Source organism: Gallinula chloropus (genome assembly GCF_964237585.1).
Source record: "Gallinula chloropus genome assembly, chromosome: 9".
Classification (NCBI taxonomy): domain Eukaryota; kingdom Metazoa; phylum Chordata; class Aves; order Gruiformes; family Rallidae; genus Gallinula; species Gallinula chloropus.
In genome coordinates, this window is record NC_140094.1 from 10,560,633 (window position 1) to 10,704,441 (window position 143,809).

A 143,809-nucleotide genomic window follows, 5' to 3' on the forward strand; every position below is an offset into this window, starting at 1 on the left:
GTGCTAGTGTTGTCCAGGTTTGAACAACCAGGGCTGCAGGTGCCTCCTGCTCAGGAAACTCCAGGCTTTTATTATTTGCAGCTTTAGGCTGTACAAACCACACAAATCCCTACCCTATTGAAGCATCAAGTGGAAATCTGATGGCCTGTGACTACCAAAAGGCAAACTTAAACAGGACTCTATGATTATTGCTAATATTCTGGAAAAAAAGGTACTTTGGGATCTTTGACCTTGTGTGATTAAAGGTCTTTCTGCTGTATCGACTTCATCAAGTGACATCCTTCCTTGGTGCTTAACGCGCTGGTGCTTTTGTTCAGTACCAACTCCAAGGGAAGAGTGCCACCTACTGAACTACCAATTCCGTTTCCTGCAACATCTGTATTTGCCAGTTTCTCACCAGAAATAGTGACCTAAATCCTGTCTTGCTTATTGTAAGAAATGTATGAGGATCAAGGACTTCACATGGCATGGCCATATATAGTGTTGCAAATCTGGATGAGATCATTGCAGCCGGGCACTTCCTAACAGATTTATCTATCTTTATTTATTTTTTCAGTGTGGGCATTGGAAATTTTGTTTTACCATGCTTATTATAAGAGACTGCAATAAAAGTGAAGTTAATAATAATAAAAGCCCATGTAGCATTACTATTATCTGACCCTGCTTTGAACTCTTCACGACTATAAGTGCTAAAATATACTGCTAATGACTTCTTTGGAAATACACTAATAATTGATGCAATATTTCAGTCTTAAATCTCATAAAAATTAGAAATGTCTTTTAAAAAGAATTAAACCAATAAAACTCCTCATGCTTCCCACTAGATGCTCAAGTGCATTTCTTCAAAGTCTCTCATGCAAAAAATTTCAATTATCCTTCCATAAATATGGATGAAATAAAGTATATATTTATCCCATAAACTCTTCTGTTTATTCCAGCATAACTGAAATTGCAGATCTCTGTGTTCTTTTCCTTGTAAAAATCTTTCTTTTGGAAAAGAAGGGGGGGGGGGACAAAAAAAATTCAATCTTTTGTCATGTGCATGTTCATTTCCAAAAGTAAACAGGACAACTTCAGTTTTGTACAAAAACTGAATCTCACGGGATGAGTATTTTGGATGCCTTTCAGATGGAATTCCAGTTTTTTCTTCAAAGTTGGTAATTTGGCTTCTCACGGATCATTTGGATTAGAGGGTCACTATAGTAACTTCATGGAACTATCCCAATCATCTTCAGAACATAAGGCTTTATGTTTTACAGTCCTCTGCTGCAAAAGGTAGGTACTGAAATAAAGAGCAATGATGATCTTTCTGATGAGGAAAAATACCTTGCAAATTCTTTAAAAGCATTTGCTTAGATTTGTATCATAGTCTTTTGTGACCTTTTATAAACGAATGTGCATCTGATGACTTAAGAGGTTCCTTGAAGGCAGTTACTGGACCATTTGTCAATTTAGGCTCATTCACAGCTCCTGTCACACTTCAGCAAAATCTTCTGGTGATACTCCCTCAAAATCTGACAGAAGGTATGAAAATGGGCATGAAAGAGGATGGAGAACATGGAGAAAAAACAATTGCAGAAGCAGAAAATCCATATTATGCTTTCTTTATTTTCCATTGACAGGACTTAACTGCCTTTGTGCAAAGTGGACAGTGCCACTCTGTGCAGAAGAGTGGTTTCCAAGCAAATCAGCAAGATCTTGTGTCACAATTTAGTTATCACCGTGTTCTATTGATACTGGGAACTGTTGCCCAGAAAATTCTCACTACTTCCATAGGTATACGTTCCTTTTCATTGTGCAGTGTATTTTTAAGTGCCATCACAGTTTCTAGTTGCTGTACTTGAAGTTATCTAGGTGTTAAGTGGTTCCAGATATTCCACACATTGGACAAAGCAGGTTAGGACTCAACCATAACAGAGTCTACCCATATTTCTTCACCTTATATTTGTGCTCATTTGAAGGAATTCTCATGAATCCACTTCTGCTCTTCCCAGGCAATCATAGCTGCTGCTGTAGCTCTGTATTTTGAGGAGGATGCAGACAACACCATGTTGCAAACTATCCAAAATGCTCAACATGAGCTTGGGCCCTAGAGAAATGGATATCTAGGTTCTAATCTAGACCTGGCTTTAGCTTAACTACATCAGCACTGCTCCAGGCATCCTCAACTGGTTACTTTGCTTTGGGAAAAGAGCAGCTAACGTAGCCCTTTTTATTTCATGATGAAGCAGAAAATTCAGTAGAAACAAGCTGTTCTAACATGATTTATATGCCTTTTTCCTTGCCCTCCTCCATAGTTTTCCACTCCTGGGTTCTCTTCAGGTGAGTTCTCCCACTCATGAAAGCTGACAAGTTTGAAAGAGTGCTTGCATAGCTGGCTCTGATGATACCGTTACCTTTTCTGGCGGGCGTTGGCTTGAAATGTACCATTTCTTAACTACCTTCCATAGGGATCAAGGGCTCGGTTCTAGAAAACATTTAGGCATCCTAACACTTGTGACTGCAGCGAGATGACTCATGGGCTTAATGTGCTTAGTACCTGGCTGATTCACGCTTTAATAGGAGGCTCTTTGTGCTGTACAGGAAATTAATAGGAGACTTGACTCTGTCACTTCTTAGGTGGAGTTCACTAGTACTGCTCTTATCCCCAAACAACCCATAGTTAAGGGATGATTCTATTTGTAGAAGAAATACAGAGATTGAGGTGGTGGGGGTGGTGGTTTATGCACAATTTCTTTGTCTTATTTCCTTGTACAGTTAATTTGAAGATTTATCTTTTCTGATTATCATAAATATGTAGGTTGCTGGAAGTGCTTTCACATGCCATGCTTCTTACTCTATGCAAGAATAAAGCATCAGTTTGTTCTTTCTGCAGCAAATTGTTGCTGAGTGTAGATGGTACAGAGCATAGTGTTTCATGTGTTTTCTTTGTTTCGTTGCAGAAAAATGAAGTGACAGGTGCTTAGCCTCATTTTTCATGCTAGCTTTGCCATGCCATTTTCACCAATAATGAAGGCAGCTGCCAGAGCTTGAGGAAATCGGGCGAAAAATTCAGCTGGCAGGTAGACCCAGTCACTTTAAGAAATGTAATCTTATGTTAGCAGATGGTAATTAAAAGGCAGAAGAAATAAAGTTTTTTTTTCTCGGTTTTCTGCACTGTTACATCAATTAAATCTGCAACAGAAATGCAAGCAGAAAATATAATTTATTTTCACGTGGCTACACAGTCTGATTGTATGCAAATCTCATGATTTGTTTTGCAAAGACAATTGCCATTTTTTAAACCTAAGTAGAAAAACTGATCATTTCCGGAGAGTTATGTGTGTGCAGTAAATCTTCAGTCTTCAATATGCCCAGTGCAATGAAAAGCATCTCTCCTTGTTTTCTATTCATTGTTAAACCTCGAATTGGGTTCTGCTGTCTATGCACTTCCAGCTTTCAGTAACACCAATTTTAATCCTAACAGGTCAGTAAATCTTAGTGTGGAGAATTAATCTGGCAGGGGTGCATCCTGTTAAAAGAGAATATTCAAAAAGTGCAAGATTGAACCTGGTAACAATGGTTATGATCTTGCAGGAAAACATTTCAACCTAGATTTCTAAGGATTTTCTGTTGTTCCTCCTGCTTGCAGAAGTCTAACTTTGAGGAGAGTCTTATCATTCCTGATACGTTGCTTCTTATGACTGCTAGGATCATGAACAGCATGTGCAAATCAGTTGAAGTGTGAAATAATTACATAATTAAAGCTCATCACGGTAGTGGTGAAACTGAAATGCTGATGTAGCTGTGTCACTGTTTCCATAGCTGGCTTTGCTCTGCAGGGGTTTTATGAGTCATGCATAAATATTCACCCAATTTTAGAAAAATTCACCCAATTTTGAATGTTATGGTATAGTCAAACTTGAATGATATTTTACTAAATGCAGTTAGTCATATGTAAGACACGGGGTGATTGTTGTTTAGTTTAAAATTGATTGAATGACTAGATGTTTATTTTGTATTTGTGCAGCACTAAGCCAGGTTTGTTTGTGATGCTGAAACCACATGTTCTTTCTTGCCTCTCCTGCACAAAGTCTGCATTAAAGGCAATGAGAAATAACTAAGATATGTTGCTTTAAAATGCAGTTTCCAGTTGTTCTGTCCTGTTGACTGATTGCTGATGCCTCTGAGCATAATGGAAATTTTATCGCTGTAGTTCCCATTCCAGTGAGACTGGTATAGCAAGCAACATCTTTTTTTTAAATAGGGTTTTTAAGTGTTTAGTTGAGCAGAAATGCAAACACACTCCTTAAAGCTACAGTAATCAAAAATGTCACTTCACCTAGTTAATTCTAGTTGAGTCCGGTGAAATTCCTACTGAAATATATAAAATTAGGTGATTGTTTAACAATGTGGGATTTTTTTAAAGTTCTTATGAGTAAATATGAATACTAGTTTCAAATCCAAGTTTGTATTTTTTTTATTTCCCATGGACTATCTCCAAAACTTTTGCATTTAAAAAAAATACGTGTTATTTCAGTGAGGGATTTCACAAAACTGACTCTACTTGAGAGAGAAGTAGTGCAGGTAATGATGAGTGTATCCAATTTATCGAGAGGCAATGATACCTCTTTCCAGGTGCAGATTTTTGTGAGTGGGATGCCTGTATTGGAGGGTATGAGACTCTTTGTTAATGTAGCATAGCACAGAGAAATCTGCAGGAACAGGGTAGCGTAGGAAGCAAATATGGGGTCGCAGCTCCTGATCTAGATTAGGCTGAACGTGACCAGAAGCACTTTCATCTCTGAGCATGATCTCTGAAGTTGGGTTTTGCTCTTTGCTTCTTTTTGTTTTTGTTATTCCAGGTCACAAAATCCACCTTGTCATCGCTGGTGATGAGCACCGATGGCCAGAGCTGCAGCCGGGCAGCAGTGGCAGAAGGGGAGCAGAGCTATTACCCCTGGGGTAACAGAACAGGCAGGCTGAACAAGGAGTGAGCTTCAACCTCTGTGGGGTGCAGATGTTGGTTTTTATAGCCACAAACAGGTAATGAATCACTTGGTACATCACTGAAGGAGTTGTAGTTATGGGCAAGGAGAAAACAAGAAAACAGAGCAGTAGGGTTAGACTCCACTAGAAAAGCCTCGGTTCGTGGCATCTAGGCAGCAGTGGCTAGCTGAGCCTGTGCCTGGGAACGCCCTCCACAACTCCCAACACATCTTCTTTGCTCTTGTCACCATCCTGAAACATGATGCTCTTGGTAGAGAGCCTAGAGACTAGGCCAGACTGATTGATAGATGTGACTGAAAGGTTGGGCATTTAGCTCATCACCCAGATACCAGCTTTTAACTTCCTACTTTTTGTTACATTTGTCTCACCACGTTACTGACTCTTAAACACTTTTGAGAATTACAAAAAGATGGAGATTACAAAGGAACAAATAAAAAAGAAATGAATAAAAGGAATTAGCAATCTAAAAGTACAGTGTGAGAAACTTTATCTGCTCTTTGTTAAATATGTGTGACTTGATAAAATTGCTTAGTATTTTTGCTTTTATTCAGTAGCCTTAGTTTGTAGTTTAGCAGCAAGTAAGGTCCTACACCACTGTTAAGCCTTTTGCTTTCTCTAGAGACTAACATTTAACCTCTAAGTTGTTCAGCCACAGGTTTTACATCTGGAAGCTGTGTTTGTACTTGACTTTGTCACACAGAGCAAGTCTGTAGCAGACTACAAATTCCTGGGGTAGCTGGGGATGTTCGTTATTGTCTGAGAAGCCAATGCTGCTGCTTTTGAAATTTTATCTGTGTCCTCTGAAAGAGGATCTTTTTATATACCCAAAAGGATAAAAAACCTTTCAGCTAAGACCTTCCAAAAAAACCAAGGCTGCATTCCTCCTGCTGGGACTTTGTGTTGAAGGAGGAAGCAGATGCTTCACTTGGTTTCTCCTCTCACATAGGAATCAATGAAGAAGGAAATCTAAAGTCAAGATTTTGCAAATGTGCAAAGCAAACTCAGTGCACTTACACTGGATGTTGTTTAAGATACTTAAATGCCATTAGGAATTTTGGTGGCCTTGGTTTCATTTGGGACACTTGGAAGGGTGAAACAGTCCTAAAATGCAGAACAGTTTTAGTTCAAAGACTGGTCTTTCTGGGCGTGTCACATCCTTCACAGAAACCACTGGTAATAGTAAATAAATAAATATTGGTTTTAATATTTATGCCCTGACCCTTTTGTTTCTTCTAAGCAATTTCCTTCTCCATTTTTAGAATTAAAAGACAGACATATTGGGAGTGGTTTGGAAAATGGCAGGAGTGTTGGGGCTAGGAAATGTCGTGGTCTGAAAACAAAATCAGAAGGGTTAAGTAAGCTCTTAGAGAGGGACTTGAAGTGGGAGAATAAGGAAATAGTTTGAATTTAGTATGACATTTTCTTTTATACTTGCCCTCAGTCAGCTCATGCAGTGATAGTAATTTCTCAGCACAATGTCAGGTACATAAAGAAATGTGACAGCCTTCCCTGCTAACCCAGGCTGCCTGCTAGAAATTATCATTCATTATTATTATAACTAACCAACTCCAAGTCTGATCCCACTCCAGTGGCACTGAAATGGCAAAAATCCCAGTCGCATCAACAGCATAGGCTCAGGCCTGGAGCTCTGTTATTTAAAGAAATCCAGTAGTGATTAGTGACTGTAGTTCTGTTATTGTACCAGGGATTTATGTTCTGGTTTTTAATGGACTGTGTTAAATGAGGAGCTTTAAAATAGTAGCTACTATGAGAAAAATAGTTTAATGTGATTTTAGAGTTTTGATATAATATGTTACCAGATGTAGCCACTCAATCAGTGAAACAGCTTTTCTTGGACAGCATTCTGCTCCAGTGGATAAACTTCCATAATTACCCTACCACCACAATTAAAAAATATCTAGGCTCCTTCCTTCTAGTTTGTTCAAGCTGATGAGAAACTGATAAGATGGAGTTTCAGTGCCTGTGACATGTTGTTATCACTTGGCAACGTTCAAATGCAGAATATTTCAAAATCAAATCTGTAAGTCTGCACATTACTCTGAGGAAATGTGTCAACAAAATGCTGTCAGCTCCTTGCCTCTTGACAAACCGTACAGATTTCAGAGTACTCTGAACCATAGCTTGTCCATCAAATCGGCAGATGTCCTTTTTGGCACTACTGGTAGTGCAGTTAGGTTGGTTTGTAGCTTCGTTTAAAGGCAGGAAAGAGATTCTAATTGTAACTGAGGCCTAAGATCATGTCTTGATGGAGCAGAGTTGAGCAAGCAAAGCTTCTTTCTGCTGTATCTGGCAATGAGAAGAAGGAAGCCCTGAAGACTTGCACACTTTGCTCCTTTGATTTCTGATACAGATGGGGTGTCCTGAATGACAGAACGGCTAATTGGAAGCTGCTTCCCTCAGCCTTAGAAAAGGAAACAAAGGCTTACAGAACTTGTTCAGACCATGACATGTCACATATCTTGATGATTCTTAGTGCTGTCATTGTAGTATGTAATTTCCTACCAATTCAAGAGGTACAGCACTGTAATAGCACCCATTTTCCAGTCTGAGAAAATCCTCTGTTTGTGAGGTACTTCTGGTTGCTGTATCTCCACTTCTTGTGAATTGGCTTGGCTGGAGAGGTTCAGCCGTTTCAAGTTTTCAATGACAGGGACTACAATACACAGATTGAGCAGGTTTAATGTTTTACATGCCAGCTAAATAGATTCGTTAGACTGAAACATCTTGTCATGAGTTGAGAGGTGGTAGAGTGCCTTTCTCTTAACTCTGCAGATTTATGTGTGCTTTGTGTGCATCCTGGTCTTGTACTTACCCAGTGCCTTTTGGGGCCATAAGCTGCTTTTATTCCCTAAGGCCACTGTGCATATGCTTCTCAAATAGCATTAAAGTAAAGGCTATTTATAGCCTACCAACTCAGGGTTGATCGAAAACAAAGTTGATCATTTCCATCATAGGGATTCTTAAGTTTTGCAAAATTGAAACTGGTTGAAACGCCTTTGAACAGTGACACTTTCAAGTATACTTATTTAAAATGTATGTGCTTTGACTCTATCTTTTGTTTGTAAATTAATTCTGATTTCCTTACGTTCTGTAATAGCTTGTGGTTTTATTTTTCCTGGCATAAAAGCTCTTTCCCTCTGTCATTCGGTTAGTCAAAGGTAGAAGTCTCTCCCTGAGAGAGAGATTAGTTTTTCTCACTGGAATTTCATGCTGCAGGATGACAGTCTTCTCTGGCACACAGCAAGCTCACCGCCATCCACAGTATACATGAAATCATAATCAAAGACAGATGTCTTTGCCTGTTATAAATAATTGGTGCTGCTTGCACAGGCCAGGAAAAATCCTTGTTTAGACTGGTCTTTCTTTCTTTCTTGGACCCCTGTATTTCCCTTGGCCTTCCCTTTTTTCATCTTTTCTCTGTCTCTAATTCTAGATATTTGCCTAAGGAAATAAAAGGAATAGGGAAAGTAGATCTTGGCACTCTCTGGATTCTCAGCGGATTACCCTATGGAGTGAAATTAAATACACATGACATATGAAAGGGAATGGCCTTTTAATTTATAGCAAAAATCCCAGTTCACAATAAATCCATTCTTTCCTGTTTGTTCGTGTGCATGATGAGAACATGTCATATGCTTCTGTGGGGCTGAAGTAACAGCTCTTTGTTCTGTGTAGGATTAATTTTTTTGAATTGGTGAACGTCTCTATGTAAATATCAAATAGCAATTGTGGATATGCTTTTAAGTTGATTATCAAATCTGCTTGCTTTTCAGCAAAACCTTTTACAGTATTTCTAAACAGCTTCTTAAAAAGGCCACGTCCCTTCCAACTACAAATGGTCCCCAAGTAGCAGTGAGATTTCTGAGATATCGGGACTCAAGTCTCTGTGGAAACATTCTGCTCTACAGGTAGATGCCATGATGAATTTCTAGCCCTGGGCACCGCACAAAACACTCACTTGTTGAGTTTTAGATAAGGTTTTCAGCTGTGGTCACCACCCTGCCCTTCTGCCCTGTTCCTGACTGATGTACATTATGTGTTCTAGGCTCCTGAATTCTTGTGTGGTTTTCTTTTTTCAGGAAAGTATTGTGTGACGAGGGCAGGGATTGCAAAAAGAGCATTGCACAAGTAGCCAGCTGCTGCTGCACAACCAACACTGAGCTCTAATCCTGTAAAACTGAAGCACTGCTGGGATCAAATTCTTACCACGTCCTGTGTTCTTTCAGGAGTTTGGCCAAAGCCTGCCATCAAGGAATGTGAGCATCATTTGGCTTTGCAAGGAGAGTTAAACAAGATTCTTGGTGTACCAATTTTGGTTTGTTAGATTGTTTTGCTGCAGAAATGCATTTGCAAACTGCACCGTGCTCTGATCCCAATAAGATGAATTCGGTGGCAGACCAAATCATGATCACTCTTACACCATTCATCAGGAAAGCCTTCTAATGTGGAAAGTAATTTTAAAAATATTTGACTGAGAAGGGACATTGTGATGAGACAGCAGGATTTTGGTTTTAAAACCCCAATGGTTCACCATAAAGAAAAACACTACTGCCAATGGTTTCATAAAGCTCCTTACTGGTCCCTTTCTTAGAAAACTAGTGTTTTCTTCCCAAAGGTCAGTTCTGCTCATGACAAAGTCAGAGTTGAGAAGCTGCTTTCCTTTATTCCCTTCCCTCCACCCCCCCCTTTTTTTTTCTCTTAAAGCATTTGAGCCATTTTCAATATTAACAGGTAAATCTCTTACATTACAGTGGTAAAAAAGAAATTGATCTGGTTGCTTGCCCATTTGTATTTATACTTTTCCCCTTTTCTGAATGCTTTCCTCCTCTGCACAAGACCATAAATATATTATAGGACAAAGGAAGGTATGATCAGTTTGCCTTTGACACACGTATTCTCAAGCTTGTTGACATTAGTCACGCTAATCATTTTATGGACTATAGGTTTTCTTCACAGAAGCATCATCCAGTTCAAGCAATTAATCTAGTCATCTGAAAAAACACCCACTTGTGGCATTAAGGTGACTTATTGATGCCTGTTGCCACAAAAAACATGCCGGGGAGGTCAGGTGCTGATAAAGTGGGTCTTACGTTTCTGTGCATGGTAGTCAGGTCTGTCATAATTTTGCCTGGTTTTCCACGTCTCTGAGAATCATTTATGAATATAATAATACAAATCTAATGAACTGAAATCCCTTAGCTTCAGCTGCTTTACTAATTATTTTTTGTCCTTCTGCAATAAGAAGGATCTGGCTACATACAGTCACTTGTATTTTCCTCTCACTGCATATACAGATGAGTAGCCACGCACAGCACATGCGAGAAAAAGCCAAAATCAGTCTGTGTTTGTACACTGGCTTTATCTTTCATAGCATGTTCAACTTTGACACCATCTTCTGATGATATGGTCCTAGGGAATGAAAACCCTACAGAGCAAACTGCTCACTCAGACGATCTCCGAAATTCCTGTTCTATCTGGAATGTCATAGAGTCCTTTGAAGCCTTTGTGTTAGAAAGAAGTGTGCTTCCTGATAGCTGATACTCTGTGTTTTGGATAAAGCTGTGGCAGAAATGTCACACTGAAAAATTGTCCAATGGATATTTACACCCATTTAATCATCTGTTGGAGAAGTGAGGTCCATATCGCTGGTGATATGAATGCTCTCTGTTGACTTTCCAGCTCTACTGGCTGTAGCTTAATCTCATTTCTAGGTTAATAAAGCCAAAATGCAAACTGCACTCCATCCTCTGGAAGAGGTTTTCTCCTCCCACCCCCTTCCTTTTTGTCTTTCTCTCCACTCTGTTACTTGATTTCTCTGCCTCTGGTAAAATTACTTATTAGTGTGGAAGCAAATTGAATAATTTTTTTAGGGAATGCTGAATCATGCTGCCTTTGGGTCACAGTTGCAAACTGTAACATCTCCTCTGTACGTATGAAGTTCACTACAATTTTGGATGAAATCCATTCAGTTAAACACAACCTGTTTAAATATTTATTCTTGTAGATACAGCAAACCCAGCTGGTAAATATTTTAGGTCAAATCATTCAGTTACTAGGTTAGGGTAAACGGCTAAAGGATGCTACACTTTTGTGATTGACCAGGACAAGCTACTTGTCTGTGAGCTGTCTGTTAAAGCAGCCCCAACCTCCTGTCCAGGCAATATATCAGCACCCTTTGTGGTGCACTCTCTGCGCAAATAAGACTGTTGCCACTGAAGCTATCCAGGAGGCTGACTTTGTGAGTACTTAGTTTCCAGTTATTATTTGTATATTTGACCTAATGTACTACCATTTGCCACCCTTTCAGTTAATCTCACTTGAAACTAAATCTAATTCCTCCTTCCCCTCAGCCAGCGCAGGATAATTCTAAACCAAAACCCATGAGACTGATTTCATCTTAATACGCGTAATGCTGCGGAGGAGCCTGGTTTAATGTTGGTAACTCATAGCCACCTTGTCTATAGAAACAATAAGTGAAGAAAAATATTTGCTGTTTGTGCACAGGAGTGCAACTTAGAGCATTTCCATAGGGCTACTGTAAATAAAAATCTTATTACCAAAATAACGATTTATGAGGTATGTAAGGCTATGCTATTCTCAAGCTTGAAGTTAGCATCTAGTAATTCATCCAAGCTAAGATATGTGAGACTGTGTAAGCCTGGCTTCGTTTCTCGGACCTGCACAAGTCCGAATCACAAATTCGATTTAAAGAAGTGGTTTTGGAGGCAAGCAAGAGTCACTAGATCAGAGTAAGGTGGGTGGCTGGCAGTGCAGAGATGAGATCTTCATCTCTGTTTTCTGAGAGGTGTTTGTGTGCATACAAATGCATGTGTGTGTCTATATGCTTCAGAGGCAGGTGAGGCTACACAGGTATAGCCAGGAGCAGGAACCAGAGGCAATGCTAGATTAGAGAAAAACAAAGAGGGATGGCAACACAGGACTGGTCAGAAGCAAAAAGACTCTCAGAGCTGGATCAGGAATAGCCTTTTGTAGTTTACTGGGAAAATGAACCTTCTCAAGCACGTCTCATAGTATCTCTGTCTTTTCAGAAGTCTGCCTCTTTAGGTAGTCTGCTACTTTAGGTATTAGAACAGCCTTTCTTGGTTGTTCCTCATCTTGGCAGTTTTCACTGGGGCTGCCAAGAAAGTTAAAACCCTATTCCTTAGTCTTCGAAAGCATAATGAGAAGCTAGGAGGCCAGGATTAGTCTTGCTAGTACACGTGTACAAGAGAATGCCTTTGGGACCTTACCTTATTTTAGCTATTTGCTTTAAAGGATTATGAGTTTCTACATTCCTTCAGTGAGACAGTTGGAGTTTTCCTTGTTCCTCAGCCTGCTGTGGAGGGGAAGAAAAATTACCCAATCAGTCTGCTCTTTGGCTCTCTGAAAGATAATTTTTTCATTATTTTGCCTGTTGCAATTTCTTGCTTTCCAAGGGCACTAGAGACATCCACCATCCCCCAAGGAACTGTGGTCAGTATTATCTGTTTCCTCCAGAGAATAACAGCTGGGGTTGTAGCTCTGTCAAATTAATGTGGGTTAAGGTCACCATTCCTTGGGGTAGCTGCCTCGCTTGCCTTGGAGAAAGGGGTGAGGTCCTCTACGTAAACAAAAATCCCTTTGTAATAGCAAGATGACATTCAAAAATATTCAGGATCCTTATTTCAAGTTGCTTTAGGCTGTGTGAGAACATGTTTCAACGTATCTTTGTCCAATCTCAACTAGTACACTTGAGCAGGTCTGGAATTTCCACCCGGGGAGGGAGAAGCTGCACACCAGCCCATCACACAGCACGTTTGCCTCTGTCAAAACCTGGCGAGCGGATTCAGGCTGATCAATGACTTCATGCTGGCTGCAGTCACTGATTATTCTGTGACCATTCATAAATTATGGTCCAAACAGTAACCTTTTTCAGGAGCTTGAAGCAATTAGGTGCATAGATTAAAATAATGCACTGTTATGGTAGCTCTACATTGCATGTCTTGAATGTATGATATTTAGTCTTTGCTGGTGGAAGCCTCCATCTGTGCAAACATTATAACTAATGCCATTCTGAAAGAAACTTGATGAGTGGCAGAAGAGAAATAAGTTAATTAATGAATTGGTTGCACATATGGGCATGTAATCCCTGTACAGATGCATTCAGCAGTTTTTTTTACATAAGCAGCACGGCAGGTCATTAGATATTCTGTTGTAGGCCTCCACAGTAGAGTTAATATTGCCAAGATCCCATTTTGGAGGGTTTTTTCGTGGTGGCAGTGGCATGTGTACAACATCCGTCTCTTCCTCTTGCATCTCTGTTTTTGCCTTTTCGTTCAGTAACAATCACTTCAGCAGAGGCCCTTTGGATTGCTCCGATAAAAGCATTCAAAAACATCAAAGAGAAAGTGAGTCTCAGCTGGTGGCCTTTCCCTTTAAAGTGGTGGCTTTTAGACCATGTCTACACTACAGATGTTTGCTGGCAGGGTTATGTCTAGTCAGGTTTGATAAGGATTTTGATCCCTGTCAGACGGATTTGTGTAAGGAGAAGTCCTCAAAGCAGAGGCAATTCCTCTGGCTATGCTCTATGTACTCGCTTGGCAAGAGCGAGCATACATGGACCTTGCTCAGTGGTGGAAGTGCACTTTTGTCAGTTTAAAAGCCATTTCCACATAGGAGACCTCGACCTGATGGTCTCAGAGGCCTTTCTGGTTTTGGAAATGTAGTGCTTCAGTGTTTGCCAGAACGGATCATAATTTCGCTCTTCTAATGAACGTTTCCCCCTGAAGGTAATACCCGGGCGTGCCAGTAATCTCGGTGCTTAAGAGGAAAGATAGTTCCTTTCATTTTCAGGGTGCTAGGTTTGTAGTGCCAAGGAGATGCATTTTGGGGAGAGAAGCCTTTAGCTTAAACCCTAAAGTACTGACATGGCATTATGGGCTACTGAGACCATATTTGATGGTGGGTACTGGTCAGGATCCGTATCTGTGACTGGAACCGCAATTCAGAACTGCACTTTCTGAAACAGGAAAAAATGTGCTCTAATTTTTGCAATAAGAACCACACTAGTCTTGCTTATTTTAAATTAAATTTAGGGTATGACATTATTCTCTCCTGCCAGTCTAGACTAAATCAGTTTTTCTTTAAATTAATTTCTTACTATGTTTGCTGTTTCTCCTATGGGCACTGGAGATGGTGCTGAATGCCTATTCTATGCTAACTTTAATGTGTATTACTGAACTCCTCTACTGTGAAATCAGGTAAATAAATTCTTTTTAAGCTCAGGGTTTATTTGTTTGGGATTTTTCATAAGAGAATTTACCTTTACTGGAAAATAAGCATTTACAAATGCCAATGCCCGCATCTATTTGAATTAATGTGGAATTTACCTCTTTCCTAATCTATCCTGGATTTTTTTTTTTTGCTTTTATTTTACCAAAAGTTATTAAGTTTTACAACATTGCTAGGTTTACTGGACTTTCAGTACAGGATTTTTTTAAAATTATTTTTTAGATAATGAAGCTTTATTTTTCCCCTCTCATGTTATAGTTTTAGTTATTTTTTATAGTTATGATCTTCAAACCTTCTTTTGCAACCCACTCAGGAGACTGATCCAAAGCTCTCTGAAATCGATGGAAAACCTCCAGCAGGTTTCAAGAGCTTTGGCTAAGACCTTTTTTGAGAACATGAAAATAAAGTCTTTTTTTATTATCACTTTTGCATTCTTAAATCTGAATAAGTAGAAAATTGGATTTATTATTCATAGAAGTGGACCTACAATAACAAAGGACCTGTAGTTCTTTTCAATAAAGGATATAGTTTGGCAAGATGTACAGCAGGTAACTCTTACAATGTGAAAAATGTAGACAACCAGAATTAACTGCAACCAAATGCACCCTGGAACTGAGGCTGTAATTTATAATACAGTCAAAAATGCATTGCAGACTCCTCAATCAATAAGCTAATGAGAAAAACGTCTGCAATTAATTACAAATCAACTGGGTCAATATCCTGTAAATGAAAGATATGAAATTGCTAACACTTGGATGAAACTTCTTTGCCAAGTATATTTATAAACCTCATATAAAATATGATATTTATAAAAAGAATAAAAGCTCCTTTCACTGTTCAAAGGCTGTGAATGCTGATTTCCTTTTGCTCTGAAAGTTCAACTAAACTGACTTGATTTCAACAGGTTTTCTTCTGTGTATAAAGGAACTGAAGACATCTTTTACCTTTGATTTGAAACCTGACAGTGAAGCATAAGAGCTATAAATAGGGCTCCCAGGGTGATGTTACCCATGACTTAATGGCCAAAACATCTGAAACGATGAAAGTTTGTGGCCAAATTATTCTCCTAGTAGATGGCAGGACCTGAAGCGTTCCAGTCTGTGATCTTGACAATCTAACATCCTGTCACATTTATAGAAACAGTCCCCAAAAGGGCAGCCAGGGATTGAGGATATTGGCTAATACTGGCGCTTGAAAGCAGCTCATCGTCTGCATGGGTCTCCAACTTCAAACAACTCTATGCCTTTATAACCTGCAAAATTAGGAGTGCTACTTATCTGGAATCTTTTTCATCTGTTAGAGATGTTTTTATATATTTTATAACACTTCTGCTTTTTATTAAAAAGTAGAGAGAAGTCATTTCCAAGGAGAAAATAATAGTGAATCTTGTGTGTGTGTAAGGTAACCGTGTTTTATTACCTTGCTGCATACTTTTTACTGTCCTTTTTGTGGGAGCAATGGAAATCAAAGGATTGTTTTGCAATTATATGCAATGAGAGTTTAACTGAATGGTTACTGTTCTTAGACTGCAATACATTCATTGATGTTGGTATTGGAGGTGTTTTGTTTTTTTCAAGCAGATGGACAAAATGCCCATGAAGAGGTTGATGATACAGGAAAAGGTTAGGACCCTATTTCTTTGTTTTCCCCTTTGTGTCTTCACTTTGGAGGCTACTGGATTTGATTTTTGTCATCATAAGATTTCATGGAGGTGCTACTCTGCTTCCCAGCTTGACTGGGATTCTAGGGTTCCTAGTTCACATTAAAAATGTACCAAATGTTTGTTGTTGAAGAGAAGAACAATTTTTTCAATATACAAACAAGGAAATCAAACTGCCCACACAATGTTCTTGATTTCACCACGGAAGTCCAAACCACAGTAGCCATGGGAGTTGCTGAGACATGTTGTGTGAACAGCATCCCTTTGTTGCTTTTTTTTTCATCTTTCAGGACAGATTAAGGCTGCACTTCTGAAGTTATTGAAAGAAAACATGAAAATATGGAAAGAAAGAGAAGCTGGAAGAGCATGACAGTGAGCACCGACCTACTGAACGAGGGTCTTTTTTTCTACAGAGGACGAACATCTGGAGCAGCACTTGGCAAAAAGCACAAGAATGAAGGTGTTGGCTACTTTCATTAGACTTTCCTAATTCTGAAGTATGTTGATGCTCAATTTTTCTTTTCCAGGGCTTCATTTTTACTCTTTAGGCAAGCCCCTGGAGCCCCTTTTTATTTCATGGTAAAATGCTAATCAATCAAGACACTTTCATTTATGTTAAAATGTTACAATTCATCATTTTGACTGTTTCAAACACATATTTTGTCTAGTACATCACTTGACTGCAAGTTCAAAACACCAGAATGATACTAAAATATATTAAACCCTGAGCCTTGTATACCAGGAAGGAGCCTTAGTAACACAAACAGTTGAAGGTATGTAATACTGTATGGTTTTAGAGAAAAATGTGTCTGTCTGACAGCTTACATCATAGGAAATGACAGGGGTGATATTTGACTACTGTCATTGTCTTCGGTTGCAGTTCTGGCTTTGTGCTGCTTCTGCCTGACTTCAACGCAACTATTGTCACACCTGAAGCCAAGCATTTTGTGCTCAAGTTCAAGGAATATTGAGTGGTATTACCCATTCACTTTTCCATCTCATGAATCTTGGAATTTAGAATGTGATTATCTTTTGCTCCTCCTTTCCAGGCTGTAACGGTTAAGGCATAGTGTATACTCACACCTCCAAACCCATGTGTGAGTAGTCCCACAAGGACAGGCGTGGAGGAAGTCGTCTTGAAGTCTTGGCTGCTGTGTGGGTTTCATGAGACCTTCATGAAACATCTTCAATGTGGGCTGCGGTTTTCTCTTGAAGTAGCACATTGATGAGGTAGGCAAACTTTGTCAAGGCTAGAACAAGAGGTGGAGCTGCTTCCAGTCTTCTTTGTTCTTTCTTGTACCACATCTTCTCTCAGCGTCTTCCAACACTTATTATACGATATTAAAAAAAAGTTAGTGCTATTGTATTTATGTCCATTATTCTAAAGGTAAAAAGTAAGAAAACCATAATGCCACTCATGATTCCATCAAAGAAAACCCTTTTTGAGTAGAAAACTGGTGACATGATGATTGTGTGTTATCACAGTGACTAGAATGTCCTGTATCATTCAGGAAAGGGATATCATATACCTTTCAGCATATTTTATATACAACCAAGAAACTGTTCTGCCATTTATTTTTCACATTCAGACCTACAGTACTTCTTTCTTGGTGATTTAATCTTTCTAAGACTCAGTTCTGGTTGAGTTGCTGTTTCTGACTTGTAGCGATAGTGCAAAATATTAATTGGCCTCCCCTGACGGAGAGATCTCTGGTATCAGTGTCCAAGTACAGGCTGTTTTTTTAAGAAATGAGAATACAAGATAAAACCCACACACACTAACAGAAAACACAAACGAAGAATGACTAAATCAATACAGTATTCCATTTTAATAGAAGAGAATATATACACAACATTGAGAAATATGTTATTGTTTTAGTCAAAATGTTAGTGATGCCACTGGTGGTGATAGACACACCTGCAAATTACCAGAGAAAACGCCTTCATTTCACTTTTACAGAATTAGCACTGCAAAGCTAAGTCTGCTCCTATTTCAGATGCCTTCCACCTGCTCAGGAAGCTACTGATAGATTAGAAACATTTATGAAATCTGTCCAGCAAGAAATTCTGTTACCCTGACATTAGCTGTTTTCCGTTCAACCTGGAGAAGCATGGGGGTTTTTGTCTGCATTTTTCTTATTAGATATTCAAATGCAATTTAAACATATGAAATCTGCATTATTATTAATATATTTTTTCATTAAGCTACTGAAACTAATTGCCACTGAAATTAGATTTCACATACAATTTGTGAAGTCTTTGGAAAAAATAAAAACATAAATCAAATGCAACAAAAAAACCCAAACAAAACCTGCTAGCAGTTTTGCATAGAGGTATCTTCAGACGATGAACCTTTTATGGTCATTTGCATAAGTCTTTTGGCATTGATTGGTCTCATGTTGTGACTAAGTGGGAGAAGAAAAAGGTCTCTATCATCTTCATAAGGAATTTCTAAGTGATGCAGCAAAGATGAGAGAGCTGGGACAGAGACATTGTGAAATATGAAGCTAGAGGTAATTTCTTGTCTTGCATTATGTGGTGTTATTTCAAAAGTTTGTGATGGTCAGTTATTTAAAAGGGGGAAAAATACTTATTCCAGTATTACAGGTGGCTTATACTTTTTTGCTTCATGACTAAAATTCTGAGAAGTGCTAGAGTATGGCAAATTAGTAGCTGAACAGATGACAAAATAGAAAAATGCTTAAAGTAGCCTCTTTGGAAGAGTTATCTCTCACCACACAGGCATGTTCTTCCATCTACACTTGAAAGGTAATATAGCATTTTCTTCTTAAAAAAAAAAATACATATATATATATGTAGTATATAGCATATATGGCCTTTCTTCTCTTGTGCATTCATCATTTCCAGCAAAGGAGGAGATTTTTGTGTTAGGAGATAATGTTAAGCAACAAGTAACATTCTGGACAGTGATGAGGCTCTTTTCCTAAGAAATATTTGCTGCACAGGGCAGGCATGCAGTGAAGTGTCATGCCTGCAGCTGATATCCGGTGGGCTTAGTTAAAATAAATAGAGAGATAAGATTTCTTGCTTTCATTTCCAAGTCTGCTGTTACTTTGTTCCATCACCTTGGTCAATTCAGTTTGCCTAGTCGTAAAACGTGTTCCATAATATTTACTTAATTTACTGTGATTAAACCTTCTGTTACTAGTTTCGGTCTCCTTTGTTCTAGTTTTTGTATACATTTATAAGAAATGAAAGCCTCCGCTTCAGAGATGGTATTACCTCTATAAATAATGTAGGTAGAGAGGTAGCAAGAAATTCTAGGATGAATTAGTGGAAGTTGAGCAATGGGGAGCGTAGCTAAATAATATGGTCGTTTTTGCAAAGAGTGTTGGGAGGTGTTGGGCATTGAACTAGTGCCTAGCAATTCATGAATATCTGTTCTTTCTTCCAAAGGGGCTAGTTTAAATGTTTTGACAATATGTTAAAGGATTTTTTTTTAAATCCTTGAAAGCTTAAAAAAATAATTATATAAGCTCTATAAGGGTTTCTTTAATGAGAACTGTACAAAGGAGTTGTATAAAAACAATATCTGGTAGGAGTGGGGCTTTTAAATTGACACATGGAGAACTTTGGGTCTTTTAAAACAGTCAGTTTGTCATGAATTTTGGTATCAACTTTTGCACTTTTCTCCTTGTGTGTCCTCATGTAATCTCTGGAATTGGTTTTAGCAGCTAGGTAGAATTATTTAAATACTGTATCTGGAGTCAAATACTTCAGATGCGGCTTTTAACTTAAAAATGCACATGTTCATGACTCATGCTCAAGTCAGCCTATAACAAATCTCAGCTTTGTTGTTCAGCTCTTAGGAGACAGCAGCATAACGACGTTAAACACAGATTGCTTGAAAGTAACTACAGAAAGGTATGCTGTATAGAGCGCTCTCCTGGATTTTTGAAATCTATTTTAGTGTCCTGACACCATGTCTCTTTGGTATAAACTGCTGCCAACGCTAAATACAAATTAAGTGTGTCTCTGTTTTGTGAAATTATGGCACAGCATTTTGAAAGTGTGCCAGTTTAAGATACAAGGAAAAGTGCTGCTGGCTCTGGATTGCTACTGTAAATGTAAAACATTAAAATGATGATTAATGAGAAATGGATGGAATTCAATCCTGCCCAGGAAATTCAAGCATCTAGGAGGGAAAGGCAACAGAAATACGTATTGTGACTCTGGGGCCTGATTTGTTTTCCTGCAATCTGTTAGGGAAGATCAGGGAAGTTAGAGAAGATCAATAGAACTTGATTGTGTCACCTAGGAAGGAAGGGATTTCTCTGGATAGTGTTGAGAGGTAATTTGGTCTTGGCACTGTTTTTCCTTCCCTCTCTTTTTCCTATGTGCCAAATTCACTTTGGCACTTTTTGGTCTGTGGCCTTTTTAATCTAACTTACTTCTGGGGTTTGTTAGTTGTTTTCCTTTGTCACCTTCATCATCTAACCTGAGTGCTTGGCACTGCTTACACATCCTGCTCCAAAAGTAGGGAACATCATCCAAATCCAGGAGAAAATGCCTGGCCAGGATTAAGAGCTGAACAGCTAGCAGGTTAAAAGTAAATAGACTGAAGAGTTGGTCAACACCAGCTTTTTTCCAGTTTCTGAACACGCTTCAGCTTGGAGAGCCCTCGTTTCGCAGGAGGACATGGCAAAAAACAAGGAAGAAAAGCCTGTTGAGAGTTTCACTTTATGGTCTGAAAAACTGTGCTTACTCCTATTCTTTCCTTGTATTGATTTCATCCTTCTTCCAAATGCTTCTGTTGCTGCCTCTCACCTTCGTCGGCTGTAAAACAACAATAGCACGTACCCGTAGCTGCTCCTTGGGTGAGTCAGTTGTATTTTCAAATTCCATTCAACACGTAAAGTATGAGTTATTATTGCTTATCTGTTATTACTTATCTGTTGTTATCCTAGCAAGATTCCACTCTAGGTATTCATTCTAATTGCTCAATATATTTATTCTTAAGAAATCCTCTCTTCCCTATTTGGAAATGCAAATGGGTCTGAATGACATACATGACAAAATCTGATATGGATAGAAGATATCTTGATAATGCTATAGCTTTATTGCTATATTTATGTTACAGATGAAGTCGAGATGAGAAGAGTTATGTCACACAGGCAACACTTCCAAAAAAAAGAAGAAAAGTGTTCATCAATTCTGCTAGAAATACCTACAGCTTCATTTAGGTAACTTAGTACTTCCATAGCTGGTACTCTGTTTTGTGATTGTGTTATAGTTGTGCAACAAAACTGAAAAGAAATAAGTAACACATTTGGTGTGAATTTCACATCATTATGTTGAAGTATATAATTTCCTTTAAAAAGTTAACACGGCAAGAGATTTAAAATGTGTGTTAATTAATAGATACAAATTACTGTAATCACATCGAGATATAAATTACTGTAATCATGTCCGCTTAAATCTTCCAGTGATTATAATGCCATCTTTTCAGTGTCACGTTTCTAACAAGATATTAATTTCTTGTTGCAAGTACTGTTGGAATTGGCATAAGTTGTGTATCTTAAAGCCCATTGCTCTTAGGGGAGACAAATACCACTTTCAGTGGCAAAACAAAAAGATTTGTGAAGGCAAGAGAAGTTTCTGTAGGTGGGTGTACAAGTCTGGTAACTCTTCAGTCCATGCTGATCTACCTCATGGTGTGCCATGCCATCACCACTTTGTGGTGATTGTGCAGGGAAACAAGAATATAAGGAGGCAACCAATGCTAACCTTGACTTCTCCCACCTTAAAAGGGTTGGAGGTAAGTGGAAAATTTTCAGAAGAGGAGATGCCATGTGTATCACACACAGAGAACCCCGAGGAATATGATTGCTACAGGTTTAAATTGTCATTTAATCACTCCTGTGTGAGCATCCTGAGCACTACACACACACACACACACAACACAGAGGGTCTCCTTAGAGAAACATGTCCGTGTTACCAAGGACATTTGAAGTGACTTGAGAATTTCGTTATGCCAGTAAAAAGTGCATAACAGTGGGTTAGGGTTGTAATTTTCCACAAATTGAAGAGCAAACTGCTATTCTGTTTAGCTCCTGCTTTCATCAAATTTAACATGGACTATGGAAGCCAAAGCAAGGGATGCAAGTCTGTTTTGTAACGTTTTTCTGGTGTTTCCTGGTGTGGCTAAGGGAGAAGAAACTGTTTTGCACTGGAAACTTCTGCACTACTGTCAAAGGGGGTTGTTCATAAGTTACAGATGATTACCATGTCAGGAATTTTTTTCTCCTTTTTTTTTTTTTTTTCAAAAGAGTAAATATTTAAAAAAACTCACCCCAAAAGTGCTTCTTAAGTCTAAAGCAATTTTCAGACCCCTGATTTGCTTAGTCAACTCCTTGCTTGATTGCATCTGTGACTATCTATAATTTAAATAATTGTGCTTTTGAGAAATGTATTGTCCAGTTAAATCTTTTTCTTATTTCCTCTTAATTACTGACCCCGTTTGTTGAGAAGATATATGTAAAGAATGCTATTGCCAGGGAGGAGAGTTAATAGCCTTTAATGGCTTAAATTCTGTGAACAATCATGGCTATGGGGAACTCTGTATGCCAACAGCCTTGGTAGACTCAACGGGACTCTTCATGTGGTGAAATTACTCGTACAAATAAGTGTTTGAGAGCAAAATGTCAGTGTTCCTCTCCCACATTCCTCCTGTTCCTCTATGAAAGAAAACCAGAACATGGACATCAGAATGCATTTTTAGCTTAATATGGCCCAAATAAGGGTTGAATCTAGACTAAACAACTGTTTTGAATATTTCCTGTAGCTATTAATTATTGAAAATGTTTTGAATTTTTCTATTCATTTCCTAGCTTTTAGTTCTTGATTTAAAGCATCTGTAGTGTTTCTACTTGGTGTCTTCACTTGATATTTAATGTTTATAATATCAGTTTATTACTGTTCAGCTGCATTTTACTTAAAGTGAATTTATTTCTCTAAAAAGGTTCTAGAATGAGGGATTTACAAAGAAGAAAAAATAACCTTGTGTCCTGCTAACAAGGCACCACATATTTGTTCTGTTTAAATGCATGTTCAAAGCATACACAACAAGCTGTAGCATACTTACTCTGTCTGTAAAAGGCTGTCATTTTTGTCTGACCTGATGTTACTTGAAAAGTTGAGATTTCCCCTGCAGGTACTGCAGTTATCCAATTGCACTTCACATTTATAAATTAGACTATTCTTGGTACAGCTGCTTTGCAGATATGTGTTTTGATTGATAAACCAGCTACTTTTCTCAACCAATAAGTAGCACTAATCACAATAGGCCTGTGAGTATTTGGAAGCAAGTAGGTGATATTTTCTATAGCATTTTTGGGGGATTAGTGGTTTGGTTACTTGGTCTATTGTATTATTTCTTGATCCTAATAGTAGATCAAAAAATACAGCTGCATTTAATTTGGGCTGATTGTGAGTCAATTCTATATCTGATCTAGAGCTTCTGAGGAAGTTAACTGATTCACCCTCTAATTAAAACTCTGCAACACCTTTCTCCTACAGAAATAGGCAGATGGATTCCTGGTTGTTTTCCTGTGGTCACCAATGCCACCGAGGGACCCATCTCAGTGACAGGTACCTACATTCATCTGGAATTTTTAATCACGGCTTAACACTTGTCAGCTTCAAAGTGTACACTGTAGGGAAATTAGTGTCACGTCATGTGGTATACTGGCTGTAAGTCTGCAAAGAAAACAGATTGTTCAGTTTTTCTTTTTTTTGTTTTCTTTCCTTCCATAGCTCAGGTTAGCTGTCTGGACAGCTGTGAGCCAAGCCCTCAAGACATGCTGATTTATCTGATTGGTCTCTGTCTTGATTTGGCACATGAAAGGAAATGTGAGGAAGTTTCAAGCAGAGATCATTTTGCAAGTCTGAAGATGAGGGTAAGGTCAAGTTCACTCATACTTTCACAGTATCTCATTACAAACATGAAACGAAGTGCCATGCAGACAAGGTGAGGTTTAGTGTAGGACCAGTTTCACCTTCAGGAGATTTAAGTTGCTGGAGTATTTTTCATGTTCCGTTTACCAACATCAAAGAAAAATATCACGGTACAGAGCAGTTCTGAGGTTTCTGTAAAGGTGACCCTTCTATGGAACAGGCACGTGGTGACTTTAAGTTTTGATGTTTTACTTGTACAGGTATTGCCAACATCTCAGGGAGCTGCAGGGTCACAGTAGCATTTATTTAAGCGACAAGTCGGCATTATTCATGTTACACTAATTTATCCCACAATGTTATTGTAAATGCTTTTCCTCCTGTAGGAAGCTATCTCTTCTTGCATGCATTGGAGGTTACTGCAGGAATCTATGAGGTGAGAAAACACAGCTTTTAAGTGTCCTTTATAGGAGTTGTGACCTGTGTGTGAAACAAGAATGTTAGCTGGCAGGGTGGAAAGAGCTGTCTCTGCCCCATGAAGCTCACCAAAAACACTTCCTGAGCTACAGATGAGCTTTGTCTTACAAACCCAATCCTACTTACTGCTGTTCCTCTGGAGGAACTCTGTTGCAGTCTCAGGGCTGGATCCTCAGTTTACAGAAATTGTCTTAATTCCATCAAGGTCTTTGTGAGATTTCCTAATGACTCAGTTTCTGACAATGTCTAGGTCTTGAACATGTGCATTTTTATGTCGCAAAGCTGTATTTAATCAAGTTTTCTTATGGGAGAGTTGTTGAATAGTTGTACCTTTCAGTAAAACCACAATTTAAAATTTTGCTAGCTGTTGTGACATGCAGTAAGTTCTGTGGTTAAAGGAAGAAGTGCATTGAGCAAGACTGCGCTCCGGTTCAGTCGTATGAAATGCTGGTTTGTGTCTGCTGTGCATGAGGAACAGGTCTGTACACTTGTGACTTGCAGTGCTCATGTTTTATTTCTCAACATCCACCACGGAGAAGCAGAAGTTGGGTGTGTTTTTCTCTCCAAAAACACAAATGCAGAAGAAATTAGAGCTGATGCTGTCACTGGTTGCATACTTACGAACAACTCCCATGGGGTCACCAAATATCAGCCTTATTCCCCTTTGCACGTTCAGCTATGCATGGAGGCCTTGAGCATGCAGTCATGGCAGATACTTAATGTGACACATGCCCCAGGAAAGCACTTTGTTTCCTTAAGCATTTAAAAATTTAATTAAACTATTTTTTCCGTTTAAATGTTGGAATATAGATGATGCATCTGTATTATGAAGAATTTTCTTCTGAGGTCTTCGGATGTCTTCATCTGAGATTTTAAAAAGTGATGTCATCCTCCAAACTAAAGATCGGTGCAATTAAATGTCAGCCTTCTTTCCTGGAGATGCTAATTATAAATGCCGTGAATATATAAGGTTATAAATTAGCTGTAGAATATCTTAATAGCTGGCATGCAAATTAGTCCACTTTAATCACATAAATAAGCACAGTCAACAGATTATGCTAATGGCCACAATAATGGTCACCTTTCCAAATCCTTTTGGGATCTGTGTTCAGTCAGGTAATTATAATGGTGCAAACTATAAAATAAAAGTGAAATCAAAATTAAGTGAATGATGTGTGTCATTAGAAAAAACTTGAAAAGACAGGGCATGGATCTGTTAGAAATTAGCTATATTTTTTTAATGTAAATTTGTAATCTCTCCAAGGTTTTTAGTCTGTTAGGGATTTGGAGGTGAGTGGTGGTGGTTCTTTTGTCTTTACAAAAGCATGTTTTATAATCAAAAGACCACAGTCCTGGAATGCTCTGATCGCTCGGATGGTTGTTAGGGAGAGCTGCACACAAGCTGGAACTAAACTAAATCCTCAGTGCAAATTCTTACTGTGCTCTGAGAGAATGAGAAGACAAAAAGGAGCATGACATGTCCTCGTGTCTCCCCTGCTTGCTTTAGTTAAAAGCAGGGAGGATTTCATGGGGAAAAATACTACATACATGTTCAGCTGTCCTACAGAAATCAACACAGAAGTGCCCTCAAGTTAGGTGGCAGAGAGTGTTTGAAAGACTCAAGGGCTAAACATGTTAGGACAATTCCTGCATAATTTTTACCACTTCCTTTAGAAGTCCCTTCATTTAAAAACACTGAAGGTCTAAAAGTATTCCTCTGTTTTTCTGTGCAGTTTTCATAATTTTTTTTCATAATACCATGAAACCATGATTAACTTCATGTAGTGCTTTCTTCCAGGGAGAGCTGATCTCCATACAAATTTGTCCTGATCAATCTGTGTCCAATCTGTTACCGGCTTCATCAGACAGGAATGGATGATATCAGTGAAGCTGGCATATTGCTCCTAACCCTTCCTGATGGTGTATTCAATACTTGAAAATACCAAAGGTCTAAATTTAAAGGAAGATCTGTAAAATCGTTGTCCCCCTTCCAAGAGAAAGGGACAATTCCATAAATATATATCTCTTCTCTCTAAAAGCCTTAGTTTGAAATCACTTTTTGCTGCTGTTTAGACTGTTTAGACTTCCAAGGAAGTGTCTTCCATTATTAACTTTCAAAGAGCAAATCAATCCCACCAAGCTGCCACAATTTTTGTCCTAATTATTTTTCCATTTGCTGTGTTTCTTCTCCACATCTGCATTAATATAATTTTGATTTTCTCCCTTTTAAAAATAATATTTATGCCCATTTTCAGCTTTATTAAGGCAGTATTTACTCTCAGCTCTGTGAAAGCTGGAGAGTGACTGTTTACAAGGGCATGTAGTGATAGATAAGGGCCCTTAAGCTGCAGAAGGAGAGATTTGTATCAGATGCTAGGAAGAAATTCTTCCCTGTGAGGGTGGTGAGGCTTGGCACAGGTTTCCTAGAGAAGCTGTGGCTGTCCCTTCCCTGGTAGTGTTCAAGGCCAGGTTGGATGGGGCTTTGGGCAATCTGGGCTAGCGGAGGGTGTCCCTGACTATGGCAAGGCACTGGAGCTAGGTGGTCTTTAAGGTCCCTTTCAGCCCCTGCCATTTAATGAATTGATATAATTATGTGAATGTTTGCCCTCAAATTTTTTTATATTTGTGATAAACATGTATTTCTGCTGCTGGCATTAGCTGTAAATCAATTACTTCACCTCAACTTCAACTCCTAATTGTCCTCAGGTGCCATCAAGAATCCTGCTCCTACCCTGCCTTACACCAGATGAGCTAGGAGACCAGTTTCAAGACTACTGCACCTCAGTCAAATTCATAGTCAAGAATATCTCCTCCTGAGGTATTTTCTTACACTTTTCTGGTTAATGAAAAACCGTTGAGTACTTCTGATAGTGGATGCCCCCTGCACTGTCTGTGCTAAAACACCCAGGCATCTCAAGATTATCACACAGCTGAATCATAACTGTGGTAATTTTTTCAGTTCTGTGTGGCAGATGATATCTTTAATCCATGCAATCAGACTCTGTTGTCACATCTGTGACTCTGCACGAAAACAGCTGCCCAGTAACATCATACATTTTCATGATGAGTACTTATGACTTTGCTACTTTTGAGGTCTGTTTAGTGACTGCAACAAGAATCTGGAGGTTCTTATTTTTTGCTCTTGGATAAAAATATCATGCCTTCCATAACAATGTGATGGACTACATGAAAGACAATATTGTTTATTGTATTTGAATTTTTCACTTATTCAGTCAAAGACAAAACCAAAAGGAGATAGTTTTGGGGACAAGTGGTAGCCAACCTGTGATACTACTGAAGAAAACTTTGGTGGTTACAGAGGTCAATTATAAGGAGTCTAAAAAAAATTCTGGTTAGGTCCCCCCTGTTAAGTTAACAAAGTTTATACTGCAGGAATTCTCTGTATTTTGTTGTTGCCTTGTAATTGATATTACACACAAACACATGTATATATAGTCAGGTGAACAGCATAGGTTGTTTAGGTCTCCTGGCAAGGCTCAATTGTATGGCATGTAGAACAGATTTACCTCACTGCTTTAGCCTTTACATTCCTTTCCTCCCAAGGTCATATGGATTCCTAATGATGTGTTCCTTCATCTAAGGCTTTAGAAGTCTAGTATTAACATCTTCTGAAGGAGAAGAGATATCCTGGTAACAACAGGTTAAGAAGATGATTTAAGAGCTGCAAAACAAGGTTTTAAAATCTTGGGAGAGGCTAATTGGGTATCAAGGGATTGTAGGATAGTTGACTTCTGCTGTAAAAAGACGTGCTAGGCTCCAACACATTGGAAAGCTGTATGTTAATAAGCTTTTATAAGGTCAGTGTGTGGGGAGGGGCTGCACTGAACAGAGGGACTGAGGTGCCTCTGAACAGAGGCTGTCTCAGAAACCCCCATGTTTTGTTCCCTGATTTTTTTTAACTTGTTCTTATGCTACCCAATATTTCAACTCTTTCACTGAAGTTATTCCTTAATTTACCCATAAATGTGCCAGTCCCCTTCTGTTCCTGCCTGTCTTAGAAGCAGCATGAGAAATTCAGCTTACTTTTCAGCAGAACGCAATAATTATTATTTTTAAGCAGAAAATAAACTCATGCTAAGGGATCTTTCATTTTGACAGGCAACATTTAAAACCCAAAGACTGATGGTCTATTGTACTCCAAATTCCTTGTTATTATAATGCAATTTGAATTACTCTCAGTTGGTTTGGAATGATTTTTTTCCTAGGCATAAGCCCAAATTTTTTCTCCTTTAGCTTACTGAGAAATATACACTAGTTAATACAATACTTGATGCATAATGTCTTGCTTACTGTAAGATGTCTCTTAAATATACACTTTATATACATGTACATGTATTGCAAGGTAACAGTATGAAAGCTGAATGTGATCTATGATGGACAGTCATGTAGATTTTTCAGGTACTTTTAGTGATTAGTAATTGTAGCAGAAAAAGTTCCTAGCAAATACATCCTCAAATATTTCAATGTATGCTACAGTTAATGCCATTAGGAAGAGAGTGATGTACTGACACTACACTGATTGTAGGATAACTGATGTCTGGTGTGAAGGCTGCTACACGGAAATATCTATCCTCCTGGGTTTACAAATGGTGTTTTCCAACACTGGTGCACTGTACCTGACTTTTTAATTTTAAGCTCCAAGATGTAAATGTTTTTTTAAGTAGTGATTGCATTTGAGGTGTTTCTTCAAAGGGTTTTCTCTTAAAGGGGTTTCCTCTTAAAGGGGTTTCTCTTAAAGGGGTTTCCTCTTAAAGGGATTTCTGGCCTCTGGTTTCTCCAAGTTCTGGAAATTTAAAACTAAACATTTCTATTTTGCTGGTTATGCATCTTTGGGCTTTCAGGAGAGACCTATGTGTGTTTCATAATGAACAGACAAATGGATCTTATAGACAAAATGTTCAGCTTATCCCTTGAAGCCAGTTGTAGCCAACAGGTCCTTCTTTAGCAGCCTTGTGTAGAACTGACTTCCCTGGGTGGGGTGGGGGGTAAGGAGGTATCTTGGGATTGGTCTTCAGTGACTCACTATATTGTCTTTCAAGGCTTTATTTCATCTCTGCAAGAAGATGGACAAAATCCATCTAGGAAAAATCCAGTAAGGGATATTTAACAAAAAGGCACTATCTGACTTGCAGTCCCTGAGTCAGAAATTGCTGGAAGCTGGGAGACACCTGGGAAAGTATCGCTTACTCTTCTCTTAGTCTTGCACACTGTATCTTCTATTGCACAGGATAATTTGGCTTCAACTAGTACAGCTGTTCTTATGTCTTGCACTGAGATTTATATGGGTTTATTGATATGTTGTGAATATTTGCATGCCCGTTTTTTGTGGTATTGTTCTTCCCAAATTCCCAATGGGGAGCAAAATCTTCCTGCAGAAGGTGTTTCAGAGAAAAAGCCAAGCTTGGGTTCCCTTTCTCCAGATAATCCTCTGTGCACTGTAGCGGAGGGACACAGAGCGGCTGAGCTGGCTGATAAAAGCCACGTGGTGCTGGCTGGTTTGTCCTGACCCCAGCCTGTCCATCACCCCTGAATGTACCCCTGTAACGCAGAACACGAGCAATCTGTGCCAAGTCCTCTGCAACAAAAATTTGTCTTGTGCTGTATCAGAATAGCACATCAGACTTAACTGAGGGTAACAGAATGCAATTGCTCTGTTTTAGGGCTACCAGGAGAACAGGACACACATCGGGGCTTCATATTGGGTGTATTTGGCTATTTTATCACTATTAAGTTGCAGCGTAAAATTCACTGTATCTCTCAAGGCCCCGAGGGACACCTCTTGACCCTTCTGATTGCTGCTCAGCATGGTGGATTGGGCAGCTCAGTGTCTCTGTGCATAGTTGTCATTCTGATGCTGTACCCGTTTGCTGCCAGCACAATCGCGAGGCCAACAGAGAAATAATGTGCAAAGATTTGCCCAGGCAGGGTGGGACAGTGGGAGGGACTGTGGTGGCTGGGCTGAGACTACAGCAGCTTGGAGACATTGGTGTAAGTGGTGGTGTCTGAATGTGATAGACACACTGGCATAGCCATGGCACCAGGTCCTGTGGGCCTCCCGCCCTGCTGTGTGCTCTCTCTCCCTTTGTATCAGAGAACCAGCAGAATAACAAAAGACTATTTCTAACATATTTCACTGTTGTTTTTTTTCCCCCCTGTCTCTTTGTCTGGGATTATTCTGAACATAGTTTAAGCCCTAGTGCCCTCTTCTGATCTTGAAAGAGGTGTCAGCTCTGGCACACCTGTCCCTGCAGCTCCAGCTCCGAAGGCAGCAGCAGCCAATTGTTTGAAGTTAGGCAACCATTTGGGGACACAGATACTTTAATTTGTAATCAGCTTTAAAGCTCTAAAGCCTTCAACATTTACTCTGATCAGAAACAGGAGCTTACACAGAAATCAGTCTTTCCTATTTATAAACCCCACTTTTTTTCTCCCCTGGCAGAAGCTGTAGGCTTGATCTGAAGTTCACAGAAATAAAGGGATAAACTCTATCAGCTCTGGCCCAGCTCTTAACTCATCAAGTTCTTTGGCCAGTAGTCACTTAGGCTGAAAGAGGTGTACCTTTACATGATCTTCCAGGGACAAGCAATAATTACAGATAATATTTCAGAAAATGTTAGGTTTTAGTTGTATTTCACATGAGAAATCCCAGGAATTAAAATTCTCCAATCCTTACTTTCAGGAGGCTTTTCAATGCTACTAACCCAAATTTAGTCTATGTGTATGTACATCTCTAGGGATACCTGTAATGCATTTGAGGTATATGTCTTACACTCAGATAGCTGCAGACTATGAATTAGTTTGTTCATCATTTATCGGCTGCGTCTCTGGGATGGACACACGAGAAGCACATGTAAGTCTCAATGCTTATTAGGGAACTCTGCATCCAGTTTGCATTGTAGGGTGATTCCATGCAAGGGAAAGTAAAACCTATTCTTTATAAAAATGTATATTTGTTTTCTAAAATCATCTTAAAATCCGATTTAAAACAAAACCTAATAAAATGCTTGCCCTTAAGGCACTTCATATGTGCAAAGTGTGGTAAATGTTCTAAATCTTCTAGCTCTAAATTTACAGCAAAATAAGGTTCTGAATTAATTTTCACATTGCTGGCTTTTCTAGACTGAGGCTGTTTGCTTATGTTTTAAGCAGCTAATATCCTGCAAACTGAGAGTTGTGCAACTGCGAATAAACATTCTCTACTGACAAAACTATTTGTTGATAATTTTAGATGGGAGTTGTTGAGAGACTGATGGGCAGATTAACACTAGAGGCCTCTCTAGCAAGAGGTTTATCAACACATTAAGCAACAAAAGGGATATTTATAGTATGCTCCTGGAATATGATTTTTCCAGCTCTCTATTGCCATCTTGAGTCTCTTGTTGCATTCAACAGAAAATCCAAGTTTTGGACACAACATAGAGACAAAGAGAAAATAGATTTCCAGTCCTGCTGAGTTAGAACCCTCTCCAGTGCTCAGGTGTAAGTCATCAAGTATGAGGAACAGCATTAATTAGTTTAATTGAGATTATATGCCTTGTGATAAACTATAGCAAGAAGTGGAATGTTAGGGCAGTGTGATGTTAGTGAAAACTTGTTGTAAGGAGTGGCAGAATAAGGTCCTTGGAAAGCAGCTGAGCTCAGGCCCAATGTGGCATTCCTGGATATGTGTATCATGCAGACAGTATGTGCAGTGGCTGTCAGAGCTAGTGAGAGTTTAGAGTGCATTTGCAGCGAGACAGAGAAACTAAAAGCACTATCCTGTCTGTTATGCAGATCTTCTGATACTGTTTTCTTTGTCCTGTAACTGCCCATCATACATTTTTCACCTTGTTTTGGAAATCAGTGAGATAGGATAGATCAGGTATCATGATTCCTATGAACCTAACTATATACTATAGAAAATCAAGGATTTCAAAGTCCCTGGGACACGTGGGATAGGAAAGTAGAAGCCTGAGGCTTTCCTATGCAGGCACTTTTCCAACACCTCCTGCTTTCTACATTGTAATGTTCAGACTTTTTTTTCTTTCTAGTAAGTTTACAACTTTTAGAAGTCTTTTTACTACTATTATTCCATATTCTCTCTCATTGCCTTTTTTGACACTTGGTGACAGTATTTTCGGTCAGTATTCATAACTCAGTATTTTATGAGTAATCGGTGTCCCAGGCAGCAAGAATATGATGGTGACATCATTGTTACTAATTGAAGCTTGGTGGGGGATCTCTTTCCCTCCACTGAGTGCTTGACATATCCTAAAAATAAGTTTCTAAAATGTGATTCTAATAAAATCTACTTTCTGTAGCCTGTTTTAGATTTCTGAGTGGGTTTGGACATAAGATTAGCAATGCCATGTACTTCCCTCTCCCAAAGAGAGGATACTGTTTTAAGGAGCCATTCATGCTCCTTTTGAATAAATTTCATAGTAGTAGCTGACACTAACACAGTTTGAACTGTGTTAGCACCAGGATCAAATTGAACCCTAATGAAAACAGACTGAGCTGGATCTTCCACACAGCTTTCTGCTGCTGCACTACTGCAGCAAATGGTGGTCCTCTCTGTTGTACCACACCGGTATGACAGCTTCTAGACCCTCCTTACTGGTGCAGGGGATATGCTGTCGTGAGATGCAGAAGGGTCATTCATTAATATCCAAATCAAGTAAAACTTTGAAGATGTTAGGCCGCGAGACAATTGCTCTACGGAATAACTGACTTTGAGCCCACAGTAGTTGAACAAATAGGTGCCTCCCCAGCCCCCTGGAAACCTAAAGTCACTACTGGTTTGTGTCTGTACTCATTCTGGTACTCATGTTGCTTTCCTATAGGATTTGGGTAGCTCTTCAGATGCTGGTTACATATCATCCTTCACATTTCTTCAAAACAATGGCCGAATTTATTGGATCCTGCCTCCTGCAATGTGACCGCTGGTAGCAGTATTCCGGAATGGTACTCAGGTGTGGGTAAGACACACGCATCTTAGGAGCTCAGAATTCACAGAGGTGATTATTTTTAATTATATTCTTGAAATTTGTCTTTGGATGGCATGTATATGCATTTCATGTCACCACACTGTTGTGGTGCTGCCTTCAATGCTGCTTTTTATGTATTTCCTGTAAATTCTGCGTTAAATGGTTGTGGGATTCGTGGGGGGGGGGGAACAGAAATTCACTTGATGTCAGAAGCAGGAATAACTATAGGGTTTGCTTTTGGCCATTTCTAAGGGGATCTCAAAGCGCATCTTGGAAGATTTTGGATGCTTATAGGTGAGAATTCAAAATCCTTATTTTTTTGTTGTCCTGAGAGTGGCTTTGCTGTTGAAGATAGGATATTCTTTCTGGTTTATTGTGGTGAATTTACCAAATAACTTGCCTCTCTTATGGGTTTGGTTTCCATCTGAGGGATAATTTATGCCATAGATGCTAGCAATAAACAAGACCTATTAGATTACTTGGAGTCTTCCAGCTTCATTTGGATGATTCCTTCAGTAAATTCCCCCCTCATCTGGGATGATTCTTCAATAAATTCTGCAGGCCGAGTTGGGTTTTCAGCACATTCCTTTAAAGTCTCGTCACTGGATGAGTCCCAATAGATGTCTTAGTCGAGCAAAGTGTTGGGGTGGTGAATCTGCATCCTTGCTTGCCAGGCAAAGTGCTGTCTCTTCACTTGGGCTGTGCTGTTGTCAGTGGCTTGCCAGGAGCCTTTGGTGATGCTCCCACCTTGTCCGTTCCCCATATATGTCACTGTAGGAGATACGAATACAGTTTTAAACCGATAATCACAAAACCAAAGAAATTAAAAGAGCAGTCTGCTTTTTCTGAAACCTGTGATTAAGTCCTTCACTGTGTTAAAATTACCCTGTTACCAGGAACAGCCTAGTCTTACCAGGATGAAGTCAAAAAGTGTTATTTTACCCTAAAGCAGGATATTTTACCCAAGCAGTAGATGAAATTAATCTTTCCTGATCTCTCCATTGCAACTGCTGGATGGTTTCCAAGACTTAAACAGGGCCTGTGTAGCATTAGCTTGAGTACTTCAGGATTCCTGTGGTCTGAAAAAAGGCATATCCTATACTGCTTTAGGTCTTCTTTTACAGCTCTGGCAGCTCTGTAATGAGGTAGATGACAGAACGCAGTGGCAGACCTCGGCGACTGCGTTTTCGGGACTCAAACCAAGTGCAGCTGCCCTGGTTACAGTTCATGTAGCTGTCCTCTCTAGAGAGAGAACACTGACAGTCATCCAAAATCATTAAGCATTATAATGATTGCTTAAATCCAAAAACAAACAAAAACCAAAGAAAAACCACAACAAAAATTGACCAAAGTAACACCCAGAAAACCTATTTGGGGGTGATTTACTGTGTGTTGTTTTCACTTTCCTGTAAAGGATGCAAGCCCTGGCATACAAATATTAACAATTTTTTCCCCTTTGGAAAATCTATGTTTGCTCCCTCATCCCCTACTCTTTTTTTTTTTTTGTCTGTTTGTTTTGGCTTTTTTCCCTTTTAGAATTGTCCTATTGATGTAACTAGCTGATTACATAAAGGTCATTCTGGATTGCTGGTGTTCTACATATAAAGTAGTAACAGCAGGGTGTCAATTCACTGCAGAATTTCATTGTTTCACTTGTTAGAGGGGTTTATTCACATTTTATTTTGAGTGGGACACTGATGTCAAGCAGACAGTTCAGCTACTTAATTACTATTGCTGGTATACTATATAATTTCCCTGTTAGGCTGATTTCTATCTTATAGAAATGATAAAAATTAAATGCATCTTGGTTTGAGAATCTTTTTACTCCATAGACGCAACATTCTCAGACCCACCATGATTCCAGAGTTTCCTACTTCATAATCAATTTAAATGGGATATGCATTAGTATTTCCTGAATAACAGCCCATCTGCAGCATTTATTTTGTTAAGATAGACGACATGCAACGTAAATTCAGAATAAACCTGATATCAGCCCAGTATAGTAATATATTGAACAGAAAGTTTACTGGAAAATCTTTAATTTTCTCCTTTCCGGCATAAACTCACTGTATTTTTGCACCAAGTAAACTATTTGCTTTCTACTGCTTGAGAGTTTGCATTGCTTGGAAAGTCTAGAGATGAAAACAAAAAGTATTGGAAATGTTTACTGTATTTCCTTAAAAAGTATCACTCTTATTTAGTTGTTCACTTAAATCTTTTGTTACAGAAGATTTTTGCACCCATGTTACATTACTATCAAAAGGATTTGATTCAGCTGAGGAGATAAATTTAGATCTATGTATTTTGACATAGTCGAGAATGAAGGAAAATTATGCCTCTTTCCATTGTAAACACTTACCTGTTGGGCAGAGCAAAAATTTGCTTTGGGGTAAGTGATTACAGAAGCAGCACTTGACCGTTCTTTAAGCAGTCACAATGTTTTGAATGTTGTTGCTAAAACTTAGTTACTCTTCTTTGTTTTCTGACAGACTATATGAAATGTCAAATAATAGGATTTCAGAGCACGAGCCATCATGCCACTTTAGTGTTTTAATCAGTGTGAAAGGAATGATTTAATTCGCTATCCAATTACGTTTCTGAGTATGCTCATTTTAATAGGCTGAGTATTTTCCTAATTTATCTGCTAATCAGGAGGAACACATTTGGCCACAGTTCAGAGACTGTTGTGTCCTAAGTTTCCAGCTGGGATTAACACAGTATTAAGAAATCCAAAGTAATTTGAGGTAATGGAATTAGAGCATTTTGCACACACTTGGGTGAGATCAAGTAGGGCTGATTGTATGTGTAGGGTTGCATGCGTTCCACTGCACCTGCACCCATAAAGGTCAGGTTTTTCACTGGTTGATACCACTTCCTTAGCAGGGTTTAATTACCAGAAGTAAAAGTGCATGCAATGACAGAAGCATCAGTTTATCATGTAATTAAATTGGTCTTGCACTGTTTAAGAGAGATGTTCTTGAGCTAGGTGAACATTTGCATGTATTTCTATTGTAGTGGCTCTAGCGTAAATGGATTCATGTATCATCCCTGAAACATGGTTTTCTGAAAAAATCATTGCCTGGCAAGAGTCAGGAAAGGTGAGAATAACTTCTAGTGCTATCACAAATTCGTTCAGCAGAAATCTGTGAATTTTAGCTATAATTCAAGGACGAGTTTTGTTAGGATCCCTTCGCCATATGGCTTATCTTCCTTATCTATCAGAAAATAATCCTTATGTATTTACAGAAATTTTGGATAATACTTGTTTCTACAGCCTTATCTATGCAACTAAAATTCTACTAGAAATAAGCTTGAGCAATTAAATAAAGGGGTCTTCTTTAGACTACTAAAATTTGGTCATGTTCTAATTTGGACCTGCCATGAAGATAGTACAAAGAAAGAGGTTTCTAATAAGTCTCAGAGTACGCTGCAAAATAATCGGTTTTAAAATACGATTAGGTGTTGTCATAAAACCTTGACTCAGTTTCACTACAAATGGCACTGCTTGGACATGATATAATTTTCTGCTTCCTGCTGGGCTATTCTTAGACCTGAAAAAACAAGCTTCCCAGACCTCCTCGGAAATAGGCTTATTCCCAAAAAGAAAAACTGACAAGAAGAGTTATTAATGTTTCCAAAAGCTAACTCCTACTCTGCAAGATAAATAGAAATAGTTCAACCATCTGCAGTAGTGTCTGTAGTGTTAGATAACTTATATAATGTCTCAACTCAAAAAGAAAAGATGGGGAAATAATTAAAAGTCATCCTATAGGCAATATAATAGTTGGTGGCAGCTACAGTGTTTAGTAAAGTACATATAGACTAAACATAGTTTTGATACCACTCCAGGACACCTACAAGAGAAATTACATAATTTTAACAGAACTCCTTTAACTGCAATGAAATGTCTGGTTTGATCCCCTCTTGGAGAACCATGTCTTCATGTTCCAGGATGATGTACTTGTTGCTCAGCTCTTTTTTTGTTTCCAGTTATGCAGTGAGAGTTGACTGACAAACAGCAAATGTCATATGCCTCCTCCTCACCCTGTAACCAGAAGGTTGAGGTTAAAAGTGGGAGGGAAGAACAGGAGAGGAATAAGTGAAAGCACAAGAAATCTGGTAGCATCTGAGATCTTATACATACAGATAAGTGCTGAATGACGCATTAGGGCGAAGCACCTTAATTATAAATTATATGTGGTAAATCACAACAAAAAAGTATTTTAGAAATGAAATCCATCCCATTTTGGTATGTTGCTTTATCCCGATGTGACCTTGGGCAGCCAAATGTTCTTGCAGTCTGTCCTTGGCTCCTTTTGTGTTCTACAGGTTCCTAAGCCAATTTTGCTAAGTTAAACATCTGAGCTGTAAATAGAGATTCCCAAAGCCTACTGTGCTATCCTTGTTCTGAGTCCCTTCACAGTATGGCCCCAATTCAACTAAGTACCTAATATGTACTTAAATCCTACCTAAATCAATGGGATTTAAACATTTGCTTAAATGCTTTGCTAAATCACAGCCTATTAAACTGTCGATGTTGGAGATCAAATTGTAATTAATACTGCTGTGATTTTTTTTTTTCTGGTGTTATATATGAGACCCCAAAATACATTTCCCTGTAGCCTTGCTGGAATTGAAGCTGGAGCTCTTCAGAACGAGTATGTGTAAGACCTACACTCACAGTGAGCAAGAAACAGGTTTTAATTATTTTGGGCATCAGCTATTGTAAACTTCTACTCCTGATAAAATGAAGTCAAGTAAGCTCAGTTAAGCGACTGACTGTTTCTTAAGCGCCAGCATTTTGAAGATTAGTGGTAGGAAATTTTCATTTTTTAGTGTTGATAGCAACCCTTGGTAAATATGGGAACATACTGGGTTTTTGCAGAATATAGATAGAGGAAAATATTTGAGGAGGGAGATGGAAGATTTTTCTTTGGCTGATTTGTTTGCAATCTTGTCTTGGCTATTTTTTTTCCCCAAATGCAACCAGGATTGATAAGGAAAACCACCTTTTGTAGCAGAGGAGGTAGCAAGAGAAGTCGTCACCAAAAGGATCATCAAGAATCCTCAAGTAATTTGATGAGTAGGGAAAAATCCATCAAAAATATTGCAACTGTATATACTATACTATAAGTTTTTTTTTTAAAATCACTGTCTGCTATGCCTGGGATGCCCAAAGACATTATCCTGGCTTTTTCAGTGGTTTTTTTGGAACACACTGAGGATGGGTGGTGGGAAAGTAAGGACTCTTCCTCACTTCTATAATGCAAACGCTCTGTCTGTGATGGAAATCGGCCAAAAGACAGCTCATATGCCAAGAAAGCCCATCTTAAGAGATGAGTGGAAAATACCAGATGCTTAAATTTGCCTTGGATTTTCTTAAAGCTGCTAATACTGGTTTTCTGCTTAATTAATCAAATAAGGGCTGTACTGTGCTTCTCTTTCATGTACAGCTATTTATTGTATCATCTAAGAATGACTTAGCCACCTCTAGGGCACTGTTGTCCATGGAAGAGGAAGAACCTTGAGTTTCATAAACAACATTAAGAGCAGATAATTGCTGTAGAGCACATCCCATACTCCTCCCCCACAAAAGAGCTACCCTATCGGAATTGCCCCAAGATTGGGACCCCTGCAACAGCTCATTGTCTGGAACTTCAATTAGGTTTCTATCCTAGGAAAAAAGTACTCTCAATGGGTACATTTTCTCAAGATTTTTTTCCAGTCAAAGTGTTGTGTCTTCTGTTCACCACTTATGCTTAGCTGCTTAAAATAAACTTTCCCTCAGGGAAACTACCTCAGGGGTATGGATGGACAGATAAGTCTATCTCTCTTGGACATGAAGTGATCTTTCTGTAAGTTTTTCACAGGTCTTTGTAAGCGTTCCTCAGGATTTTTGTGCCTCCTGAAAGATGAGAGTAAGTCAAACATGCTTTGAAGTTGTTTAAACATGAAGATGAGGTTGTTTAGACATGAAGCCCATTTAGAAGGGCAGCTGAAGTAAAGAAAAGGTGAGCCCCTCAACTGAGAAAAGCTACATGGTATTGATCAGTTCTATCAGGAGGGTATAAAAGGAAACAGGTTATGCAGAGGAGTAAGTGGGATCAACAAAGCCATCAATATTAGATATGATAAAACCACTTAAAGTATACTTGTTCATTATGTCACTTCTCCTGCAGCAGAATTAAAAAGCCTGCAGCACTTGATTAGTCTACTGGATATATCTGATATGGCCTTTCCAGACAGGCAATCTTAGTGGTCTGGATACATATAATTTCATAGTAATTTTAATATTGCATTCATCTGTCTTGATCACATGTGGAAAAATGCAGTACACCCAGGATAGTTTGTAATTTAAAACAAATAGATATTTATTATCTATGTTTAATGTTTATATTCAGGATATAGTTTAATAATAATTTAATACTAACATTTTTCCAAATCATGATATGTGATTTTGACTCGTACTTCAGAATGTAGAACATTCAAAAAATTAATCTCTGACAATGCTTGTTATGTACAAACCAATATATATCATAAAAGTGTTCCTTACCATGATTTTTTAGCATCTCTAGTGAGCCATTACAAGACTTCTGTGAATGGCAGAACACAGTAATTTGTTGAGCAGAGAAAGTAACTTTCTTCTCATACTTCATCTGATGATACAATTTCTTCATCTTTTTGTTCATTGAAGAATCATTCTTTTGTAACTTCCTTTGTTCCTGAGGCTGGATCCCTTCTTTTTGAAACACTTAGAATATTGCAGTGTGCTTTGTTTCACCTCAGTGACTGATATGTGAATTGGACATGGAAGTGCTCAGTGTTTTCATGCTGTTTCTTGAAGATTTAAAGTTTCCTCAAATATTTGCTACTACCCACACTTTTCTCACAACTATGAAGTGTAGATATAAAGAAAGTTTCCCCTCCGGTTTTCACACTCTTTATCACATATTGAATTAAATTAGAAGGAAAATATGGAAAATAAATTAAACTTCCATTTTATTACTTTTTAAAATTATAATAATTTTTTATTTCAAATAAAATATTAATGAAGTATTATTTTTTCTTAGTGAAAAATCCCATTAATGGCATAATTTCCCAGGAAAATAGAAGCAAAGTCATTAAATGTCCTTTCTGCTTCAGTAATGAAATATTTCTGAGTGAAATATTTTTTCCTTGTTTAGCATTTATCTTTTATGTATTCATGCACAGGTCTAGGTGATCAACCTACGCAATGTATGTTCTGGACAGTGTCTTAACTCTCTCAATTCTCACACTTTTAGAGGTAAATTGCAAGCAGACTACAGGAGAATTGCCTTCAGATTCTGCAATAAGAAATAGGGAATAAGTTATACACATGGTTAACTTCAGTGACATAATGATTGAAAGATATGTATATTTTTAAAAGAAATGAGAAATGCGTCCAAATGCAAATGCTCATGAAAAAGTTTGGTGGTTCAAAATTTTAATGCACTCTTATGATTGTTTTTCAGTTAGAAAATTAAACTCCAGAAATATCCCCCCAGCTAAATGAGGTTTCTGTGGTGTTGAAACTAATCAATCAACTCTTCAATAAGAGCCAAGCCTCAAATCCACAAGCATGAAACAACAGCTAGTAATGGTTATATAAATTGATTTCAGAAGGTTAAACGTGCACATTCAGGGCTTGGAGAACAAAATCTTTATGGCCTTATCCAGACGGATGTGTGTGTGACTCACAGTATTTTGCATACACTGTAATCATGAAAATTAAGGGACGGAGTTTAGATGAGGCCATGAAGTTTGATTCATGTTGGAAAGCTGGATCAGGGTGGGGTTTTGTTTCTGATGAATGAGGTCCATACAAGTCCAATACTGAATCATCTTGTTCTCTTCTGGGCCATGAAGAGGGATAGAAAACCCCACAAAGGTACTATGTGTGTGATGGAAGATTTTTTTTGGCTGATGGTTGGACACATTTAAAGGATAATAACAGAATTTCTCATTAGACCTAGATAAAAATCAAAATTGGCAACAGTAACTGGCTGTCATGCTAAGGTTGTGGCTGCGGTTGGCATCAATACTTTGACTGTATGTTAGAAGAATGAGTGTGAAAAATGGGCACATAGTAAGAAGAGGATATAAATCTACAAGTAATTGTACCTAAAGCCTGGCTGGGTAGAAATTGGTTGGCTTTGGTGTACTGTTTAGCCAAAATTTTTCTCCTACATGGGCATATCAAATGAATTTGAATATGTGTAAGAACACTGAATGTCTGCGAAACCTGATAAGAGATAAATTTCAAACAAGAGAGGTAGAGATGCATTTGGGAAAAGTATTCTGTAAGTTTTCTCTCTGGGACTTTCCAAACTAAGGTTGTCATTAGATACGGGCTAAAATGGGATCCTGGGATGTGTTAACATTTGCTATCTGTTTGTTGTGGGTTTGCCCCAGCTCATAACTAAGCACTATGCAGCTGCTTACTCACTACTCCTCACTTAAGGGGATGGGGATGAGAATAGAAAAAACAAAACCCCAAACCAAACTCACAGGTTGAAATAAAACCAGTTTAATAGAATAACAAAGAAAGAATATTAATAATAGTAATAACTGTAATATTACAAATAATAAACCTGACTTCCCCCCTCCCAAAAAGAACCCCAAAACACAACAAAGCCCACCAAAAAGCCAAACGATACACAAATGTAATTGTTCACTGCGTGCAGAAGGAAAAAAACAGAGGCCCAGTCAGTTTCAGAGCAGTGATCTTACCTCCTGACTAGCTTTCCCCACTTGGAATAACAGGATACCCATGCAGAAGAGATTCCCAGGGTAAAATCAATGTTATGTCCTTCAGACCTCAGGAAATTACAATTAGGGTAAGGGCATGTAGATCTCCCTGGGCTAAAGTTTTTTTATGTTAACCACACTAAAACTCTTTCAGGTAAGGTGAGGTAGAATTCAGATTGCAGCTGTTCACAGCAAGACAGAGTTAGAAGGAGACTTTGGCTTAGATTTCTGTTAAGGTTGTTGATCTTCCTTGTCAGGACAAGGTTTCCAGTGATAGGTGACTGGCCAAGCTTTTCATACTCAAGCTGATGTTTGGATTTATGCATATGTTCCTTGGCTTAAGACCCACAGCCAGGGTTGAGCTAGGGTGTGGCATGGCCAAATATCAAGAAATACAAAATGAAAATGAATAGGTGGTAAAGTGAGCAGGCACCGTGAACAGTAATGCAAACAGCTGAGTGACAGCCAAACACAGGCTGGATGAAAGGTTTGACAATCAGCATAATCAGCACAAAAAGCCTAATTGCAGAAGACAGAAATATAGTTGCCTCAGATGATTTTCAAAAAAAAAAATAAATCTATTTCTAAAAAGCAGAAAGAAAAAATAATCTGTTGCTGATGATTTGAATCACGTGCAGCATGTACTGGAAACTAAGTGAGAAGAATAAAGGAAAAACAGGAAGGAAAATAAAATCTTGAAAAAAAGGGGAATTGTTTAACATTCCCCCCTCTTTTTTCCCCCCATCCTTTTAATGAGGTTTTGACAAATCTCACGAGGATTAGCAGTTTTGAAAGGAGCAAGGTTTTGGAGTGTCCATGTGGATGTGAAATACCTCCAGGCACACCTCAGGCTGCAGCAGCGCGGTCTCTGCAGCCATCTCGCGGGGAGTCCCTGCACGCTTGCTGGGGCCGAGCCAGACAGGGCCGCTACTCTGTGTGCATCACACTTCCTTGCTCCTGCCCTCTGAACTGGACCCTTCTCACCGTGAATTCTTATTGTGTCAGAGTGAGCAGAGCCCTCTGACAGTTGGCAGTGAATAGTGACTGTAGATAGTGCTAGACAATTTCTCCTTTATATTTAAATCCTGTTGTCTGTCCTCTTCAGTCACCACAGACTTACTGTAGAAGTGTCCAGAGTTTGGGGCACTGGCTGCAGAGCAGCTGAAGGTCCCTTTCATGCTGAAGTTAAATCTCTTGTGTTATGGCGCAGCAACCATCAGAGTTGCTGCTGACGTCCCTAAGGAGCCTTGGAAGATATAGCTGTGTTTGACAGCAGTACTGAGAGGCTGAACAGTCCGCTTCAGTCAGCTTTAGATGCCTACTGTTTTCCTTTCTCTCTGATTATACTCTCACTGTTCCCATCCTGCCAATTCAACCAGCCAGATTTGACTTGGGGACAGTATTGCCTGTCTTTTCATAACTGCTTTACTGTCTTCCCCTCTATGTCTGCTTGGCAGTTCTTTGCTCTGTGAACTGGTGAAACAAAGGATGCCTAGAAATAGCAGTCATTTTACTGAGGGTTTTGTGGATTTGGTTTATAGGAAGGCAGAGATCAAGGATGCTTTCTTCAGAAACAGATTTGTCCTGACAGCATCAAGTGATGGAGGCACAGTTCACAAATTCTTCTCTAAGGACCCTTAATGTGTTCTGATAATGTTTATCCCTGTGTCCTGCTGCTGTACTACTGCCAGCAGCCAGCCTTTTGCCACAGCATGGCTGCTATGTATTCCATTCGATGCTTCTCTTTCTGCTTCTGGTGCTTCATCAGCAGTTTGGATGAGAAAGACAGTCAGAAGCTGTTAACCCAGCCACATAGAAACATGCAAAATAACACCGAATATAATTTTCTTTGAATTCCTTAGGGGAACTTCCTGAAGAGGTCTATCAAGCTGGCCTACTACCACCATCCCCTCCCCATGTGAGCTGCCCTTGTTTAGTCATCCACTTGTTGACAGGAGGATCCTAGTCCTCAGGTTTGTCTCACAGTGAGTTTGTTTCCTTGATATGGTGGGCACCGTGGAAATGGTTTCTCACTGATGGCCAGTGCCTGCCTTCCTTCTAAACATGTATGTGGTTTATCATGGGTAAATTTCTGAACTGGAAACCAAGATTATCTGTGCACCAATTTGGGAGGCCATGGCAAAGAAAGTCTTATCCAAAGCTTTGTGAAGAGCTGAGTAGTTGATGAGGCTGTGTCTTAAGCTTCCTAAGGTACCTCTGGCTTTGGTTCACCACGAAGGCAGCTCTGTCAACTGTGCTTCAGATAGGTATACAGAAAAAAGAATGGAAAAAAGACAAATTTTCTTGTTGTTTGATTAGGGGATTACAGTTTATTGTAGCACTCATTTAAATGCTCAGAGCCTATTATTCCCAACATATGATCTTGCAATGAAAAGGATTAAACAGGCGAGCCACCTACATTTGAGAGAAAAAGCAAAGTAAATTGATTAAGCTGTTGTCAACCAGATCCGAGATGTGGGATGAGATGTGAGAGCTAAACCAAAGTTTAATTACCAAGAGTGTAATGATTACTGAAAGATGTTTGTTACTAAAAGAAAATCTTCAGACATCGCAATGTTTCCCCTGAAACTTCTGTGCCTAGGAAACTCCCAAGATTTTGCCCTAACATGATCATTCATTTTCATATGTCGCTCATATTATTTGCTGAAATATGGGTGGCTCTTGAACGGCTCATGAACTATCAGAGAAATTCATTGCTAACTGATATTCCAGATTTTCTGAGATCTGAACTTTGTGGCACATTTGGAGATGACAACGTGCTGTTTATCACACCAGTCTCACAGAGGAATTCCTTTCGGATTGGTTTGGATATGGTATGAGCCCAACATTCTGAATAACTGGGCTTCTAACATCAGGTCTGATGTGACCTGTTCCTCTCCAATTCTTCCCGTGGTTGTCTGGTAGCTGATGGATTGTCACATTTCCCCCTTCTATAAATTTGTGTCTTGCAGGCACTTCACTCATCAGGAGCCAAACGCTTTAGACTTCTGTTACAGAATTTCCTGCTAGGTGCTGCACTGGCCAGAGGGAGATATTCACATCAGCAACGGGTGCACAAGGATTTTCACCTTGTAAAAGATTAGTGATCCCGTGACTTGAACCTTTTCCTTTCAGGTATTCTTAGTTCCTAATTGATCTATAGCAAATCACATTAATGTTACATCTTCCAGGAAATTAGCGTTTGTCATCTCAAATGACAGAATCTTGTTTAACTGCTTCCATCTCAGATTCCAGTTGTTTTGTCTCTGTGTATGTCTGTGGGTTTATTCTGCTGGTTTCTCCCTCAGAGAAGTGCAGGTTCCTAATCGCATTGATTTGGTTTCTTCATATTAGGTCATGTTACAAATTCCAGATCAGATTATAACAAAATCAGATTAGTTTCTTGTTCTTAACCAGATCAGCTTTAATGTCTGGACCTGTATATTTTACAGAATTTGTCTACTTTGGGTGTGCAGGAGGAGCAGAACACTCAGTACTGGATGCATCGCCCCCTTAATTTTATTTCAAGGAGACTTGCCGTAGTAAGTAAACAGTGTATTAAACAGCCTGAGAAAGCAGTTTTCAGAAGAATACTTTAGCTGTTGAAATGTCACTCCTGTTCCCACTGTAATTTTCACAGAATCACTAGGTTGGAAAATAACTTTGAGATCAAGTCTAACCCTACCTGTCTGCGACTAAATCATATCCCTTAGCACCTCATCTGCCTGTCATCTTAAATACATCTAGGGATGGCGACTCAACTGCCTCCCTGGGAAGCCTGTTCCAGTGAACATTTACCTTCTTCAAAAACTCTGATGAATACGACATATCACATAGTCTTCACCCCAAACTTGTTTTATGATTTGGCACTTAGAATATATTGATTTTATTTTTCATTGTTGTAAGAAAGAAGTTAGTTCCATGACAGAGAATGGACTCGTATCTCTAAAACACATTACTCGTCAGACATCTCTCTCCTGTGCCAAAACCATCTCATTACTTATGAGAGCTTCACCTTTCAGTAGAAGATGGTGTTTCTGTAATGTATGAATTTGTTTGAGGTCAGAGAGTGTAGGATCACACTTCGAGGAAAACTGTGTTATAGTGCCATATTTTTGGCTGCTCCTTGATGGGCAATTAATTGTACAGCTGGAATCTGCAGTCCCCCCAGAGCATTTCCAAAGCCCTGAGCAAGCACTGGAAAAGTTACTGTAAACCTTCAGCAGGATTTGAATTGGAGTCTAAATGTCCTTTCATTTAAGTTTCCTGTTGTTAAATGTTAGTAATGATAATGCTAATTTCTCTAGTCATCTGCAGATACCAAGCATTTAATGTGGCCTTGAATATTTATGTTATGTTGAAATAGTGCTTAAAAACTTTACTGAAGACTTAAGCAAAAAGTATAAAGTAAAAACCATCTTATTCTTAATGTTTCTGATGTTAAAGAAAACAACAACCCTAGATGAAAAAGTGATGCAGTTTATATATGTCAGAAAGTAAGAAAGAAGAGTAATTAAAGTATCTTGCATGTTACATAGATTATCTTTTTGTTCCTAATTAATTGCTCATTATTTCTTCTAATTAATCTACATAATGGTCTTGGAGTTTTAAACACCAAACTAGAATTCAAATAGGGATTTAATTGTTTCTAGACTTTACCATCAGTTTTTTGTGACTTTAGTATACTTGGCTTATCTCAGCTTCCACTGCCAATTTATGCAGTGCCACTAAACTAGTTACACACAACTGTATCTGAAGCTGGAAGTGTCTTGTCACAGGCATGCTGCAAGGAAGCTAGTGGGAAAAAATAAGAAGGGGGACTAATATTTTAAAGTCTTTCAAACAAAGTCGTGATAGTTGGAAAGAAATATTCAGGGGAGAATATGACCTAATAAACTTTCCACCCTTTTTCTTTTTTAGCGGAAATTATCCTATTTGGAATGTTTTGTTTGCTTTCCCAAGAGCTACTTATACTTGGGATAAAACACATTTACCAAAGGAACCCTAGGACTCGATAGCAAGCAATATCCAAGGAAGCAACTTGGCCACACGGTGGAGCTTTCTGCGGGGAAAAATGATCTGAGCTGCCTGACTGACAGGATCTTCCAGCTAAGAGATGCTAAATCCTGTAAGTTCTCCTAGAGAACTCTTCTTTATGGTGATTTATGCTTATATGTGCAATGAGAGGGGGTGGCTGTGGATGGCCTCCCACCACCACCCCTGCAGATCTGAAACTGCGTCTAACAATGGAATTATTTACCAACACTTTTAATTGAGACCAGCAAATTCCAGTTTACTTCCAGCATTGCTGTTGCACTAGCAGCCTACTGTTACATGTGGAGGAAGAGCAGGGGAGGGAGGGCTATTCATCATCCCTAGTTGCATAAAATTGATCATACGTATACGGCTTTTATTTGTGAAATAATGTTAGACTATTCTCACCCTGTTTCCTCACTGGACCTGTGTATACAAGAAGCTCATTAGAGGGTTTCCTCTCCTCCAGGATCATCTTGTGTAGTACTTGACTTGGATCACATTGAAGGGACAGGCTAGGGTGCAGCAGGTGCAGGAACAATATTTAATATGTTACTAATCCATCGTCATTGACAAAAAGACCTTCCAGAGTGGATATTAAGATAAAAAGCGTTTGACATTTGTACAGATGTAAGGGAACATCTGTGTTTGTGATGGCAGAAGATTTGTTGTGTGGTAATAGAAATGAAACCTCAAAGAAAAATCCTTTTGCTGATAAAAGTAAGACCTTTTAGAATAACTTTTTTTTCTTTTTTCTTTCGTTCTTTCTCCTCCCCCAAATTTATTTTCATCATCTTTTCTTACCTATTGGTGGACATGTCAGCCCTTTAAAAATGAACCCTCATCTTGAAAGAATTCATTAGATCATATTATATTAGACCTATACTTTCAGTGGTTCTGTTCTCTCACTCACTCTTCTATGCTTTAAATTTGAACACTAAGTTAAAGATCTGTCTGTATGTACAAACTGTACAGGCTGAGTTAAATAACTTCCTAACTTGGAACTGGTTCAACTTAATTCTTTAGGCATTTAAACCTGTTAGCCAATTAAATCAGTATTAGTTACAGCTAAGATGATTTGCAACTATGGAAAGAGATGGTTCTCATTTAATTACACCTGCAAAAAATTGACTGAATTCTATTGATATAATTTCTGCATTTAGATTTCACCTTGGAAACGTTTTTAAATTGTGAGAAGAACCACATACCTTAAAATGTTGAGAAGAAGATAGACTTTTTTAAGAAGTGTGACGCATTTTGTGACTGGAAGAGAATTTCGTGATCATATTGTAAGCAGGGAAAGATAAAGGGGAGCAAAGCACGAAGCTGATCAGTTCCATATTGTTGTGCAACTTAAAGCCAAATATTAACGATAGCTTGTGATCCAAAACGCTATTATCAAGGCTTAAACTGTTCTGCATAAACCTTAGAGGCCATCCCTATGCATCTTCATAGCACATACTGAATTTTAGATAAGTTAATTTAGCTAAGCCCCTGCTGTCTGATGCAAGGCTTTCTCAGAGAATTCCTCCTACGAAGCGCATACAAATACTGCGAGACCAGTGAACACAATGGACAAACTTACAAAAACCAGCATGCATTGAATGTGTGCTGGAAGGACACAGTCATTACCACGGTATCTGAGAGAGTCTCTAAACTGCTTATACAATTCAATGTGTTTTTTCTAACTTTTGGGATTCAAGCAATCCCCCTCCATAACAGCAATGCTGGCATTTAATTCAGCATCAGAGTAAGGCTTTTGTATTTGCATCATGAGGTCCTTGGAGAAAGGACTGTTTGAAATACAGAGATATTGCCACCACTAAGGAAATACTAACAAAATTGCAAACTATAATTATTTGTGGTTTTTTGCATCAGTTTTATAAGCATTTTGCACTGATAAAAGTACAAAACAAAAAAAGCCCCCCAAATCTAAACAAGCAAAAAATCTAAGATCCTTACTCTGCAAAAATGGGTTAAGAAAGGATCTTCCCTTGAAGATGTGTGCAGCCTGTGCTGTCTACTGAAAACTAGGCTATGAGCATTTAATGCGAAATCTATGGGTCTGACTTCACACCCACTGAAGTCAGGGGCAAAAACGTTGTTCTGTTGATGATTCTAGTGTTCCTTCTCTTCAACTAAATTGCATCAATTTAGAATACTCAAAAGCTCTACAGCCCTGTCTTTTCCTTTTCAGACTAAAAAGCTATTATGAGAAAATTTGTTATACTGTAAAAATAGAGGGTGCTAATGGATTATTAAATGCCCTTACTAGAGATGTTTTCATTGGGATAACTCAATTTAATACAGTATAATAGCATTTTCTAGTATATGTTAAAGTCCAAATGGTGATGTGTGAAAGCAAAGAATGAAAGTTCCTTTGAGAAATCTGCTTGAAAGCTGGTAATTTGAAATTGCTGTAACCTTATAACTCCTTATTCCTGTGATGAGAATAATGATACAATTTAGAAGTGGGTGGCTTAGTGATATATGTTTCATTTAGATTCTTCCTAATAGGTGACATTTATTGAAAGCTTACTCTTGAACTGTGTTCCATGCCTTGTGCTATCTATCTGCCTTGGAGCTGCTGGACACTGTAATTACATTTTGCTTCATTTCCTGTATGTGAAATTTATGTGAAAATCCTTTCATGGTAGGAAAGTACAAAGTCCAGATAATGAGAACATGACAACGTATAAGATTTAAGATGGTTGCTTAGATTGCAGCTGGATCTGCCGATGACTCAGGCGCTTTCAAGGTCATCCAATATGTAGTGAGCTCAAGCAGCACAGCACTTTTGAGACTGTGTAAAATAAAAAGATTCTGCTGCTACTAATAAAAATCAATCTTAAGATCGTTCTTACTAGAAATTGAGGTGTGTCTCCTGGGTAGAGTAAGAAGAAATGCTGGATCTTGCTGTGCTGAGTTCCTGTGGCATTTAGCCACTAGCATTTTGTCTTTGAGTGAAGAATATTAAGAATAGTTTTGTGCCAGGGCATAATGTTTTGAAGTCTCCAAAGCTTTGCCATTTTGTTTTAATACACTGTCAAGTTTTCCCCTTGGCAGTTTTTTGATGGGCCTAGATGTATTTTTTAACTAATGGGTTTCTTCATGCCAATCTTTTTTTTTTCCCCCCTTTAGAAAACTTCTGTAGGTAAATCATTATGCGACCAGTTCCTCCCATCACCAGCCTGACCTAGATTTGTTTTCCAGGCTAATGGTACTGTATGTCTTCATTACTCACTGTTGACTCTCAGGGTTTGTGGACTTTGTCTGGGTAGAATTTCTGAATCCTGTTCTAACACTGCAAAGCCTGTCTTTAAGAAGCAGAAAGGAGCCACAAGACAACTTTCTGATGAGCACATAGGCCACTGAAAGCAATATTTGCTTTGCTTTGTTTCCTTGGTCTAAAGAGAAGTTCGTTCCAAAGTTCCTGCGGGAGAGCTACAGAGAGCGGCTTTCCCTAGAGAACAGTGTGGTGGATTTTGGTAAAGCCTTCAAAGTCTGATCTTGGAAGGACTAAAAGAGTTTGGGATGGAGTAAGGAAAGGAGAAGATGAATTGAACAGAGGAAGCAGGTACATTTCTAAGGAAGGGAGGAGGGTACCAACCAGAGCTTGACATTATTTCCTGTAAGAGATACGGGTTGTGAATGAACTAGTGCAGTCCATGAGTGATAAACTGCACTGATTAGTGTACAAAATGTGACCAAGTATTTCAAATTCCCCCCTCCAAACAAGCCATTTGGCCATTAAATCACAACACATTTTGCAAAGTGAAGTTGACAAGAAAAGTGACAAGTACCCACACTTTTTTCTTCTTACTCTTCACTTCTAACCAGTTGATATCTCCTAAGCATTCTTCTAGCAGGGGAAAACTATGGTTTTCTGAATCCCTTTAGTTTGAGAGACAGAATTCAGTTCTTTTATTTTTCATATCCCTTTAAAGGAAGATGGTTGTCATAACTGTGTGTGTTGTCCTTGTGTGGTTCCATGCTAGGCATGTGGGATAAAACTTTGCAGGGACTTAGGCAAGGCATAAACCTATAGCATCTCAATCCTCCCCCTAGATGGTAAAAGATCTGGGGAAGAACAAGTTGTCCCTAAAGAACCTGACCTGAGCTGCAAATTGGATCTCAAAGATATCAGGAGGAAGCTTAGGGGCTTGACTGTTGCTGCTCAGAAGTTCTTGCTTCAGCTGAAACATTTCTGACTGCTCTGTTTCAGATCTTCCCAGCTGCAAAACATCATCCTGTGTGTTTCAAAGTGATGCTCAACTCTGGCTGAAGGTGTGGTTTTGGTGAATGTCAGAAATAGTGCAAAATAACATTCTGATGTTTGGAGGACAATGAAAACCAACTTGAATTGAGTCAGACCTGAACTTTCTGCAATTAAAATATTGACAGTTCTTTTCTTCCTCACCCTGGACTAAAATGACATAATCTTATGGAAGAATGTGTTGACTAAAGACCCTTAGAGGTAGCTATATAAATTCAAGGTTTTAATCTCAGTCAAAAATGCAAAAAGCCAGCCCCAAATCTTGACTATTGCTACCGTCTGGCATTATCAATTCCTTGGACTTTTTCTCTTTTCTTCAAAAATGTGGAATTTTTTTTTTTTGAAATGTTCTATAATTATTTCCTTCATTTTCACTGATTCCTAGGCCTGGCTTGTAATGGCTCATGTAAGTCTGGAAAATAATCTGTTTACGATGCTTTCAAAAAGGTCTCTGGTGAAATGAATATGCTTGTAGGATGCACGTCATGCTGCTGGACAGACAAATTGCACAAAGTACTGATTCCCTTGCAGCAGGAGGAGCCACAGCTTCTGACACTCGAAAAATAAGGTTTCTTACAGCACCTATTACTTTCTAGCTGCCCAAAAGTAGAGAGCTGCATGTCACACAAACCAGGGCACTGCTGTAAGCTATTTGCACCACTTGAACTGGCTGTGGAAACTGGCGGCACTGGTTCTGCTCCACCATGGGTGCTTGGCTCTGCTTGTGGCTCTTCTGTTTGTCCTCAGACCCTCTCTGCAGCCCTTCTGTTTGTCCTTAGCCACTGTCTTAACATTAGGCATTAAAAAGCTCTTGAAAATTTTCTGAATTCAATGTCTTGTTGTAAGCTGTACTGTTGCAGAAATGTGTATGTTAATATTTGTGATATGCATCTAATGGATAAAAATAGTCATTTTATGATGCTGTAAGTTAACTGCACAGGGGGAGCTTTTGAAATGGACTATCTTTTATGTGGGATGTGAACTCAAAAAGAAAATTGAACTGCGATGGGAGTATTCCCCTTGATCCAAGTCTGATAAATGTCAGTAAGAGTTATGAACATGCTGAAATAGAAGAGCAAAACCTTCTGTATGAAATTAAACTGTCCAAACAATCTTGTGGGGAGGTAGTGATTTAACAGAGTTTGGTAGATCAATTTTACTCTCAGTAAGTGAAGCCGATGGCTTTGACATTGTTACCCTGGAAATCCCATAACTGCTCTTATGTCCAGATGGGCGTTGATAGTATCTCTGGAGACCAAACAGGTGAACTGTGATTGTAATCTGAAAATGGAGTGTCTGTCTTTGAAGTCCCACTGAGTTGCCTTTTGATCTGAGTTTTTGCAGTTCAAAAAGTAAAGGTCCTCAAACTAAGAGGAGTTTCAGTGTTTTCACACAAACCTGGATGCTGTACATCATCATTGCCTGTCACTGGGGTTGAATGGTTTTAGCGCTGTTGATACTTAGTTCACTTAAAGATGCACCAGTCTCCTTTTTCAGTGTTTCCAAATACTTTTTCCCCCACCTGTTTTATGTGTTTCAGGGTCTGGAGGGATGAATATTCTCTTTTTACATACATGACTGGAAAACTGAGTCCTTTCTGAATTTATACTTGGGAATTGGGATCAGCAGTGTTGTAACTCCAAAGCAGTGAGATTTTGAAAAGGTCCCAGAGTTTAACTGCAGTGCTGGAAAGATGGGTAAAATTTCAACTGCAACTCCATGGGAATGGATGAGCATGGAGAACAAAGCCTGCTGTTTGCCTGACTTTTCAGTAAGCGGAGTTCACCAACCTGGCTTTTTCCTGGATAAGTGTTGGAAAATGCAAAATGATCCTATGGATCAAATGTGAGGCTTCCTATTACACACAGAATGCTGCCACTGTCAAGTTTTGCCGTAAAAGGTTAATGTCCTGGTTTACATCTAGTTAATGGCAACTGAAATCAAATCTATAACCCCTGTAGTATTCGTTCAGAGTAAAACAAACCCCAGCAGGTTTCTGGCTTCAATAGAGCATATTGAAACGGGCAGCTGGGTGTTCTGGCTGCTAAACTGCTTGCAGAGTTGAAAAGCAAAACCAAAACCCTCTTTGTGATGTGATTGAATGCTTGAGTTCTTTAAAGAGGCCATTGTGGGGGTCATAGACGACAGAGGATGCCACCAACTTCAGGGATAAGCATTTAAAGCTTGCTTTCCATTTTCTCTTAAAAAGAGCTCTGCATTCTCCTGTCAGATGGGCTCTGAATTCATGAGCCACTTGCTGCTCATTGTTCTTTTAACGTTTGGTAGTAACTTCAGATTACGTGTGTGATTCCAGCACTGGCAGTATCAGAGATATATAAATGTCAGGCTTAAATTCTCTCTTTGCCTTTTAAACTTTAGGCTTTCTTATAACTAAGGGATACAATATCTGTCTTCCTGTTGACATGTTAAGATATACCAGCTAATTAAATCTGTATAAGTCATTAATGTTAGTATTTTAATGTTTTTGGCAGTGCTATGCCACCATCCTATTAAAGGATACAAACTGCCTTATCTGTAAAATGTAGTGATCTCTGGGAACTACAAATGATAAGTGCAGTTCCCTCAAATGAAGACAAGGCACCCCAAAGCTCAGCAAAAAGTGGGAAGTCAGAACTGTAATACAGAGGAGAAAGAGCCAAGTTTCTGGAGGTTATGCTTTCTGAGGGATTTAGGATGTTTCTGTGTCAAAACCTATTTCTGGGTGCCTGGGAATTTTCTTCAGTGAGATGTCTATCTGCAGCATGTTTTTGTTGTTTCTGCACATAACTGGAATAAGCAGGAAACTAGTGGGCTTTCTTAGACTGGCCTCACTAGAGAGACACTTAGTCGTACGAGCTAAGGCAGAAGAATCTGGGCTCCGATGCCATCCCATGGAACCAGATGCAGAGGAATAACTACAACCAAGGAAATACATTTGAACTGACATATTAATGCTTTTAAATTACAATGTACCTTGCAGCAGATCAGAATAGTGGTGATGTGGGCATGTTTGCAGCACACTTTGAGCATCGAAGCTATAAAGGGCGTTTCTGGCATTCAGGATAGTTCCTCTGTTTGTTTTTCCAGCTGGAAAGAGATGATAAGCCTTTCGGTGGAGACATGTTCCTGGCCTGATACGTGTTCTTTTTGGCTGTTTGCTTTCGCTTGATGGATGGTCTGACACACAGAGAGGATAGGAGGATGCTTCTTCTGTGCTGTGATCTAGAAGCCAAACAGGAAAGCCATTCCAAGGCTGATGGATTTAAGTATGGTACAGATAATTTGGTACATCAAAGCTCTAACAGCTCTGTTTTACAGATTTCACTATGAAAAATAATAACATGCAGCACAGAAAAAGTAACAGTGTTATGTTCCTTCCTTCCTTGAGAATCTGGAAATTGGAACCCAAAACCTCACTAGTCTCTATTATGGCTAAAGGAGCTGTGTATGAGAGATGCTTGTGATGGAGTTGGGACCAGTGAGTTTAATTCAAGGTAAAACCCATGTAGGAAGTAGAACATGGCTAAGTGGGGCTTCCACCAATGTTTTGTACCAGGTTTAAAAATCACACATAGGTGGAAAAAGTGGAGTGTGAAAGCAGTGGTACAGAATAAAGCTGCCTGGTTTTAACACATTCTGCATAGGGGTATTGATGCTCTTGTGCTAATAGAGTTCTCAGATTTCTGGGGAAGCTTCAAACAAGATACTCCTGGAACTCTGTGCTTTACTGTTGACTACATTTTGAAAATGCAGAGCTGTCTTCATTTAAACTGAACCTTCCTTATCACCTAGAAAATGTAGAGTTACACCAAAAGGAGACACCCTTTCAAAACTGGTAAACCATGTGAGTAACTCTCAGACTATAAATAATGACATTTGTGCATTCTTAGCTCTTTAGTTACTTAACTAAATAAGTATAGTACAACAGAGCCATGAAAATGGAAAAGTAAAATTTCTCAGCAAATGACAATACTTTAACTCAGGGTAGACGAAAAAAGCAGCCTGTGCTATTATCTACAGGAAATTTAGTAGAGGGAACTTGATGTTCTTTCTTTACAGAGGCTGCAAATAAAGGTTTAACTACAACAGACCATTGATTTATGTAACTGAAACCCTTGCCGCACTGTGCACAGAGCTATTAGGGAGAGAAAATACCAAGTTAGGAACAAGTGAAAACTGTCTGTAAACTCTTCCTTTCTCTCCCATGTTCTGAGCATTAAACTGCAGAAATAGAAACTATTCATATCAAGTTGTCTTGGTCTGTTTTGCTCTGGTTTAATAATATGACCCAGAATATTTGCAACTTCTACAATGGAGAAAGGCACCAGAAATTCACTCGATCATGTGTCAAGTTCTTCAGCTGCCCTGCTGGTCACGGCAAACCTTGAAGCAGTTGGTGCTGTCCTGACAATCTAACACCAGTATCAAAGAGATGCTGATGGAGAGGTGATGTTGGAGCCGACTATAGGAACAGTGTCTGGGGACTTTCCTCCATGAAGATATGACTGCTGGCAAGAAGAACATGTCAGTTGCCCAGTAGTTATTCTTTGGTCAAATCAGATGGGTTACTTTTTGAGTAGATGTACACTGAGTCAAAGCTATCGCTACTGTATTTTATTTGGGATGCTTGAAACTGAAAACTGATGTTTTGCTGACAGTTTTATCATGCACATAAATACTTTGCATGAACTGGGACATTCATGTCCATATGATGTAGTTAATGATATAATGATATGCAAGCATCATATGATAGACACTGATTGCATCATCCCAGTAAAATGCAGAAATGCTACCCTTATTTAAGAATGGAAAAACAAGGCATAAAAGTGCCAGAATTTGCCCCAGAACATCCAGAAAGTGAGGGAGAGTAGGTCTTTAATATAGGGTCCTCAAGCTCACAGCAGCAGTCCATTTGTTATTTTTTAAAGTGATTCTCTGTGCTAAATATACTTTTAGATCTATTAAGCTAATTTTGTAATGAAATTACTTAAGTAGTAGAGCTGAAGAAATGGGAAATGAGCGTCAGATGGTAATGTTTTCCAGTGGTTTACCTCTAGGAATAACCATTAATTATTATTGGTAATCTAGTCAATGCTTACCGTAAAGGGTAAAGAAGATGCAGTAATTGATGGAATTGAACATAATTAAGATATTACAAATATCAATAAAAAGTGAATTGCCTGGTAATCTGTACTTGTCTGAACAGCAGGTATTTTGATTACCTCTGATTACATTTAGGCATAAGGGATGGCAGCCATTCGGAGAGGTTGGGGCCCAGGAAAGCAACAGCCACCCATTCTGTCTCAGGGCTGTCCTCTGGGAGAGGATCCTGTGGCAAGTCCTGTGGGAGAATGTGGTCACATTTGTCTTTGTTAGTAAAGGCCAAAATCCAAACTGTCTCGCTTTACCTGAGCAGGAAGGTTCTCTCAAGCCAGTGAAGCAAAGATGTCACCGGCACATTTATTGGAACCAAAACCTGGAGCAGGCCAGCGTGGTGCAGTGGGAATATCTTTCCCAGGACAAGGGAAACTCAGCTTTGAAGTGAGGCCCACAGCTGGACCACCCTGACTCTGCTCCCTACCTGGCTTCTGCGTGTCTCACTTAGAAGCGCCCTGGCAGTGGCTGCTGTGCACTGCCACTTTAAGGCACGCAGGACTGCCAGGCAGCAGGTCCTCTCCTCGGCTGGAGCACCAGGCAGCAATCCTCTGCTCTGCAGGGCTCGCAGTCGCTTGCTGCTCTCTACTTAATAACGTTTGGCTGCTTATGAGACATCCGACCGGCGAGCTCTAAAGGCTTCATCCGAGCGTGGCAGTGTGTCACCTGGAGCGGGTGGCAGCTGCCACCATGGCAGCAGCGACGGGCTCTGCCACAGCAAAACCTGCCAAGTCCAGCAAGAAGTATCGAACGGTGAAGCGGCACGCCGGCATCTACACCTACCAGGAGCCACCCCACAGGTAGGAGACCTTCTTCTCCCGAAGTGCATGGCTGACCCATATAGCACACAAGTGGGATCTTGCCTGTTCGCTTTCATTTGGACATTGCAGCAACATAAAAGGAGGCATGAGAAAATCATTCTTCTCTCTCTATTTAGATGTATTTTAAACTTAAAAAAAAAAGTTTTCACAAAAATGTTTCATACTGCAGCATAAACACCGTAAATAAAACAGCATAACTCCAGTGAGTTCAGGCAATAGCCAGGTAAGAAATCTCTACTTTCCCTGTGTGTTATGCATTTACCTTGAATGTCAACTGTGGGTGAGGGGACAGGACTATGGATCAGTGGTCTCACAAAGTATGTCCTCTGAATGTTCTTACAAGCAGTGGTTCAGGTTATGCTGTATTTCTAAGTGACTAAAAGGTGTTGCTTTTCCAGCAAAACTGCAGGGACTGTTCCCAACACGGATGCAGTGATATAACTAGAAAAGCTCCTAGCTGGTGGTTGCTGCAGCGCTTCAGATCTCAGCATTTCATCTGGGGGCAAACAGCCGTGACAGGTTTTTTTGACCTCTGTCAGAATGAATAGTGGTGCTGTTTCATGTACCTGTTTCAAACCAAGAACTGAGCAAGCTGAGCTTAGTAGATACGTCGTGACAGCATCAGAAAAGATGATTTGATAATCACCCATAGAAATCTACATCAAAGCGTGTGAATCTTTTCACAGGAATAGGAAATTCCTGGTGTACAGGGTCCCACACTCCCGTCTGACTCCGTGGGGAACAGGAACGAAGGGTGACCACATTCTGGGCCTCTTTTTCCCCCATTGTAACAAAGAAATATTTTATCGTTATTACAATCAAAACAAAAGGCCAACACCGTGTGGTGAATAAACGAATGTTAAGTGCTCTTGCTGGAAATGTTTAGACAGCACTTTGTTCCAGAAAAGTATACAGTGTCTTGCTAGCATGATGTACAAGCTGTATGGCTGGAAATGCTCAGAGATGAAAGACTGGGATTTGTGGTGGAGGGTGGGAGTAATTTATGACTGAGCAGCAAGTGGTGGGGAGGAAAAGATGTGCATCCTAGAGATGAGGGAATCATCCGAATTATTCATCGACCTTAAAACAGAATGGTTGTGGTGTTATATTGCTCTAATAGGTTGGATCCTGGAAAATCAACAGTTTGCTGGGGCTCTGAATGGGAATAATTTGCCTTGCTTTTCTCTCTCGGGGTGTGTCCTGGGCTGCCAGCAACTCGGACGATGATATTGCTGAAGAAAAGGCTGAGAGTCATGACCCAGAGCAGATCTTTCAGAACATCCAGTACCAGAAGGAGATTATGTCCAATATCCGCTGCCGGCCGTGGCCGATGAGGCAGAAGCTGAGGACGCTCAGGTAAAGGTGTCTGCATGAAAGCTTTCAGGCTCACGGCCTGTTACAGCACTTCCAGTCTCAGAAGATTTTGGTGTAAGCTGGAAGGGATTGCCCACAGAAATAAGTAAGAGCTGCTTGGCATGAGGATGCTCTGACAAGATCTGAGAGCTGGCTGAAGGCAGCAGACTTGGAGTAGAAAGTCTGCATGTTAACTTGTCTTTTGTGCACTCCTGAGGCTCCCTTTAGACAGTCACTGCACAGAAGACAGAGCAAGAAACCACGCTTTGGTCATTAACGATTAAAAGTGTGCCAGCCCTTCAGTGGTCTAAGGAAAGGCTGTCAGTAATGCTAATTTTTCAGCAAAATTGTTTTGCTCTGTCCCAAATGGAAAACCAGTCTGCCATTTCCAAGGTAATTGTATGTGGTGATTGCTTGGAATGAGAACAGAAGCAGGACATGGTCTTCAGGCTATATGTTGCAGTAAATACTGGACACTTCTTGGTTTAAAAGGCACATCCAACACAGTAATAACCTGTTCCACAGCTTATAAGATTGCAATTATTATATCAATCGTTACAAATTTATGGTTAAAAAGTGGGTGCCTACCTCTTTGTGCCACCTGTTTAAATTGCCCCAGGTCTTTGACAGCATGATCTGTTTGGGGCTTGCCTTATTCTTCCTTTCCATCTGGTATCTTCCTCTTAAAACTCTTATGCAGAGTCTGTGACTTGCTGCCTTCCTGCTCGTGTTGATGAGATTTTGGTGGTCTCCTTCTGCCGAGATCGACCAGATGAACATGCACCTCTTTGCACCTTACAAGAGCATTACACAGCACTTGCGGTGTTGGTACCCACATGAGATTAACCAGACAGTAACAGGGATCTTTTTGTTTTATTCATTTGGGTTTCACCATTTTAAGAGACAGACCCTGAATCGAAAGGACAGAGGGGGAAAAATACCCCACAACCTAGAGGATCAGAAAACTCACTGCAAAGTTTTGAATGCTGAGTTTTCTCAGATAAAATCTGGTGGTTTTAAAGTGTCAGTAAAAACATCAATAGGGAGTGGATAAGGATTTTATGATGAGACAGTCCACAACTGTATTTCAGGGTATTTGACAGCTTTGCTAATTGCAGCTTGTGCGGAATGAGGGGCTCTGAGTAACAGTATCGATGTAGAATGAAATTCCACCTTCTTGTGCAGACAGGCGAAAGACATTGTGCTGAAGTACGAAGGCAGACTCACCAGAACGAGAGGTTACCAAGCTGCTGGCGCAGAGGTACAGCTGATCTTCTTTAACTTACTGCTTTCTCTACTAATAGGCATCTTCAGTTTTCATTCACATAAGTGTACATTTGCTGTGCAGTCCTGATCTCTAACTCGGGAACTCTGGAGAGGAAGCAAAAAGCAGTTAAAAGCTGTTTGGGGTGTTTTTATTTTATTGTGAATTGAGTAATTACATTTTTGCAGGCTGATGTGTATTGAGGGATGGGCATTCTTCTATGTGCAGTACAAGCTTCCTTCTCAAATAATCTCCAACACTGATGCCTGCGAGATGTCCTGATGGGAATGGGATACTAACAGCACGATACCACTATAGCCTTGAAGAGCTATTTCACCAGACTCTGGGGCCACAGTTAACAGTTTAGTATGAAAAATGTGTCTAGCTTTTAGTTTGGAAGACAATCCTACAATAGCTTACTGTAAATACTGTAAAAATCCCTTAGAAAGGGTTAGCTTGCATAATAGTTAAAGAATTTGAATTTAATCCTTACAAATTTATTTACACCACTGAAAAATAAGACCCTGGCCCTAATTACTGAAAATTAATGACATGAAGGAATAGGGATAGCACAGGGATATAATTCAGGAGCACTGCTCATTGTGTGAAGGAGAAATGTATTCTTTTCTCCTAGACCAAATTAGGGAATACAGCCTTTATACCAGGGCTAAATTCAGCAGATGCAACAGAATGAGCTGCTTGCTTTTATTTTTTTTTAATTGGAAGGGCTTAATTTTCACATAATGTCTCAGAAAACAACATGGTGATTAAGGAGACAAAAATTGTAGCACAGCAAAACAAGCACTACATCGTCAAAATAAAGAACTTATTCCCTGAACACGTGCTGACATGCACAAAATGCAGCTGTAAGCACATACATTTTTCAGTAAGTTTTTTAAATTGGCAAAATACACAATGTTCATAATTGGATGATCCATTTATGCCAATTTTTAATTGATTATAAAAGTTGAAATATCTTTGACACTGAATAATTCAATTAAATTATTTTGGGGTTTTGTATTGTATTTTTTTACATTTGCAATTAATGCCAGATGCCCATTCTCTGGATTCTAAGAGCATAAATTTTCTGTTCAGGTAGGCAGTGGACAGGTAAAATGTTGATAGTTACCTAACTATAATTTTAATGCATACGACTTCCACATGGATACCTTTGAATGCTGTATGTATCTGCAGTATAACTGGCAGAAGTTGCTCGATGCCCTTCTCCGCCCTGTTTTTAAATGAAAATAGCCATCCCAGCAATTCCCATGCAGTTCAGAGCACCCCAGTTTCTTCATTTTAATTAAAATACTTCCCATTCATGCAATAAAATACCTATATGCCACCATAAAAATTAATTAACTTTGACCAAAGAGATTGGTGATATATTCAGTAATTAAAATGTTACTTACTCCTCTTTGGTTTTAGGAGATTAGATTATAGGATATAATATTGACACTGCTGCTGCCTAAAATATGGGGTGTTTAATATCTAGTTGTTCTAAAAATACTTTATAATGCATGATAGACAAATATCATTTTTCTGTTGATACTGTAAAGCTATAGCTCTAATTCAACAAATTGAAATGCACTCGATTTTGTGCATGCAGATTTTTTTTCATATTTGCTTTTTTCTCTCAGCTTTGGAGGAAGTTTCTTCGACTTGCATATAATTTTGTGGTCATATTTATTCCTTGGGAAATGAGAATAAAGAAAATTGAGAGTAAGTATAGAGATTTAATGGAATTGAATGTTAAAACACTTGCTAAAATGCTGGGTCTAATGGTTTATTTTTCTAATTTACTGATTTAAATAATGTTTGGGAGAAAGTGTTAAATGCAGACTTTCAGCAGTGATTTTTTTCATTTAAGATGATTTTTTCTTCTTTTCCTGGTGCCTTAGACACTGCACAGTTCTCATTTGTGGTCTTAATGGCAGGTAGTGTTTAAAAGCCAAATTTATCCCACTGTGGTTCTGAAAATATGAAGATCTGATTATAGTTTATCACAGTCCGTGGGGCAGCATCCTCAGTCCAACATCCCCAGATCTGCTCAGGGTTAGATGTGGTTGTACCCTGCATCACCAGCACCGTTGTGTCTTTCAAATGCACTAAAGCAGGCCCTAACATTTCATCAGCAGTCAGGTCATACTTCTGTGCTTCAGCCACAAAGGAAAATGAAGCATGACATCACCCAACACAGCCGTTTATTGTGTAAATACTGCTGGTAATCATCAGATGTCCCCAACAGAGTTTGTGTCGGAATTACGTTTTCCTCAGTGGCATGTCAACATGTTCTCTGCTTGGCTGTATGCCCTGCCTGAATAAGAAAGGTTTTTCTTTTGGTTTATTATTCAAACATTACTTCATTAATAAATGCTACAGGCATTTACAGACTGTGTCGCTCAGCTAACTATTTTCTGTGGTTTAAGGTCATTTTGGGTCTGGAGTTGCCTCATACTTCATCTTCTTGAGATGGCTATTTGGAATCAATATTGTGCTTACGATAATGACAGGAGCTTTTGTAGTCTTACCAGAGGTAAGAACATGTTGTTAATATTTTCAGAAAAATGCTTACTGTCGCATTTTCCCTTCTGAATTAAACAAATGCCACTCTTAAAGGCATACGTCAGCCTGCAATGTACGATTTGAAATGAATTATTTAAAATAAATTCCACTATTAAGGGGGGTGTTTTCTGCCAAAGGATAAGAGAATTTTGCTATTAGTGTTAGAGATGATGTTTTGTCAACATGGTACTAATGCTTTAACAGAATGTGTTTGTATCTGATTACTAAGACGGGACCAAATCCTAAAAGCTGTAGTTTGTGTTGAGTACACTCAAGTCCTGATAGTGCCATTTACAGGCAGAAAAATGAAACATGTCTCTCCAGACTACAAATTATTGTCCATTAGAAATCATTTTCTAGAAGTTCTGAACAGCCATAACTTTTAGGTCTTGCATGCAAGTAAGGCTTTTTATTAATTTTATTAAATTACTCTTAAGTATTATTTTGCCTTGCCTACCGTGTGCTTTAAAAATGTCATGAAAAACCATAGGAATATCTGATTTTTCTTCTCCGTGGCTAAACTAAAAAAAAAAAAGTACCTTTGAAAGCGACAAAAAAAGTAAACTGAAATAAAGGCATTCACTTTCAGTTTTTGCTTAGGGAAAAGTAGATTTACTGTTGAAATAAGCATTTGAGATGAAGCCCTGTCCTATTTACTTGAAAAAATCTTAAATTAAAACAAATGTAGTTTTTAAAGCTATTTTGTTAATGGCTTTGGATGATCTCTCTTTTCATTTCTCAACTAATTTCAATTTCAAGATGTACACAGAGTACTATATTTCCTCAAAGGATGAGTACAGATAGCAAAACCCCAACTGGTTCAATGGAAAATGAATGCAGGATTTCTCTCAGGGTGCCTAGTTTAGGACAAGGAATGGCCCACACTCACTATTCTGACAGTATCACGCCTGCAGGCAGCTCTTAGTGGGTTCTGCTATGCAGCCCCAGCTCAGACAGTTTCTGAGACCTTCTCTCTTGTTCCCAGCTACTGGCCGGAGCACCGTTCGGCAGCACAAGCAGCAAAACCATTCCCAAGGAGCGTATCGCATCTGCTCAAGACCTGGACACCATCTGGTCCCTGGGGGCAAGACTAAAACCACTCTTTATTGTTTTACTATTGCTGTTCTGTTGTAACCATACATTACTGCTCTTACTGATGGCCGCTGGTCTTTGCAGGGCTACCTCCAGTACTCTGTTTTGTTTTATGGCTACTACGGGCATGACAGGAAGATTGGGAAAGCTGGATACCGGCTGCCTCTTGCCTACTTCCTCGTTGGAATGGCAGTGTTTGCTTACAGCTTCATCATTCTCTTAAAAAAGTAAAGAGTTCCCATTTATTGCTGTTCATAACCTTGTGTGTTCAGGCAATCATTTCCAGAATTTCTTCTCTTATTCCTATGAATCCAGGCAAGTCAGAATAGCAGGGAGGCAGACCGAGTTTAATTCTAGCTTGTTCTTTATCTTGCTATGATTTATCTTCACGCTCTCTTCAGTTTCCCAGCCTATGAAAGGAGGGCAGCACGGGGTGATCTGTGTGCTCTGTGTTTGTACAGAGTAAGGTCCAAGACCCGTGGAAGTCCCTTCTGCTTTCTTCTTTTATGGTATGAATATTGCTATGCCAGAAATGTGTATTTTAAGTGAAGTGCTTTCAGCATTGTTATTCCCATCTACTGAAATGCAAGCATGAAACTCCCACCCTAGATGTCACATTGCTTGCATTGTTTCAGCTGGCACGTGATGTCCCATTCGAATGGGAACTTAATTCCTTTGTTGGTGAAGAGCCAGGAGTAGGACATGCTTAGCAGAGACAGCAAAGCTGCTAGCGCTGGTCATAAATCTAGGGATGTGCAATGCTTGGAGAAGGGCAAGGTCACTCCTGATTTGCTTTCCCTTCCTTTCTGGATGCCAAAACAGTGCAGTCCAGGACATTTTTTGGACTGCCTGTAGTAACTCTGTTTTGATACCAAACCTTACCTTTTCCTTTATTCTACCTGATGGTTTGTGCTGAGGGTCACTGACATGTTTCATGCTCATCTAACACATCTGCAAGTTCTGGCTATGATTAGCTCTTCTTCTGTCTTAGCTCACTAACTCTGCTTAGCTGCTTACAGTTCCCCTTTTAATGTTGTTCTTTTGGATGCCCTTTCCTTCACAAGATACTAACCTTCATTTCAGTCCTTACACATTGATGTATTCTGCTATCTTGACAGAGATGAATGTGGGGTTTCCTCTCTTTCCTAAGGTTTGTAAAATGGCACTGAGTTCTATTCAATGATAACCTCTGTTGTGAGGGTGAAACAATACAAAACAAACAGATCTTGTTCATGATCACTAGTCTTGCCAAACTAGCTTGCAATCACAGTGATAGTATCTTCCAGCTGGATCCTACCCAGAGATCATAAAACTGAAATACATTTAAGTGCACAGCTCTAGAGACTTATTTATTTGTCAGCTATAAAGGACTAAATATCAAAACGCCTTTCCACAGTGAGTCACTTCTGCACTATGCTCTGAACCTCACCCTCTTATTTTCTTCAGAAAGCTGCCAACAATTACACTAATTGCTGCAAACTTTCAGTAGTTCTAAATAGTAGCAGTTTTGAATCTGAAAAATATGAACCAAAGTGGTGATTTCCTTGTATTCATCTTCACGTGTCAACAACAGATTTATTTTTTTTTAAATTTCTTTTTACAGAATGGCAAAGAACTCAAGGATGAGTTTAGCAAGTGCTTCTGATGAAAATTACACTTTCTGTTGGAGAGTGTTCTGTGCTTGGGACTATTTAATAGGAAACCCTGAGGCTGCAGAGAGCAAAGCTGCTGCCATAGTTAACAGCATTAGGGTGAGCAACGGACCTTCAAATTATTTGGAAGTTGATTTGTTTGTTCAGCTGTAAGCTATATAAATCTTGCCTCTCATTCCCTTGCATTTCCTATTGTTTTCTTGGCATACATTTACAGATCTTTTTGCCTAGGGGAGGGCTGGTATTACATCTTTGTGTGGTGTTACAGTTGTGTCATACTGCTGCTGATGTTATTCTGTCCCAGCAAGGCCATTGTGGTGTTCTTTAGAAGAGGTTTAGCTAATGCCACTGTATGTGCAGCAAGGAGTTAGGTAACCAGAAACAAATTTGCTGGTGATGTAGTTTCAATGAGCAACAGAATCAAATTCATGTTAACAGTGTGAAAACACTGATTTGTTGCATCTCTTCTTAAAAAATGGTCAATGGATATCTTAAAGAACTCTCAGTAGGAGATAATTGCTTTAAATACAGGTGGTTTTCCATTTAGAATTTAAGAACATACATGGTTGTCCTCAAAAGCAACTAATTTCCCAAATTTGGTGTATTCTTACTAAGTCATTGAACAGATTTACTTCAAATGGCATCAGGATAAATTAATAAGCTGTGGTATTTAGTTATTTCAATGACTGAGGGTAGCTGTTGACAGTTCTGTCAAAAAAAAAAAAAAAGGGACAGAGGGTATTTATCTACTTGTACTTCCAGGATGTGAGGTTTGTTGTTACTATTGTTCTGAGAAAGATATGTGCATTATGTTTGCTGAACACTAATAAAATGATAATGCTGTGTTTCTTTCAAGGAAGCTATATTGGAAGAGCAGGAAAAGAAGAAAAGCAAAAACTTGTATGTATACAAGACCAGAGATACTTTTCAAAGTGTTGTTTCGATGCAGATAGCAGGGCTAATCTGCTCACTTGCCCTTCTAAAGATAATTTTAGAAAAGACCCCAGTGTCATAAGGCAACCTACTGTATTGGCTCTGTGTCTTTGTTTTTCCTTCCCTAGGGCCGTGACTATAAGCTTAAGAATTATTGCAAACATCCTTGTGCTGCTCTCACTTGCTGGAAGTATTTACATCATATATTTTGTTGTGGATCGATCCCAAAGGTTAGAGCACAACAAAAAGGAATTGACTCTTTGGGAAAAAAATGAGGTATGCTGTCATTATGCCACCTCTGTGCTAGAAGCTGGAATATTGTCCCAGGACTTTGTGTAGCAATAGTGTGCACTGAAGTGTAAATCACAAGAGATTAGCTGGGAGAAATGAAGAGGGCAGAGCTGTGCAGATACTGGGATGTGTCTCTGCATCAAGGTGAAGTGGGCGGGGGGATGCTGCAGGTCCCCATTTCACAGAGGCTGTAGCTCTAGTTGGCCCTGATTTTGTGAGGACAAAGCATAAATTCTCCCATCACTTACAGATCTACTTTTCTGTCCATGGTAGAGCTAGGCAAACTCTGGGCCAACAGACTAGAAAGGAATTAGCTTTGACAACAGCTATTGATTTCAGCTGGGGGATACTGAATGCTCTGTGAATGTTTCCATTCCAAGGAAGGAGTGGATGCTGAGAGTAGGAAGTGAACAGATATGGAGAACTACTCATCCATTTCAGAGGAAAATGCTGGCTTCATGTTTCCCACATGTTAAGTTTTTATTGTAATTAATAAAGTAGTAAATTTAAAGCTCGAATGTCTGTAGTAAAGATTCCTGAGTGGTATTCCAGATCTGTAATTCTGATCACAACTACTGTTATTACTAATGTCAATAACAACTTTTTAAAGCATCTCTTCCAAGAAAAACAATCACCAAAGCATGTGCATCAGCAGTATTTCCATCAGCTGTCGAGGCACCAGAGAAGATCTACAGGCAAAATTACAGCAATGCTGCTCCTTTCTGTTCTGTAGGTGAGCGTAGTTGTGTCACTGATTACAATGATTGCACCCTCTGCTTTTGAGCTTGTGGCAGCTCTGGAGATGTATCACCCAAGGACCACTCTTCGCTTCCAGCTTGCCAGGTATGGGCATTACACAGTGTGGAAAATACATGTGGGGGAGAAAAAGGGAGGAAGAGGAGAGTCAAGTTTTGGTCACATGTTTTAGTCCAGCCAAACCAGAGAAAATATGAGTAGTTGGTGGGATAAACAGTGCCCATAACCTGTATCTTCTTATCCTCTTTTTCAGGGTTCTTGTTCTGTACCTGGGAAACCTCTACAGTTTAATCATTGCTCTCCTGGATAAAGTGGACAGTATGAATGTCTCTGTAAGTTTCACTTGATGTTTCCTGATGTGTAAGGCCAGTAGACTTCAGAGAAGGCATTCAATTTATTATGATATACATGAAGTCAGATGAACATCTGTTTTAAACTTATTAAAACATATTAAAGTTTGAGAGGTTTGTAAAGTTAAGCTGAGTTCATAATGTTAATTTATAACAACTTGTAGTTTTTAAGGATAACTGAATCAATTTGATTGCTAAGGTATCACAATAAATATATTTATGTATATTTCTTAAATATTTAAAAAACCAAAAAAACCCAAAAAACAAACAGAATAAAACCAGACCCATCGTTACCTAAAATCAGCTTTCAGTACTGTCCTTACAAGTTCCACCTGCATCTGTGTATTGACAGCTGCGTGTCACCTTGCTGCTTGAAAATACACAAAGATATGCCTCTCTGTGTGTATGTTGTAGGAGGCACAGGTATCTGCATGTATTACAGTTGAAAAAGTAGCTTTCAGGACATTTATTATTTCAGGACTCTAATTTTAACAACAGTGCAAGCGATTCTACCACAAATTTTTCTAAAGATGGCAATTCATCTACAACTATTCCTAATGTACAACTTCAGAGAAATGGAACTGTCACATGGGAAGAGAGTCGTGCTAAAAGCATGACAGTCTCTAACTCGCTGGTTAATACAACAGCTGACAGCAAGAAGTCACAGGATCAGTGCTGGGAGACATATGTTGGTCAAGTACGTAATTGTTTTATTATGTCATCAACTTATTCCTAGCCCACATCTGAGGAAATGTTAAAATCATGTTGTGCTGTGTTCAATTTTAGAGCTTTACTTTGTATCATTTCCAGAAATTAGCTAAGGACTGTGGAGAGAAGACTGCACAAAGTGATATGGCCACAGATACAAGCTTTGGTTTTTGTTCGGTATCTACAATGTGTTTAGTGTTGTACAGATGTTCTTTTGCCAGGCTTTGGTCCGTGTCTTCAGCTCTGCACAGGCAGATCTCTACAGATGCAAGAGAGAGATCCTATTTTAGTAGGATACATCCTATTAAATTCGTGCAAAAACATGACTATGGAAATGTGTAAGCAGCAACACACACCCCGTGCAGATTCAGACTGCTGCCTGGATAGATGGGGATGCAGAGCCAAGCCAAGCATGAGATTGTATTCTTGGTCATTTGTGCAGTGTCTCTGAAGTCTCTATTCATTCCAGCTCTCTAAATCACTACAGAATCGAGTGTTCTTCACTTCTTCAGAGAAAGAGGGTGCAGAAATAGGTTTTAAAGCACGATCAGTCAGTAAGATTGGAGCCAGATCGGTAGTGGTGCCATGTATGTATGTTCCCAGTTAGGTTGTAGAAAATCTGTGGAATAGACAACTTTTTCTTCCTTACATGTGAACTAGAGGCAAATAATGCTAGTGTGCTTCTGGCTGAGCTGCTTGTTCAAGAGGGAGCAATATGAAAGGTCTTGTTTGATGTCTGGGGCAAAGACCTGTCCTAGGTTTATCACCCTGACTTATATTCCTGTATGCCTATGCCCCTCTCCCTATTCCAGGGGCATCAAGAAATTTTTAGAATGAGTGTTCAAGTTTTCTGATTCTTTGGGGGTTTTTTCCCAGAATGGGCTACAGATGTTTGGAATAGATTTTTTTTATTATTATTTGATTGTGTTTCAAGCTTAATTAAACATAGGGATAAGTTCATTCATTTATAAGCACTAAACACCTCTTCTTATGGCTTGATGACCCTACTGCTGCTGGGTATTGGTTTTGTATGAATAAGCATTTCTTATTGTGAAGTACTTACTAAGTATATATTGCAATAGTCAGTCCAATAAAGGATTGGGTACAATAGAAGAACAAACTTATTTCACTTTATCTAGATAAATTTTCAGAACTGACATTTTAAAAAAATCTTGAAGCATCATGACCACGGTTTTATTGCTGCAAGCAATAGAAAGCACATTGGAAGTTTGATTGTATTTGTTCTTTGCTAATAACAAAGACAAGTAAGGGAAGAGACAAACAGGAAAGCTCCAAAGGAAAGAATTTGTACATTCAAATCTTATTTCATTAATTTACTAAGCTTGGTCCAAAATTAAAGTACAAATGGAAGAGAACAGTGCACAGTCCCATTTGCTTCCAGAATAACTCAGTGTGTGTAAACAATGTGTATTTCAGGAGATGCTAAAGCTTTCAATTATCGACATGATTTTCACAGTTGCGAGCATCCTGCTAATAGATTTTTTCCGTGGACTGTGTGTCCGATATTTAAGTGATTGCTGGTGCTGGGATCTGGAAAGCAAGTTTGTAAGTAGCCTTTATTTTTATCAAATTAAGATGCTGTAGATGGGTAGGTTTCTTCCCCTACCAATGAAAGGCACCTTAGTGCCTTTCAACAGATCAGTAATTTCTTACTAGAACACGCCTGTAAAGGTACAGCAACCAGGGAATTTATCTGGAGGGCACAAGGCAAATACTGAGAATGGATGTTTTTCTCAAGCCTACTACCATGGCCGTGGTGCAAAAATCTTTGTCTTTCTCAAAATGAGTTTGTGGAGTAGTCCCAGAATCAAAGATGAGATGTAGGGCATGGGGTTGCTGCCCACATCCTTTTTTCTGTCAGTGACATCTATCCATAATGCAGATAGTGGTCCAAGAAACAATAGGGAAAAGCATATAGCCCTTGAAGAAAATAGTGGTTTGTAATGCGTGGTTAGCTGTTGGCATGAAAGGCTGAGGACTGTTCTTTGTCCTTATCTAGAGACATGAAATAAACTAGATAGGAAACTGTTTGTTTATGCCCTGCTGCAGAATAGGTTTTACTGTGTTTCCACTGCCTACCAAAAGCTGGGATTTGATCTGGGTGTTTCAGGCTATGGGTTGTCTGCAAACTGATTCAGTCAAATACTTCTAATAAATGATGTGAGAAAAAGAATAAGACAAAGTATTCAACCTACACTGTGTTTCTTGTAGCCAGAATATGGAGAATTCAAAATTGCAGAGAATGTATTGCATTTGGTCTACAACCAAGGAATGATCTGGTATGTAGTCCATAAGTGACTTTTTTCTTGTCCTTTGTTGGCTGATTACTAAGTCAATCTGATGATTCCCAATGAAACCTGTTCCAGTAGGATACTGGTAATGCAGTCTCTTATACCTGATTATAACAAGAAATCATTTGTTGGTAGGGAGCTATATACCTGGGATTTTTACATGTTGTTCTGCTATTAAAGCTGCTTCTGACAACACTGAACTTTGACATGGTATTGTTTTTCCAGGATGGGAGCTTTCTTTTCGCCTTGTTTACCGGCATTCAACGTTCTCAAGTTGATTGGACTCATGTACCTGAGGAGCTGGGCCGTGTTAACGTGTAATGTGCCACATCAGCAGGTTTTCAGAGCATCTCGGTTAGTCAAAATAAGAACAAAAGATAAGGAATAAATCAAATGCAGACAGCGGAAATGTCTCCTGTGCATAGGAACAAAATGACAGGAGATTGTAGCTATGAAGGTTGATGGTCTAATTTAACAGTAATATTTGCCAGCATGAGTCTATGGGGGGAAAAACCAAAACCCAAAACATAGCTACTGAGAAACCATAAGGTTTATCAAGCAGAGTAGTTAAAGATATGCACTGAAAAATACATAATATTCCTAGACCAATATATACGGCCTAACATTAATGTGTTATTTCCATTCAAGCCTGAGCAAAATAACCTACATGTGTTAACTGCTGCAAGTCCTATTCCTTGGTGTTTGAAAGCTCTGAAGTATCTCCTTCTGTCTGTTGCATCACACAACAGATTTCCCCATTTTTCTTCTATCATGATGACTATCTTACTCGTTTAATCAAAACGGAAATAATTCCGAGCATCTTTAATTCATAACAATCAGTTGTTCCTAACGTGTTTTGAAGATGAATCAACTTCTGCCACTGTTCTTTTCCCCCTCCGACACAACCAGACAGTAAGATCAGTTGCTACAAACCACTGTCTGGCTGCAGCAGTGCATCTGGAAACAACTGTAAATGGGGTTTTGATCATTAAGACTCTATTTAAACAGGCTCTGTCCAGACTTTCTAATCTCTGCCAGCAGAGTGATTTTGATTTAGATCGTGAACTTGTTAGATAGATACACTCATACCTTTTATGTTGTTTTTCTCTCTGATCTGTATAATCTGAAACATGTTTCTTGCAGATCCAATAATTTCTACTTGGCCATGTTGCTGTTCATGTTGTTCCTATGCATGTTACCAACAATTTTTGCTATCGCCCGATACAAGCCATCTTCAAACTGTGGTCCCTTCAGGTATGTCATGATGGACTAAGGAAAACTGCAAAGATATTATTTCACCCTCTCATGATAAATTAATCAGGTTCAATAACACCCAATGTTTCCCTGCTGCCAATGTTTCCCAGTTTTAGCTCACGTTCCCATTGCAGTGTGACGTTTCACTTTATATACATGGTTCAGCTATTTTATGTTTGCATAACGCAGTGTGCCACCAGGCGATCTAGCACACATCACCGACACGTGTCTCTTCAAGCACCCTCCAGGCCTGGCCAATGCTCTCCTGCTTTGGAAAAATTGTTAACAAGCAAATAATGAATGAGTTGCCTTCTTTTTTATTTTCTTTTTTTTCCCATTATACTATTCCAAAGTAGGTTTTGGATTAAGGTCCTTGTTTATACAGTGCAACACCACCTAACAAATTGCACCTAATGGAACCTTCTTTTTCTTTTCCACCCCACACCCACCCCCCACCCCACCCTGTAGCGGACAAGATAAAATATATGACATTGTTTCTGAAACAATCAAAAATGATTTTCCCCCATGGTTCAACACAGTGATTACTTACATCAGCAGTCCTGTGGTTGTCCTCCCTGCACTACTACTTTTATTGTAAGTATTTTGGTTTTCTCAGGCAGCTTAAATTGATTGTATTAATACTGCCCTTATCTCCGGAGGGTAAAATGTTGATACGCAGGAACAAACACTGGTTTATTGTCATTTTATTAGGCATATCTGAAAAAAAACCAAACGAACCACCTTATTGTATAGATGGTATATGGATCAGATGGGAATGAGAGTTTGTTAAAGACTGTCATCACGCTTTCAAAAGGAATTTCTTGTACTGGAGTATCGTGTTGGAGCACCATTCTCTGTTGTGTCAAGGCTTGCAGTGCTGCTAGTTCCAGGAAGTTTTAAGATCCTTCTTCCCTCTGAAGAGCTTGTCACAAATTAATTTTCCCTTTCCTCATGGTCATTAGTTTAGTTTATGACTGTGAACAGGGCTCAGTCTGTTATTTAAAGAAGCTACTCGGTCATTCTAATTTCTGACAAGATAAATCAATTATGAAGGTCTGCTCTAAAGTGCTAATGTAATAAAACTTGCTGCAGACTTTCCAGTGGAAGTCCTTTCTTACTCTAGTTTCTAAATAATTGCTTGCATCTGGGAATTAATATTTACTTTGAGCTGTTTGAAATTCACTTTGCTTCTATGAAATATCATTTGTCTTGCATGTACCTTTGTATCATTTTGCCCCCTGTAACCTACAGAGGAATGTGGAGTTTGTCTCCCCAGCAGGCTTTTCAGACAAATCAGAAAGACAGAAGCTATATTTCCTACCTGTAACTTCAACCTTGAAGGTCCCAGCCATGTAAATACGAACATATTGACAAATTTAAGTGGATCTATTGACTGCTTCATACTGATGGCTAAGTGCATTTGTAAATGTTTGCAGTTTGAAGTCTAGCTATGAGACTTGACTTCATCTGAAAGCCAGTGCAATTCATTATGTCAGGCCAGATCTGATCTTCACTGTGCCAGTGTAAACAAGGTGTTACTCCAGTTAGTCAACAAAATTACACCGATGTGAGTGTGTAAGCTCTGTTGTAATTCTGATGTCTCTGTTGCATAACCTAGGACTAGGGGAAAAAGACAATAAAATACTTATCAAAATTTTAATTTTGAGCAGGTTGAGAATTTAAACCAAAAAAAGCTTGAAATGAATACAGGGGTTTACATGCATAATGAAAAGACCTGCAAAAAACACAGGCACAAGTAGAACCGCTGCTAAATCTGTTTTCAGTGTCATTTCTTTCATGTATGTTTGCTTGAAAGAAGGCTGTGATCCAATATCATGGTATAAAGGAAATCCTGCAAAGGAGCAACTGTACCTGTACGTCACTTTGATGACCTATAAACCTGCGAAGAGAAAACTGTCAGGAATGTTTGAAGTGACTCATAATGACCTCTTTCACTTACAGCATGCTGATCTATTACCTACAGAGTATTGCAAGATCATTAAAATTCACCAACAATCAACTGAGAATGAAGATCCAAACAGTAAGTCCAGTACAAAGAAAGCACTTTTGCATGGAATTTGGTGGGTCTTTGGAAAAAATACTAACCTAATTAAATCTCTCAAGTCACTTTCTGTGTTTCGCAATGTAAAACCAATCATGTATTTTTCATCTTTACACAGCAGTGGATTTACTCTCTAATCCATAATAATTTATTGCTGCTCTATCTTCTGAATGTATTTTAGGAAAGAACAGAGGATAAGAAAAAGATGGTTCAGATGGCAGTCGGTAAGTTGGTGAGCTTTAGAAATGCCACTATTAATAAAACATTTGGATGAAACCCCATTTTGATTTGTCACCGAAATAGGCAGGTACAACTACATTGAAAAACCCCTACACCTTTCCTGTAGAGTCCTCCTCTTAGATGGTTTTTGACCCTGACTTCTTGGCAGCACTGACAGCCAAGGGGTGTGTGGTTTACAATTAAATTCTTCTGGCAACTTTGGACTGGGTGTTTTTCTGCTTTTACCACCAAGAGGACAGAACCCAGAGGCATCTCTGATTAAAATCATGACAGACCTTGTGCAAAATTCAGAGGCTAGCAGGCAGAAGAGAAGAAAGGGGATAGCCCCTATTCTTTGACCTGAGATGGCTGGTTTCATAGGACACAAAAAGATTTTAGACTTAATGTCTACTGTGCCTGAGGGAATTTGAAATTGCACCTTCCACTTACCAGCTTTTAATAATCAGAAATCACAAGAAGGATGCCATCCTTCCAATACCTCCCAGTGTAAGGAACAAGCAAAAATTCACCAAGCCAAGATGGCATGATTCAGTAACCTCAGGGATAGATTTCAATGCTACTGTGACCCTCTATAGCTCTCCAGTGGACATATATATGGGGAAAATCCCAGTTGGATTTGTCACAAAAACAAATTCAACTTCTGGCTGTGACCAGCACAGCCACTGGAGCCAGTTTGCTGACTTTGACCACTTTTATATTGGAAGTGGTGTACACTGTGTACTAAAACAGGGCTCTTGAAAAGAAACATTGGCTTGTTGCCTGTTTTGGACTCCTGCAGTGCAATGTCCAGTGTTTCTGCTGCTATATTCCCCAGTACTATGTCTGGATGCCAGTCTTATGCCAGTCTCCCCTTATATTGTCATGTCTCCTGGTGTGACAGCTGTTTCTCTTCTCCAAACACGGTGGGGTTCTGTTAGCATTGGATCCCCTGACTGAAGGGTGAATTTGAGCCCCTGCATTTGCACATCAGCTTCTAAATTTAGAGACCTGGGCAGTTCCTGTAATATTTTCTATTTTTTAGCCAGAATCCAAAATCTGGATGGGAATGACAAGAGCCCAGAGCAAGAAAATGATATTATCAGCCAGGAGTCTTCTGTCCGGTCCTCAACCCCCCGAAAGAATGGCAGTGTGTTGAACTTTGAATCTCCCATGAGCAAAGGCACCAGAATACAAACCATTTCCCAGTCTGTGCCCCAAACTGTGCCCTCAACTGATATTGCAAGACCTGTCAATGCAACTCCCACTTCAACCTCTTTAACGCCAGCTCCCTCAGTCTCAAGTGTGCAGAAGCCAAGAAATGATCACATCTCAAACAGGTAAGACTGCTTTGGTTTTGAAATGGCCTTTTTTCCAGCAGCTCCATGACATACCTTTGTGTGTTTGCAAAATAACTGTGTGTTCAGACTGTCTGGAGCAGTAAACCAGTTGAGGAATATTTTAAAAGCAGATTCATTCATGGGTTATATTCAGATTGCTGGTGATGCCACCTCCTTAACTCACCCTTAAGTGAGATGGGGTTATAAAACTTTTCCAATTAGGTAGTTGGAGTTTACACACACCTTGAGCAAAATCAAATACTCAGCTTTCCCTCTGGCATATGCCTGAAACAGTTTGTGCAGCGTACTGTTTCCATGCCTTAGACACACTCAGTAGGAGTGAAGGAACACTGTGCAGAATGCCTGTGCAAGCCCAGCTGTAGGAGGACCAGTTTGGACATGTTGGATCAGATGACAAACTGGTGGTTTAAGCTACCTTTGTTCAAGTGATCAGGTAGTGTTTTCAAACAGTGTCCTGAATAACAGTAAAACAGAACAGGAATGTAATCTGAGAGGTCAGTTATATTGTGCCTTTTTTCCAGGGAAGAACCAAGTGTATCTCTTAATTTCTATGGTGTGTTCCTCTAACAATTCCTCAAAAATTGGAACAATGGAGATTCCATGATGTCCACGCCTACAATCTAGTGTTTGACTTCTAGAGCAATGATTTTTTTATATCTATTAATTTGATTGATAGATGTGTATCTCTATTTCCTTCCTTTTTTCCCCCTTCCTAAAGGTACCCAAGTGTTGTGCATGGGAGTGCGAGCGAGCTCTGTAAAACAAAACCCTACACACCAGTGACTTTCAAAAAGCGCCCTGAAGATGTTCATTCTGAGCCTCTCTTCAGAAAAGGCATTCGGCAGGTAAATCCGGATGCTTTTGGGGCAGGGGCTCCTGTTTTTGTGGGACGCAGACCGTATACTACCAGGTATTATGTTGTTAATGAAAACGAGTCCCGCAAAAAACCTCTCCGCTCTACCTCCCGACTCCAAAGGCACTTCAGGAAGGATGAATCAGGAGATATTATTGAGTTGTATCCACGCAATGTCAGAAGATACGTTGTTCGAACACCACACCAGGTATACTCCCCTCATCCCAGTGAAGATGAGGATGAAGAGGAACTTGGGAGAGAGTTCATGAACAGATCTCATCGCCCTCGCTCACTGTCTGATCTTCGCTCAGCACCACGGTTTTACATTGGAGAACATGCTGATGGCCACGTTCTTATGAGCAAGGATCTAGCCAGAGTGCAGTACAAGTCCTGGGATGATGGTTTTGAACTAGACCTGGACAGGCCTCCATATGCTTACAAGAAAGTGCACCTGAACTATCCTGAACCACGCATGAAACCAAAACCAAAGCCAAAGCTGGAGCAGTCTCTAACAGAATCTGATTCTGTTTCCATTGAATCTAGCAGTGATCCGCAGAACAGCAGCAATGACCAGTATATCCAGGTCATTCATAGCAAGGAAAAGTATCCGAAACCTGGGACAAAACTCACCAAAAAGAAATCAAAAAACAGTATTGAGCTAAATATGTCTGAGCCTAATGAACTGGTGTGTTCAAATGTCTGAGAGTGCTCCAACCTTTTTGTGTTTCAAACAGGTGTACGTGCATTGGGTGTACACGCTGCTTGAAGTCTATTGGAGTAACTACAAATATAATCTTTGCAGCAGTGCGTGCAGCCATTTGAGGTGGGAAAAGCATAGTTGACCTTGTGCTTTACCATTAACTGCAGCTCGCTTTAGTATCGTAACTGATACATCGCAAAATTTGGAAAATTAGTCCAATTTATTACTGCTATGAAAAAACCAAAAATCCCACCTACTAGAAAATCAAAAGCTATGTACATGTGGCACTTTAATTAAACTAGTACAAAAATGTCAGATGAGGCTCTCTTTTTGTGTCTTTGACAGTCACAGCTAAAGATGAATACAGCCAGCAGGTAATTGGCTTCCTATGAATAGCTGCTATTTACCGTGTAATTTACGACATCTTGATGTGCCTAGTTTGACTGTGGTGTAGCTCAAACAAGTCAGCAATACTTAATTGCAGGGAATGATGAGTTTCTTTAAAATGTGCAGCATGAGCAATGGAGTTACAAGCAATGCATGACAGTCTTCTGGCTGAAATCCTTCCTCTTCTGTTTATCATCTGGTGAAACACCTCAGCCCAGCCCGATAAGCCTCACTGCAAACCTTTCTATCCATGGCCTTCATTACTCCTCACTTTCTATCCTGTTTCTCATGCACCATTGTAATTTTACAGCTCATTTGGGTGTTGAAGATTGCTCTGTTGTTCACGTGGATTACACCAGGATAAAATAACCCCAGCCTTTGGCCAGGGCTCTGCTGTCTCCTTCCAGTCGGCTGCCCCAAGCTGTGCTTGCGCTGTGTGGCCAAGGGCAGAGGATGGATGGACACCTCGGAGTGCCCTGCGTGCCCAAGGCTGCAGGGAAGATGAGTACCTCTGGGTGTCTCACTGGCCATCCTGCAGCCCCAGGCCTTGCCAGCGGTGTGTGCTGCCTGCCCCTCAGCTGTCTGAGCGGCACCGCAGGTGAGCAGAACAGTTGAAGCCTCTGCCCTGCTCCCCGGCTGTTTGAAGGCCAGAGGCCACCCATATAAGTCTCCTTCCCAGCTGCCTGTCCTGGGTGGTTCTTTTCTCTCAGGCTGCTGCCCGAAGGCTGTTGGAGGAGCGGGGTGGGCCGATGTTACCCCCTTTCCGGAGAGCCACGACACGGCCACCCGCTGCTCCGAGCTGGCCTGGATGGCCGGCCACAGTCCCACCGCTACTTTCCCCCTCCGTGACGGGAGACGATCCTGGCCACCGCCGCCGCGATGGCCGGCGGCCGGCCAGCAAGGGCCCCTCAGGTGAGGGGGCGGCGCCGCGATCGGCCCATGGGGGCGGTGCGGAGCGGTGTCCTCATAGGCGGCGGCGAGCGGCGGCTCCGCCTCTACCCGGCCATGGACTACGTGGGGCTCGCCGAAGCGGCGGCCGAGAAGATGGAGCTCTACCGGCAGGACCCCGGCGGCTGGCGGGGCTGCCGGCACACGGTGAGCGGGCGCGGCGGGGGCGGCTGAGGAGGGGCAGGGGCCCGGCCCTGCGCGGCTGCTGAAAGCTCCCCCTCCCCACAGAGCGAGGTGTCGGTGTCTTGGAGACCCTCCGCGGAGTTTGCTGGCAACGTGTGAGTACGTCCGGCGCCCCGCGTTCGTTTCCCGAGATGCTGGGGCGAGGGATCGCCCCCGCGGTGCCGCTGCGGGGGGTTTGAGGCCAGGCAGGGCCGAGCCGCGGGTTTTGGTTTCATTTCGTCCCGCCGCAGGTACAGGGGAGAGGGGATCCTGCCTGCCAGCCCCCAGGATGTCTGGGAATGCATAAAGCCGGTGGCCGGCGGGTCCAGGACCAAGTGGGACCAAAACGTGAAGGACTTTGAGGTCGTCGAAGCCGTCAGCGACGTGAGTTCCTCTCAAACCGCCCCGGCGCTGTGTGCGGAGCTCAGGGCTGCGCGCTGGCAGCCCGGTTAGGGCTGGGGGTGAAGGACCTGTACGGGCCCTCGCTCTGCGTCGGTCCGGCAATGCTGGGAGTCGGGATCTTTTCTCCTTGTGTTTGTTTTTCTTTTTGGTAAATTGCGTCTATTTCCTTGTCACCGGCTTACCGTCCTGAAAGGAGCTGCTAATACGTTCTTGGCTAAATAGTGCTTGAATTATGTGTGTGTATGGCGTTAAAGGTTCCCGCGCTAGGTTGTGGTTCATGCTGCAAATCAAACGAAGCATGACTGTTTTAACAAGGTAATTGTGAGGGAAGAGGAGGTTTACGGAATACACTGGTTTAGCTAAGCAGTGATCCTGTCATCGGTATTAATTCAGGCCCCGTCTTTCACCATGGCAGCACGGGATGCTCTGCCCTTAACCAGCTGACTGACCTTGGGACCCAGCGCGCTGCCTCAGTGTCACTATCATTAAACTACAGACGCTGTGCTTGGGGCACTACAGATGAAAAGGGCTCTATGTATGAGCAGTGTGTTCTGTTGCTGCAGTTGCACAATGCATTAGATTTAAACCCCCAAATCTGATGTGTGGATGTAGGTGCTGAAGGCAGCCAGGGTGCAAACACAGACAGTCCCAGGGATGTTCATGGAAGTCCTGGGAAGGTGATTTTTCTTGGTATTTAGTGTATTAGTTTGAAACTTTAGAAATGCTGAAACCTGCCCCTAGAAATTTATAGACTTTATCAGACTTCTCAGTGCTCAACAGTGTGGCAGAAACTTCTGTTTTGGGCACCCTATCACCACAGAACCCCCACAGAAAGGGATGTCAGTGTTAAGGTTTCTGCAGCGTAGCAAAGCTGTATCCCATGTGATATGGTCCTTACTGGAAAGAAGATTAATTTTAACTGTCCTGTGAGCATAGGGGTGGCAGATTTGCTCTTCCTTGTGGTATCGATCCTTAAGCAATCTGGGAGCACAGCGTTATCATGTTGGGATTTTTTCTGTTAAACTGTCTTTAATCAACATGCTGTCATGCCTTTTGACTGTGCTGATTTGCATTTTGTTTGACAAAAGGTATAATAGAACTCCTTGATACAGTGTAGGAAGTGTAACTGAAAGAGTACCAGAAAGCATGGGGTTTTTCTGCTGTACTTTTAAAAGCATCAACTGACATAACTATCCTGTGATTTCCAGACTGTCTCTGTATGCAGAACCACAACTCCATCAGCTTTCATGAGGATTATTTCACCAAGAGAGTTTGTGGATGTGGTACTAATGAAGCAATATGAAGATGGAACAATGCTATCTGCTGGTAAGATTCCTATGTTCTCAACACTTTCACATTGTGTTAGATAATCAGCAGCTACCGGAAATAAATATAAAATAAAAAGTAAGTAAGATGCTGTTTAGTAGCTATTGATCTGACCTTGATGAGAATGTAAAGTATTAGCTGTCTCCTTACATTGCTGTTCTCAGACTACGTAAGTCTTCCTAACATTCAGAAGAACAATGATATTGTTGACCTACAGTTGCTTCCCTTGCTGTGCTTTTGAGACTAAGTGTTTTATTAAGTTCTGGGCTTTATTGTGTGTGTGCATTTGTTGGGCTTTCTTAAAGAATTCAGGAAGCTTTCTGAAGGAATCCCATAAGCCTAAACCCTGTTTTAATTGTATCTGCACTGCCTGTGGATTTTGAGGCCGTTGAACAAATGTACCGCTCCTGTATGTGAAAATAGTTTTCCTTATGAAACACCATTTATGGTGCAGATTTTTAGGGGCTGCCACAGTGTGGATTTTTTTGTTTTCCTACTTTCTCCCTGCTATTTACATGTAACAAGTCAGTGATTTTATTGCTCTGCTGTTCAGCTGTCCCATTTTCCTGTCCTCCTCAGGAATGCTTTGCCAGGAATTTATATGCTTGTTTAGAATGCGTATGCCACTGTGATATGGGTTTGTTGAAAGTAACTTGAATGACCTCTCAAGAAAGCAGTGCTCTCACACAACATGGGGTCAGTGAAGCTCCTCAGAGCCTCTTGACAGAAGTAATATTTGCTTCTAAATTCAGCACTTTTTTGATTTCCTCATTCCACGTCCAGAGTGGTTCCTTTTAACGTCCTTTTTGACCACTTGTATTGCACAATCCCACATTTAAACTGCCCCACATTGTGCTGCCATTCTTCTGAAAGTATTTTATCTTTCAGTGTGTTTCTCAGCTTGGTGCTTTGAGTACCGAGGGCTCTTTCCCATCTCCTGTGAAAATGACACTTTTCTTGAATGCTTTTCCTTACAGCCACCAATGTGGAACACCCACTGTGTCCTCCTCAACCAAATTTCGTGAGAGGTTTTAATTACCCCTGCGGCTGTTTCTGCATACCTCTTTCAGGGTAAGAAGCAATCTATTTGAATTTACATATTCTAAAGCCCTTTTTCTCCATCCTGTGGTGTGTTCATGTGTATGTGGTGGCCACATGTGACCCGTGGCGTCTTGGCAGCAACAGGTTTCTCTCATTCCTTGGTAATCATTATGACTGAGCACCCTTGTTGTTCTCTTTTTCTGTGCAGTAAATTAGTCTCCATTTCCTAGTTTTTAATGTTACAGGAACCATCATCATGCTTGGATTCTTGCTGACCTCTTAAGCAGAGATTCAGCAGAACACATGAGCGTGGGCTGAATTTTTGGTAAATGAGTATCCGGTTGTTTATTACATTGCTGTAATTCATAAACAGGGTCATGTACTTAATCAGGGCCTAGTTTGACTGTAATTTGACTTGTGGGGGTAGCCACACTCATTGAAATTTTCAATTAATGTCTATTGCTTGTTGAGAGAAAAGAAAAATTATTTGGAAATGTCTATCATCAGACAATGCATCTATGAGTCATTGTAAAGTTCTTAATGCTTTTAAACTGTGGGCTATAAAATCACTTGTATTGTCTTTGCAGGGAGCCAGACAGGACTCAGCTGCTCAGTTTTTTTCAGACTGACCTTGGTGGCTATCTTCCCCAGACGGTGGTGGATTCCTTCTTTCCAGCCAGCATAACTGGGTTTTACAGCAACTTGACCAAAGCTGTTAAGGCATTAAAAGCTTGACAACACCAATTGCATACATCACTACATCACCAGCTGAGGGTAGGAGAAAACCTGGTAGCTTGAGGGTACTGATAGGAATTTGGCCTTACAGGGCTTCACTACCAGCAGAGATACTTAGGAAAGGTGAAGGGGGATCTATGGATTGAATAAAGTAAATTTTTAAAGCAGCATTTCCTACCTATCTCTATGCAAAGCAATGGGTTCTTTTCTGTCATGCTGTCTTTTGTTTTCATAATTAGAAAAGTATCACACCAGAGGCTGGAAGGCTGCACTGTGTGCTGCCTGCAGGAAGAGGGTGCACATACTAGATCTGTTCTTGGCTACAATTCATCAGTGTCTGTGAAGAGGAGCTTTGCTAAAATCTGCTTAGCACTACAGCATTAGCCATGTGCAGGTCGGCCCTATTTCGTGTCTGAAGTTCCTGGTTGAGTCCTGTGGAACAATGTTCCTTCCCTAAAATATGAGGTAGCTGTTTTGAGCTGCTTCAGCGGGTGCAAAACAGAAAAAATGGGATTGTGGGAGGATCCCACTTGTTTGTTCCCACAGACTTCAGTACTAACGGGAAATATGCCTTCAGTGCTTTTTCCCTAACTTAAGGTCCAGCAGTGTAAATCAGTTCATAGGTCTGTGGGTTAGAAAACAGACACTCTTCCTCCTGCCCTTCTGTACCAAAACCAGTCATTTCCACAATGCCCTGAAACACACTGCACTGACATGCTGGCAATAAATAAGACAACAAAGCACTTTACTTGCTGGTTTTTAAACTGCACTTCAAATGACCATTTTTAACTGAACTTGAACATTTTTTGGTCTCTTGTGGTGAGAGGTTTTAACGGGTAAATGATCTTTCCTGTAGCTTAGTCTTGACTTGGTAGGTCATAAGGACATTTCTTTTTCTCTGAGTCTGGTCTGCCTCACAGCACTATCTTGGGAAATCAGCTTCTGATCTTGTGTGCAGTGATGGGTCCAGCTTTAGAAAATAATTATGGTGCTGGTTACTGCAGGAATGGTGGACATTACTGTGGATTACCTATAATTACAAAAGAAAAACTAATTGCTGAATTGGGAATTTAAATGCAGCTTGTGATTTTAATGTTGTAACTTGATTATTTAACTAGGTTAATTTGCTCTGCTTTCTGTCCTTGTATTTGTTTTATATTTAGTACAGGACTTGCATACAGTTTCCCGCTTAATCTCACACCATGGATCATATTTTTCAAGGAATCCATTTTTAATCTAGTCTCTTTTGTGTACAAAGATGTAAAACCTTGTATGAATGTGATGTAATAAATATTTTCACTCTACATCTTGCTGCGTTTCCTGCATCATCCTTTAAAATGGTTCCTTGTGCACTTGTTTTGTCAGGAGACAAATGTAAGAGCTATGTGTATTCAGAGAGATACTGGAGGTCAAGGCAACAAGAGAAGGGAAAGCTTTCATGCCAGTTTATGCTCCCCATTGAGGATAAAGGTATTTTGGTGAGAGCAGTCGCCTTTCCAAATTCTTTGGTCCTTATTTCCAATTTAGATTGCTGCTTTCTATATGTAAGAAGAGTAACAAATTCACCTGAGGAGAGATTTGGGTCCTGATATTACAGAGGCTCATATATATTTATCTAAATGTGCTAAAGTTGTTAGGCATGAAGCTTAATATGTTGACAAGTCTTTGCAGGATTATGATTAATTTAATTAGTAAAACTTCAAGATGCTGAGCTCAGGTCACCACTTGTTATACCTGCAGGTAAAGCTTTTGTAGACAACGGGGTGCTTGTTTAGCTATTTATTATGTATTTAATAATTTTTTATTGCTCTGAGCACTAAAGGTGATCCTAGGTGAGGATCTTCCTTGGAATTACTTAAGGATCCCTTTTCTGAGTGCTCAATACATTCTATAAAGGAGGAATTACAAGTCCCTAACATTCAGCCTTCTGCCCTGCCAAATTGGGGAAGGAAATGTCTTTGCCAAGATAATCTTGTAAGATCTTGGAAGACTCCCTAGTGAGACACTCTGCCTGTCATACAGTTTTGAGTTCTTTTGATCTTGGCAGATGCCAGGAAAGGCTGAAGCATCCAAAAACTGAAAAACTTTGGAAGGTAGAAGAACATCTCTGGAAAAAAGCGAGATCAAACCTGCCTTGGTGGCTCCGTGTTAGTTCTGAAACTGATGAAGTTAAATAGCTGTTTCAGCAGATGGCGTTGCAGTATTCTGTGCTGGGGCTGTAACCAGTCCAGTCTCCTTTGTTGAAGTTATGAAGCTGACCAACAAGTGATGTGGTTTTACAGGAAATTGCTTTAACAGAGCTAAAGAGTTCAGGCCTGCTTTTCTGCACAGAACTCATTCAAGGTTTTCCTTATTAGTGGTATGGGCAAGCAGCTGAAAAATTTCAGAATCTTTTACATGCACCAGGTTTTTACTTGGACTTTGTTAAGCCTAAACCAATAATGATGATGAAGTTAAATACAAGAAATTACAAAAAAGCCCAACGAACTATTTGGAGAGTTTCAGGTAGGTACCAGATTCTCTCTGTTTTTTCCTGTCCTGGTGGCTATCCAATCTGTAGAAATTTTGTTTTGAGGATTGGTTGGTTGTTTTTTTGTAAAACACAACTCAGTTGAGAAGGGGGTTTGCAAGTGTGAGGGCACGTGGCTTTTCAAGGATTAACATAGAGTTGGCTTGTGAGGAAAAGCCAAAGCAAGGTAAATGCCTGGATGTAATTATTACTTCCTGCTGTCCTATTTCCCTTTCTCTCAATTGCTGCTTCTGTGACATCCTGTTAAGGGCACAGAAAACAGTTTCTGAACCCCTGCAGTTGTATTGGTTGGTGAAATTAAATAATCAAAGAAGAGTGCAGCAATTCCCAGCTATGGAAAGGTGACCAGCCAAGGATAACCAGTACAGCCATCTGGCTTTTGACTGGCAAGTCACTACTTTCCATCCTGAAGTTGTGAAATCAGCCAGAGAACACCAAATGGGTGCCGTAGACACATGTGCCTTCTGCTGGCAGAATTCTATACTGTGATTGGAGAACACTGCTAGAATGCTGATAGCAGCATTTGAAGCATAGATTTATCTCCTAGTTATTTAGTGTCTGCAGAATAAACACTTGGATTCAGAACTTTTAATTCCCAAATGTTCACTGGTACTTTCCTCTACAAAAAGAACACATTTCAAAAAATGTGTGTAGTTAGAAGGTAGGAGTTGGTTCTAAACAGTTCTAAACAGGTTTTACTCTCCTGCTTCAGTCCTCTGAGACCTCTGGCCAGAGGAAGGTCAGAAAAACCTCCACTACATTACCCTCAGCATCCTGCCTCGCCCTTGCAATGCTGAGACACACTCCTTTACCACCATCACCCACTTGTATTTGCGTCCTAGAGTTGAGATGGTTCTGTCAACCGCTACTAGAAAGTTAACCTAGACAGTTTTTAACTGTTGTGAATGTTCTGTTGTTTGAGTAGAAAAGCTGGAGTTTTTCAGGTTACGTCATTTTGACAGACAAAATCGACCCCCTTTCTCTGCCCTTTACACATTCTCTAAGGCTTTTTCTTTGGCGTAGTGTTTAGGCTTGTAGACATGTCTCTTCCTCCTGGGAAGGTAGGGCAGGGAGCAAGACTTGTAGGACTGAAAACAGCACAGGATGTGCTTTTGGTATTTGTTAATGGCTTAAAATAGAAGAGCAGTACAGCTATCGCATGTTTTATTACAACCATTATATTATTAATAGTCATTATTTATAATTCTACACTTTGGAACATCTGTTTCTGAATGTTGAAATGAGAATCATGCACAATTTGTGCAGATCTTACTTCATCCCAAACAGCTTGCTCTGTAACTGGCAGTAAGATCATACATACATCTCACATGTGCTTTCCGAGTACCTTGCTGTGCTTGCCAAATGGCTGCAAGTAATAAAATCCTTTTTTGTATGTAATATTGGCAGTACTCTAATTTCTCCTCTTACAGAGTTTCAGATGACTTGGTGGTAACAGAGCTTGGATTCTTCTTCTTGATGATAGCTGTGATGGGCCCATCAGGTAATGCCTTGATTATATTCCATGCTTCAAATCGAGTGAGTCCTTGCATGGCAGTGGTGTGCACTTGTAATAGCTCATCACCAGGCTGAACAGGGCTGCTTTGTTCTAATGCAGTCCCTGGAGAAAGAAAGTTAATTTCCTTTAATTCTTTGGGCAGATGAGTCATTAACAGATCTTTCACTTATACCAAACATGCTGGTGATCCTTTAATAAATGATCCAGGCTCAGCAGGCAACAAATTACTGGCACTGCCCAGGATAATGGTGCATTTACAAAAAATACAATTTTCATGGGTATAAATAATCAGTTATGAATAGAATGAGCTTGAATCAGCTAAGAGCTTGCCATGTATGCATTTAAATGTGGTTACCTTTAAATATCCTGTTGATGATGATTGGTTTATCTCCATGAATAGACCCCTTCCCTCCTTCCAGACTGAATCCTAATCCAGCAGGTGTTTTTTCTAGAGTCACAGTGCAGATTATATCTTCAGTTGCTGGAAAAAAAATGGAAGGTTAGCAGATGGGCACCACACAACCTGAAAAGCTAAAACATCTGTTACAAAAACTGAACTTCTGTGTTGTTTTTAAGGGCACCATAAACTGCCAAATTAAAGACAAAACTATAACTTCTAATTCCTTATTTTGTCATCATAAGGCCCTCAAGGAAGCTGGGGAGAGCAAGTTGTATTTGAACTCATGACAGAATGGAAGTATAAAAAGGAAAGCTGGAAACGTTTGCTAGAAAAACCTGTTCAATAAGCAAAATTCAAGAAACATTTTTCTTGATGTTAGTTATGAAGTTATCAGCTGCAGAACTGATCATGTTTATTTGTAGTATACAAATAAAGCCACAGATCTCCAGGTTATGCTTTAGAGAAGGAAAAAAAAGTCTTAAGAATGTGAAAAGTTTTGCAAAAATCTGACCTTGCTGTGTTTCAGATGAAAGACCTGCTATATCAAACAATAGCACATTGTTTGTTCAAACTGTAATTCACAAAGGTCTTATAGACCAGAATCTAATAATATTCAACTGAAGAATCTCTGTTCACTGAGTTGTTGTTGTACCTTCTATTAGATGTGTTATTACAATAGTCTTTGTATGTCTACAGAAATTTATACAGTGGGTCACGTGCTTTTTCAGAGGGCTTCTTTATTTTAGAAATCTGTTAATTCTTTCCCTTTCCAACAAGTGTTTTACAAATGTCTGCTTCAGTTTTATTAACTATGCTGTCTTCAATCATGGCTCTTAGATTCACACAGCTGAGCTGCTTTCTGAACACTGGATTTCAGGCAATGAGTAAACATTTAGCAGGTGGAGGCTGCAAGGTAGTGCTACTGAACTTACTCACCAGACTCTCGTGAGGCATCACTTGCTACTGAAGACGTACTAGAGTTGATTGAAACATTGAGATTTTTTTCTCCCTCTTTAGCTTTTCTTGTGACAACAACAGCTTGTCTGGGCTGTCGAGCCTGTCGCATGATTGCTGAGGCATCGTTATGAGTCGCACCTTTAAGAGACTTCCCATTAATGGATAGTACTTCATCTCCTTTCTGAATAGTTCCTTCCTGAGATGCTAATCCATTGGGAAACACTTTGTGAACCTATTGAAGAGCCCAGTCACCACGCACGCACACAAGGGAAGAGGAAAAAAGGGACAAATCACTAGATCAGTCAGTTAAGAGTTTTAACCACATGCATTTTCTATTCTCTGCCAGGAATGAGTTGCTTCTAGAACATTTCTGGACTGAGGGCTGAATAAATTTGTGTGGAGAAGTTCTCTTGAGCACAACCCTCCCTGAGCAGCTAGGCAATCTGCTTAGCTTCAGTGTCAGATATGCTCACAGTACATACATTGCAGTGCTACTTCCTGATCCTCTCACTGCTCTGCTAGCCGGAGGAAGATGGTATGAAGCTAGAATTTAGTTTCCAGACCCCTTATATGTCTACGTGCTCACCTCATTCCTCCTGACCACTCTGCAATGGTCTTCTATAAGCATGCGAATAAGCTGATTGTTACTTCCTGCTGAGTGAGGGCTGTGTGGCATTCTGCCTTGGCTTTTGAGCTGTTGGGAGTATGTTACCCTAGGAAACAGGGCACAGCTACCAGTCGCCTGGAGAGGGCAGCTCTGTGCCAAAGCATCCTGTTTTCACCCATTAAGACCATGATTCTTCTGACCCTAACGCTGCAGCTGCATACTTTGATTATGACAAAAGTCAACCTCTGTAGTAGAAAACCGGTAAGTTAGATATTTTTAGACTAGTTTGCTTTGGAGTACTTTTTTTAAGAAAATTGCTACTTACTGTTATCACTTTGCTCTCTAGATCAATGCCCCCTGCCAGGCTGAATCCAAGACCAGTATCTTCTTCTTTGTGCAAAATTGTAACATGAATATCATCAAATTCCTAGGCAGAGAAAAGAAGAAATGTCAAGAACTTCCCAAAAGATTTGTCAAGGTGATTGGAAAATCAGCATGTTTTCTTGTTGTCAGTCATATTTTATGATGACACTTACTGGCATAAGCATAATACTGGGACATATTTATTATTTGGTTTTGAATAAATTTACCTATGAATTTACCTATTTATAAAATGCTATTCTGTGTTTAAAGTGGTTCTGTTTTGGTAAATAGGTTATCAATTGAATCTGGACCTTAAATTATGTAAAAGAGAAGAGAAATTGTTCTGTAGAAACAGAAAATATTGCTGAATCATATTAGAGAACCTTTTAATTGAAAAAGTAGAAAAATAATTTGGCATGCAATTCCATAACAACCATTTCATAATCATGTTCAGGATGTAAGCAACTGTAGTTGCCTCTTTTGATACAAGGTCTTGTGTCCACAACTAAATCTACTAGCCAGCTGCAACCAGGCAAAGGGTATGTGCTGCTCTGAGATGGTCCCAAAAGTTCCATGCGAACAGAGGTCTTGGTATGAGAGGTGCTAGTGTCCCACCAAGGGCAACATGGCTACATAACTTTTACTGTGAAGCAAACAAAAAATAGCAACATGGGATGTTAACAAGAAACACAAATTGATACAGAACTTGGCTCTGTTTGTCAAAGGGCTTTGTTTGCAACATACTAGCAAAGTTGGATGTAGTTAGTAACAATGACATGAGAAACTGACTACCTGGTATTCTGACAGGCAGACAGGAATTTGCGGCAGCAGATATAAACCAGACTAACCCAGGACACAAGCCACTGCGGTTAGCTAAGAGGCAGAAGCGGTGTTAGTTTAGGCTCATTGGTGCATTAATGCTGATGTGAAGCTTTTGCACAGCGAGCATGTAGCTGCCAACAGAAGCTAAACCGTTTTCAGTGCAGAGCCCTAAGGATGTTACCTGCTTTTTCTTTAAGTGGGAGCAGTCTTTAATGAAAGTCCACCAAATAAAAAGAAAGGTCTCCAAAATATCATAGACTCACAGAATAATTTGGGCTGGAAGGGACCTTAAAGATCAACTAGTTCCAATGCCGCTGCTGTGTGCATTGACATCCTATACTGGAACAGGTTTCTCACAGCTGCTTCTGCCCCTACCTGCTGAGTAACTGTTATCCCACTGGTTAAATGAGTATTACTCTTGCTTAGTTATCTTTTAAGACTTCTATCTTGAAGAGTTTTGATGACAAGAGCTAAATGTTACTACTGGCTATATTGAGAAGGCTGTTTTATTTGTTATCACATGAAGTTGCAAAGATTAACCAGACACATCCACTCCACAGCTTTCTGAAGATCATACACAAAAAGAAAAAGCAGATTTACCTTTAAGGTTTCTTCATCTAGTGATTTGACTTCCTGTATAAGCTTTTCTAACTCTTCAGGGGAAAGCAGAGAGATGACAGACTGCCCTGACACACCGGATGCTTGAGGTGAGCCACGTTCCTGTTTCTCTTCCTCTTTCTCATTGTCTGCCAGGCTCACTGTATATTCTCTCAACTCGGCAAGGCTGTTCCATTGTAACAAGAATAAAAAAAGAAATGTTGAGCTAAGAAGGAACATACCCACTAAAACATAGCACAGATGAATTTGAAGCAGTCATTGTTTGATCTTATCAGCATTTAATTAGGGTGGTAGCTCCTATAGTAACTATAATAAATTCATACAGAGGTAAATGAAACATTTTAGCCTAACAGAAGTAAGATCCATCACACTTTAGGAAAGGATAAGAAATAATTTCTTGGCCAAACTTGACTTAAATCTTTATCTTGGAAATGCTAAAAAATTTCCTTCTTAGGTAAGTGGATTTGTTAAATAGACATGTACTTATATAGTGTAAATTAGAAATAAGTGTATGGTCATGTGATTCGTTCAACCTGTATGCTCTAAAAAATTCTTAAGTTGGTCTGTATGTTACTATTGTGTGCTGCTACTACCCTTGGATGTTAATCTGTTGGTGGATCAGCATAGATGCTCACCAACAGTGATCTGCAAATCTGTTTTTTAAATATGGTGTCTTACTTTAGTGAAAACCCAGTGTCGAGGTGATGATTCTCACTTGAGGTTGAGAAAGAAGTCCCATCCTCCTCCACAGAAGACTGAGATGATGTGTCCAGAGTTTCCCATGCACTGTTTCCAGAAGAGACTGGAGACTGAGGAAGGTAAAGCAAAGATTTCATTAAAGCAGATGACACCTGGTTACTGATGGAATAGATTTTGCTATGCTTTTCATCATATGTCTTCATCATCTCACAAGACTGGGCTGCAGTAAGAGGGAAGCTTCGTGATCGCAGGCTGTGTGTTTTTGTGGCTGGTAGAAGATGGGGAGCTGCACTGGTTTCTGTAGTTAAGAGACCCGAGGAATTTTCAGTGTTGGCATTGGTGGTTTCCTCCAAGCTGGTGACAAGGGCCACCCCAGGAGAGGAAGATCTCTCTAGGCTCTCTGTACTGACGACCACAGGTGACTTTGGCTGTTGGCTACTTTCACAATGTTGGAGCGAGCCTTGGTTTAAGTTTGCTGGAGCCACTTCTGACCCTGTTGCAGTGGGAGAGTGTTCTTTCTGGACCGATGGCTTCAGGCTAAACCTTCGGTGTGGTTTTTCAGGTGACTGTGGAGCACTCAAGGATTCAAACGAACTTATTCTTTGTTTTATTGATGAAGCCCTGGGAGAGACACGGGATAAGCCGGATTGAAGTTCTTTGCTGGAAATACTCTCAGGACTTGGATCTGCCTGTGGTTTTAGATCTGAATTTGTTTTTCTCAGTCCTTTCAGACTTTGGCGAAACCAGGCTGGCTTAGGGGCAACAGGAGGACCCTTTTTCATGCTGTCATTTTCACCTGATTTTAGCACTTTTGAACCACCTGTTTCCGATTCTGATTTCTTCAATGCTGTCTCTGAGCTGCTTCGATTTTGATTCTCTTTCTTTGTGTCGGTGCCAGGTTGCAAACGTAAGTGGACATTGTCTTCACTCATGGTGGGATTAAATAAGCTTTTTATGCAGTCAGAAATTTTAACCCAAGGGTCTTCTGTTGTTATATCAAGACTATAATCTACCCGTGCTTGTCTTTTAAGTACAGGCCTTTGTATTGATGAAAGTGGATTCCCTGCATTAGAAAAACATTGATTATAGACAAGCAGTCTTCTACTTCTCCATTCCTCATCTATGCACTGCTAGTAACTCATTAAATTTCAGTTTCATTCAGGCCTCTAATAGGTATCTTTCTAAAATTTCTAAAAAGTTCAAACTTTTTAAAAATTCCTGAATCTTAGTCTCCAACATCTGATTCCTGACACTGGAATTAACTGAAAAACAAGGCTCTTGGGCGCTTATGTACAAGATACCTTTTCTAAAGGGCTTGCAACTTCTAAAAGTTAACTGAAATTCTGGGGGAATATATAGGTTACAGCAGTTAAAACAGAAGGCTAGAACAGCAATGTTGTTTGCAGTGTAGGGAAAAGCTCATGTTAGGGTAAATTATTTTTTAAAAAATAGAAAATCCCATCAAGATTTTTGATTAATGTTTATGTTTCCTTAATTTTATGCAGGCATTACCAGTTGTATTTTTCTAGTAAGTAAAAATTCAATTCTAACATAGGAATCAATTTTACATCACAAGATGGTCAGGTGTTTTAATGTTAAAGATCACAGAGCTGAATGGCAGCAGTTTTTTGTTTTGTGCAGTTGTACAGTTATCTGCTCAAGTGGAAAAAAAAATTTAAGTGTTTTTTTGTTTTTGTTAATCTGAAGCAGAAGTTGCAGAATTACATAACAGTTTAAGTTCTAAGAGAACTCTTGAGATTGCCTAGTTCCCTTAATGCTGTTTCCTTAACTCTAACTAGCACAAGAAAAAAATTACTTATCAGCTGTGGGATGCATTGCAGCACTTGAGCCTTGCAAGTATGCATACAAATGTCCTTTAGAAATGCTAAAACTAACATTTAGTATCATTTTTAAATATAAATAAGCAGTTTCATCTCAAGAAATACAGCAATAGTGTACCTGTCCATTAGCATTTTTACAACATACCATCTATTATGCTGCCTTTGAGATATTACCCTTGGTTTTCAAAGATTAATCAATCATTTGGAATTTCATCTGTTCCCCCCAGAATTTACAGCTGTGGGTTGAAATCTACATTTAAAAAGAACGGTAAAATCAGCTTGATAGCTGTTTTGGAATCCAAACTAAATGCAAGGATCAGCTGCAAGAAGAGTTCATGGAGTTAAACATACCTAAGTTCACTTTTCTTTCTTGATCTCTGCGCGCTGGAGCAGCAGTGATGTGTTCGGTATCATGTGCTGTAGGAGAAGTGGTAAAGACACTGTGGGTTACATCAGTTTGATGTCCCTCTAGCATTGGCTCTCCAACTTCCTTCTGAACAAACAGGAAATAGAAATGTGTCAGAATGTGATTGTACAAACCATAAACCCCCATATTTTTGGATTTAATGTGAAAAATTGAATAGAAATCAAGGTTTCGCTTCTGCTTGGGATGTAATCCTCATAGTTATTAATTTATTCTGTAATTCCAAAGTGCTGACATAATATTTTATGGTCACACTTGTAAACAGACTGTGAAAAAAATGTCATTTACATCTCAAAAGTTTACTAACAAGCTTTATCATAAAGTAAAAAGGTTGCCTACTGTAATTTTCAATTTTTGCAAAAACAGTCATTCAGTAGACCATTAGAAACCAGTCAAATGACTTTTCTCTTAACTTCAAATGAAATTCTTTTCTGTTGAAGCCTTTTGCCCTTACCCACAAGCTAGATGGGCTAAATCATTTGCAATTGCAGTGTTAGAGCCCCCCATTTCTTGTTTTTGGAAGGAAACATAGGGGGAGAGGATTAGAGGGTGCAGTAAATGCCACTTTCAACATTGTGGTCTGGAATTATTTGATTCATTTGATTAAATGATGCCAAGTTACCATCTGCTCTGCTGATTTGCTGAAGTGCTCTCTGTTGTGTAGTTAAGCTCCAGAATTACTAATAGGAACCAAAACTAAACAGGACAGAAAGTGAAAGTGTAGGAACAAGTTAGACTGCCCTGGGGAAAAAAAAAAGTGATTGAACAATTTCTTAGCTTTTCTGTCATAGGGTGGTGGTTGTTATGCAACTTTCTTATTCTAGGAAAACTTTGCTCCATCCCCTGCTTACAAGGGTCATCCTTGAAAGTGCACTTGGGTTTTCTTGCTGTTAGATGTGGACATCAGACTTTCAGTAAGAGAAGCTGCCAATTTGGAAGTGCTATGAAAAGACAGTTTGATGTTACTCTCTACTGCTAGCAGTTACCTATCTTTTTATTGATGCAGTTTAAAGCAGAGTTGAAAATATCAATGAAGCGTTCTCAGTTATGAAAAGTAACCCTACAGTCTGCTGAACCCCTGTATAAAACTGTGGTGTGCAGGCCTAAAAGTAATACAAACTGTCTGGGGAATAAAGGTTAAAAATAAAACCTCTTAATGATATGAAATACCTGGGGATTAAAACAGCTCTTGCCCTGAGATATACTGACTGTCTTACTGGAGGAAGTCATTTTAGTTTCACAGACTTTATTGAATTAAAGATTTTTTTTCTCCTTATAATTTAGAATAATTAAGTACTGCAGAATAATAAGTGGCATGCAGTGATAAGTTCGACCAGTACTTCTTTCCCTGAATGTTACTTCTGAAATGTGATTTTCTAGTAGCTGTTGATGAGTATGTTATTACTGCTCCTTTAAGTGATGGTAAAAGATTTACTTTACGTGAGATACTGAACCAAAACTTTCTCAGATATAAACATTAGACATGAGCTTCGGTCTGAGCTGTATCTCCAGCTTTGTAACCATGGGGTGAGGTTTTTTCTGCATTGCACTGAAATCTGCTCATTTCTACAGGCATATTACTAAACCTGGGGCAAAGAGGCTTCATGTATAAACAAACCACAACTTTTGTTTCAACATGCAGATCTCACAATCCCTCACACTTGTGCAAATGTGAGGAGGAACTGAAGTTTAGTAACATACAAACATGCATGCAGGTTTCAAATACTGTAGCTCTTCAATAAATACGTATGTGCCTCACAATTTAAATGAGTTTAGTACATATATGAGCCCAAGATTAGTGCTGTACTTAATGTTAGTGCTTCCTTCCAATCAAAATCCATTACTGAAACAAACTATTTCATGACTCTCTACTTAGCAGATTTGACTTTGTGAGTGTCCAGATTAGGACCAACCATATCAAGGGGACATCAGAGGCTGCACAAACTGCTCCAGTCCCAACTCAGCACATTTCTGTTTCAGTTGCACTGGAACCAGAATGCTCAATGCCACCAGTGGCGCGTGTTTGCAGGGAGTGATGTTGAGGGACTCAAATTCATTCTCACTGCTGCTCTCACCAAGATTTTAAATTAGATTATTTGATACATACAGAAGAAAACTTCTTTCAGACACTTCTCTGCCCTTAGCCTGAACATAATTTTTTCAACGGAACTGTGACTTGACTAAGGTATGTTTTTATCAAAACAGAAGACCCTTGTCCCCTTTCCCCAGTCCTCACATATGCACACTTTCTCCTTCTTCCTGCATCATACAAAGTTATTTTGCTTTCCTCCTTCCCCTGCCTCACCGATGTGCAAACACAAGAAAAACCTTGCAGATCTTGCTTTACCTGAACACTTGCAGAAGGTGATGCAGCTGCTTCTGATGTGAGCTTTTCTTTTCTGTCCATGTCACACTGGTCGTTACATGTACAGTCCTGCTTAAAATATTTCCTTGGTGGAGGTTTGGGCTTTGATGACTTAGGTTTCCTAACGAGAATCTCTGATGATTTCTTAGTGTTTTGCAAGTGTCGGCCTACCTCACGACAAGTAGGGGGGGAATTTCTCTCTGAGTTATTGCCAGACAATGAGTAGAGCAGGCCAGGCTGCCTGGTAATTGGTACATCAATGCTATGTACTCTTGCTTTCATGTCAGTCAGTTGGTATGCAGCAGCACATGAGGACCTGGGGTTGTAGCTGCTGTCACTGCTGGAGCGGGTCATTAGCTTCTGTGTCCTGTGGCTGCAATGGGTAGCATTCCTTTCCATGTGTTTTTCACATGGGTGTCTTCCATGCCAGCTGGTTTCTAGCTTTTTAACACCTGTATCAGGAACATGTTCAAAATGTCAATTCAGATACATGCAACGTGCTCCCTTCTAAGATTCAGCTGATTAAATTTGCAGCTAAATACCGTCATTGGGTGATGGAAAGGTATGATTTATGGAATAAAGGCTTGTAGATTGCTGTATAAGACTGGAAAAGTTGACTCTTCAAAATAACATTACATTTTCCATATATATATTTTTATATATCTCAACAGTATAGTTTTGCTGATGATGATTTTGTTACCTTTGGTCCTTAAGAAGATATAAGACAATAAAAGGATTATTGTTGCATACTGTGGGAAGATGCCACAGCTGAACTGGGCAAACAGCTCCAACCATGACTGCACATGCTTATCCTCAGAAGGGGATTAACAAGCTGTTTGTCCCCAGGACATCCCCTGCGTTGTGCAGTTCCTTGCTATCACAACCCTGTCAACTACTGATAGTTTGAAAAGCTTTAAGTGGAGGTTATGAATTGCAAAGGGTGAGCAAGAGGGAGAGGAAGTTTGCACAAAGATTTTTGTTGATGATCAGACAGATGTGGTCTTTTCTCATCACTCTGGTAATGTATCTGAGGAGGTGCATTAGATGAGCTCTTCTGTGAGGTGGCTTCCTCTTCCTTTCCTCTCGGTGTTACCAGGGATTCTAATACAGCATGTATTCACCCTATATATCTTTTAAGTCAAAATTACCATGTCTTAATAAATGCACTTATTTCCTTACCTTCAGTAGTCCATTGGTGTCTCTCCTTTCCAAATCTGTTGTTTTCCACAGCTTGTGCAACAGCTTCTTTCAGCTGCTGCTCAGACACCTAGGAAATACACCATTACATTGTCATGGGATTGCTGTGGGGTGAGTAACATTTAGATGTTTATTCCTTTCACAAAGATTTCAAAGCTCTCTAATGGAAATTAATAAATCTAGTTATATCACATATCAGTTACTTTTAAAGCTAAGTAAGTGTACACAGCTATATTTGTGTATGTTTTAGTATAGCTGAGGTATATCTGTGGATGTGCTGTTTGCATTGGTTGTTTATATAAAATGGGATCTTTTGCTTATTCCAGTTGGAGTTCTGGATTTACTAGTATATAATAATTAAATACTGTGCTTTTATGATTATTTATGCAACAATTGAAATTTGATAATCTTTTATACAGTGTTTGATGTCAGGGATCATTTTGTAGAAAAATTTTGCAAGAAAAATATATTTTACTTCAATATTAATTTAATTAGAAATATTGGTTGGGCAAGACCTAAATTTTAATTAAAGAAAGGTGGGTACAAAACCATTTATTTCTTTGGGGGGGCATGTTCCTTCTTATCAATAATAAGAAAATTATTTTAAATTCTTTTTTGAATTATAAATATCATTTTGTTCATTCCTTAAATGGTATTTCTGTAGTTTCCTCATTTCACTGCACAGAAGCTCTTTCAAGACTGTCTCCATTGGTCTTCAAGTCTTGCATGATTATACTTACGACAATGCACCTCAAGTTTGTTCATGTGCAGCAATGCTTATAGAGAGAGCAGCATCTTTGCTATCAGAATTTTTCCACCTGTTCCCTCCCTCAGTCGTAGTTCTCAATATATGTTTTATTGGAAGTCAGAAAGAATATGGAGTGGGATACCTGTGGTTCTGGGTGTCTGCTAATAATAATCTGCACTGCACCAGGGTCACAATGGCTTAGCACAGCATAAACTTCATTAAGAGTTGTATTTTGTACTGAAGCTTCATTAATTTCAATAATTTCATCTCCACACCTGCAGAGGTATTAAAAAAGAAGTAAACACATCAGATTTTCTTCATCTCCCCACTGTCTTACCCATGTGAAGGTATACAGAAAGCAGATTCATGTGGTTGACCTCTAATTCCATCATGGATTAAATCATTATATCTCCCTTCCTGTTGCAGAAAATGGAATGAGAATAAGTTGGATATCAAGGGGGTTTTGATCTAACTGCCTTGTTGCATGCAGCTTTTGAACTTTTGTCATGTTCAGCTATGCACGCTTTGTGTCTATGATCTTTCTGCTGTTTGCAACTCAGCTGCTGCTTCCACCTACACCTTCCTTCCTTTCAAGTTAACACTTCACTCTTCATGTCTTTATGGTCTGCTAGTGTTGTGTAAGGTCAGAAAAGATGTTGTGTTTCTGCTATTGAGAATAACTTCCTAATTGAACAGTTCTTGTGATAAACTATTGTATTCCTGCTGACTGTTAGACTGAATCTCTCCAGACAAAATCCAAATTTGGCCCACCTGGAAACTGAGAGTTCCCTTCTCTACTGCAAATACCCACACACACATCAAGAGACTGACTGAAGGCGCTGATTTGTATCATAAAAACTTTTAAATAGTGATAAGATCATGGTTATTTCAGTTGAAGTTCTAGGCATGTAGAGAGGAGGGTTACAGAGCACCTGAAGTTTAAAAAGCCTTCACTGAAAAATGTGTTTTGTTAAATTCCAAGTATGTTGAACAGTCAGTTGGTCATAAATCTTACCAAGTTAATTTCTACACTCCCACTAAAGCTAATTTTAGCAAATTGTTATTTCTATTGAAATAACAGACAAGATAGAATTTGAGGAGTTTGTGTGGAAGAAAACCAGTGCTCAAAGAAGTCAGAGTATGCCATATGTTTGGTTTTTTCCCAGATAATTTCTCTTTTGGAAATCTCTTCCAGGAAGCATGCTATATGCTTGTGCAAGACCCCCAAAGCTTGCCTAGCCTGGACAAGAGACGATAACTTCACTGAGTTGATATGTATCTGAAAATCCCACATATCCTAAATACACATGCTTATACCCTCAGAACAGCACATGTTTTGAATCCAAAACTCCCAGAAAGCACTATGACTTCCCACCCAAGCAGGTCAAAAAGAAACCTATAAAACAGAGCAATGAAAATCTTGTGTAAAAGACAGACAGACACTGTTTCTCATCCTACCTCAGTCTCCCGTCCATGTGTGCCACTGAGCCTGGTGAGAGGGTGTGGATAAAAATCCCTGAAATGCACTGGAAGGAAGGGATGCTGCATAACCCGATTCCAAGGCCAACACCTGGCTCTGAAAGAACCAATAATAATAAAAGGAGACATGAGAAGCAGCCAAAACAAACCATTGGAGAACCTTTTTTAAAAAACTATCTTAAATTTTACCTTTTTTTTCTATACAAACCAGAACCACATTCTTGTATTTGTGAATGTTTCACATTCAAGATCAGCTGTTGCTCCTACTGTTTTTTTTCTTTTTTCTCTCTTTTTTTTTTTCTTCCCCCTGCCCCCCCCCCCACATGCTTAAAGTGAGTGCACACCAATATTGCTTGTGAGGTTCCATGGTCTGGTTTGCAATTTATTACTGGTTCGTCACAGGCACAATACAATAATAAAGGTTTATTTGGCGAAATTTCTGCCATTACAGAAGTATTCAAATGACTCTGCAAAGAGACAGAATGGGTGGGGAGAGGAGAACAACAAAATTTCAAGAGTAATAGAAAAGCCAAAAAATAAGTGTGGGTAGCTATTGTTTGTTCTGCCTCTTAATCCCATTTCTGTGTTATGTAATACATCTAAAGAACTGGTGAATTTACCCTCCTTGCTCTGGACCATCACTCTGATGTCAGAACCCGTATTGTGTGTTTGGTAAGTTACGTTAACTCACAGAGACCTTGCTTTTTCTGTCTCTTTGATGTTCCAGTATTTAAAAGCTTATTTCATTCTGCAAGTGGTTGCTTATAAATAGATGGTGATGACAGTTGGAGTGGTGAAAGAACTACAAGAAGATGTAGATATGGATTTTATTTCTTTTTAAACCTTTTCAAGAATGAAATGCATGCTTGTATAACTATGGTAAGAGTTGCATAATCTGCCTAATAATGGGTAGTTGTTGCCAAGAGCTTTACTTTTTCACATAAAGGATATGAATGTGACTCTAATTTCTTGGGTGAAGGGAAAAAACAAAGAATGAGTGGTTCTTGAGGACAGATGGTGTTCAAAACTCCTGCTGTTGATAGATAGATAGACTGACAAGGCACCAAGAGTCAATTTAGTGTATTAAAAAATCTTAGTGCAGGAAAAGAATCAGGTTAGTGAGGAAAGACATTCAGAGAGCAAATGAGCAGTGTTTGGTCAATCAGTGCCTTGTTTGCCAGTGGTCAGTTAATTTTAGCACTTACCTTTGTTTAGAGTAACTTCCATTATGACCCTGTCATTGGGCTTTGTAGCGTTTAATGAGAACGCTGCACTTTCTGAACTGAAAGAGCTGTTTTCTTTGGTTATACATGTACTGGAGTTCAGTGACTGACACAACTGGGGTGACAGACAGCTGGAAGCAGAATGAGGTGTGCTGAAGCTTGTCCTGACTGTAAGTGTCAGAAGACCCTTTTTGGCCTGCTAGAAAGAAAAGATAATAAATGGGTTGTGTTCGCGTGCATGTTGTGTGCAGAGACAGAATTTGTGCTGGAAAAAGAGTACATAACCTTGAATTTTTGTAAAGCATCATAATGTGTTAATCCATGCATGGATTCTCCATTCAGTTCCAGGATTTCATCACCTGTTTTTATAAAGAAAAGTTGTACTATATTACTACTACTGTATTGTGCAATAAGTTACATGATACACACATGTACACAAAAGGAGTTTTGCAACTGCTGTAATGGATGCAGGTTTAGAACTCATTCATTGCCCATTTCAGCTTCACTTTCATCTGCCTTTAGGTATCATTCTTTAGGAATCTGGAGTGGGAAAAGGGAGAGGAGCAGTTTCCCACCTTCTTGTAGCCTTCCATCTGCAGCAGCAGCTCCACCAGGAAAGATGGTTTTGACATAGATGCCTATTGGTCCATAAATGCTGTCTTTCCCTCCAACAATGCTGAAGCCCAAACCCTAATTTATGGAAGAAAACCAATGCATGAGAGCCCATGTTCAGTTGTCATAATAGTTCATTTGCAGCTTCTTCTGTGTTATGTACTACACAGGCAGCACTAATCAAGAGAGGAGTAAAATCCATGAAAAAGGTCAACCACATGCCAGCAGTAAAAGCAAATTAAAACTTTGGTACAGTGCCCTTAAGATATGCTTCTTCTTTGTTGTCATCTAATATTTCACTATTGTACATACATAGGAAGGTGTCTAAATTCTTTATTTTTCCCTTGAACCAATAAGCAACCTTGAGAGATTAATTTAGCTGTTTTTCTCCTTCATTTCCTGTCCCACGAGTGAGATTGATTAAAAAAGCCATGTAAGATCTTGATATTACTAACTCATTTCAGACACAGAGATGGAGATCTTGGGGAGATAACTGTATGGTAGAGGATCACAGAGTTATGATTCTTTTTGTAAGTTTAAGCAACGTCAATAGACCTTTGTAGACAGATACTCATCTACTTATTCTTTTCCCTTCCTCCCCTTATGTAAAAGTCAAACACTACCTGTTACCCATAGGAAGGATGTTACAAAACTAATTCATACCTCTCAAAAGCCATTTAATGTCCCTCAAATGAAAATTATTTTGTAAATGATGATGATGATCATGCTTCATTGAATGGTTTCTGAAAGTCATCTTACAGCTTGAATACTATAACTGAAAAGATTATTTATGAAAAAATTCAGGACCTTATTCACTAAGTTCAAAATTGTGTTTAAGTTCATAGCTTCTAAATGCTCCTTTGAAGCATCTTCAGTGACATTACTTCTGTAGATACAACTATCTTCTATCTCCAGACTTTAATGTACTTTTTGCAAATGTTTATTGGGTTTCCTTTCAGATACTTTGTGTTCCTAGTTGCTTTGCTATTCATTCTCAACAGAATTGTCTTTATGGCTCAATTCTGACTTGAAGGGAGCTCTGATGTTACTGTGCTAGTACAACCTATGGATGATGCAGATAGCAGTGAATGTCAGTGTTGTTGTTAGCTTGGTATGGATGTGTTATTAAAATCTGAAGAGTGGGCTTCACAGAGGGATACTTCACAAGGTTATCAAGAAGCAAGTGATGATAGCTAATCACTCCTCACAAAGCTGGGTAATGAATTGGCAACTCATATGTAGCAACCTTAATACCTGAAGTCACTTTCCTGTACTTTGCAGTGTACATTTGTGAAAAGAAGTAGAACTCTATTTTATGGTGAATCAACAGAGCCAGTCTCACCTTCCCTTGTCCTTTCATCAGTACGATGTTTGAGATTACTGAAGCCTGTGACCCACAGGATGTGTGCACTAACTGTGCTGTACTTAGTGATCTAGATGGCCTTGAAATTGCCTGTAAACATATAAAAAAAAATAAAAAACCCAAACACTTTTAATAGAGAACCGGAAAGTTTTGGACATGCATTATGACAAATTGTTTTTTCAAATTTTCCTACTTATTACCACTGGTACTAGAAGTTTTTTACAAATGAAAAGAACAACAACCATGATTCCCTCACTTAAATTGCACAGAACTGATGACCGTGATGAGTAGTCTGGATTTTTATGCTAAATCAGATTTTTTCCACAATATGTTCAGAAATCATTAGCCTGAAGACTGTCTTTAAATATTCAAAACATCTTGCCACTAAGTAACCTTATATTGGGACATACAGAACCTGTTTTGAGCTTTTCCTCAAAAAGCATGAATCTGTACTCACAAAAGTTCTTTGGACTGTGAACTAGCCACCGTATCTGTTTCTTTCTACAGCCCATCCTTTTTGTTTGATTGCCAAGGTGAGCACTTCCTCAGTGCCCATTCTCCCTTCATTCTACAGATAGGGGATTTCTCAACTCCGGCCCCTGAGATTTGATTAATTTTAATGAACCTTGAATTAAATATTTAATGAAAACCTCCTATTTGAACATGGAATTGGGTGTTACAAGCTAATTTAAGCATTGACAAAATTCATTACCTAGAACTAACTATGCATGAAGTTCAGCAGGGCCAGAGTTAATTGTGCTAATTACAAGTCCAAGAGAGTTCAACACATTTTTTTGCGCTGCAAAGTGAAACTAACAGGTGTTGAAGTATGTGGAACTTCAGCCAAAAATTCAGCTTCTGCATATGCCAGAAAATAAGTTTCACTTTTGACCTGAGAACAAGACTATTTATTCAACATGGGATTGGGAATATGATTAAGAGGGAAATGTCTGTGCGATGTAAAACATATACTCTGTAAAGTACAGCTTTGCCAGATCAGTGATTGCCTTTTCTGTTGTGCGTCTTCTGCATCTAAAACCAGAAGCTTTCAAATGTATTTTACTTGTGTGTGGGGGGGGGGCGGGGGGGGGTGTGCATTTCGTATTTCTGCATGTGGTGAGTTACAATACCCAAACCCAGGATGCCACCGATGAGACCTTTGCCAATGGGCAACATCTGCCACAAAGACCTTCAAGCCTAGAGAATCCCTGAGGGTCTGTCTACCTGCATGGGTGGTGTTTGGTTGGGATTTGTGTTACAGTAGTCACCTCCTCACTCCTGTTAAAGCCCTATGTCAGGCTGGGGTGTCCCCAGGGTGAGGAAAAGGCAGAAGAGCAGCAGCGAGTCCCAGCAGCCAGGCCTCAGTCAGGGCTGGAGCTGGCAGCTGAGGGCAAGGAGTTTCACCATAATCTCCCCACTCCAGGCTTGAATCTGGGGATCTTTAGCCATAAACACCTCCTCTACCTTGCCCAGCCTTTGCTCTTCCAGCCCGTGGTGAATCACTTGACCACTGTCTGGATAGCAAGAGATTGTTAGTCTCTCGCCTACATCAACAGAGTTGCTTCACTGTGTCTGATTTGGGTGGATTTACACACACTGTAAAACTTGCTGGGGCAACATGACTGAGAAACTGCTGAAGAAATGGGCTTTGCTGGCACAGAGCCTTTCCTGCTCTCCTCCTTGCAGAGGACGGATGGGGTTAAAAAGTGGCAGAAGCAGAGTGAGGCTTATTCCCTGACAGGGCCTGCAAGGAAGCTAGGTTTTGGAGGGAAAGGGACTGCTACAGTCATCCAGAGATTCTTACTGGAGACAGTTTTGTCTGTTTTTCAGGTGATTTCCTGCAGCACTTACTGGTGTTCTCCCTCCAGAGCAGTCCAACTGTTGGGAAAGAGATTTGCGGCTGGTGTGGAGAGCATGGGGCTGCCCGTCTCTGAAGGGCACAGCTCTCTGGGGTGCCATGCTGTCCATCTCCCCTATCCAGTACGGGTTTATGCCTGTCAGATGTGGGGAGAGAAGTTGTGTTATTACGTGCCAGGCGTTTCAGTGCATTCAATCAGGTAAAAGTTACTTAGTGAAGTTTTTCCTCTTGTATATCTCTTGGTGAAGGGAGTGATGTTTTCAGTGCTGGCCGTGGGGGTATCCGTTAATGTTAAATACAGTAAAAAGCAAATGTTTCCTATATTGTTGGCTTATTTAGAGTACACCTTAAAAAACATAAACTGGAATGCTTATGCACAAAACCTCTGGCTGTAGGATATTGTGAATATAAAAGCCGATGCTTTTTATCAGCAATTCTTGTTAAGGATCCCAGGCTAGACTAGAACAACAGCTGCAGTTTCTTTCAATGCTGCAGTACCATCACACGATGGTGTGCTGTGTGCTCCCCAAATACTACAAGAGAAAAGATTAGTTCTTTGCAACTTACTGGTTGAGTTACTGCGAGTTCGTTGACATGCTGCTTTACTGTGCAGAAAACCATTTTGGATTTCCAAAGGCCTTTCCTTACAGGTTGGCATTTCCTTAAAAAACAAACAAATATAAACCCCTGATGCTATGCAAGAAATTCTTAAAAATAAGATTTCTCTGAATTTGGTTTGCACGAATTCCAGCCAGAGTCAAAAATGGCCACTAATTCTAGCATATAAAAACCTGTAGGTAAAACATTCAGGTTTCTATGTGCACATTTTTAGAACAGTTTGTAAATAAATAAATGATCACATCTGAGTAACTGTTGATGTTAGGAGTAGTTTCTGGATGTACATGATTCCTGAAAAGTCACGCTTCTGTTGTGACATGAGGAATTCAATGATCCTGGGGGAACCACAGTTAAAGGAAGAACATTAGTAAATACAGACAGCATATGGCAGTAGATTGAAATACAGTAAACCTCTAAAGGGGGAGAAGCCCATAAGAGCAGCATCAGAGCATGATCTAGATGTTCCAAAAGCCTGGCTTTAGTAGTACTATTTTGGAGATATCTGGAGAACTAATGAATGATAATTTTCTTCTTCAACAGCAGGTGGAGGTATTGCCAAGTAGCAAAATCCTACCAGGGCTTTCCACTCCCACTCCCCTAGGGAACTCTTCAGAATAAGAAATGCAGAGAGATCCTTAAAGAGGCATTTTGAAAATGATTTTGCATTGTTTCTCTTTCCAAGCTAGCTAGCTTGAAAAGCCATTGTTGTTAACCCCTAATTAATTTGTGCAGGTTTGTCTTGAAATGCACAGTTCACCTGGCTGCCTCTTGGGTGGTATTATGCTACGAAAGCTTAATATAGTTCATTTCTGGACACTTAGGCATTTAAAGGAGAATAAATAAACAAAAACCTTGGCAGAATCCAGCAGACATCTGGGCAAGACAGTTCACTACGGTCCTAGAAAGAGGCACACTCAGACCTGAGAGCAGCTCCTGTCAGGGGTGTTTAGGATTATATTAGAGCTTTCTGCATGGCCCGTTTGTAGATAATAAGCAGAAAGTGCCTTTTTACCATGAATATCGAGATCTGAAGCCAGCAACAAATCTCTGGCTGATCTCTATTGTCTTCAAAGTGGTAAATGTGTGGTAGGGGACTAACTCTGTCCAGTCATCATGCTTGAGTTTCTTCCAGAATTTGCAAGTGAAAAGCCTTTGGTGTCATCTAGTTTGGGGTGGGGATGAGAGGACAAGAACCCTGACAGGAAATGTGTCCAATCCAATGCAATGGAGTCTGTGAAAAATAGATCAAAAGGCTTTTCCATTGAAATATTTGGTGAAAACCTGGGGTTGCTGACCTGTTAACACCGTCTCCTGTGCCCCTGTCTCTGGAGCAGACTAGCTTATAGATCCTATTACCCACAAGGTTATTTCAGTACAGGCTCTGCTCTCTAGCTTCTGGATTCATGGATCTTTCCTTGAATCCACCTCTGTCTTTGCTCAGCTTGCAAATGGAAAATTAACATTGCCAAGCTATGCATTTCTAACAGGAGGGATTGTACAGTCCTTGCTAGAATTTCCCAGGGCCTTGGCCTCCCTGTAGCCTCTGTTTATCTGGGAAAAAGCTATGCTGGAAGTCACCAGAGTCTCACCACAAGAGGTTTGGGGTTTTGTCAGGAAGAGCAAAACCATGCTCTTCTAATGTCTGATGCACAAATTCCCCCTCTCTCTCAAGCAAATGTCAACTCGCCCCACAGTTGCGGGACGGGACCACAACTTTCATGCTTACTTTGCTAGCCATCATGATGTTCACCAGCCGTGTTGTCGGGTGAGCGAGAGATTCAGTCTCCTTGCTGGACAAATCTTTAAGTGATTGTCCATTTAGCGTTAACACTTCATCCCTTGGGCTCAGACAGCCATCCCTTAAAAACAAAAGAAAAAAGGCACATGCTTGCAATACCAGTTTAAAAAGAACAGCCTGGCACTATTGTGCTGTGTCTCACTAACTGAGGAGTCGGCTGCAATCCTCCAATTGCACTGAACAGTGCTGCCACAAGATATCTTGATGTGTGACACAGCCCATCCCTGCTAGGATTTTTTCCTGTTGCTGCTTTGAAACTGGGATTCAAAGCATAGCTTGTCACAGAAAGCTGGTCATGCAAATTCCATGCAGACAAATGGCTCCCTAATAAGCTTGCTGACTCCACGTGTACTGTACCTGTTTGCTGTGCCTCCAGCAGGCACGTGGCTGCCTGTGAAGCCTTTCCAGAGAGATGCACAGTTTGGACTCCTGGAGAGCTTGATTCCTGAGTTGCTGTTCCCTGTGGTTGCACACAGCCTGCAGATGCAGCTGTCCTGATTCAGAAGATGAAAGGTTGCATGAAGGGAATTGTACCAGGGATTTTAAGAGTTACTTACAGTTATCCTGAGCCTTTTTAAGAAATGCAATGTTCTTAGAACCAGGCTGCCTCCAAGGAGAACAGGAACGGGCCTTTAGCACTGTGCAGTTGTGAAAGAATAATTGTATTACACAGTCAGTGTTTAAAAGAAGTTGTTTTCCTTAGGATTTCAGTGGCTTCTGTCTACAAGAGGGAATTATTGGAGTGCCCCTTTGCATGGAGGGGGAAGAGAACAGATAATAGACTTTTCATAGTAAATGGACTATTTTCGCCTACGCTAACTACTGTAAGAAAAGACAGGGAGGAAAATAGATATATGCCAGAAAAGGAAATACTCTGGAAAACAGAAGAGGTCTGAATGGAAAATACGCGTATACAAAACAGCAGAAGCTCCACCCCTGCTGCTGACTTGTTGACTGGGGGAAGGGGAGCAGAGGACTACAGTGCTGGAAGATTCTTTGCCTGTTCCAGCCTGGTTGGGGTTGCTATAGTCTGTGTGTTGCATCTGGAGGACTTGTAAGCATATTTTTAACACAATTATGAATAGTTAACATATGGCCATACAGAAAGAGAATGTCTTAAGTCATATGAGTAAGTAAAGCAAAGAATGGATTGACTAAGCACATGAAGGCACCACATTTGTCTAGCAAATGTACCCCTATGGCACAAATGCGTGAACACAAAAATTCCAGAGGGACGAGGAAAGCTGGAAAAAGTTAGCATGCAATTTCTTTTCCCTTTGCTTAGTAAATCTCCTAATTCAAGTATTCACTTGTTTTGCTCCCAGATGAACCCACCTCCTCTGCCCTCACCAGCCTCTCCATATTCCACATAGTGTAGAGGGCTCTCAGTACATCCTGGATCCAGGTTTGTTCCCAAGAGATTTGTATGACTGGGGTATAGATTTCTTAAGAGGAGGCAAATTTCATGTTAGGACAGGCCACAAAATATAGGAGTGGTCAGCTGTCTGTATTTCTCCTGGGTCTGTTGTCCAGAGTGGCATCAGCTATTTCCAGTAATGTGTAGTCCTCTGACAGCACAAGGAAAGCTGTGTAACCGCCTTCTTCACCATCAGTAGGGCTTCATTTCTGCCCTAAGCAGAGTTCATCCAGCCCTGAAGGTTAGAATCATTAGGCCCTTTCACCACAAATTGATAGGGATCACATCATACCTGACTGACAGCAAGCACAAACTTCAAATTTACAGCAATGTCAATAAAGGTCATTATCTTCCAGGCTGACTGCTGAAGCTTGGCTCTCATTCTGATACCTGTCAGAGTAAATCTAAGGCTGTGAATGAATTAAGCATTTAACATTGAGCCTTAGGCTCACTGCAGGCTGAATTCTGCAGGTAATCCATAAGGGCTATACCTGTATTGACTTACTTGTTAACTCTGTGGGTTTGCTTGCATTCCAGATTGTCTGCTATTAATGAGGAGCGTCTGAATTTTATGAAACCTCTTTTATTCATAGAGTCCTTCTAGTGAGTAACAGGTAAGCATATAAGCACAGACAGAATTCATTTTAAGCCAGTTTGCTTGAACTCTAGTTTTAGAGTTCCTGTATTTACTTTCACCCAATATAAGTATCTTAGGAAATACATACTTGAAATCAGGAGTACATTATGCTCTTATTTATCTTGGGGCAGTGCTTTGAAGATAACAAAATAAAGATTAGAATTCTAATGTGTTAAAATTTCAGATCTTGAGTAGCAAAAAATGTGAGCTACTTTTTCTGTTTATTTTCATTGGTCCTTTGGTTTAGGTATCTGTAAGAAATGTCAGGCCAGATTCTGCAGACACGAAGATTGCAGGGGGTTTCAGTAGGGTAGTGTTCTAAAACATGAGAAATGTAAGATTAGATATTAAAGGTAGGAAATAATTCAGCTGCTTGGCTAAGTATTTTGAGACCTCAGCTGATCATGGATTGGGGCTGTTGTGAAACAATAATTGTATTTAAAAAAAAAGAAATTTTTCCTTTTTGTTGTAGCCAGAGGTCAACGCTAGACTTGCCAACTCCTCTTCTTAGGAACTGTTACTCTTGTGTGCAGCTCCCTTGAAATATCTGTATTTCTTCACAAATACTAGTCAGGCACACACAGACAACTTTGTACAGCTGCTCTCCACACTTCATTTTGTTCTTGATTTTAACTTAATAGCAGGCCTTTTCAGACTGTCCCCAGCTTCTCTCTGTTAAGAGCACAGTTATACTTATGCCCATCCTATAGCTTGTTCCCATTTTACAGCTGCTGTATTCATGGTGTTTGAAAAAAAATCTTCATAATAAATGTCCAAAAGTCTCATCAGTTTCACAGGACATCACAGAGTGCAGTGGGTTTGGCTCTGAGGTTTTTCATTGCAGCACCATGTAAGTCCTTTGGGAAAGTAGATTGTATTTTGTACAAAGGGACACATTCCAGCCTGGAAATTCTGGGTTCTATTGGGATATACATGTGAAAAGTCACCAAATAAAACTGGTATGAATATTCTTTTCAAGAAAAGTAAGTTTCATGTACTTAGAAGGAAAGAAGACGTTACATCCATTGTATGCTGCAGAAAAATCTTGGGAACAATTTTTGTTTACATCTGTAGCCATCTTAGCAAGTTGGGCTAGATTTCACATAAGCTCAGTGTGTCAATCATTTGTGCAATTAATCTATATGAATTACTTTCTTTTTTATTGGTCTGTAAGGACGTGTGGCAAGTATCTGTATGTTGTCAGCATCTGCACTTTCCTGGGTCCTGGATATAGATCACTATATTCACATCCAAGTTATTGCAACATGACAGAAAATTAATAAAAGCTGTTCCTTAGAAAAATAAACATTTGACCAACTCATGTGCCAGCAGTCAATTTGATTTGGGTTTTGTTCTTTAAAAACTCTTATTTCCTGTCTCACTTATTATTTTATGCATAGAAATACTGCTGATGGTTCCAAGAGTAAAGACAGTGTTTATTTTGCATCCTCCTCCTTTTAAAGGGTCCTGCTCATTTTGAGAGGTGGTTTATACCTTTGATGTAGTGAATGCTGAAAATTTGCTAGAATAATGTTGACAGGTTTGGTGTGTGGGCAGGTGGATTCCAGGTCAAACGTGCCTGAATGTTATTAAAACAGGTTTTAATGTATATTTGCTACCAGTGAATAAAATGTCTCTGCTTATAAGGGGTTTTGCTACTGAGCACTTCAAGACTCTGCAGCAACTTGTATCTGCGTTGTAATATCCACTTATCATTGTGAAAACATAATGAAGAAAGTCTGTGGGAGTGCCTTATAAGCCAAATTTTGTCTTTAAACTGAATCTGCTTAGCTGAAAGATGACAATCAGAGGTGGAGTTCAAGAGCCTTTTTTGAATGCATTTTTGTCACAGGTGACAGTAGATTAATTTTTTATGTGTTTAGTTCTGGAAAAGTAATTTGTGTGTCCAGGCCAACTTTCTCTTCCTGCTCCCCTTTTTTATCATGCAAAATGCAAAGCTGCTGAGGATGTTTTTCTATCTGCCATTTAAAAGATTTCTTTTTCCTTCATGTTCTGTTTAGACATTTCTAGCCCTGAGTCCTGTCTCAAAACATCAAATTCCAGATGTTGTTTAGTAATAAGGGTAACCATGGCATCTGTGGAAAACTGACAAACTTTTGTGCACTCTTAACGTAAGACACAGTAGTTAGATTGTCTGAAATGAAGCAAAGTGTTACACAAGGCTAGTTCAAGTAAGGTCTTTGACTCAGTTAACCAAGCATATGACAATGAGCTGATTGACTGCTGTTTTTAAAAAAGGCAAAAAAAAAACCAAAACCAAAAAAGATCTAACAACAGTACAGTAATGAATTTAAATATTTCGTTTTTCTGGCCTACTGACTGAAATGACTGGGATTTCCAAGTGGAAGATTAAGAGGATACAGTCTTTGGGGATTTTCTTCAAAAAGGTTTTTTGGGGTTTTTTTTTTTCTACATCTGTTCTAACAAAGAAAGGGCCAGAGAGTCTCTGGCATGAACTCCACTGATTCTGAGGTACCTTAGCCAATTCCTTGGTCTTCTCAAAATATTTACAGTAGATGCAATTAATTTTCCTAGCAGCGTATTCCCTTTGCAATTAATTGAACGGCAGAAGCTAGAAAGCCTTTGGATGTTGCAAACAGCAGGGCATGGGATTCAGGTTCTGCCCTGGACAGACAATTCAGCATATCAGCTGTTACAGACAGACCTTTTCACCCCTCACCTGGACTTTACTGTGCTTTTCTCCTGCTCCACATTCTGCAGCACACACTGTCTTAATATGACAGCCTTTTTCACAACTTGCTCTGGGGATAACAGAGCCCTGATGTCACAAAAGCAAGAAGGCCAGGAAGAGAAAACAAGTGGGAAAAGGAACATAAATGTCTAAAATGCGGTCTACTCTCCTGGCTTTTTTTTTCTGTCCTGTCCATAAGACTTATGTTTGAGACATTACAGTCTGTTGCCACAACACTTGTCCTGGTACCAAAGGGCCAGCTAACTGGTGTTTGCATAAAGGCCAGTTAATAAAATATATTCCAAGGGAGAAAAATGACCTTTTGGTTTTTTCCTCCTTCAGGCTGAGGGCCAGAGACAAAAAGAAACAAGGATAGAAAAGTGTCTAGAACTGAGTGGAGACATGAAGTCAGATCAGTTTGGATCTAATGTTTATATGGAGTCAAGCCTTCCCTGTTGCAGTTTATTCCAGATGGTATTTCAACCCTGTCACTACCAGCTCTGGCTGGTAACTCTCAGTGCTTCCCTGGGTGTTGGTGGTGCAGGGAAGAGGTAATGAAATGCTTCTTGAAGCAGGTCTCAAACCCAGAAAAGACTGCTGTTCCTTGAAGAACAGGAGCTGATATTACCTTGTCCTGTCTGTTCTCCTTACAAATGGCATCATTTCAGACTTTGTAATGGCATGAGCAGATAAGATCATCTTCCACAGTTTTTGCTGTGTCAGTGTACAAGGTATCAGACACTGCTCATACTTTTTGGGTTTTTTTTTTTCCCTTTGAGGCCACTTGAAGATTGCTGAGTTTGTGAAAAGCAAACTGTGAAGGAGATCTTGTTTGTACGCTGTCAAAGTGGCTTTCCATCTCTGTCCTTACCAGGCTAATTGCACCTTCTCTTCTCCAGGCTGAACAACCTCAAGTCTCTCAGCTTGTCTTCATAGGAGAGGTGCTTTGGCCCTCTGATCATCTTTGTGTCCTCTGGACCTGTTCCAACATCTCCATGTCTGGATGCAGTACTCCAGGTAGGGAATCACCTCTCTTGACCTGCTCGTCATGCTTCTTTTAATGCAGCTCAGGATATGGTTGGCAGACAGACTTAATGGTTGGCTTTCTGGGCTGCAAGTGTACATTGCCAGGTCATGTTGAGCTGCTCACCCATCAAGACCCCCAAGTCCTTCTCAGGGCTTCTCTCAGTCCATTCTGTGCCCAGCCTGAAGTTGTGTTTGGGATTTCCCCGACCCATGTGCAGCACCTTGCTATTGGTCTTGTTGAACTCCATGAGGTTCCCATGGGCCTGCCTCTCAAGGTCCCTTGGCATCCCTCCATGTGTTGACTATACCACACAGTTTGGGGTTATCAGCACATTTCCCAAGTGTATGCTCAATCCCACTGTCCATGTTGCCAATGAAGATGTTAAACAGCCCCAATCTCAATACTGACCCCTGAAGAGCACCACTCAACACTGTCTCCACAGTGAGAGATCCTTTTACCTCTCATTTCTTTACTGTATGTGGTGCCTACTTTCTCAGACTGTTAATGGGACATAGGACTATTCTTTGGGATCCTAAATATTTTGGAACTAGGAAAACATGTCTATAATACATATGCAGAAGTCCTGAAACACTGATTTTCTTATGGCTTATGCAACAGTGAATCCCATGCAATCAGCAGAGGACAGCTCAGAGAGGTACTTAAGTTTTTCAACAGAAGAGAGGAACTAGTATTTGGAATACTGACAGTTCCAGGTTCCCCCTTAGGTCTGGAGAAGAAATGCACAGGGAGCATTAAATCATGCAGCACTTTTAAACATTCTTCTCCCCTTCCAATGTGACAGCAAAATTAAGTTGTTCAGTTCTGTGGGAGTTGTTAGCACTTTTAGTCATGCTTAGGGCTTGTAGGCACTGGAAAGCAGAAGAATAGTGGAATATTCTCAGCAACATCATAGAAAGAATGGAATCAATTTTCTTGAACAAAGGCAAGGATCCTTCAGCTCTGAGTCACACGTCATGAATTTCTGAAGTGTCACATGGAGATGGAGAAAGTGAGTGTTACACTGGGACTTGAAAAATGCCTCTTGGACTCCTTTCTTAGAGAAAGAGGTTTTAATCTTAAGCTCTCTAAGACGTGTGGTACAGGAAGATTGTTCTGACAGTCTCGTGCCATATGGAAGATAGAGATCACTGCTTTCATAATAGAGGGCAAAGCCTCATCAACAGTACAACAGGATAAGGTCAGTGTAGTAGATGTTACCAAAGTTCATCCTATTTAGCATGCTGAGATGAGACTTTAGAATCACTCACTGATCCATGACTCTGAAAGGTATGGAAGGTTAACAAGTAGCTTCTGAAGAGGCTTGTATCCTCTGAGACCTCTGGAGAGGGAATTTAATGTACCCATCGTCTAGAAGGGTAAGAAACCTAAACACTGCTGCGAGGGACTGGGTTGCTGACTAATTTATGGCACCATCCATCCAGGCTCCTGATCCATCCCATTCAGTGACAGCAATACCCCAGCCTAAGAGTGGATTTATACCCTTCGCAGTTATATTTTATCTGCACAATGACATTAGTTATGAGACTTATTTTGTTCCCCAGATCCTCTTGAGCTGCTTGCCAGCTATAAAAGCAAATGATCTAAACTTACAGTCAGCAATGAGATACTGAGTAGTTTCATATGTACGAATCACAACAGTCACTGGAGCTCTGCATGTTTTGGAGGTATGGAAGCAAGTAGTCTGTGGCAGCTGACACACACATAAGAAAGTTTGTTAGAAGGGGTGGGGGTGTCCACAGAGACCAGCTGCTTCTTCACTCACAGAAGGAAATCAGCAGAGTGCACATGAACTGTTTCCAAAAGGGAGGAGGGGGTACGGTTTTGCAGGTGACTGAGTGTATTTTGAGACTTAGGTCAGTGTCACCTATGTTTTCCATCAGAATGTAATAGAAAGGTGGCTTGGTTTTGTCCTCATGCTGGGACTTTGCCAGGGGGCTAAAACACCTCACATCCAGAACTCTGTCCTGCTGCAGTCTTTGCAATATTGGGCTGCATGCTGTGATCGATAGCAAGAAACTCAAGGAGTAAGGGGAGATTCTGATATTCACCACCTCTGTGTCACTGTGTGTTTAGATGTAGTGGTCTAGTTTGGGCCAATTTCTATTGAAGATATGTAAAATAGAATATGTACAAAAGAAACATTTTAGGTGAAAGAATCAGATCTTTCACATGAGCCACTATTTGCACAGGTAAATAAGAGGTGCCAGGACGACATGACCTATACTAAAAGACATCATACTTGCAGTGAGGTCCCTTTTACACATGACAATAACAGGTAGAAAGAAAGTGCAAAATTAGGCTGTGTCACTGAAAGCAAATTCTCTAAATACATCTAAAATATTGTTCAGACTGAAAATATCATATCTTTAGGGTTAACATAGTTGCTTCTTGATTAAAGAATTATGTTGTAATATGAGGCTGTTAAGACATTTTAAATCTTTAGGAAAAAAGTGACATCTTGTTTGAGAGCCATCACTGCCTCCTTCCTGAAACAGAGATTAAGAACATCTTGCTGAATCTCCTGTGTCTTTCATAGTATTAATGTAATTCATACTTGCATAGCTTGTGAGATCTCATAGTATCACACTTTACAGATGTGCTTTACCTTAGTGACTGTTGCATATTTTGAGCTGAATACTATGCTGCAGGTAGAAAGCACCAGCTGTGCACACTGAGTGGCCTGGCGGTCCCTGATTTCAGCAGAACATCAGTCAGCAGAGTGCAACAGCACAGCAGGGCAGCTAATACATTTTCATGCTGTTTATACAGAGCAGGGACACTGCAGCTCACAGGCTCTGAAAAAGCCACGTAGAATCCTATGTTCCTGAGACATAAATTAACCCGCTTAGGAACTACTGCAATGAGAAACATTAGGATATACCACACCAAGTTGCCTACCTTGGTAAATAACTTTCTTCTCATGTTGTTGCAGTTCTCATTTGCTGCCGCTTTGGACTGGACCATGCTGGTGATCACACGCGGAGGGTCAGGTGGGCTGTCTTCAGTCTCTGATGTGTACGGCAGTTGTGTTCTAGGACAGCAGTCAAAATCCTCTTGAACCCAACTGGTAGAGATCTCAAAGGGATCAGGCCATTTCTCATCAGGACTTGACCCATCGTCACTGTTTTTAGCATTGCAAAGTATAAGTGATCTTGAAATGGAGCGGAACTTTCTTGACTTCCTGCTCCCAGCGTTGCTCTTTCGATCCATCTTCAGAGAGCTGGTGGTGCTGCTCTTTTTCCTATCGTTCTCCCATTTATGAGGCATGATACTTTCAATAACTTTATCCGTTTCTCTGGTGCTGAATATCCTCGAGGAAAGGAAGTATAAAAAGTAAGTTGTAATATACCCCACTTTCTCCCACTTAATAACCTACACTACTGAAAAGCTCTAATGAATAAATCGAATCAACAGAGCCTTTCAGTCTGCTAACAGCCACGTGATATCTCATGACTTGCTAATTCTGTTTCTGTGCAGTGCTCTACTAAATTCTCCTTCACCTTTTCATTCTCTTGCCGTGCTCCCCAAGCACAATGGAGTGCTTTTAATAAATGTTTTTGATGCTTCCATTGTGCTGCTTCCTTTGGGCTTCTGCTGAATTTGCATGTTGAAATCCCAAATTGAACAGGAAGGTACTTTAAAAGCATTATTCTACCCTCCTAACGTTATTTGGAAAGAGGAAGCTCCTTCTGAAGTTTGATTCATGAAACCACTGTAATTCAAAGAAGATTAATCAAATTGTTGAGGTTAAGTTCTCTGCCTGGCACATCTGATTTGTAAGTGGTTTAGCAAAAGCAAAACTTAGCTGTGAGAGAATAAGGGATGTCAGGCTGCTATAAAACTCCTACCTTTGCAGACCAGGACTCACTTAAGACTGTGCATTTAACAGTAACAGAGAGATCCAGTGAAGCACTTAAGATGTGAATATCTGATTAGGGAGTGAACTCTATAAAGGAATACAGCTCCAATACATCAATCAGAAAGTGTCCCATTACAGAAATGGTTTGTTTCAGCATATGATTCAGCATACAAAATTAAGAGAAAATTGAAGAAATGCTGTACAATCAAATGTGGCAAAATTTGGAGCGTGTGTAAAATGAGTAAAGTTCTGAGAATGTTAAGGTAACAAAGGGGAGCCTTGTTAAACTCCTTCCTTTTTCTCTTGAAGAGTTTTCTAGAAATATTTTGGCAGGTATGTGTCAGTGCTGAAATTTCAACAAGAGGAAGTCTAAATTAATTATTTTGACTTTTTCCCTTAATTTTTATCATTGTGTTTATTACACAAACTTTCCTCTTCACAGTACCCAACTTACACTGTATGCTGCCATCCTGGGGTAATTCCCCATGGCAACCAAAGGGTTTGCAGAAATCAAAGACACTATAGGTTTTATACACAAAACTGAAAATCAGTGTGATTTGAAGAGCGCTTCTCAAGTATTCTATTTACAGGAAACAGGTGGTTGTGTGTCTATGTTTTGGTTTTGTGGGTTGGTGGGGTCTTTTTTCTTTCCATGCTTCTGTGTAGAATTAGGTAGTAATATATGCACTTTGTACCTGAAATGCCATTGGTGATATAGAAGACACAACAGATTTTTTTAAAGGCTCCTTACAACCCCAATAAACATAGGCCTGCAAGTTCTGACCAAGCCAGATTCACATAATAAATACAATCCAACCTTATAATAAATCTGCAGCATTTTTTTCCCCCTCATACAAATAACCAGGAAAAATAAAACCAGATGATAAACACTTATGTCATCGAGTACTTGTCTAAAGAAGCTATATAGCATTGCTGGAGAAATACATAATTCAGTGTGAATTTGAATTTGTTTTGATTTATAAAAGAAAATAAAAATTGTACATAGCATATTCAGGAGCAGCAAAATGGTCTGACCCTTCATCTCCCAGGGAGAAGAATGTCTATTTGTGCAGTTCTTTCTGCCATTTTTCATAGATGATGTTCCTACAGCCTTCCATCATAACTTCTTTTCCATCATACCAGTCTTAATATTGCTCTGTTCCCTGATACCTCTTTTCCAGAACTAAATTCTTAACACTTCAGAAGCTCGTGCTCTGAAAATGGGAACTCATCAGATTTCCTAGCAGGATACTTCTAGAGCAAAGTTTAAAAGTGTCCAGAGAACACGTGGAGTTCCACAAAGCTGGTGTGCTTTCTGCCCTTCTCCTGTGTGTCTTCGGGATCCTGTTTGCTGCTGTGGGAGAGTCTGACCCCACGGGATAGGAACACTGGAGCCAAAGTCCCAGCCTTCCTCACACTGGTGTGAGGGAAGCTTTCAGGGTCAAACTCAACCAGTGTGTTTTCCATCCCCTTCAATACACAGAACGTTCTACTTTTTTTCTGGTTTCAGAGTAGCCTCTCTTCTTGTGAATTACAAGACTGGCAACCATGGTGTAGCCACAGTGTGGATGAAGAGCTACCCAGCGGTACAGCCACGTTCCCGTCCTGTGATGCAGAGCACACACTGGATAATAGGACGTTGAAGCTTACGTGTAAGGACACAGAGGCCAGAGGGATGGGAAAGGTATGATATGGATGGAGCTCACTTTCACCCATGAACTTTGTGGTTGGCATGGGGTCTTGTTCCTTTAGGCTTAATCTCCCCTCCTGAGCATCTAATTTTCAGAGCCTCTATGAGGTAATTTGTTGTGAAGTAGAGAGATGAAAACTGCTATTTTGAGAACTAAACAGTTGGTGGGGGTGTAATCCAGCATCACAAGTTTTCAATATTTAGTATGTGTTTTTGTTGATTATATTAGTTAAAAGCAAACTGACACTTAGCCCTACTAATATGTAAAGATTTTCAAGGTTTGGAGATTTTGCTTGTTTTTAAAAAAAGGCATGTTTTTGTGTTTTGGAAAGCCTAAAGCTTTAGTCTTCCATAATATATACAAAGCTAATTGCAGTTTTTTAGTTGGGAAATCCCAGCTAACATTCCCAGTATATTAAGAAATTAATTTTGTGAAACTTGATGTTGATTTTTTTTTTTCTCTATGTCTAAATGTAGATTAAAATGCAGTCTGGCTCATTAGACCAGAATGTGGAGCTGAAAAAGCAATAGGCTGGCTAGGATGAGGGGAACTTTGGGAAGTACCTCCCCTCATCACCTGGGTAGGAAACAACAGATCTAGCTTGTTGCAGCTGTGTGGAATGCACATCACTAGAAAGTCTGCAAAGGGGATTGTTGAACCTTCTGTGATTCTGGCAATCGCTATTGGCAACTCAGACCTAAACAATCTTGCCTATCAGGGAAAATTAGAAGAAATGGCACTTTTCATTCAAGGATTTCCATGTTGTAAAATATCAACTGCACTCTTACTTTCTCAACAAGGATTTAACAAAAGCTATTAAGCACATGGGTAAGCAGAGGACTTGATAGCTTAATGGCAAAAATACAGCTCTCTGGAGACTAGCAGGCTAGAATAGAAGATTTAGAGATGAAGAAACACTTTCTTGCTCTGCCTGAAGCTGCTGAGCTTAAGAATGAGCACTGCCATCAGTACTAAATGCTGCAAGAGGGGTGTGCCTGACTGTGCTAAGCATCTGGGATGCAAAGAACACACAGGAGCACCTGTTGAAACAGTGAAGGAAGCATTGTTTTAAGTGCATTCTGCCATCCCTCCTGCAATGCTCCTAGGGATCTTTACCTTGTGCAGAGAGAACATCTCTCTTGCCCTGCTGAATCAGCTATTTCCTCCTCCCCAACCCCCACCAGAGCTTCATGGGCTCTGAGACCAAGTTTAACCCTGAATGACTTACCAGGTATCTTAAAGCAAGCTAATGTTGAGGTGAAAATAAACCCGGTAGACCTGAAGACTTCCAGTTAACTACTTGCTCTAAGTATTAGATCACAGCCCAACTCTTAACTAAGGCAACATCCTTTCCACAACTGCTGATTCAACATTGCATAAGTGACAGAAATATAGAAGGTACCAAAAACAGTCTATAAGTTTTCCAATAAAAATCTCTATAAATGATATTTTACAAAGAAAACAATATCACAAGTGCCAGAGAAGTTTTATGATTCGTTGTCATCTTCCACCAAATTTATTTCAAGGTATTGGTGGCATGGACAATTACTTCAAAGTTAATTCTCCAAACCATTCATCTTTTCCTCCAGTGCACTCACTGCTTGTCATTTTCTCTTGCCATTCTTATACCTCCAGCATGCCTGATGGAAGTTGTCTGTGGTTTGTAATGCAAACCAAATGTTCCTTCTCTGGTTTTGTGTTTTGTTGGTTTGTGTTTTCTTTTTTTTTTTCCCCCAAGCTTTATTTTTCCAGCTTTAAGTCTAAAAAGCCCTAACTCACTCTGTATTCTGCAAACAAAATACATGATTTGAGCTGTGCCCATTTGGTTCAAATTTTTGGTTGGATATTAAACGGAGTATTTACAAGATGCAAATAATTTGGTGTAGCTCCCAGACTGAATGCGAATGCTCTGCTGTTAACCAGACAGTATGAAAGATAGAACTTTTCTTTACTAGCAAGAACAAGATAAGTTTTACATTACCAAGTGCTAACAGCATGATGTCTTGTATACCATTTTAATCTAGATCTTGTCACCTTTGTCAGATTCCTTACTGAGTATTATCATTAGCACTAAACTACTGCAGATATCTAGGATTTCTAGGTAGTAGGAAGAGCCAGAGATTTGGAAGTTTTCTAATAAAGAGTTAGAAACTCACCGAGAGTTGAATATACTATTAAAAAAAATTAAATATTTAAACCCCCTTAATTGTTAAAAAAAAAACCCAAAAGGAGGAACTTACAACAGCGAGGCAGACAAACCTGACTCCTGCAGAAGGCTGTTCCTCTTCATAGGCCTGGCAAAAAAAGACAGAGTGAATAATTGAAAACACACTCTCATTGTGCCACGTGACTCAGTTTCAGTAATTCTGCTCAGTACATTGGAACGGAGCTATTGTTTCCTAATTGAAGAAAATGTCAGCAAGGATAGATAAACAAAAGCAATAGGATGCGGTATCGGGAAGCTGTTTCCAGCAGGCTCTCAGCTACCCAGAGCAGGCAAGACCATTGAAGGGGTTTGTGTCGTTTGGTACTGGTCGTAGGATCCACAAGGTTCAGGCATGTTCAGGCATGGGGGAGGCAATAGGGGCCAGCCAGAATCTGTGCTAATCAAGTGGATTTCCTGCAGGAGGTTGATGGCAAACGTGTTTCTTGGAATTTTTAACAGATATTTTAAGCATTAAGCTAGGAAGAATTCCACGGGCCGCTTCTGCTCCAGGAGCAAAAAATAATAGGGCCCCCTTTGAATGCCAAGCCCTTGTATTGTGCACCATGAAGCGTCATGGTCCCTTTAACCTACCAATTCTTAAATACTCTCCCCTTTATGAGCTAGACTGCAACTTTATGATCCAGCCTGATCAAGTATTTGGAAAATCATTGCTTTTTCCATATAGTATCTGGGAAATTAAAACTTTGCCATGGATTCCCAATTGCCTCATTTACACTTTTCATTTGCTGCAAAGTAAATGGTCCAGTCTATTCTACTATTGTGGTGACACTGTTTGAGCTGCATCTACCATCAAAAGTGGGAGTAGGCAGACACCTTTCTGCCATGTCCCTGGCTTAGCTATTTTTTATCAATCACACACATCATTGTGTCAGTCCCCACCTGTCAACCCTCAGTCCTGCTCACACTGACAAATAACAATCCTACTGCAGAAACCTACTTTCTCTCAGTGAATTTATGTGATAAAGATATAAAGGGAGGGTTTTTTTAATTGATAAATAAAGAAATGTTCCATAACAGAAAGTATCATCTCTGAAACAGTTAAAGTTATTTTACTGAAATAGTCAGGCCTCTTTGGAATGTCCTCACAAACTATAAACTCTATACAGGAAAATGTAAACATTGACTGAATTTTATACCTGGCCCTGTCTGGTCATGGCAATGGCCAACAAGAGAGTGCTCAGACACTTGCTGCCTTCTGCGTTCTGTGGTTTTTGAGGGTCCTGGTTTAATCGGTCTGTCACCAAACTCACAAAAGAGAGAGAGAAATTATAAAATAGGTTTTAAATATTGCACTGAAAAGGTCTCATTTTTAGTGGTCCTGTCACTTGTAGAGGAAACATGGACTGTGAAGACAAGCACCTGTCCCATGAGAAAGATGCATGTACTGGGAGAAACAGTGAAGTGAAACCTCTGCTCTATGTAGGAACCCCAAAATGCTCTGTCCCAGGACAATTGTAGCTGCTTTATAATTTAAGTGCTTACAAAAAAGAAAAGAATTTGACGTGATTTTCCCAAAATTAAGTTTTCAGGATATTAATTCCACAAAGGAAATCTGTTGTAGAGGAAATGGTTTTAACCTGGATAACAATAACATGGGATATTATCCAATTGTTAAATTCTAATCTTGAAGAAGAACCATGATTTGACACCGAGTAGTGTACATCAGGTATCGAGTAGCTTTCCTGGAAAGGAGGAGAAATAGGGAGCTGGTTTTATGTTTTGTGGAGCAGTTCCTCACTGTATTTGGATAGAGAGGACAGTGGCCTTGTATATAAAATGGGGTTTTATAGTGCTAGTACTGTAAAAACGAAGTATCAATGAGGAAGCAAAACCACATACTGTTTAACACTTAACTGTCTTACACACGTGTTTTTGTTTAGCGATAGAGAACTCATTCACACAAAATCCCAACAGCCCCTGAGTTTTGATCCAAACTGATTGAGCTGGAAAGCTCAAAAGCATTGGAAAGCTTTCTTTATTTCTTCCCATTGTCACATGCTATTGCATTTCCTGACTCTGGGCTGAATACTGTAGTCCCTAAGCCACTGGGAGTTTTGCTCATTCAGAATCTGGACCTCTGCCAGGGCCAGCAGCAGAAACATAAATATCACAAGGAGGGGCTGGTTTTTCATGTTGTTTCACTCTAACCTTTTGCAGTTTTTTCCATCTTCTCTGTACAGTAATTGTTCACTGCCCAGTGGTGAACAGAAAAGTATGTTTTTAGAAGCCATAAGTAAAATGAAAGAGAGAGAGAGAGAACCTCTGCTGTGCCTGCCATGTTGCACTAACGGTATGCTTTGATATTGGATACTGTGATCAATCTTCATTACATAGCTCAAAGGTATTGTACCAGGAAAAGGGCAACGAAAACTGATCAGAGGCTGGAATTTTGTATTAAAAGATTGAAATTACGTGGACTCTCCTTTGCAGAAAGGAGCTGCCTTGATAAAGGTTTATGAGATAATAGGCACTAGAAGAAAAATCAGCTGGATTTCTTTACTGCCTTCTCATGTGAGGGAGAGGAAAAGAAGAATGCAGTAAGATGATGAGAAATCAAACAAATAAAAGGAAATACTTGAAACCTAAAGCATAATTAATGTGTGGAACAAGAAGAGAGCAGAAAGCATGAATGCTTTGAAGTAAGCTGGTTTGCCTTTGATTTCAGTGGGACAGAGATTTCACCCCAAGAGGCAAGTTGATGAAAATAATATCTGCAGTCAAAGGGAATAGCATGCAGAAGGGGTAGCAACTTTTGCTTCAGAATAAAAGTCAAACAGTACCATTCACAGCTAGAATGATACTTCTGCCCTGTGATACAGTCCTAGTTACCATAATATGGAGGAATTTTTCTGATATCTGGAGTTAGTGTCTATTGGAAGTGGGAAAAGGAAATAGAGGAGCCATTGAATTTATTATTTTGTGACAGTTTTTTACTTTTACCTGGCTAAACCCAGAATATATCTGGAACCAGAGCAGATACAGGAGCTGATCCTTCTTTTCCCCAAATCATTTTCCTTTACCAAAGGTTTGGATTCTAGAGGACAAATATGTAGACTATTCAGTACTAAATATTTTGCCTGTTGCTACTGGTGATAACCTTTTCCAAAAAGGAGCATATAAATTTAAACAGAACATTAGTACTGGGCAAAGCAAATCTAAGTAATGATGGAACTTAGCCTCCTTCCTGATCTCCACCCAACTCCAAGTATTACTTGTGTTAATAAGAAAGCAAGCCAGTAGTTTGGAGTGTTCTAGTATTTGTCTTGTCCTTACAATGCTCAGCAAACTGAATAATTATTTTTGCCTTAAAAACAGTCACAATTTTCACATTTTACCACATCCAAACAACAGTTATGTTGCACAGGGCAATCTGTCCCCTCATTGCTGCTAAGCCAGGACTGGATTAGTCATCTCTGTTTTGGGTTTCACAACTTTCACTCTGCCATTCTATCCATCAAAACATGGCACGTTGAGTCACCCTACAAGCACAGTTAATCCAGGATCCTTCTCCAGCAATGGCTAACAGCAATCACTTCAGAGGAATTATCAAGAGACAGCTTGCTTTCAGGAAGAGTTTCTTCTGAGTAGTTTATTGGTAAGAGTGGGCTGGCACATTGAGAGCTTTTGTATGCATTCCAAAATTGTTGGAGCTTTTTACATTATGATTGGATAGTCTTGCTTTAGCAGAAGCTACAGCTGCCCCATAATGGATAAGTACTGTATTATGTCAAATTAGGTAAATCTCCTTCTAATTCCTCTCGTCACTTGGTACCTAACTTTTGCCAGGAAGCACAACAAATTTTTTTTTCTTCTACAGATGAAATGAATCCTGTGTAATGTAACTAATTTATCCATTTCTGGCTCTCATTAAGCTTTTGATTTCAAGAGTATCCAGAGGCAATGAGTTTCATGCGTTACATAAAAACGTACTTCCTTGTAATTGTTTTAAATTTGCTGCCTCTAAGATTTATTTGGTTCTTATACTAGAAAAAAACTATCCTGACCCTCAAGTCTCTGTAGAATCCTCTTCTCATTGATCTCCGTACTGATGTCATTCTCTATCTTCTGCATACTTTTATCTTTTCTTCTTCTGCCCCTCCTTTCTCTTGGCTTTGTGCTGCTTTCATATGTTTGCATCTTCTCCTTTTTCTTAAGATCCTTTTTTAAAAATCCACTTCTTATGTGAACTTTATTACCTGTCTCTTTCATAATAGTATCCAGCTCTGCAGCCTTTTAAACTGTCTTCCAGTGAATTGCCTTTCTGTGAGTTAATAAAAGTTCCTAGAACTTGTCTTTTCAAACACGTTCATGTTGCGTGACATGCATGATTACATTGCGTGATTACCAACCTTATTCTGATGTCCTGACTTGTTGCAATGCCTTAGAGATAAGGCATAAAATATTGCTGGCATATATAGTTCCATGGAAGAGGGTCTAATACTAAATGTGCACCCATCAAAATCTATTTTTACATACCCTTGTGAACGTAATCTGGAACTCTCTGAAGAATATGTTACTGTATACATACAATGTCTTATTTGCAGATAAAGTAGCCTATGTGATCTACATAGGTATTGTATTAAGAGCATGTGATTGAAAAATTGCAGCACTATCAGTGTAAGGAGCATCGCCTGCAGCTGTGGTGTGGTACCTGAGGCATAGCAAGAATGGTACGTGTTTCACAAAGTGCTGTGGGTTGTGTTTGCTACTTCAATATTTTTGTACTGGGTGTATAGACTATATGTTGGGCCTAGAGAAACTCTATAGAATATTTGTGTTAGCTGTGAAGAATATAAATATCTGATACTGAGGAAAAGGTCCATCCATTTTTTTTTTTGAAGCCATTGACCAATACACTGTGTATAACTTACTGCAGCACCAGAGCAGTACAAACATTAGTGAGCCTCCTGGTATGGTGTCGTTCTAATTTAAAACAAATATTTTTAAAAGTTATGACTCTACCTCTTCTTTCCACATATCCAGTCACATAATGTTCCTTTTTCATCTGACTTTGCATTCCTCTTGATTTATATTCCCATGAACTCTAGACTGACATAAGGGGCCCTTTACATTGAATGAAAGGAGAATTATCAATTGCCTAAACTATGATTTATCAGGGAAAAAAGTAAAGGGTACAAGAAAAATGAGCTTTCTCTACATACAAAATCACATGAAAAATTTCTCTCTATTTCTCATGACTTCAATATAAAAAGGTGTATTTAGACCAGTCTGCTATTGCATTTTATTGTGCATCTGTGTCGGATTCTGTCAAATTCATAGCTACTGCCTTCTCCTCTACTCCTTGAACAGATAGATATGAATGAATGGAAGTACTGAAAAGGTGAATGTATTTCGTCCATGAGAGTACCCAGTGGCAGCACTTGCTCCATATTTGGCACTCTGGCACAGGCAGCACCCGCTACAGCAGCCTGAGCTCAGTCTCACTGAAGTCAGGGACTTGTTATCCTTTAGCATTTCACAGACAGCACATGTGGTCCTGTCTTGGGTTTTTTGGGTTTTGGTTTTTTGGGGTGGTTTATTGAACTGGGATTTTTTGAAGGGGGCGGGGGAGGGTGATATGTTGTGGAGTTTTTTGGTTTGGGGGGGTTATTTTTAATTAGCATTACCAGTGATGGTGAGGAATTAGGCAATCTTTCCCATGGATATCTATGCCTGATTAAGATTACCACGTTTATAAGCACAGTTGTCATTTCAACTGTAAGGCTTTAGGAACAGCCTTCTGAGTATTTGTCATTCCTGGCAGAGGCAAAGGTACTTAACACAGGCTGCTGCTTAACTCTGCACAAAAATGAGTCTTGAGGACTCTGCATTTCTGCTGCTCTACTTTATCTCTAAGGCTGTGAGAATCAGAACAAAGCTGAGCTAATGGTTTTTATTTGTGGTGTTGAAAATTACAGTATAAAGCTCCAGTGGCAGCTCTCTTGCTCTTAACTACTGTAATACTGTAGCTTTTAGCACTACCTTTAGCTGTAACATATACCACACATGTTACTCACTTGCTTTATTGTTAACAGCAAGATGAGACCAGGTTATTAGTTTTAAACCCAGAAGAAGTGGTTCTAATTACCTAGTCTAACTGATTTGTCAAATAGAAAAAAATAACCTGTAATTCCTGTACTGATGGCAATAACTTCTGTTCCAGGTAAACCATGTATTTTAAAATAAGCACCAAATCTGAACATAAAGACATAATTCTACCAATCTTGAAAACCTGCTGTAATCTCAGATAGATTGTGACACTGGTTAGTTGCCATTTATTTTAAACATTGCTGTGTCTTGATACTCAATTGCTTTTACTCGTGTATTTTTCTAAAAGAGCTTGACTATTACTGTTATGGCACAGTAAAGGCCCATGATTGCTTTCCCAGCATTTTATGTCAATGAGGGGGATCATGGGGTGGAGAGGTGTCATGGAACCTATGGTATGATGTAATATTTGATTTCTTTGGGGAGTTTGTGATGACCTCAGTTTAAACACTGGAAAAATAGCTGTTGGGTCCATAGCGTCTGTAGTCCAAGGCTAACAGGTAGTGAGTAATTAAGGTCCATAGCATTAGGGAGTGGAAGTGATACCTTAATCCATAAGAAATTGATAAAGCTCAGATCACATGTACTATATTTATTTTGCAGCTGATGGGGAGGGGACAAGAGCAGCTATACAATTGGATTGTGTGACAAATTGCCTCCTGATCACATGGCTGCCTCATGAATAGACTGTCTGGGAAGGCTGGCTGGATATGCACAAAAAGTCAGGACACCTGTGAATGTGTAAAACAGCATAGAAACACTTAGGTTGGAAGAGACCTTTAAGATCATTGAGTCCAACCACAGCATAACCCTGCCTAGTCCACATCTAGACCACGTCCTCATGTAAAGGGTCCATGCCATGTCCTACATTAAGCTTGGGCCTGAGGGCAGTCACTGAATGACTCCAGTGCACAGAGAGGTAAAATTTTCCAGTGTCCTTTTTTTCCTATATGCCCATTTTTCATCCAGAGAACATCTAGTCATCTCTCCAGAAGAATTAATACTACAATCTTTGTCTCAGTTTGGATTTCCCAAAAGAAACAGTTTCTTCTGGAATTTAAGTCTCAAGCAATTGCCAAAAATCTTGTTCTAAGACAACCATAGAACAACTGGCATAACCCAGGATTTCCGTTCTGGTTCTTTCTTGTTTCTTCAACATATTTTACACTGATTTCAAATTTTGTCTTTCAAATAATTGAGTGAATCTTTAAAAGACATGACTCAAACTTTCAAGAGGTAAGAATACCCAAACCTTTAGGGGTTAGTTGCATACAAGAAGGGTAGTGTTAAAGTTGGGGGGGAAATTTCTCAATTTCTGGCTAAAACAAGAGACCCTGAATGCACAAAATGGGTAGAAGAAAAATGTTAAAATTTTGAGAATATCAGTTTTGGAATCAACATTAACCTTACCAACCATCTGTAACACCCCACTGACTATGAAGCAGTAACAGTCTGTCCCAGTTCGTTTTCTGACAGAGCGCTGTATTGAGTATGGGGACCTCTTTCCAGCTCTGACAGTGACCTCCTGTTTTGGCCATAGAAAGGTTTACTTTTCCTCACTTCTGAATCCTTGTCCCCATCAATGAAAATGGGCTGAGGCTGTCACCTTCTTTCTTGAATGTGTGGGATGGGGATTTCTCTGATGAAAAGTACCATAAAATGATTAAAGGTAGGAGGGGGTTTAATGGTACAAAGAACAAAACTATTAACCACTACTCTTACAAAAAAGTAAAAATTTGCTGGCATCAAGTAATGATATCTTATGCCAACCCATCCCATAGAATGCAGAATCTGTCACATATAAAGTTTATACTCTATGATAAAGCATGCAAGTTGTTTTACAGTGTACAGTATGTGCCATACTATAACATAGACAGCATAAATGTTATAACCACTGGGCAAATAAAAGCAGCAGATCAAACCATTGGTGCTCTCTAACCACAAAGAGCTGTAAAAATGAAGAGGCCATTGTCTGTTGGGTCAGTCCTTCAGCATAAATGGAAGCAATTTGACAGCCCCACAGCTTTATGTCATCTAATCAGAGCCACAGGCTGTAGGGTAGGGGAAGAGAGGAGAGTTTTGGCCCCACCTCCATCCAGCCTGGCAGCAATCCCCCTGCAGAGGAGCAGCAAGGGGTGCTCCAGAAACCTCTGTGCTCACTGTGTCGGTCTCCCAAGAGGCTGGTCCCCGAGAGGTGTGTGCTCAGCTCAGAACACACCAGCTCCACAACAAATGAGGTTATGCTGGCAATATGGATAATATATCAACAATATATATATAAACTAGCCTGTGTGATTTTCCTGTAGGCTTATACTTTATGAATCAGTTACTAATTATTACCTCATAATAAAGGGTACTATTAAGTGAATAGTGCATTAAAAATGCTGGCAAGGTTTCAAGTCTACAGATGTTATTTATAGTATATGACTAAACAAATACATATCCCTCTGAGGCTGAGACTGGAGCAATTTACTGATTTCCTGTATAGGCTAGTTCGTACAGAGATTCGAGTAAGTAGTGCATTTGGAAGTCTTGCTTGGAACTATGCTCTGAAACTGTAGTAGATAATCATATTAATACTTAATTTTAAAATGGTTTGGAAATGTGTATGTGTTTTCAGAGGATTAGATACTACCCCTGTGCAGATCTGAGAGAGAAATGCTGCTTTTTGTGCATTGCTTCTTTAAAGAATAATACAGTACTTAAAGAAAATAGCCTGCAGGTACACAGCAGGGTTGAAATGAGTAGAAAGGTTAGAAATAATTCTGGGAAAAAATGGACTTAGCACAAGCTAAAAAAAAAAAAAAATCCCTCATCCTTTCCTTTTCATCTGGTTTTGAAAACAATTAATTTCTCTTATTTATGAAGATTAAATGCCAGTCAGAGACATCTTGTAGATTTAAAATGCTTTGGAGTAATGAAGTATTTGATTTGTGATTTTTTTCTTTTATGCCTCATAATATTGCAGGTTTAGAGAGGCCTTCAAAGCTGAAGTAAGCTTACAAACTTATCAAAGTCTCTGCTCCTCTCTACTGGCATTTATATCTGTCAGGAGAAATAGGAGAAATAAACAGCAAGCTAAAAGTGCCCTAAGTTAAGGTACTTCCATGTAGAGCATCTCTGTTTTAAGCCATAGTGTTTATAATTGAACAACAATAATTTATTCAACTTTCTCATACAATTTAAAAACAAAACAGCAATGACAGTAAATAGACAAAAAGAAACACCTCAGTTTTTACCTCTTATCTGTTTACTCTTCTATTTTAAAATCTCATATGAAAACAGTGGAATATCATACATACTGACATGTAAAAACTGCTGACTGTATGATGCCTAAATAATTCACTAGAAAAATATCACTTACCATTGCCAAGTATCTTCTTATTTAAGTCCACTATTATCATGCCTTCTTGGATATGAAACTTGAAGCAGAGACAATTCCCAGTGTGTTAAATACTTGACAAAATAATAAATGCAGTGTAAGTCCACAGTGTTTGGGTATTTGACTGTAACTCCTTAGCATTCAAAGTGACTACTCAATGTAACAACTTTTCCTCTGCAGAAAATGCCTTGCTATTTGCCAGCAAATCTTTAATGCTTTAGATTGGGTATTTCCAACTACCGCCCTACTTGCTAGGCAGATGTGTATAAAAGAGATGTTATTTCACTGAATCAACCACTGAGATCGTAACCCTTTTCCTGTACCACAAACAGAAATGTAAAACCTCAGACTTTCCTTTTGGACTTCTGACTTGTGTCTGTTGTAAGAAAGCAAAACACAACTAGTCTAAGGGCTTATATATGGAAAATGTGTTAAAATGTTTTAGATCATCTCCTTGCAGCTCATTCCTGCAATTCATTGGTTAACTGGCTCCATTCTGTGTTTATGTAGTTGCACGGTACAAATACAACACCTAAACTTCTACCCCAAAGTTGAAATGAATCATTTATTACTTTTTACAGACACATACACCCCCTCCCCCACCAAAAAAAAAAAAAAAGAGAGAGAGAGAAAAGAAAACACACAGTGCTCATTTAACCCAAGTGAGTGAAAACGTCTTTCATAAGGTCTGCAAGGGCTTTGGGAGGTTTTTCTCTGGTGAATACAGTCTGTGTAGTGGAGGGAAGAGTTTTGTCTGAGGATGGCAGAAATCAAGCTAAAGCAAACAGATGCAAACTAGGATCCTTTTGCTGTGTGAAAATAAGATATAGAAAAGGAGGTGGAAATGCTATTAATATCAGATCACTAGAGAGGGATTTGTTGTTTTGGGGAAGTGGATGGCGGCAAGAGGAGGTATTTTTGTGAGGGTTTGTAAGATACTGTTAGTGCTTTGCTCTCTGAAATTACAACCTGCTCAACGTTTATTTATGTCTTTTTTTGTGAGGTAATTACCCTAAATAGATAATATGTAGGTTTTCTATCTTCTGGGTACTTATAAATATTAGTTAATTAAATGTTATAGCCACAGTGGAGAAAGCACAAGAGAAATTATGAGTGAGTGGCATACCAAGAAGAGGAAAACAGGGCTGAGTAGACATTTCCTCTACTCCTTTTTATATACTGCAGATAAAAGGGCTACATGATAAGCCTCTATTCCATAGGATGTACCACCCTGATTTCTGAGAATGGCTGTAGATCCAGTCACTGTCAGAAAGAAGGGACTACAATGGGCAGCCCTTGTCCTCCCTGCCTCCTGGACTTGATGTAGGGACCTCTAGCACACCTCTGAAGGGTGCAGTGTTATTCTGCCTTCGCTCATCATTCTCTCCAGATGGGTATTAGACTAATCAAATCCTAGCCCTAACAGCTTGTTTCAGGACCGCAGCTGGAATCAGCATGTCTAGACTAGCACTGATTTATTCCTGGCTCTCAGACCGATGTGCATGCTACTATTCCATATGCTTCCTGTTAGGGAGGTAATAATGCCATTTCACAGCATAACTTTAATTTTTCTTTTTTCCTCCCCTCTTTATTGTAATTAGAATTTATTTTGCTTATGTGGGATAAAGTCTTGCCCTACTCTGGCCAAGACTGCTGCCAGTTCTGCTGGAACAGAGCAAACTTCCAGACAAACAAAATAAAGTTCACAAAGGAAACAGTTAAATTTTCTGACTGCCTTCACTGTCACAGAAAATGCTAAACACATTTGCAAGTTATATAAAACTGCATCAGTTCATATTTTCCCCTACTGGTTTCACAGCCCAGAACAGCAAAAGGACCTTGTGACATCTCTAGGCTCTCTAGAGTTTAGTAATAAAAATAAAAATCCTCAGCAGAAAACAACACTCCACACCCTCCCACTGCAGGGCAAATGAGTTTCCCATTTTCCTCACTTACCCTCAGACTAAACAATGTCAAATTTACAGATCTGACATCTATTTATAGCAAACACTCTACCCTAGGATCCACAGAGGTCTGTGCATATCATTGTCCATCATCCACAGGACAGCTTTCAACCTGGCACATCAAGTAATAAGGAGAGAAGCCTCCTGTCTTAATTATCTAAGCAATATATGCACTGAGGCAAGCCACAGCCATAAACTGAGTAGTGTGTGTGGGTGTGTTCCTCTGCTCTAAATTAACCTCAGATTTTACATTTTCTCATTTACCAGGAATATTAATTGATAATGTCAACAGCACCATGTGCTTCAATCAGGGACCTGTGGGATACGTGGAAGTGGCTTGCTGCATGGGTGCTGCAGGGGAGGCAAATTCATCGATGTCCAACAGTGCTGACCATCCTGAGGGCAGATGCTGAAGGAATTAATCTGGTGAGCTGTGCCTGCTGGCAGGGGGAAGTGGGTTGAAAAACTGTGTGGGGAGCATTGAGGCAACTGGTGTGACTGTGGAAGCAGTAGAGGGGAGTTCAGAAACGTAACAGCAGGGTCTGAGGGGAAGGAAGGGATCAAAGGAGGAAAGGCCTCAAATTAGGGTGCTAGTCTGGATTTGAGAGAGGGAAAGGATTGGGTAGAATGTATAGGCACCAGCTGTGAGCCCAAGCTGGATAAAATGTGATGCTGGATTAGGCCCTGTGGGCTGGGCTCAGGGGAGAGAGGACTGACCCTTTCCCTTTTCTCTGGAGCAGCAGGGAAATGACATTCAGGCTCAAAAGCAGCTCATCCACAGTCTATATGTCACTTTTCATCTGTTCATCTCAGTAGATGTGACAAAGGGCAGTGGTTCCTGCTATCCTTGTTTACAAACTGGTGAACTGAGAAGAAGGTGTCACGGTTCTGACACCCTTTAAAGATATTTTACTTTATAGAAGTTTATTTTCATCCCTAAATCCCTTTTAATTCCCTTTTCTAGGCAATTCCTATTTCTTTTAAGACAGTGAATACAAAATAAACTGATCTTAAAACGAAGAATGCTTGATCAATGTATTTGGTGGTATTGTTATAATTTCCACTATAATTCTCCAATCAATCTTTAATATAGCCTGACATCTTGTTTGCTTTTTTGACCACTACTGCACACTGAGTAGAAGTTTCCATTAAACTGTCCACAGTAACGCCTTGAGCTTTTTCTTGAGTGATTTTGCAAACCATCAGTGTATATGAATAGTTCAAATTGTTCCTTTCAATGCACATTACCTCACACTTACCTACATTAAATATAAGCTGTCATCTTGTCCAGCCCTTTCTTTTAGGGTTGGTTTGGTTTGTTTTTTTAAAGTTACAGCTTTTCTAAACAATCACATATCATTTCCCAATTATGCTGTCTTTGCTATTGCGTGCTTGCTTTCCAAATGAATAGTAAATACATTAAATTAACCCCAGTTTTGGTGTAGGTCTTGGAATCTCCCCTTGTCAATATCCTTCCTGACTGAAAATAACCATTTACTTAGATTTTTTTATTTGGTCTTCACTTCTGAGTCATAATCTTTTTCTTAGTCCTCAGCTGTGCTTTGCCCTTAAATACCTTATGACATTTAAAATATATAGCTAGGTTATACCTCTAAAATTCTACTTTTATCCATTGTTCAAATATCTTTAATAAAGAATTTAGTGTAAATCGGCGGTTAAAACTGTATATGAGCAATTGCAGCCAGACTAGCTATAGGCAAAACTAGCATTTACCTAGCACAGAATAGCAGAAGAAAGAAAATCACAATCTCAGTGCATGAGAGCCCCTTCCAGTCTCCCAAGAGCAGTGTGGAGTAATTCACTAACAGCTGAATTCCGTAAAGCAGCTCCCAGGTGTTCTCAGCCCAACTGCTGAGCTCAAGCATGTTGTTTTGTGCATCCAATCTCACTTCTCCATCTTGACCCCCGACTTCTTCGACTCTGGGGGAACTGCTTGTCTCTGACTGCTCAAGCAAAAAGAAAGGAAGGGGGGGTTGGACGATGCAATTCTTTTCTCCAGCTTGCTGCAGGCCACCCACCCTCACTGTAGCCTTGGATGCAGCCTTGAAAATGGATGTGTGTGCCAAAAAGCATCCTTACTACCGAAAAAAGCATTAAACAAGCCACTCTATGTCCAATTTTGGCATCTGCTCTGTTTAGCACAGATGTTAACAAGGTGGGAAGAGTTCAGAAAACAAGCATTAGAAGTCTGAGAAGCATGTTTTGCAGTAAGAGACTAAAGAATTTGTTTCATTTTATTCCAGCAGATTGTTGCAATGTGATTTCTTCACTGTGTACATACCTTCGTAAGACAGAAATCAGAGGACTGGGATGTGAAGGCAGATGCATTTGAACCAGAAATGTGTTTAAATGGTTTATCATTAAGGTAATTAAAACTTTCTGGAATATTTATTCTGCTCTATGCAATTTACCACAGCAGAAGCATAGTGTTTTGGGCATAGGGGACAATCTCATTTTAATGGTTAAACACTTATGTAACCAATTTGGGGAGCTATGTTTCTGTTTAAGTTCTTTTTTAAAAAGCCTGCCCAGCCATTCATATTTGTCATTAATGTTCTGGACTGTAAGAGTGTCATTGAGTAATTGGTAACGCAGATTCACCTCACTAATGGTTAGTTTTCTTTCCCAAAGTGAAGTTGTTAATTATAACTTATTAGGTGTTGCCCTGATTGTACTCAGCATGCAAACATGACATAGGTTAATGAATTTTGTAACATAAATCCAATACACTTTTTATTCCATAAGCAGTGGCTTTATCACACCTGGATCATCTTACAGTAACAGGGACTCTGTGAGGCAGGCTGTTAGGTTTTTTTTAGCTGTGGCAAAGATTTGGGGTTTTGATCTCTGAAACACTCTTTGAAAACAACACATAACTTCATAGGCTAGTGTTGAAGACTGTAACTATGGCTATATTTGACTATTAAATTGTAAAGCTGATCATTGTTTATTTCTGTAGGGAAAATAACCTATGTCCACTTGTAGAACCTTAATGTAACATTGGATTCTCCCCAGGCACAGATAGCTTTGAAAGTTTAAACATATTTTGAACAGCTTTAGTTCACATTCTTTTTCTCTGTAATTTTGTTTTCATGGATGATTTTCCAAACTCTTTAAGAACTCTTTTCATTGCCTACCAGTTCAATTTCCACTTCATTGTCCCACTGTCAGGAAGTCTTCTAGCCAGTGATGCTGTTAGGTTGCAGGGATGAGAACTCTAGGTGATGAATATTCTCTTCGTGACCATTACACAGGAGGATTGTGCTCACTTAATTACGCTGTTCATTTGGAAAAATTGCTGCCCTGCCCTAGCATGTTAATAATTTCTTTCATAGAAGAGCTTCACATACATTCGAAAAGTCATTATTGTGCATTTATACCAGTTGTGACAACATCTTTCCTTACAATGTGAAACTTGCACTATTGCAAAAAAACCTAAAATTGCTATAGGGCACCTGGGCTGACCAAAAAATCTTCAGCACCCGTTGGCTTATATGTAAAACTTAACTTCTAAAACCAAACAGCTAACGGTTATGTCATGCAGCAGGCCAAATATGTGGCATAAATTGACTTTGCCTCAGTTCTTTCTGTGATGAATGAATGTTCTGTTCTCAGAAATAATTGCTTAGATGAAAAGGTTGCACACATCAACCATATAATGCAAATGGTTACTCCCCAAATCCTCGTTAAGCTAATTTCATAGGAAGCAGGAATTTGTGTTGGTGTTTCTGAATGCTGTATAAAGCCCAGTGTTCAGTAGAAACCGTTCACCAGTCCGAAGTGTGATACTGTTTAAAATCAGTTAGCACTTTAGGACAAAATTCCATAGCCGCCTAACATGGCACAATCAGTTGATATATAGTTAGATATTAATTAGAATTAGAATGGAACAGAGGAAAATGTTGAATTACAAGTACTTCTGAAAGCATTCAAAAAACAGTGAGAACACGAAGATACGTTGTATCAAAGGGCATGTATTGTAATTATTGACACAGCTACGTGGATCCCTTTTAAACAAACTGGGGTTTGTGTCTGAAGAAGTGATATGGGGAAAAGAGGGTAGATCCAGAGCATTTCTGCCCAGATAAATTGATAATGTGATCAAAATTGATGACTCTATTAATTCAGCCTGTGAAATTTGGTGGTGTTTGAGACCAAATACATGCAGACAAACTTAATGCTAAATTTTAGAATTCCAAGACACTTAAGAACAATTATAACATTTTCTTTGTAATGTTTCTGTGTTGTTCTTACAAGGACCTAATAAACATATACAAAATATTGTTTAGTATTAAAGGCACATGTTGATTGGCAAAGTGCAGAATTATCATCAGCATTATCTGTATCAGCTAGGGAAATAGTCTTATCTTTGAAACAGTGAATGGAGGCCACAGTTAACTGCATTGTCTACTACAGGTTCATATGCAGAACTTCTCCTTTATCCTCACTGGCTTCCCATCTCCAGGCAATAAGGCAGGAGACACTCTTTAGTGGCTTTTCAAGCTGCTCATTCTGTTAAAGAGTTTGACTGCTGATGGATTCAACTATGCTTGCTTGGGACTCCCAAAAAGCATTTCATCAATACCACAGCATCCTGCTCAAATTATTAAGATTTGTTTGACTTACGGTCTAATAATGTTTTATCAGCTATAAATATTTCTGCACAATATGATGACTTCTGCCAGAATTCATGGTTTGATCCAAAACTGATGTTTCAATAAGAAAATTTTGAAGAACAAGTTTCAACTCTCCTTTTGGCAGCAAATTCAGAAAACTCATTAAAATAGATTAGAACCTTATTACAGAAGTTATGCCACCAAGGTTAAAAGTTGCTTTGGTTGTAACTATGGATTCTTGACCACACAGACAAGTCATCTAGGATTCTCCTCAAGGTGTTCTTAAAAAGATTTATTTCACAGACTGTTTTAGGAGGAGCAAAGAACACAGAACTCATAAATTGGCCCATCTCTAAGAAACTTCTTAATTGCTTTGTGAGACTGAGTAGAACCTGAAGTCAGCTGGATTTGAGGACATAATTGTACAGCAAGCAGGAAGGGGAGTGGTGGCAGATAAGAAAAAAAGTGGGCCTGATGAAGTAGTAAGTGTGCTATTCTGGATTACTGCACGATGCCTTGGAGCCATTTATAATCAGGTCCTGAATATGCCCCAACCACATAAGTTTACACTGAAAGAAATAATTAGTTCAAGTAGTTTCAAAAAAACCCAATTAATATTTTTAGATGAGGAAAGATTGTTCTCCATCCAGTGAACTACATGTTATTTCTGTGTCAGCACTAAAGCACCTAGCATGTGTGTTTATGGCGCCAATTCATTTTTATTTCTAGTGTATACATACATATATGTATATACATGTATATTTATATAGCAAAATATGCCTCTTTTCATGGTCAGTTAAATTCACTGGTTATTGGCTAGACTATAATACATCTTGGGTGTTCTGGCAAACCTAATGCTGCCAAAGTTGTCAGCAAAAAGACCGGAAAAGCTGATGAACCTTAAACTTTTCCCCAAACAACTGCTCAGTTGTTTCTTCAGGATATAGAAGAGGCAGAAAGCCCAAGCAAGAGGAGTGGTAGGAAACCAGGGAGGAAGGATAGAAATTGCTGTCTGATGTGGAATTCACAAACTGCTGTGTTTAATCTTTTAGAGACCCTGTAACAATAATCCATGCTAATCAGCGTTTTAGGAGTTTTGCCTATAAAAAAAAAGTTAACTCATCGTTTAATTCAGTGTTTTTATTTATTCACTAGTTTCTTCTTTTCATTTTGCTTTGGGTCTTAATGATTTTGTAAATTCTACAGGTAACATTTTCAGAAAGAGTTAAAAGCCATTTTTGAAAATTACTTTCTTGGTCAGACTAAGATCTCCAAAGATATGTACAACCTAACTCCTAGGAGCTTCAACACGAACAAGCTGCACAAACAGCTCTTCAGTTTCTCGGGGCTGGTGTCACTTTTGCAAATGGGACTTAGGCTAACAGTTGGCAAGGTATTTTTAACTAGCATGCCATATAATTAAATAACTAAATATATACATATAAAAAAAAATACCATCATGTATAATTCTTATTCCCATCTGTGGGTTTTTCAGACCCACAGGGACAGCGCTGTGGTTTGTGGGCTCTTCTCCTAGCAACTCCTATTAACGTCAGAATTACTTGGGCAGCTGCATCTTCATACCCCGCACCAAGAGTTTACTATTTAGTGCTTTTTTATCTGTAGATTTCATATTCCTGTATCGCTGGCTATTTGCACCAGGTCTACTTCAATTTCTTGTCATCTTACAACCACTTTTAACAACAGTTTTATGCCATTTCTTATTGAAATTCTCTGCTGTAGTTGTTTGTGTTTGGGGAAAAAAGATGAAGATATGGTCCCTGCCCCAAGGAGCCTCTAATTAAAGAAAGACCAGCATTATAGAAACTTGTATGCTTGCTGGCTTGTAACTGGATGGTCTGTTTAGTTTTGTTTTGACGTACTGTACAAAGTAGCATTTAACAGATGTTGGGAAATTAGCTCTTGGAGCTTGTCATATAAACATACAGCAGAGATGCATGTGCATAAATTAATTTCATCATCAAATGTGGGTATTAATGTCATCAGGCATTTTTTAATGTTTTTGCATATTCTACTATGCTTTGAGTCATCTTTGCCAAAAATATAGAAGCTTCTCAAGAGAAAGCTCACTAACTGTTGTAGCAATGCTTTCTAGTGCAGTACTGCTGAGATTGTTCTCTTCCACAAAAGACATTGCCGTGTACAAGTCCACCAGTGAAAGTAATGAAGTGTCAGTTGTTTAATTATATACCCTTCATATACAGTGTTGGCAAAAAAGCCCCAAACCCACACAAACCAAAATGGGCGAGTCTCCCTTGGTCTTTCTGAAAAGCTGTCCCTCTCATTCCAAGTAATGCTATAACCTGTCATGCAAATCATGTAGTTGGCATTATTATGGCTGCTCATATCTCTGATGAAATAGCACACACCCAGCAAGGTGACAGGTCTTTCCATTCCTCCTCTTACCCAGGAAATACAATATTGCAGATTAGATTCCAGGATGAAGTTAAACCAGCATGAAGAGGAGACCTAGCAAACTGTGGCTTGCCCCTCTCTATACTGCATACAGGCAGAGAAATAAGGCAGGTCAGGCAGAGAATGGAGGTAAGACTTGGGACAAAGTCTAAACCAGAAGAGAGGTGTAGCTGACAAAATGACGTAGAGATTTCCCAATTTCCACTTGTGTTTAATGTATTTTGCATTTCACATCTGTATTTTTATTTTGTGGCCCCCTGGCTTAGTTTTAATGCATTAAAAAGTCCTAAGTTTTTCTAAAGCAATAACTGTGCTTTTAAAAGAGTAGGTCTTTCTTCCTCTCCTCTGCCCAATTTACAACAGACGTGCAATATTAATTTAGGGTGAGCAGGCACACATGTTATCAAAATCACCCTCCTACCTGCCAACTCCACCAAATTTTCCAGTGCTTGGGTATTTTCTTCCACTGATGTGTGGAATTTCTTATTGTAATGTTCTCTTAGCTTTCCTTTTCTTTTTTCTTCAGATGTTTTATCCAGTTACTAAACCTGCACATGGCCTCCTCTGATCAGTTGTCTGAACTAAAACAATACTTCATGGCAATCACTGAGAAGAAAAGCAGGCTCTGCAGATACTGATGTGATTAGTGTGAGGGGCCAGGGGCTTGTGCTGAGTGCTAGAAGAGCACTTTATAACCACGGCAAATCAGAAAGCTTAGGCTAGATGGCAGAGGAGAGTGATGGGCTGAGGAGAAATGATGTGAAATATGAGCTGGGGAAGCATGCAAAAGAGAGGGAAAGTGAAAAGACATTTAAAACTGGATTTCCATTTTCCCGTGTTAGTGGTGTGTAAGGTTACTAGGAGGATGATGCATTTTATTGCTGACTTGGAAATATCTGTGCTTTTTTACTTCAATATTGTGCTGCTAACACGTATCTGCACAGCAAAATGTGTAGCTGTGAGTCCTCCCTGCACCTCAGGACTATGAAAAGCTGTATTAGTGGAGCACTAAATCTGAACTAATGCACTCTGTCCATCAGCAAGGACTAATAGCTGAGCATCAGCCTCATGCTAACAGCTTTTGAGCTGCCTGGAATGGAGGCAAAGTGAGTTTTATCTTCCCACAATAGAGCTATCCATATTGGGTCTAATTTGGAAGAAGCATTAGAAGCTTTCTTTAATACATGATTTTGCTTTCCATTGGTATATGTCAAATTGCTTTGCAAACAAGGCAAGCATCACTCTCCATATTTCATGATACACAGTACCAACCCTTAGCTACACAATGGTCAGGTCTGGAGCACGGTTTGGATCTCCCATTACCCTAACCACCAGACTGTGTTGTCTCTAACTGGCAGTCACAGGATTGTTCAGATTCTGTGTTAATATTCAGTCCCATAATCCTTTTTATTAGATCCTGTGTTTATCAATAAGTGTCCATAGTGGCCACATTAGAAACTCTGCAGTGCATTCTATGTGGCCTAAGTTTTTCTAGCTTAATACCTAGAAAATCAAAGCAGAATTATGTCAGTCTATTGTGAAAATGTGCAGAATTTTAATCTCTGTAAGTTGAGGTAATATTAATGCATCTATGAAATGATATATAGGTCATCACATATCAGGTTTCATATCTTTACACAGAAAGTGAAAGAAAAAGCTCCTAAAGATCTCCTGAAAGTATGTTTTGGTTACAACTAATAATGTTCCAATTAGATTTAAGAAGTTCTTTGTATGCAAGACACAACATACTCCGTTCTTCTATCTACTGTTGCTGCTTAACTTTATTTTCCAAAAACCTGATAAAATATTAATGATGTTTAGCTCAGAATTCAAGCCTGATTTAACTTGGTTAGCTTTTGTCACATTGTACCAGGGACATATTTGGATTTAAACATTTCAGGTAGTTTTTCATATTTTACAGCAATAACTGTGCTGTTTAGAAAAATGTGGTGCCATCATGTGGACAATCTTAAGAAGCGTGAAGAACTTTTTAAAAGTAAAACTAGGTAACAGATAAAGAGATCTGCATTTGATAGCCCAAATCAGTTGAATTATAATTATGTAATGTGTAAGAAGCCTTGCAGAAACCTGTGGGTTTAAAATTGTGTTGGATAAGAAGAAGAACTGATAATGGAGTCAGGATTCTTTGATTCAATCCTGTTAATTTTCCAACAGCTTGGAAAGTCCATTCCCATGCGAGTGGGCTGATCAAAACACATACAAGTCTCCAAGCCACTTTTAATCAGCCCCTAATTCCAGCATTGCCCACTTCTGTACTCATTTCTGTATCTGTTTATCTCTGGTTTTCCTCTAAGACTTTACAAAGCTTGTTTTTGTGCAGCCTGTGTTGCTTTTCTCCCACACAAATGCGCACAAGCTCACACAACCGCTCTTATCCATAATATTAACGGGCCAAAGCATCTGCCCACACAGTTCTCATTCTTGTCTGAGTTCACATGAAGCTTTGTTTCACCAATAGTTTTGCTTTTTTCTAACATTTAACCCTGAGGAAAGACACTTTGCCAGGTTGGAAATGGCTATCCCAAAAAAATGTCCACAGTGGTCAAATTAGAAACACTGCAGTGCACTCATGAAGCCTAAGTTTTTCTAGTTTAATACCTACAAAATCAAAGCAGAATTATGTCAGTCTAAATGTGCAGAATTTTAATCTCTGTAAACTGGAGAAGTGACAGTATCTCTATAAATAAATGTGCATGTTTTGCCACATGTCAGGTTTCCTATCTTTACATAGAACGTGAAAGGCAAAATGAAAGAAAATGTTGCCAATTCCCTCTACAATACCACACCTGCAACAGACGGGATTCAAAAACTGTTCTCTGTGATATGCTCCCTCAAAGCAAACCTGCATGTCACAGAGCTGCAATCTCTCTCCTGCTCTGAGCCCCTGTATGTCAAGTCCTCGTTGGCCTATTCCACAGTTTGCTCATCTAATTTATACTGAATGAAGGCAGGAACTTTTCAAGCCCATTGTCAAGGCTTTAAACAGATAGTGGGTCAGGGACAGAGATTGAAGACCCAAAATGTTTGGATCGGTCCCCTGTTTTGTGAAAGTGAAAGTTCAGTAGCTTTGTTTTGGTAAAACTTAAGAAGTCTTACCTGACCTTTATGAACGCTGAAGACCTTGGGAATCTTTTTGAGAGTGGAGATTTATGTAGTGTTTTAATCAGAAATTGACTGAATTTGTGCAGAAAGAGCCTGCTCTTGGGGTACAGTAAGAAAGGGAGTATGTATGCATTAACTGAATGGATATAATGGAATGCCATATATTAAGAAGATTCTCCGTGATGCTGTTTCAGCTTCCATATAAAGACAGGTAACTACGAAGTAATGACATCTCTTTTCCATGTATTTGCATCTCATGCTTGGTTGCTTTTGTTGTGTAAGAAAACCATTCTTGGGCCATTTTTTTTTCATGAGGATTTTCTGGTTTTTAATTAGGTATGAACATAGACTACAATCTTTTTCTTTTTGGATAAACTTACAGTGCCTCTTATTCTTTCTCTACTTGGCATTTAGTTTCATGAGATTTGTGGGGGCTTAATTTTCTCTGACAATTTTTCCTCATACTTGGTAGAAATGATTTTGGATTGAAAAATTCTGAGGGTAGGAGACAAATGGAATACAGTGACATATGGATAAAGCTGTCAGGATTCTCTAGGCTGTGTCATCGTGCTTAAGTTCTTGATTGCTTGGCATTTAAATATATAGAATATATGGACAAAGGTAAAAAAAAAATTATGTAACTTTTAATTAATTCCCATAAATCTGAAACCAATCTTGAAACAGAGACACCTCACTTGTGATTTTTTTTTAATACTTAGCAACATTGTGCTAAACAGTGTGGACTAAACGTAACAACTGAATTTCTTTTAGATGAACTTTAAACATCTTAGTCCCCCATGACAGCTTGCATGAGTTTGGTTTTCAGTGTTCTGGAAAGTGTACACTTAAAAGGGTGTGACACTGCTTTGGTTTTGGAAGCATTGGTTAAATACACTCTGATGGCCATTAAGGTAGTGAAAATATATTAGATTTCCTGGATTCTGACATCTGTGCTATCAGTGAACATGAAAATGGGAAAATGAACCCTTACCAATTCATGAATTTTTGATGTTGTGCATGGATCATCAAATTTCATTAGTTTTTGCCCACTGTATAACCTTGATGAGTAAATGAGATATGCAGCATTTCCAGACCATCCAGGGAGGTGACTGTCCTGCTCCACACTGCACTGGTGTAAGCTTACCTTGGGTACTGTGTGCAGTTTTGGTTGCCACAGTACCAGAGGGACATGAAATTATTGGAGACTGTTCAGAGGAGGGCAACGACAATAGTGATGGGTTTGCAAGGGAAGTCTTAGGGGGAGAGGCTGAAGTCCCTTGGTTTCTTCATCCAGGAGGAAGCTGAGGGGAGACCTCATCGTGGTCTGTGGCTTCCTGACAAAGGGGGAGCAAAGGGGCAGGCACTGATCTCTCTTTGGCGGCCAGGGATAGAACCTGAGGGAACAGCATGAAGCTGCGACAGGGGAGGTTTAGGTTGGATATTAGGAAGACGCTCTTTACTGAGAGGGTGGTCAGGCACTGGAACGGGCTCCCCAGGGAACTGGTCACAGCACCGAGCCTGGCTGAGTTCAAGAAGTGTCTGGATGATGCTCTCAGTCCCATGCTCTGACTTGGCTCCTGTGTGGATCCCTGCCAACTCTGGAGATTCTATGATTCTATGACTCTAATGATAGACTTTCATTTCCATTTTTAAAACAAACACCTCTACAACTAAAATCTAAACAGAAAAAAAAAAAACCCAAAAGTCAGAATCTTCTCAATCTTTTTCTGGAGTCTGAAATTTTTATATTCTATGTCTCTTCACAAAACTCGTTCTTTCTGATCCCCCCTGGGTGAGGGATGGGTCTATCAATCATTGTACCACCCTCATCACTGGGATTTGCTGTAACTATTAGCCAGTAATTCTTATCTTCTTCAGCTTTATGGGAGTCCAGATAAGTGTGACAAATTACTTCGTATTCTTTTCCAAAATAAGACCTGCAAAGTCAAAGAAAAAGGGATGGGCAGGAGAATTAATATGGACATAAATTCAGCAGATCTATATGATTTGTAGATTGTTCAACGTGTTTTCCCATTTCTCTTGGCATATTCAAAATATCACTAACCAATTCCAAATATTAAACACTCACAAGAAACACAATAACCCACTTTGTTTCTCTGAATAATTTAGGAAATTGAAATCAAAGAGAAATGCCACCTTTCTGGCTTCAGAGCTAAAGCGGCCCCATCAGTATAAGGCACCAATTCACTGACTCTGTATGTATGAGCTTGCTAAGTTCTCATCACCATTTTGTTTGGAAGCAACTCCTTAACAATGTTTAATCAGTATTCATTTAATGCATGCAACTTGAACTGTTGGATTAACTTCAATTTGTTGAGAGATTGGTTTATATGGACGTGAGCAATGTACGATTTATGTAGTGTGTTTTGATCTAATTCTCATGCTCACACATTTCTTAGTGTACCATTTTTCCTTCAAAAAAAATCACAAACTGTAATTGCTCAAGACATTCAAAGGGAGACCCACCAAGAAA

The 143,809-nt window shown here is 39.6% G+C and overlaps 4 protein-coding genes across 4 annotated transcripts in view; 2 read left to right on the forward strand and 2 right to left on the reverse strand.

Moving 5' to 3' along the window:
* Positions 1 to 57,241: 57,241 nt before the first annotated feature.
* TMC3 (transmembrane channel like 3) lies at positions 57,242 to 77,387 on the forward strand (the record flags this gene model as incomplete). Its single annotated transcript, XM_084267938.1, has 23 exons — positions 57,242 to 57,351; positions 58,585 to 58,728; positions 59,911 to 59,986; positions 61,630 to 61,711; positions 62,419 to 62,525; positions 63,540 to 63,638; positions 63,731 to 63,873; positions 65,250 to 65,397; positions 66,155 to 66,198; positions 66,360 to 66,507; positions 67,256 to 67,365; positions 67,532 to 67,610; positions 68,107 to 68,325; positions 68,439 to 68,513; positions 69,774 to 69,902; positions 70,569 to 70,636; positions 70,874 to 71,002; positions 71,792 to 71,902; positions 72,371 to 72,496; positions 73,865 to 73,943; positions 74,146 to 74,188; positions 75,175 to 75,520; positions 76,260 to 77,387. The coding sequence occupies 23 exons, from the start codon at positions 57,242 to 57,244 to the stop codon at positions 77,095 to 77,097; spliced, it is 3,453 nt and encodes a 1,150-aa protein (XP_084124064.1). The 3' UTR covers positions 77,098 to 77,387.
* A 1,099-nt stretch (positions 77,388 to 78,486) lies between these two features.
* STARD5 (StAR related lipid transfer domain containing 5) lies at positions 78,487 to 83,401 on the forward strand (the record flags this gene model as incomplete). The annotated part of the gene is made up of 6 exons (XM_084268215.1): positions 78,487 to 78,576; positions 78,658 to 78,707; positions 78,843 to 78,975; positions 80,202 to 80,319; positions 81,297 to 81,390; positions 81,948 to 83,401. The coding sequence occupies 6 exons, from the start codon at positions 78,487 to 78,489 to the stop codon at positions 82,093 to 82,095; spliced, it is 633 nt and encodes a 210-aa protein (XP_084124341.1). The 3' UTR covers positions 82,096 to 83,401.
* Positions 83,402 to 86,016: 2,615 nt separating this feature from the next.
* Positions 86,017 to 119,788, reverse strand: IL16 (interleukin 16; the record flags this gene model as incomplete). Its single annotated transcript, XM_084267993.1, has 21 exons — positions 86,017 to 86,243; positions 86,497 to 86,622; positions 87,478 to 87,730; positions 88,431 to 88,532; positions 89,891 to 90,074; positions 90,587 to 91,670; positions 92,800 to 92,938; positions 95,220 to 95,689; positions 96,417 to 96,504; positions 97,325 to 97,457; positions 98,641 to 98,758; positions 99,867 to 100,080; positions 100,170 to 100,243; positions 100,460 to 100,574; positions 101,839 to 101,949; positions 103,711 to 103,853; positions 104,285 to 104,378; positions 106,086 to 106,194; positions 106,491 to 106,627; positions 114,847 to 115,258; positions 119,739 to 119,788. The coding sequence occupies 21 exons, from the start codon at positions 119,786 to 119,788 to the stop codon at positions 86,050 to 86,052; spliced, it is 4,350 nt and encodes a 1,449-aa protein (XP_084124119.1). The 3' UTR covers positions 86,017 to 86,049.
* Positions 119,789 to 143,065: 23,277 nt separating this feature from the next.
* CFAP161 (cilia and flagella associated protein 161) overlaps positions 143,066 to 143,809 on the reverse strand; it is a gene marked incomplete at both ends in the record, with an annotated part of 4,826 nt that continues 4,082 nt past the window's right edge. The window contains one exon of the mRNA XM_084268335.1: positions 143,066 to 143,252. Coding sequence (XP_084124461.1) covers positions 143,066 to 143,252 — 187 coding nt within the window. The remainder of the gene's footprint in view (positions 143,253 to 143,809) is intronic.